A 144,179-nucleotide genomic window follows, 5' to 3' on the forward strand; every position below is an offset into this window, starting at 1 on the left:
TCGAATGTTGTTGATTCACCAAGTCTATGCCACTGACTAGGCTAATCTACAAGCTAGGCCGCACCTTTACGGACCGTAAGGGTTAGTCCTTACGGACCGTAAGCCTACCAGCTTGCCTTACGGACCGTAAGGGTTAGGTCATACGGTCCGTAAGCAACATGAAATTTGGGCTATAAATAGCCGACCTTGGCATTCGACTGTTGGTGTTAAAACGTCGATCGAATTCGTTCTGTACATCGATGTTAGGCTGTTATATCACAAATTAAACACACACGATCACGAAGTGCTGCCGCGGAACAGGGTAATTACTCGATCGCTATTACGATTCAGTTTCCGAGATCAATATATCCAAAGAATGTTTAAGTGCCGCCCACATTGGGTCATACTTTGTCGTTTATCGTTAATTCGATGAATGAGTTTAAGTATTATACTTTGTCGTTTGTCGTTAATTTGATAAATGAGTTTAAGTATCGCACTTTGTCGTTCATTGGGAGAATTTGATCTCGTGAGATATCGTGACTGTTGTATTGATCACTAACCCTGTTTTGTGTGCATTATTATTGAAATTAGGTTAACAGGGCTAAAATCATATTCTGTCAGTACTAAATCTGCAATGTGAGTTATTCTCTTTTTATCAACTGTTTTACAATACTCCAAATTATTTCCAGAATTATAAATTACAGTGATTAAGTTTATGTAATCACCAAGTTACAGCCGGTATGTGGGGTATTGTGCACTTTACTTGATAATCGTCACCATTGGGGCAGCCATTGGGTGATATGACCATAATCACAGACACCATTGGACAGGTGGGCCAATGGGTCGAGTGGTAAAGTACTGTGGGTAGTTGGTTGATATCAGAAACATTGTAAAAGATCTTAACACTGTGAATTATAACAGATGTGTCATTTTCAGCAACTAAAATAATTCACTCAGTATTTCCCCGCTGACAAAATCTTTTCCAAACATGTTTCAGGTGATCTGCTGTAATTCAGGAATAATGCAGGGGAAGCATTTCAAGCTTAAGATAGTGGCTCAGTATAAAATAAAGAAATGTGTTTTATCCAGAAAATCTTACTATTGTAAATTATCAGGGTTTTATCCCGAATTGTGAAATAAAATAATCGGGAAAAGTTTTTAGCTTAAACGATCCTGTAAATAAAATTTTCACTGCTAAACTCACAATAAACAAAGTACCGCAGGATTTCTGTCCCGCGGCTCCTGGAACGGGTCAAACCGGGTCGGGGGCCGTGACAGAAACAAGGTGGTATCAGAGCCACTACGTTAAGCTAATTAAGTATTTAAAAGATACTTAATTTTTCCTGATTACTATTACGTGATTATGTGTTTATGTGCTTTTAAACTGATTATTGGTTAATTACAGTATGGGTAAGCAAAAGTTACAAGATATCTATCTTAAACTAGATAGGTCAGTCTACGAAGAAGGAAGTTCGTCTAAAACTAAATTTTCAAAGCTCCCTACAATTCCTGAAGAAGGAATATTTGTGCAAAAAGCGAATTATGAATATCCGCTTTCTCCTAGAAAAAGGAATATGATTATTAAGAAAAGTAAGGAGCAAATCAGAGAAAAGAAGATTAAAAAGGAAACCCAGGAGTTAATTAAGAAATCACCTTGGGAAGATAAACTCGATGAAAAATGGGCAAATTTGTATATGTTAGCCAGTGTGGCAGAACATGCAAATCTTTAGATACCCTACATCTAGCAAACAGCACTTCCCAATAAGTAAATAAATAAAATTTAGTAAAATAAATCTGAATGTGTTTTCCTGTATTTTGTACAAATAGTGTGCAATAAAACTTCCATGTTTATTTGTTAAACTTTGTTCCAAAGTTTTAACTTAATATGTTTGTGCATTTTGCATATATGCTACACAGCATGAACGAGATATCTGAAGCTTTTCAGAACCTCAATCTTTACCCGGTGAATATAGAAGTTTCTCATGAATTTACTGGATATTTTGCTGATGTGAACCAACCTGTAAAATTTCCTACTCCACCATTGACCAAACCAAAAAGAAAGAAAAAGAAAAATTATGTGTGGGGAAGCCGTATACGTAGGAAAAAGCCAGTTACAACACCTCCTAGAATTAACGACCCTTTAGGAAAAGGAAAGGCAATTATAATCCAGGAAAACCCTAATCAGCAAGAAAGGGAAACTGAAGCCAATAAAGAGTTTAGGCAAATGGAGAAACAGTTTGAGGAATATTCTCAAGAAATAGAAACAGAAATAGGGCAAGATTGTAGACCAACTCAGGTAGAAATTGGGGAGAGTTCCAACCAAAACCAAAGGCTAACTTTTCAGGAGCAGATAGATATTCTATTGGCAAACTGTGATACTTTTCAGCCTGTCAATACGAATATTTTTACCTATCCTATTGAAAATCCACTTCCTATGAACTCTGGACCAGCAATCCCAGATCCAATAGTACACTTCCAACCTGTAGAAATGGAGGAATGGTGGACAAATGATTGGCAATTCCAAAATATTGTCAACGACCCTTATTCCTTTCTTCCACAATTCGATCCAGAACCCCTACCTAATCCACCAATGAGCAATAAGAATCTGGCTGAACTTCGCCATTTCGGTGAAGAATTGATGGATGCAGGGAATAGAATTAGGGAGATAGGGGGGCAGATTGCCTGGAAGTATGATGAAAGGGAACTTCGTTTTTAGGATATCAAGTAACGAGAGATAAGAAGATGATAAAACTATCGTTGTGTAATAGTAAAAGTAAATAGTGAAACCAGTTGTAACATAACGAATAAAACGTTGTAAAATATCGATGTGTATTGATGCATACTATACTGATATAAAATGGAATCGAGAAATCGATAAGTTTTGACTTTATGTGTTATGAATTGTCTGATTAATTGTATAAATTGCTAATTACTAATTACTCATAATAAATTATTATCTGATGGCAAATAATGATAACGAACCAGTAAATGAAGTTAATCAGTCAGAGCATCACCCAGAAGATCAATATATGACCAAACAAGATATTGAAAATATTGTTGCTCAAGGGATAGCCAACGCAATTCCAATATTCGTTGCTGCTATAAAAAGTCCAAACGAGCCGCAACATATCATTCCTAGTAGACATACTATTGAGGATAATTTCAGTAATAGTATAAACGGGGGCAATGATCATATTAATCATGATAATGAATCTCAGCACACGCCGCGCCCTAAGAAACGAAAGGCTGCAACACCTGGTTGCACTTTCAAAGAATTCCTTGCTTGTAAACCCGCTGAATTTGCAGGCAACGAAGGAGCAACTGCAACACTGCGATGGTTAGAGAAAACCGAAGCAGTGATTGCAATAAGTAAATGTGCTGAAGAAGATCAAGTCATGTATGCCTCAAATTTGTTTAAAGAAGGAGCACTAGAATGGTGGAACACAGTACTGCAAGCAAAAGGAAGACGGGTGGCTTATGCTATGACCTGGGAAGAATTTGAGAATCTTGTCGAAAGAAAATTATGTCCTGAGTATGAGAAGGAACAGATGGCAAATAAGTTCCTAAATCATCGAATGACAGGGGTAGATTGTCGTGGTTATACTTCGACATTCTTCGAATATGCGAGAGTGGTACCCAATCTGGCTTCGCCAGAACCGGTACTCATTTCCCGATATATTTGGGGATTAATTAGCGAAATTCGCAATATCGTTAAGGCTGCGAGACCTCATACTATTGACGATGCAGTAGAATTAGCAAACACCCTAACCGACGAACTAATACGCACAAGAGATGAAGATAGGAAGAAAGAATTGGCTCAAAAGATTACCCAGGGATTTAGGGTGGGTAATAGTAGTAAGAAGAAAGGAGCAAGACAATCTTCAACCCCGCCATTTTGCAGAAATTGCAGAAGGAAACATTTTGGAAAATGCAATGCAATTTGTAATTTCTGCAAATCTGTAGGCCATAGTGAAGAAAACTGTAAGAAGAAAACTGTAATCTGTTTTCACTGTGGGGAAACAAGACATTACAAAACCGAATGCCCCAAACTGAACAAAATCACCGATAACAAGGGCAAACCAGTTGAAGGAACTGTTAAGAAAAATGCCAGAGCTTTCCAGCTAACCACTCAAGAAGCAGAGCTCATTCCGGATGTGATAGCCGGTACGTTTTTACTTCACAACGTTTATGCAAAAGTATTATTTGACTCTGGTGCAAACCAAAGTTTTATAAATACTTCATTCTGTCAAGCTCTTAAGTTACCGTTGACTACCGTTAGGCAGATTTTTACAGTCGAAACTGCAGATGGGAATTCAGTAGAAATTAATCAGGTTTTGCAAAAAGTAGAAATAGAACTCTTAGGTCATAAATTTGTTGCAAACTTATTACCTATGAAACTAGCCGAGTTTGATGTTGTCTTAGGAATGGATTGGTTAATAGCCAACCATGCTCAAATCATTTGTGATAAGAACTCTATAGAAATTCAAGCACCTACGGGAGAGGTAATTAAGATTGCAGGAGATAAACCTCGGAGGCCACTGAAGTTCATATCAGTAATGAAAGTTGCTAATTATGAACGGAAACAAGGAATAGTATATATGATTTCAGTAATCATTTGTACTAAAGGAAAAGAACTTAAGGAAATTCCTGTAGTCTCAGAATACCCAGATGTTTTTCTAGAAGATTTGCCTGGGTTACCACCAGATAGAGAGGTAGAATTTAGGATTCATCTAATTCCAGGAACTATACCGATAGCCAAGGCACCTTATCGATTAGCTCCTACCGAAATGCTAGAATTAAAGAAGCAATTAGATGAATTACTAAGCAAAGGATTTATACAACCTAGTTCATCCCCTTGGGGTGCACCAGTGTTGTTTGTGAAAAAGAAAGATGGATCAATGAGAATGTGTATTGATTATAGAGAATTGAATAAGGTTACAATTAAGAATCGATACCCATTACCTAGGATTGATGATCTCTTTGATCAATTACATGGCGCTAAATATTTTTCTAAGATAGACTTGCGCTCCGGATATCATCAATTAAAGGTTCAAGAGGAAGACATACCTAAAACTGCTTTTAGAACTAGGTATGGTCATTATGAATTTACAGTCATGCCCTTTGGACTAACAAATGCCCCAGCTGCATTCATGGACATGATGAACAGGATTTGTAAACCATATTTGGATAAATTTGTGATCGTGTTCATTGACGATATACTCATTTATTCCAAAAGTCAAGTCGAGCATTGTCAGCACTTGCATGCACTCTTAACTTTGTTAAGAAAAGAAAAGTTGTACGCTAAATTCTCGAAGTGTGAATTTTGGCTACAAGAAGTGCAATTCTTAGGACACATGGCGAATCACGAAGGTATTCACGTAGATCCTGCTAAGATAGAAGCAATTACCAACTGGAAGGTTCCACAAACTGCAATGGAAATTAGAAGTTTTATAGGTTTAGCTGGTTATTATAGACGGTTTATTAAGGATTTTTCCAAGATAGCTGTACCATTAACTAAGCTAACCTGTAAAGCCACTAAGTTTGAATGGGGACCAAAACAAGAAGAAGCCTTTAGAATTTTAAAACAGAAATTAACCAATGCGCCAATCTTAGCTTTACCAGAAGGAACAGAAGATTTTGAAGTATATTGTGATGCTTCAAAACTAGGATACGGATGTGTGTTAATGCAACGCAAGAAGGTAATTGCGTATGCCTCCAGACAATTGAAAAAGCACGAAGAAAACTATACAACTCATGATTTAGAACTAGGAGCCATAGTTTTTACCCTTAAAATTTGGAGACATTATCTGTATGGAAGTAAATTTACTATTTATACAGATCATAAAAGTTTAAGATATATATTTGGGCAAAAAGAGTTAAACATGAGGCAAAGAAGATGGATGGAGATTTTAAGTGATTACGACTGTGATATTCAGTATCACGAAGGAAAGGCAAACGTAGTAGCAGATGCTTTAAGTCGTAAGTATCATGAAAAGCAAAGGCGAGTCCATGCCCTTAGAATAAATCTACAGATAGATTTAATGGAACAAGTGAAGGAAATCCAGAAAACAGCAATCAAGGACGATGCCGAAGGAATGAAAGGTTACCTAAAAGAATTGGAACAAGGAAATGATGAAATTTGGAAATTCCACAAAAACAGAATTTGGGTACCTAAACAGGGAAATTTAAGATCAAAGATTTTAGAGGAAGCTCATAAATCTAGGTATACCATACACCCAGGAAACAATAAGATGTATCAAGATTTAAGAAAGAATTTCTGGTGGATAGGAATGAAAAAGGATATAGCCGAATATGTATCTAAGTGTTTAACCTGTTCACAAGTTAAAGCCGAACACCAGAAACCCTCAGGTTTACTACAACAGTTAGAAATGCCTGTATGGAAATGGGAACTTATAACAATGGACTTTGTTATTAAGTTACCCAAGACTCGAAAAGGTAATGATGCCATTTGGGTAATCGTGGATCGATTGACCAAATCAGCTCATTTTCTACCAATAAAGGAAACCTTTAGTATGGAAAGGTTAGCTAAATTGTATGTAGATGAGATAGTATCCTTACATGGAGTCCCGCTCTCCATTGTATCGGATAGAGATAGTCGTTTCACTTCCCGTTTCTGGACAAGTTTCCAAGAATCAATGGGAACCCGACTTAATCTAAGTACTGCATATCATCCACAGACCGATGGACAAAGTGAAAGGACGATCCAAACTTTAGAAGACATGCTCCGAGCATGTGTAATTGATTTTGGGGGTAATTGGGATAACCATTTACCATTAATTGAATTCTCCTATAACAATAGTTATCATTCAAGTATTGAAGCCGCTCCATTCGAGGCACTATATGGACGCAAGTGCAGAACACCTGTATGTTGGGCAGAAATAGGAGAAAGTCAATTATCAGGTCCGGAAATTGTGCAAGAAACCACAGACAAGATAACTCGAATCAAGGAACGATTGAAAACAGCCAGAGATCGCCAAAAGAGCTATGCAGACAATCGTCGCAAACCACTTGAATTCCAAATAGGAGACAAAGTACTGCTGAAAGTATCTCCTTGGAAAGGAGTTGTAAGATTCTATAAGAAAGGAAAACTGAGTCCCAGATATGTTGGACCAATTCCAGTGATTCAACGAATCGGACCAGTCGCTTATCGTTTACAATTACTAGAGGCACTAGCTGGAGTACATGATGTATTTCATGTATCCAATCTTAAGAAATGTCTATCAGACGAATCTCTAGTAGTACCTCTTCAAGACATAGAGGTAAATGAAAAACTGAAATTCATAGAAAAACCTTTACAAATAGAAGACCGAAAGATCAAGTTTCTCAAACACAAGCGACTAGTACTGGTGAAAGTCAGATGGAATTCAAAGAGAGGACCGGAATATACTTGGGAACTGGAATCAGAAATGAAGCGCAAGTACCCTCATCTGTTTCAATGAATCTCGAGGACGAGATTTTTCCTAAGGTGGGGAGGATGTAACAACTATCATTAAAATTAGTAATTAGAATAATAATTAGTCAATAAGGAAACCTTAATTGAGACACCCAAGTAATTCCGCACTAACCCTAAAATTTCCGGAATAATCGGAATCAGGATCAGGGCCCCTAAAACTCAGGGGGGTTAAACCCTATTCGATAATTATCTTAAATTATGAGTTGTATATACTGAATTTCGAATGTTGTTGATTCACCAAGTCTATGCCACTGACTAGGCTAATCTACAAGCTAGGCCGCACCTTTACGGACCGTAAGGGTTAGTCCTTACGGACCGTAAGCCTACCAGCTTGCCTTACGGACCGTAAGGGTTAGGTCATACGGTCCGTAAGCAACATAAAATTTGGGCTATAAATAGCCGACCTTGGCATTCGACTGTTGGTGTTAAAACGTCGATCGATTTCGTTCTGTACATCGATGTTAGGCTGTTATATCACAAATTAAACACACACGATCACGAAGTGCTGCCGCGGAACAGGGTAATTACTCGATCGCTATTACGATTCAGTTTCCGAGATCAATATATCCAAAGAATGTTTAAGTGCCGCCCACATTGGGTCATACTTTGTCGTTTATCGTTAATTCGATGAATGAGTTTAAGTATTATACTTTGTCGTTTGTCGTTAATTCGATAAATGAGTTTAGGTATCGCACTTTGTCGTTCATTGTGAGAATTTGATCTCGTGAGATATTGTGACTGTTGTATTGATCACTAACCCTGTTTTGTGTGCATTATTATTGAAATTAGGTTAACAGGGCTAAAATCATATTCTGTCAGTACTAAATCTGCAATGTGAGTTATTCTCTTTTTATCAACTGTTTTACAATACTCCAAATTATTTCCAGAATTATAAATTACAGTGATTAAGTTTATGTAATCACCAAGTTACAGCCGGTATGTGGGGTATTGTGCACTTTACTTGATAATCGTCACCATTGGGGCAGCCATTGGGTGATATGACCATAATCACAGACACCATTGGACAGGTGGGCCAATGGGTCGAGTGGTAAAGTACTGTGGGTAGTTGGTTGATATCAGAAACATTGTAAAAGATCTTAACACTGTGAATTATAACAGATGTGTCATTTTCAGCAACTAGAATAATTCACTCAGTATTTCCCCGCTGACAAAATCTTTTCCAAACATGTTTCAGGTGATCTGCTGTAATTCAGGAATAATGCAGGGGAAGCATTTCAAGCTTAAGATAGTGGCTCAGTATAAAATAAAGAAATGTGTTTTATCCAGAAAATCTTACTATTGTAAATTATCAGGGTTTTATCCCGAATTGTGAAATAAAATAATCGGGAAAAGTTTTTAGCTTAAACGATCCTGTAAATAAAATTTTCGCTGCTAAACTCACAATAAACAAAGTACCGCAGGATTTCTGTCCCGCGGCTCCTGGAACGGGTTAAACCGGGCCGGGGGCCGTGACAGAAACTATCAATGTAAGTTGTAAGATGGTTAGATTAGTCATAATCATTCATGACTATTCCATCCCACGATTCTTATGTTGAATTTATCATTCGATCATGTCGTTGGTCAGTTTGACTTTTAAAAGTCAACTGCCTATTGACATAATTAATTATACGAAGTAGCTTAACTACTCGTTTAATTACTTGGCCAATTATCCGGTAAGCATCATTCATATGTTACCGTTTTAATCACTTATTTACCAAGTTCTTGTAACTATAAGTTACCGAATTAATACTTGATGATATTAAACATCATTAATCATGAACATATCATCCAATTTTATCCTATCATACTGAACCCATTTCATAGTAAGTATGATTATATACTCAAACATACAATTTGTTCAAGTATTTCCTGATTACTATCTTGTATGATGATTCTAATCATAATTATATCATCATTTTCATCATATGATTAATACCCCACTTATCCTAGTGTGGTAAATCATCAAATCATTCAAATTATAGCATCATATGTATAATTTTCACTTAGCGTTTGATTCCTAAGCATGTATACATCACTAATTCAATCATAGCTTAGTAATTCATTCATAATTCGCGATTATGATGATTATCCAAATTTCACAACTTCACAAATCATCAAAATTTGACATACCTTATCATCCCCTAGCTTGGGTGATCATTAATTCACGTTCAATTGTGAATTTAGACTTCGTTTGAGCCTTCAATTTGATAGATTTGATGAAGTTAGGGTTTTTGGCTCCTGGGGAGCTCTTCTGTTCGAACGGAAGACTAGAACACACACTCTGTGTGTTTTGATTTTTATTTAGTTCATTTTTATGTTATAACTTTCAAGTTTATCCACTTTGGCCCCTCTCGTTTGGTTAGTTATTAAGTAGGGCACAAATTACTTATTTCTAACAATATTTCCACTTATTAACTAGGTTAAACATTCCGAGTTAAATTAGTGGGTTTGGGGACTTCTTGACTAAGTTTATTTTAAGTCTCGTTAACTCGGGCTTCAATAAACTTTATTTTCTTAAAAGCTTTCTTTTCCCTTTTTTATTAAATATTAGGTTTAATTATATAAATCCTAATATTTTCCGGGTTAATTTTACCACTAACGGTATTTTACCCATCTTTTAGTATTAATATGGTTTAATTGCCAAACCCGTTTTCGAGGTGTTACAACCAGTAAGAGGTCTGAATCATTAAGAGTGTCGTGAAGAGGTAAACAAAGAGCCCCTTAATCAATTCCAATGGATTCAAGTTCACAAGTTAGTTTTCTTATTTACAATTTCTATTCGAACATGCTTTTTAAAACTTTTGAAAGAAAAGAAATATGTTTAGGCGTAACAATTTAGAAGCAAACTACTTTTATCCATTTAGTAATTTGGTCATTAAACTGATAAATTGCTATTAAAAAACTTTTAATAAAATTTCAACTCTACCGTTTTTAACAGTTAAATAACTTATTACTTATCAGTTTCGTTATGGTTTCTACCTTAGTTTTAAACGCCATTGATTACTTGAAATTCTCACATGTTAAGGAAAACTCAAAGATTTTCAACAATTACAATATACCCTTTTTAGGTGAATTTAAGACTTTACAATAAATCGATTATGTTGTTGTAGCCTGAGATACATACGTGTTCTCCAACGAATCATGAAATCAGCTTCAAGGAAATCGTGTGAAACATGACTTCATATTTTACTTATTTATAATTGTAGCTCATATTATAAGGTTCTCTCATATATGATTTTTTTAAATTCATATTGTATTTTATTGTAAATTCAAGAAAATTATATACTACACATATTTGGATAAAAAAGTAATAATAATATTTGGATCAAGGAAAAGCGGCTTGTTGGATACTTTGCTAGTTCTGAATGTTCAAATCTTTGACTTAGATGTCTTAAAGGCTTAAAGCACTTTACGTGTAAGTTTGTCTCTCGATCATTAATAGTATTCTTATGATTAAATATAATTTAGTTTAATAATGGCACTTTACGTGTAAGTTAATAAGAGCTACAATCTTAAACCTCATTCATATTACATTTTTTTATTATACGAGATTATTCATATTGTGTGAAAACATCTACCCATTATTCGATTGAAGTTCATCTTTAAATTCAAAATTACCAATTAATGCGATCGTAATCATCATAAAACACTGAATTAAAATTCATTGTGAGGTTACCATCACCATGGCCCATGGGATCAAGATGGTCAAACTAAATTTCTTCTGGTTCGAAATTGGAAACAAAGTGTTCTTAACTATGATACAATAACTCTTTATTTCAATACATAAAAATTAAAAACAGGTTGATTAAATATGATAACAAAAAACAAAAATAGAACTAAAAATATTACAAAAGCATACACCATTAATAGAACTTTATATTGGACAAAATAAATAGTTATGTACACTTTAGATTTTGTGAATTTTAAGTGGTACCTTGCCATATCAAAAACTAGTTTGAGATGTGTAAATATTGAATATCCTACCATATACAAGCACAAGATGGAATGATATTGAGCGTGGAAGAACATACGAGTCGGGTCAGCTAATTGGTTCTGGCAAAATGAAATCAAGTTGAAAGGGGTCATTCGAGAAAGTAAAAGTTATCAAAATTGATACACCTATTGTATTATAAAAATGACTATGGGCAAAAAGATGATAGAGGTGATGTGGTGGTAGCGGTCACATCAATGGCATTTAAAAGGTAACCATAATTATACACGTCAAATTGTACAATCCTATGATTGATGCATACTTCGGTTAATGAATGGTTTTATATAATATTCGGCCAATGTGACCGTCGTGGTGTGACTGTGGTCTAACGGCTAACCTAGTTAAGGATCTTGGTTGGGTCATATTGTTCATCGTACTTAATAACTGATGTCAAGCACCCAAGGCCCAACGGCCATGACCCAAAACACGCCAACTCCCTTTAAAAGTTTTATTTGGTTTTGAGACCTTATATGGTTATATATAAAATCGGAATAAATCTATACAAGTAGCTCTCGTAGCTCAGTTGGTTAGAGCACCCGTTTAGTAAGCGGGAGGTCTTGAGTTCGACTCTCAACGAGAGCAGTAATTGCTTTTTTGCATCCCCCCATTTTTGGAACTATTCGATGTTGGACCAGAGTTACCGTTATCGGAAATAAATGGCTGGTATAATATAAAATATGGAAATAGCTGTTTTGGGCTTTGATTTTGATATCTTTTTGGCCCAAATACTAATAATCGTCTTCGCCTCTTCGGTCACTCCAAAGTCCAAATTAACATTAACAATATTAAAACCATACCTTTTTGTAACGTCATATTTAATGTATCTATCTAATTAAATTAAAATAACACAGATAAAACGATACCTTTCCATCAAGGGTATTCACTGGTTCGGATTTTTTAGTTTGGGTCATATTTACGGCTGTAAACGAGCCGAGCTTTTTTCGAGCTTTTTTCAAACTTTTTTCGAGTGAGTTTCGAGCGAGCTGCGAGCCGCGAGTTTTTTGAACACCCCTACTCATTTTTGGTCGGAACTGAAAACTGAATAAAAATACGGTTCCGTTTTTGGTTTTCAACTGAACAAACCGAATTCATCCCCACAGTTACAAATCAAAAAATTTGAATTTATAGAAGCCAATTTCTATTACATAAACATAGGACATTATCCAAGTTATCCAACATTAGCCAAAATTTCAATTTCAATTTCAAGTTTTGTATTTACCGATTGTTTTGCAACGTGAGTAGAAGTAAGTCGAACTCTTGAAGATGGGTAGTCAATCGAAGAAGTAACTTAGGTGGGCCAAATACCGATTGAGTAAAAAAAACATGTTGTTTACTCTTGAGCGGCTAAACATGAAGCATTGGTACCAATTGAATCAAATCGAGTATGTAGAAAAGTGATGAAGTATGGTTGATTTGGGGTTTCCTCAATTCAAATCGTTGATCTAGGAGGAATATGGAGTCTGGTATTCTGGTGACATGCAAATAAGAATTAAAACATATAAAAGTGGGCTAAGTATATAACATTAATAGGGCTAAGGTATAAGTGGGCTTGAACTAATCATTAAAAACGAAATGGGCTAAGAGACAAGGGTTAAGAAGTGTAAGAAATACAGGCTATACTGGTAAACAGAACTAAACAAAAAATGTAGAACCAAAAACCAAATTGGTTATTCAGTTTGGGTTCAGTTTTTGGTTTAATTGGTTTCGAACTGAATAATAAATAACCTTACGAGCCGGGCTCTTAATGGAAGCAAGCCCTCTCTATCTTTTGTTAGGATTTTTTACTAGAAACTTAATGGAAGCAAACTCTCTATCTCTTGTCAGGATTTTTACTAGGAACTTTGTTTAAAGTAAAAGTACACTAGTTTGAAATCAAATAGCAATTATAATTTGACACCTATAAGACTAACTCCAATGCATCTCTTAGATGTAGGGATGAACATTTGGTACCGGGTACTGATACCCATTTTTTTCATTTTTCGGTATCGGTACCGGTATTTTGGAATATTCACTGGTACTGGTACGGTACCAAACCAGTATATTTGATACCGATACCCATTTTTCTCCTTTTTTAGTACCAGCACCGAACTGGTACCATGCTCATCCTTACTTGGAGGGACGCCCTTGGAAGCCCTTACAAGCCTTTATCATTGTAAAATTTTGTCCTTAGGTGCCTTTAGCATCTAAGTCTCTTCACAAAGGCTTTGTTTTTGTTGATTTTCGCAATTGGGGTGGATCCAAAGTAAAAGAAAAAAGTTTTTTATAGGGTTGTAGATGAAATAATGACTTTGTAAGAATATGATGTGACAGATGGGTGACACCAGAGAGTGGCGATAACTTTGGATAAACTCAAACTTACATACGAATATATTTGTTTTCACTATAGAACACGTCTCTAATCAAAATTTTTATTTTACTACACCGACCAACTTACGTTTACCCAACGAATCTCGCTTGGTTTGATTGCAGTACTCGAATCACAATCCTCCATACCCTAAGTCCATCATCTTCTCCATTTCGATCATATAATTAATTCAATCCACACCTTCTTTCACCGACCACTCATCAATGGAACCTTACTTGTGCTCACGTCACACCCTTTTCTCCATTTATTACTTTCTACAGTACCGTACATTCCCTCTGCGTCGTCAATATTCGTTCTCGATAACTACACACCCATATTAATACAATAATAACTTCTGGATAACGTAAGCATTACGCCTGCCAGTTTGCCAATCCATATACATTAGTTGGATGTATAATTGCTGTTGTGAATGAAGTGAACACCTATGGGGAATTGCCAAGCGGCTGAGGCGGAGACGGTGGTCATCATGCTTCCAGGTAACAAGATTGAGAGGATTTATCGGTCGGTCAGTGTTGGTCATGTCATGAATTCACACCCCGGACATTATGTAGCGGTTTTCGTGGCGGCACATGGAGAGAGGTATGAGAACGGATTGCCTGTGAAGCGGTTGAAGCTTCTTCGGCCCGACGATTTGTTGCTTGTTGGTAAAGTTTACCGGCTCATCCGCTTCGAAGGTACTTTTTGTTAACAACAGTTTTTTACACTTAAATACGTACTTTGTAAGGATTTGAACCCATAACTGTTATGTTCCCGGTTATAGAATTTGTTTGATTTCTATAAATAAATTCTGAGGTTTTTTTTTTTAATTGTTTTTTTTTTTTTAAATCATGAGTTGGACTTGGACTTGGACTTGGACTTGGACATCTTAGTAATAACAAGTAGAGTATAGAATCTTACAATGACTCATGACTAATAAGTTCTGGTTTCGCTACTGTATTTTTTGTTCAATTTATTTTTAGATATACTGAAAGAGTTTGCAGCGAAGAAGTGCGTAAAACTAGGGAAATTGTTGAAGGAAAGAGGAGTGATGGTGTTGGAGACGAAAGGCCTCGCCAGTGCTCCGATGAAGGAACCGAATGCATCAGCCCTGAAGGTAAGCTAGCTAGTTTTCAATCGGGCAGTGGTGGATCCGGGGGTTCCTGGGTTCCCCTTGGTTTGGGAAAATACGGAAAAAGTTAGTGAAAATCTTGAATGATTTCAAAAAAATTAGTGAGCAAATAATATAAGAAACCCCATAAAAAAATTTATGGATCCGTCATTATCAATCGACCACCTAACTATAATATAATAACTATCTACATTTGCACAAAAAAAAAATTCAAAGTACTTTTTTTTTGAACAACTTCATCACAACCATGGTCAGGGCCCGATATATCAAAGGAAACGTTATTTTTTAAAAAACTCAGATATTTATATGTAAAAATAAATAAATTAATAGGGCATACCCATACAAACACCAACAGAAGCCCACTTACAAAACTATTTTTATGGTTTAGATTAGTTATTAGCCAATTGGCATTAGGTTTTGACCTATAGTGAGCCAAATACCCAATTTCGTTAAAGCCTAAGGGTACATTTTTTCGAGCTTGAACAAGGTACATGAATTCAGGGGCGTAGCTTATTAAGTGCCCGGGGGTGCACCCGCCCCCTCCAATGTTTCGGTTAGAAGTGTATAATTTCCGATTTTTCGTCCGAAAATTTTAAAATTATAGAGGATCGTTCCTCCAATTATTTTGCCTAAATGTTTGTACAATATATAAATCAAAGTAAAGTTTGTTACCACTTTAAATCTTAAAGGTCGTCGGGCTGAGTTGTATTTTTTCGTCCAGGTTTCATTCATCTCGTACCATTATATATATATTGGTCTTTTGTTTGTTAAACAATATTTAGTTTTTTATATGTAAGAACGGGTCCTTTGAATAAATGAAATTTTTTTTAGTTTTATTTGGAACTATTATTATTTGACCCGACCCGAATCGAATAGCCGGCCTGACCCGGAACATAACGATATGAAAAAAAATTTGGGTCCATGACTTTACGCCCCCTCGAAACTTTTGCTCAAGCTTCGCCACTGCATGAATTCTCATGGCCGGCCCTGATCGTAGCATGCACATAATCAGTTTTGAAAACTCAACATTCTTCGTTGATGTTCTTGGGGGGAGGTAAGGGGTAGTTTAGTAAATTCAAATGAAAGATGTGATTTTGTACCAAGTTGTAATTTATTTTCGACATTCGTATCTGTGGTTGATGGACACCAAAGAATCTTTTTGCCTTTTTCCAAATTTATGAAAGCTTTTTCTTGTACTAAAAGATATATATTTACCTTTGTACGTGACTATTGATGCATCAAAAGCTGCTGTAAAATATTAATATATTGCTGCATTTTTGGTACGCATAATCTTTTATTCTAGCTAGTACTTTAGATTTTAGAAATTCACCCTTCCATAAGTTCATGGACAAAATTTACAACTTTCATGATAACTAATAACATGAAATATACTCAAAAGATTAGATTTTTATACTCTTTTTGTGAAATGCATAGAGCAAGAAAGGCGGAAACAACAGGAGCGGGGCGGGGGGTCGGAACAGGAAGCATCATGTGCATCAACATCAATGGAAACCGGCCTTGAAGAGTATTTCAGAAAATGAAAGTTGAATAAAGTTTCATCTTCCTATTGTCATAAACTTGAAGTTTGTAGTTAATAGTGTGATGAAGGTGGAGATTAATTGTGCTTAGCTAGTGATGTTATGCATGAGTGAATCTTGATGTCTAAAGACTTAAAATCATGAGTATTGATGAAATGATCCTCTGACGGGTCAAAGAGCCATGAATTGGGTTAAATGGGGTGTAAACTTAACTATGATGATAATATGAATTGCAAAGAAGCCTAACATTTTGAATGAAGGGTCAAAGAGCCATGAATGGGGTCAAATGGTATGTAAACTTAACTATGATGATAATATGATTTGTAAAGAAGCCTAACATTTTGATGAACATGTTAAAGGAGGTTATAAGTGTATTAAATCTAAATTAATCCATATATGGTGATATATCAATGACTTGTTAAATTTAATATGATATGGTTCGACTTCATAAAGTTAATGAGCTGGTATAGGATTCTACAGGCAAAGATGAGTGATTAAAATGCACAGTTAATGGCAGGCTTAGAATTTTTTTTATGGGGTGATCGAATACAATCATGTTTTCCATGAAATATGTATCGGTTAGTAATGGCTGGCACATAAATTTTTATGCGGCCGGAAACTTTTAGGGGTTGTTTGTCTATCACTATATAATAATTTTTTGATCCGGTCCTAGTCAGGTTGTATAAAAAAAAGAGAATCAAAATTGCATAATGGAAATCCAATATATCTAAAGTCGTGTTCTAAATATTTTTATTTTTCGAAATCTAGCCATAACCAAGGTTTCTAAAACCGGACCGGACAGTGAACCGGATACGTTATTGGTCAACTAAAAAGAAAAGATTTAGAGGGATTTCCAAAAAAATCATGTTCCAGAGTTTTGTAAAAGGACATAGAGAGAAATGGAAGGAAAACTTATGTCTTTTTTCTTCATTTTAAATCCTTTCAAATTGGAGAGATTTGAAATAAAAATATTTTTTATACATAAAATCCTTACTTTTCTATTTATTTCCTTTGAACTCGGGAACACGATAATTAATTAAAGTTTTCCTTTCTACTCATTTTCTTTTCTCTACTTAATTTATTTTCCCTTCTATTCTTTCGTTTATTAAATATCGGAATACAACATTAGTGTGGTATCAAACTATATCAAATTATAATATCAATATTTCCAGAACCGGATCAAATATCAAACCAAACACCTTACTTGTTCATTGGTCAAAATGGTCAGACCGAATTTAAGAATTTAATAATGTTTTATGTAAATTAATAAATAAAAAGTATAAAAAACAATGTTACGATTTAAATAAGACATATAATAGAAAAATAAACTAAACAATTACATATAAAACTTGTGTGTACACATGAAAAAAAATAATCATAATAAATCATTTTTACTAAGATTGATATTCTGTTTGGTTTTATTACAATCTTAGCCTTAAAAAACTAAGATTAATAAAACAATAAAAATAAATAAACTAAGTGTGATAAGGTGTTGGAAGTGAGCAAAATCAACAAATACATTTAGTTTCATAGAAATGAAAATAAATAGAGAATTTAGAATAATGTTATTACTTTTCTCTTAAATCTCTCCCCTCTTCCTTTTGCTTCAACATCACCGATAACACTCAACATTCATGTCAGTGATTCCCGAGTCATCAAATGTGCGGCTGCAACGCTCAATTTTACAACGTGGCATCACAAGAGTTTTGTTCTCCTGCTTCACAACACTCAACAAGCATTCTTTATTGGTTTCGAATTTTTTCCCATTCTCCAACCAACCCCTCAGTTTCGTTATTGTCTCCTTAAGGGGACTATTGCAATTATAATTGGGGGGGGGGGACTCGAGATTTTCACGTACCTATTACACTCGTATTTCCAGAACCGAATCAAATATCAAACCAAACACCTTACTTGTTCATTGGTCAAAATTGTCGGACCGAATTTAAGAATCTAATAATGTTTTATGTAAATTAATAATAAAAAATTTAAAAAACAATGTTACAATTTAATTAAGACATATAATAGAAAAATAAACTAAACAATTACATATAAAACTTGTGTGTACACATGAAAAAAATAATCATAATAAATCATTTTTACTAAGATTGATATTCTGTTTGGTTTTATTACAATCTTAGCCTTAAAAAACTAAGATTAATAAAACAATAAAAATAAATAAACTAAGTGTGATAATGTGTTGGAAGCGAACAAAATCAACAAATACATTTAGTTTCATAGAAATGAAAATAAATAGAGAATTTAGAATAAAGTTATTACCTTTCTGTTAAATCTCTCCCCTCTTCCATTGCTTCAACATCACTGATAACACTCAACATTCCTGTCAGTGATTCCCGAGTCATCAAATGTGCGGCTGCAACGCTCAATTTTACAACGTGGCATCGCACGTGGCATCGCATGAGTTTTGTTCTCCTGCTTTACAACACTCAACAAGCATTCTTTATTGGTTTCGCATTCTCCAACCAACCCCCGATTTCGTTATTGTTTCCTTAAGGGGACTATTGCAATTATAATGGGGGGGGGGGGGGGGGACTCGAGATTTTCACATACCTATTACACTCGTATTTTTAAGGATAGAATAGAAAAATAAATTAAACACTAAATAAATATACAAATTGTTTATACACATGAAAAAATAATCATAATAAATAAATATTAGTAAGTGATAAGAAATTAATAGGAAATTGAATTGTAAATTTTGGAAGCCATTCTCATTTCATCATTCCATACAATAATATACATTCATGTGTAACTGACAAAACGGTTATCGTGGGAGTTATACATTCATGTGTAACTGACAAAACGGTTATGGTGGGAGTTATGTATATGAGTATATCTGATTTTATAACACTCCCCCTCAGATATACATTACTATTCATTATACACAAATTAACAGCATACGTCAGGATGATGTTAAATCGGTACTTCAGGACCTATGAGATAAACTGATACTGCTGGACCAGTTATGCTGCCTCGTTAAAAACCTTACTAAGAAAACTCAATGGGACAAAACTTAGTCAAGGAAAAGAGTACAACGTGTATAATGCTCCCCCTCAATTTAACTAACGTCTTTCAATCTTCGAAGCCCGATCCTTTGCGATAAATACTCAAAACTGCTTCTAGATAGTGATTTTGTGAAAAGGTCAGCTAGGTTTTCACTTGACTTGATCTGACGAATATCAATTTCTCCTTCTTTTTGTAGGTCATACGTTGAGAAGAACTTTGGTGAGATGTGCTTTGTTCTATCGCCTTTGATGTAGCCTTCTTTTATTTGAGCTATGCAGGCAGCGTTGTCTTCATAGATAATCGTCAGGTCCTTCTTGATTTGTTCCAATATGCATGCTTCTTGTATATGATTGATCATTGATCTCGACCACACGCATTCTCGACCAGCATCATACAATGCTATCAGTTCAGCATGATTTGATGATGTTGCTGTAAGTGTTTGCTTAGTCGATTTCCAAGAAATTGTTGTGCCACCGTATGTGAATACATAGCCTGTCTGAGATTTTGCTTTGTGAGGATCTGATAGATATCCGGCATCAGCATACCCAACCAGCTGGGACTTTTGATCTTTCTTATAGAAAAGACCTAAGTCTTGTGTCCCGCAAATATACCGGAATATATGTTTTACACCATTCCAGTGTCTACGTGTTAGATTCGAACTGTATCTCGCTAGTACATGTACTGCAAATGCAATGTCAGGTCTTGTGTTATTTGCAAGATACATAAGGGCACCGATCGCGCTTAAGTACGATACTTCTGGACCAAGTACATCTTCGCCTTTTTCTTGAGGGCGATAAGGATCCTTGTGTGGATCCAGCGGTCGGACAACCATAGGTACGCTAAACGGATGTGCTTTATCCATATTGAAACGTACTAACATCTTCTGGATGTAGTTTGATTGATGGACAAATGTGCCATTGCACAGATACTCAAATTGTAGTCTGATACATAATTTTGTCATACCAAGATCTTTCATTTCAAATTCATTCTTTAACAACTGAGCAGCTTTCTCTATCTCTTCAGGAGATCCGATGATGTTGATATCATCAACATAGACTGCTATTATAGTAAAATTTGAGAGTGATCTTTTAATAAAGACACATAGACTGATTACATCAGACTTGTATCCTTCTTTTTCGAGATATTCACTAAGTCGATTGTACCACATACGACTAGATTGTTTGAGACCATATAAAGATCTCTGGAGCTTTATAGAACACATTTCTCGAGGTGTTGATTTTAATGCTTCAGGCAATTTTAATCCTTTAGGGATTTTCATGTAGATGTCATTTTCAAGTGTCCCGTATAAGTATGCGGTGACGACATCCATTAGTCTCATATGAAGTCCTTCAGAGATTGTGAGGCCAACTAGGAACCTAAGGGTTATCGCATCTACTACAGGGGAATACGTTTCCTCATAATCAACTCCTGGGATTTGGGAAAGCCCTTGTGCTACAAGTCGAGCCTTATAACGTACAATCTCATTCCTTTCATTTCTCTTTATTGCAAACACCCATTTATAACCTACTAGTTTGACGTCTATGGGCGTTCGGACTATAGGTCCGAAAACATGTCGCTTTTCGAGCGAATTTAATTCGGCATTTATGGCTTCTTGCCATATTGGCCAATCATTTCTGTGCATGCACTCTTCTACAGTTTTTGGTACGTAATCATTTTCATTGATTACATCCGTTGTTATAGCATATGCGAATATATCATAAACACGTGTTTTATTCCGGTTCCACATTGTACTATCTTGTACATAATTAATAGAGATCTCATTTTCATTCGGTACCGGTGTTTCTTCTGAAACTTCATTTTCCTCTGGATTCATAGTTGTCTCTTCTGGGACATTTACCTCTTCCGGGGTTTCACTTATAATCTTTTGTGAGTTTTCACCAACTGTGTTACTTTGCTCTTTTCGTTTCCGTGGGTTTTTGTCTTTGAAGCTGATTGGCCTCCCACGCTTTCGTTGTATAGTAATCGCTTCTGGGATTACTTCAATTCGAGCAAGTGCATCTGATGCTGGTACATGTGACTTTGTCACTCTATTCGTGTCTGTGAATGCATCTGGTAATTCATTCGCTATTTTTTGCAAATGTATAATCTTTTTGACTTCATATTCACATTGACCACTTCGGGGGTCGAGATTTGATAGCGATGATGCATTCCACGTTATTTCTTGTGTTACCAGTCTTTCTTTGTCCTTATCTCCCCCTAAGACTGGGAACATTGTTTCATCAAAATGACAGTCAGCATACCGTGCTGTAAACATGTCTCCCGTCATTGGTTCTAAGTATTTAATAATGGACGGGGAGTTAAAACCAATATAGATACCCAGTCTTCTTTGGGGTCCCATTGTAGTACGTTGTGGTAGCGGTATTGGTACGTATACCGCACAACCAAAAATTCTAAGGTGGGACAAACTTGGTTCTCGTTTGGAGACCAGTTGCAATGGGGAGTATTCATGATCAGCAGATGGTCTCAATCTAATTAGTGCAGCGACATGCAAAATAGCATGACCCCATGCAGAAGATGGTAATTTACATCTCATTAAGAGTGGTCTAGCGATTATTTGTAATCGTTTAATAAGAGATCCAGCTAAACCGTTTTGTGTGTGAACATGAGGTACTGAATGTTCAACATTGATTCCAATTGACATACAATAGTCATTAAAAGCTTGAGATGTGAATTCTCCTGCATTATCAATTGTATGATTTGAGCTAAAAGTCGGGCAAATGCTACATTTCGAGTAGCTAAAAGGCTCACATATGACCACCTTGAGGATGCGTCTATTAAGACCAAGAAATAGCGGAATGGTCCACACGGGAGGATGAATAGACCCACAAATATCCCCTTGGATTCTTTCTAAAAATGATGGGGGTTCATGTATCAATTTAGTTTGTGAGGGCCGAGTTATAAGTTTGCCCAGAGAGCATGCTGCACATAATAAGTCTTGTGGTAGCAAAACTTTTAGGTTTTTGAGAGGGTGCCTGGTTGCACTTTTGATTATTCATCTCATCATTATGCTACCAGGGTGACCTAGACGGTCATGCCATATATTGAATGTTTCTTTATCTAACAGCTTTTGGTTACTCACCATGTATGATTCGATAGGATTGATATTAGTAAAATATAACCCAGAGGATAAGGCTTCTAATTGTTCAACAATTGTTTCTTTGCCATTTTTGTTTGAAGTAATTTTAAGATATTCAATATTATTTTCAGATATTGTTTTTAGGTGGTAACCGTTTTTTCGAATATTTTTAAAGCTAATTAAATTTCTTCTGGATTTACTAGAATATAATGCATTATCAATAATGAGTTGGGTACCCGAAGATAATGTTATGTGTGCTCTATCAGGGCCTTCGATAAGGTTACTGACACCAGATATAGTACCAATCGGTGTCTCTGCAGGAGACAACTCAGAGAAAAATCTCATATCTTTGAGAATAGTATTAGTACTACCGCTATCTACCAAACATTCATCACCAATAATAGCTCTACTGGAGCTAGCATACATATTTCTTCAGGAAATAAAAATAAATAAAAGTTAATGCAAATGAGTAAAATTAAACATTACAAGAGTTTCAAACCATGGTGATTGTATTGAATATTCTGGAAGAAAAAGATTTGTTTACAATAAAGTAGTATATGTATAGATAAAAGAATAACTGTCAAGCAGTTATTTGGGGTGAGTTACAAGGAGATGTATTTTGTAAATCTGATTTGTAACAAACTAGGTTATCACCCGCGAACTTCGCGGGTAGGAAAATTTACTTTATATTAATCGAAGTATGTCAGAAACTTGTTTTATAATTGTTTTGAATTGAACGTTGTAGTCATTAGGGTTGCGAACAAACTTGTTTTATAATTGTTTTGAATTGAAAGTTGTAGTCATTAGGGTTGCGAGTAAGGTCAGAAACTTTGAGCAAGAACCGGAGGCAGAAAATTGCCTAACTAAATGACCCACGACACAAAAAAAAAACTTTTATTTATTATAACAAATTATTAGAACTTTATTAATATTGTGTCCGTTCTTTATTATAACACTTAACATGTACCAAAAACTAAAAAACTATAATGAATTCTCCAAGGCTTTAACACCACCACCGTTACCAACCTTTGAAACACACAAACACGATACATTTTGATATGCACAATCACATTGGTTGAGTACCACACATATGGGCCAGACAGGTTGAAAGTTGACTGCAGTGCAATCCAAATTTCAAATGCATAGTCTTCAAATCTATTTATTATTGTTATCATATTGTTTACGTAACTATATTTGACCTATTAATTACATATTACGTTTTAAAAGGGATATAAAATGCGTTTAGGTCAACTACGGCTGGTATTCGCAAGTTGACACGAACCCGACATGAACCCGAAAGTGGTATCACACACATGAACCTGAACACAACATGTGTACTCGCAAGTTGACATGAACATGAGCTGTTTTAACCTGGAGAAAATACTACAAATTTTTTGGGTGTTAATACTTTAAAACTCTAATTTTTACATATTGTTTATTATATTTTAAAGCATTTTAGTTTAAAGAGTTAAATACTATTTTCGTCCTTGTGGTTTGCTCACCAAATCGATTTCAATCCAAAAGGATTTTTTGGCCCATTTGTTTCAGTTTTGTATCAAAATTAAACACCCTATTCACGCCATCCGTTGCTGCCATTTACTTCAGCCCTCATGCCCCTCATTTGAGGGGCTTTTTAGTTTTTTTTCACTCTTAACTCTCTTTATTTGAGGCACAAAACAATAGATTTTTCAACCGAACACTGCAGAACACTACATAAAACTGCAGAATTATCCCTCCTAAAGAGCAGAATTTTGATCATTAAAAGAGCAGAATTTCGAGACATAAAAGCGCAGATTTCTGAGCATAAAACAGCAGAATTTTTAAACAAACGCTGCAGAATTTGAGGCATAAAACAACAGATTTTTTCAACCAAACGCTGGAGAAATATGTAAACAATTTTAAGAGATTAGACCTTTTGACGCCAATTAAAATTCTGCAGCGTTTGGTTAAAAATTTTTGTTGTTTTATACTCAAAATTCTGCGCCTTTATGTCTCGAAATTCTTCACTTTAATGGTCAAAATTCTGCACTTAAGTGGTCATAATTTTGCAGTTTTATATCTCAATATTCTGCACTTTTATGCAGCGTTCTGCAGTGTTCGGTTGAAAAATATGTTGTTTTATGCCTCAAATAAAGAGAGTTAAAAGGGGTTTAGAGTGAAAAAGACTAAAAGCCCATCAAATGAGGGGAATGAGGGCTGAAGTAAATGGCAGCAATGGATAGCGTGAATGAGGTGTTTATTTTTTATACAAAACTGAAACAAATGGACCAAAAATGGCCAAAAAATTCTTTCGGATTGAAATCGATTTGTTGAGCAAACCACAAAGACGGAAATATTATTTAACTCTAGCTTAAAATATGAAAATTTATTTTGTAAATTTTATTATCCGACATCCGGAATAAACTTACTAAAAACAAATATAAAAATAAAAAAACAAATAGTCAAAGTTGGATTTTTTCTACCTGGTTCGCGACAATTCGAGGACTGATCATGGCTTTACTGAACTTCCCCGCGCGTCTCGACGGACGTAATATTTGTGGACTTTAGTAAGAAAACCACATGATTAAGGGATATGATAATAATAGTTAATCTTATATACGACACACTAACTTTTTAAAAGTAAAAAAAGTAATATCTTTGGACGATAAGTTTTTTTTGGGTCAAATGAGTTGTGACCTGTTTCGACAGACCATGGATAACTCTCTCATGTAGTTGCAGCTTAAATCAAACTGGTTCAAACATATACTAACAATATTCTTTGTAGGGATGAGGAACTGAGTACCGGTATCGTATTTCCCGAGTACTGATTCGGTACTGACTTTTGACGTTTTTGGTACAGGTTCGGTACCGGTTTTTACCTTCATATACGGTGACAGTACCGGTATCGAACCGTACCGAGTATTTTCGGTACCGGCACCGGTTGGTACCCAAGCTCATCCCTAATTTTTAGTTGGTAAAAATTAGAGGAACCTATAAAGGTGCAGTTGCAAAAAAAAAGTCATAAATCTCTAACCAACAAAATTAGAGGAACCTATAAAGGTGCGCTTTGTCACTTACTCATTTGGGGGCCCTTTTTGTTAGTTTCTTTGTTTAAAATTAGAGGAACCTATAAAGGTTCTCGGTTTGCGTAATCATTTAGGTTCTTTTCAATGAATTTGACAATCGATTTATAATCGAGATTCGTTTGAAACTTTGCAATCTTATTATGCACGAATAAAAAGTTGCATTCTCACAATAGTTTTCTAACAAAAAACCTTGCAGAAAACACAACCAAAATTTGATGAACTGAGAATGAAGACAATAATGTCTTCAGGAACTAAAAAACATAGATGTCAATAGTCAAATATACTTTACATCTCACATGAGCTACTACTCCTACTAACTCAAAATTGTAACCTACTTGACCTCCAAACATATTATGCTAAATTTAAACCCTAAGAACTAATCACCATCAAACGGGTCCTTAATTGTTTTCCTTTCATCTTTGTACACAAACATCATCAAGATCCACCATATGACTCACAATTTTCAAACATAATAAATCAAACACAAAAACCCTCTTACCTGCTTCCTTTTAAACGCATGCATGCTTACTCAACCGCCTTTTGCCTCATCTCTATCACCTTCCTATGAGAATTCGAGTGCAGAGCCGGAACAAAAGTCGTACTTGCAGCCGGGCGGTACTCAGGGTACAGCCGCCCGGACCGGTACCGGACCCCACATGCATTACAAAGTGTTTTAGGGCCCATTGGGCCCTCCCTCTATTATGGGGTTTTGGTTATTTCACAATGAGCAGAAATAATGACACATCAAAGCATTTCAGCGATGCGCGTAGTTGCTTTGCCAATCCATTATCCCCCTCTATTTCTTAATCCACATCACTATTTCTTTCAAGCCTTTTGAGTTAGAAATAATGAACATATCGATCCGCAAATCATACACAATATGTTCACCTCAGATTCACATAGATAGATAGCTTTAGAGAATAAATTCATACACAATTCTTATCGTGCAGAGATTCACTATCAAGTATAATTTACATGTGCCTCTGCCTGCACATCAATTTCTACTAAATCAGCAGCTCCATTTCAATTTCGTTGCTGAGCATTCCTATATATTAGTTTAAAAAGCATATTGTTCAAAAATTTACATATACTAAACCCCTTTACTTAGTTGACTTTGACGATTAAATAAATTTTGACCACCAACGATTCAGATGAAACTAAAAATCAGAAACCTTAATACTTACAAAAGACAGCGAACAAACAAATATGAATAACCTATATCCTAAAAAAACTAACCTTTATCCTGTCTCCAAGAACTCCTATCACCGATCATGTTCACGAAGAGATGCAAGTCTAACAAATCATATGCTTAATTTGCTCATCACATGTCCTCTAGGAGGTGCAAGTATACAACAGACAACAGGTACGAAACAAATTCTACAAAAAATCAGAGTAATGCAATGAACCTCATAGATGAGTAGATATGCCTAGCATAATAAACAGAAAATAAAACCATCTAATAGCCCCCAAATCGATCCCAAGTGAATAGGATGGTAATATTGACTTGATGACAACTGTATTTTTTGGTCAAAATTTTCTCTGAGTTCCATTAAAATCTTAGTGTCTTCAATGATTGCAGACAAAGTAAAGCTTATCTTGAAAATACAGCAGCTCAACACACACAAAACAGTAGAAAAGAGCCTGAAAGGTCGAAAACAACATCTACAGCTAATCTGTCAAAAGCCCCCTAGGTGCGTGTCTAGGCGCCCAGACGCAGCCCAACGCATTTGCATTGCGCCCTGAATGGCGAGCTTTCGAACTCTTAGGCCTGCTTCAGGGCATTTTCTAGCTAAAATGTAAAACAAAGTCCAAATTAAGGCTGGAATCAACCTAAAATAGCTTGGAATCAACCCTCATTATAAAGTTTTAAAATGTACCCAATTCTTGTGGCAGTGTGCCACTAAAGAAGTTATCCCAAATAATAAGTGATTCAAGATTAGGAAGCTTAGCTATCCCTTCAGGAACATTCATGTCGGTGTGGTCTATGTATTATCCTCATCAAATGGGAGACATTAATTTCACTTGAGATGCCGGAACTTTTATCAATTTGTGCTTAGCCTACATGTTACAATATATGCTATTTTACATGTATATTTAACAAAAACATATAAAACGAATACAAAAAATCAAAATAGCAAGATAATAACAAAAAAAGCAAAATAGCAATATAACTATATAGACAAAAGTTACCTCCATCAGTTTACCAATGTCAAACTTGGGTGCCTTTTTAACATCATCTGCGCTTGTGGGAATGTGATTTTTTCTCTCTCTGGAAGATAGATGTTGAAAAGCGGAAACAGTTCTTGATGAGTTTCGCATAGTTTTATAACCTTTTCTCTGACTCCCAACATGTCAAGCCTACAATTAAAAGAGATAAGTGCAAGACAAGAGCATGAAGCTTGAAGTTGAAGCATTAACTCAGAAAAAACCTGCCCTCCCTGAAGTCCTTCATGATATCAAGAAACTCGAGATACTCCTTGGGTGTCAACTTCTCTCTAAGACTCTTAAGACGCTGCTGGGCATCCGAAACTGTCAGAATTTTGCATTCAAGGAGTATCCCAGGGCTTCATAGCACAAAATTAAATGAATAATTAAGTCAAACACATATGTTGTAGAGAATGTTATTATTGATTTACGAATCGAAAGCAAGAACAAAGGAGTGAATTGAAAGATGAAAATGATATGGGTCAGTGAGAGTGAATGAACACACATATATAGCCCTCCAAATCCTTTTATATAGATATGCTCAACCGTTTCTAACGGTAACTACGTAACCAACTAAGACTAACTAACTTTAACCGCCAAACCATAAACAGTGTTAGTTAGTATGATCCGGTCTTAATGCATACATACGAATGTTTCACGAATAATAATATTAATAATTATACTAATAGCGTCTTTAATTTAAGTTTACCAATTGAAACCCTGATTCTTCAAGACTAATTCAACAATCAAGAATCTGAATACTTAAACAACTAAAACACATGAGGATCATACATAAGTTAATCTCTTTTTTTATTATTATACTTTAAATATAAGAGTCAACTTTGATCACTAATTAAATAATTTAAATAATTGAGTTTGAAATTTATAAGAAGAGCCACCGCTAGCACTTGAAAACCTCTGCAGAAACTAAAATATTGTATCTGAAAGTGATTCAAGGCTTACAATCCATGTATATCGGTAGGAAGATGGTTGGGGCCATGCTTCAACCCTGTTGAAAAAAATCAAAGTAATCAAATAAACTAATGACTATTAAGAATCAAAAGCCGGAAAAAGAGGGAGAAAACAAACACACCTGTAGACCGATCACCGTCACCTGTCGTCATTTTCTGAAAATGAAAATGAAAATAATTAGCATATGAGAGTTCTGAGGTTTACTGTAAAATATGTACTGATACCTTTTGAAATCTGAATGTATCACGTTGGCTGACCTTGGCCTTGACCTCGACTTTGACCTGGCTCTACACAAACCCCAGCCACTCATTCCTTGTTGGAGGCGACAGTTAGGTCCTCAGCACACCACCGTCGCGTCGTCTTACCAAGCACATCCTCGTACTCACTTACAACCACTTTTGGATACCTTCAAACGCCCGCTAATCGTTATCAGTTGCTTCTTCGTGTTCACCTTAATTGTAGTCGTGAAAGAGAATAGTGAGGGAGCACAAGGGAAGCTTTTGAAATTTGAAATGAAATTAGGTTGCACCGACCAAATCAGAGCCTGGTGTTTTAAAACAACTTTCAACACCATGTGATTGCAATGTTGGTACCATACCTGAAATGATAAGAGAGGGACAACAACATTAGAAAACATGACAAATACAAAACAGTTCTATCTAATGCACAGAAATAACACAAAATTGGACCCTTCAATGATTCTATAAACTCAGTGAACTATATATCCTCATGCTTCCACATAAAAAAAACATCATTCATCAAGTCCAAAACAAAAATAAAGAATAGATTAGACCAACAATATAAAAAACAAAAACAAAATACATGAGTTCGATTAAACAATATATGTATCAGATATTTTTAACCAGAATAACAAAAAAATCCTCATTTGACATATTCATAAGGCAAATGTGTCACGATTGTAATGCATAATAATAGATATTCAACCTAAAACACTAAAAATTTTAAATATACAATCAAACTGTAACACCAAAAAACTTTTTTACAAAAACATAAAACTTCAAGATTCAAGGAACCCATGATGTAAAATCACAATAATTTCAAAATTTAACTTCAAGAATGTGGATTATTTCATACCTATGATGAAAGGCATGGTCACTATACCTCCTTTCTTTTCATCAAAAGCGGTCTTTTACAGCATAATTCTTCTACTTGCTCCTCCATTTTCTTTTCACTGGCATGACAAAGAACGTGGGAGTTTTCCCTTAATATACCAGTGCGAGTTAGAATATACCGCTCGTCGAAGCAAAAGAAGCAAATTGAGTAGTGGCGAAACCCCAAAATTCCTAAAATACAATAAATCCTATTGAACACAACTTTCTGAAATAAAATACACACAAAATAAGATGAAAAATTAGGTACTTCTCAGATATTATACATCACATGTATCATATCGGCCATTGTCATGGGTCAAAAGTCATAAAATCTCTTAATGTTCAGTACTTTTATATACCGCAATGTGGTTACCATTATTTTTCAACTTTCAGTCAAAACTTGACTAATAAAAATCAACTATCTCCACAACTAATACATGATCAATTACACAAGTTATGATACAATCCGATAGAAGTGCAATCAATACGATACAAAACTAAAAGTGAAAAACTACCTCAAAACTCTCTGATTCCTCCGATTTCTGCAATTTCGGCACCGGTGAGTAATCTAAAACCCTAAAATTGAGAAAAAAAAGGAATAAGTAATAGATATGCGATGAATCGGAATATGCAAAATGCGGTTGAAACGTACCAGACTGGCAGAAGGTTGCGAACAAATGAAGTCTAATTGAATGAGGAACAAATAAGAAATGGATTAATCTACTTTTATAACAAATCAGAGATAGAAATCGAAAGAGAGTTGTGTTAGGGTTTCCCACGCATATAATAATTTTATATAACAAATTAGAGATAGAAATCGAAAGGCTTTAACTTACCTTGAAAATAATCATCAGAAGGTAGATGTGGTGCCGTCGAATGTGGGAAGAAGAGTGGCGGTTGATGAATATGAGAATGAAGAACGGAACTTGCACTCGTTTGAGCTAGGGTTTTGAGAGAGAGGGAAGAGAGAAACTGAAAGCAAATAATTGAGATCCAAAATTATATAATGGATCCGATTTTGTTTATTGGGTGACCCGAAGGAATACGGATCCCGCGTCCAGAAGCATTCTTTGTAGATTTAGAATTTTGTATAATGGATTCCCTCCTAAACTCAAAAAAATGAGTTGCCACATCAGCAAAATTGTCCCAAATCCAATGCCACCTAGCCCAAATCACATCTCATTTATATATATATAGATATAGATAAAATATTTCTGAAGTTTTTTTTATTTATTTATTATTTTTTTAATGGCTAATTTTATTACCTTTAAATACTTACACCTCACAAGAATTGAACCTTATCTCCCCATAAAAAATGATTTCTCTTGACCATTAAGCAATAGTCTAAGTGGCAAATATTTCATAAGTAGACTTTGCTAACTTAAGCGTAAGTTTTAAATGATTCTGTTTGGATTTTTCTTTTTTTCTTTTTTTTTGTGACATCAAAACTTACCCAAAGTCACCTTTGACTTTGCATTAATAAAAAATCTAGTTTTAAGGTTTTCTGATTTTGATACTCGGTCAAATCACAATTTAAAAAAAAAACGTTTCGTTTTCTTTTTCTTTAAAAATCGTTTCTGGCCTTTCAGTGTTGCCATCAAAGAAAACAAATATAATTTTCTTTGTTAAAATGTTTCTAACTTTCGACTGCTACCGTCAGTCACAAAGGAACAACATTGTTGTTTTGTTTTTATATTTTAAAATATTTCTGTTTTGACTACCCATCAAAATGCAAGGCAATTTTGACTTTACAAAAGTCAAATTCTTTAGCAACGATGATTCTGTTGAAGTCTTTTCAAAAAAATTCGAATGAATTTAGAATCTTAATCAATTCTTAATCTTCCTTTTTTTATAATAAAGATTCTGTTTGAAAACTTTCACAAACTTTCGAATCATTCTGCAAGTAACAGTGATCGGAAATTTGATCACAGTTTTTCGCGCCAAAACGGTTTAATACGAATCAAAGAAACAACACAAAAATTATAATGTGAAGGTGTTTTAGATAACCTATTTGTGTTGATTCTGTCCAAAGATGTTGACTAAAAATCGAATAACCTTCAATTGTTGTTCTGAACGATGATTTAAAGATACGATTTTCCGGCGCCAAAATTCTTAAACATGGGTGAACAATTACAGTTTCACCGGAGTAACCCTACCGGTGATTTGAATCAAATAACTCCTTTGATTCTTTTCGTCCTTAATGTCTGAACAACAACAATCAAGTAAACCCTTGATTGATTCAATCAAAAATCCAAAATTTTCAACTTTTATAAGAAACAGGGGATTCTTATAAAATGTTTTCCGGTGATGGTTTGTATATCCCGTACAAAACTGTCCTTCTTTATAATCAAGAGTGATCAAATAAATCCTTTAATTACTTTGATTTCAATTGGAATCGTACGGTTCAGTTTCGTAAGAACACTTCGAAGAACAAGGATTGCAAGACTTCAATCGGATATGTCCTCCGATTGTCGATTTAGGTTCAGGGATAATTAAAACGGGATAAATGATCGTAACATGGGTTCTCTTCTTCACAATCGATATCGAATCACACACTCGGTATCTTTTCGGTTCTTCACTCTCATACCAATTTGTTGGAGATCGAGAGAGAGAGAGAGAGAGAGTTTTGTATGAAATATAAAATGCATTCTAAAATCCAAATCGAAACAGATAACATATAATTATGTGCAACACATATTAGAGATTGTGATGATGCGTATTAGGATAAAGTGTGATGAACAGAGAATTGTACGAAAAAGCAAACCAAGTACGTATGCATCTCCGGCGAAGAACAAACGTTGCAGATGGCTTGTAAATCCCAGTGTAGAGGCCATCGTGCTGATAACGTGATAAGAAATTAATAGGGAATTGAATTGTAAATTTTGGAAGCCATTCTCATTTCATCATTCCATACAATAATATACATTCATGTGTAACTGACAAAACGGTTATGATGGGAGTTACACATTCATGTGTAACTGACAAAACGGTTATGGTGGGAGTTATGTATATGAGTATATCTGATTTTATAATAGTAAGATTAATATTCTATTTTGTTAAATACAATCTTAGCCATTAAAAAAATTAATATTAATTAAACACTGAAATAAATAACTGATTTTGATAAAGTGTTGGAAGTGAACAAAATCAACAAATACGTCTAAGTTCATGGAAATGAAAATAATCAGAGAAGGGACTAAAATGGCGAGTTAAATGTCATTTTAGTTCATGAGGTTTGAACCATTTTACCAGTTTAGTTTAAAGGTTTCATTTTTCTCATGTGGGTCCAAAAAGGTTTCACCGTTGCCATTTTAGTCCACTGGGTTAACTTCATCCATTTTTTCTGCTGCAATTCGGTCATTTTATATGGCCGAATTGCCCTTCTAGTTAACAAAATTACATGAAAAATGACCGAATTGCCCTCCCCGTCGGTGATTCTCAAGTGATCAAATGTGCGGCCGTAGTGCTTGATTTTACAACATGGCATCACCCGAGTTCCGTTCTACTTCACAATCCTCAACAATCATTCTTTATACTTCTTCGCATTATCCAACAATTCTCTGGTTTCGTCAGCGTCACCTTAAGGGGACGACTGTAATTTTTTTTATAGGTGACACTCGGGATTTTCGCGTACCGTATCGAACCAGACACCATACTTGTCCACTGGTCAAGACGATCGGACCAAATTTAAGAAACCGATAACATTGTAACTAATTTAACAAAAATATGAAAAACAATGTTACAGTTTAATTAAGACATAGAATAGAAAAAAATAAACGAAACAAATTAATATAAAATTTGTGTATACACATGAAAAAATAATTTTAATAAATAGTTATTACTAAGATTAATAATCGATTTGGTTTTATACAATACTAGTATTAAGCCCCATGCGTTGCAGCGGTTGTCATAAAACTGTGTTAAGTAGTAGCAATACTATACCATTGTCAGCGACCACCAACATCGGAAAAGCTCGTAAAAACAAAATAAATAAAAACGGGAAAAAATAATGCTGGGTGAAAAGCAGACGTAAAATCTTTGAATCACGCACGCTCGTTGCTGATAAATTAAACCGAAACGTAAAACATAGAAAAAAATAACTAAGTCCATCCAGGACCCGCGTGTTGGACAAACTTGTCAAACACTGAAAAATAGATCTGACGCGACGGGTTAGTCAAACAGGAAAAAATATACGGAAAAATGTTGAACTCCACACGCACGTTGCGGTGCGTTAACTCACAAAATTTAGAGCAAAACCAAAAAACTTGGGAAAGATGAAAATTATGATAGACCAAAATTAAAAATAAAAAAGAGTTGGGATTAAATTGCAAAAGATGAAAAACTTTAGGTTAAAAGTAAAAAAACAAAGGGTCTAAATTGCAAAATTGAAGTTATTTATTAATTTTATATAAAGATAAAGATAAAAATAAGTGATATCTATATATTGGTTATTAACTAATATTAATATTAAAAGAAATTTATTAAACAAATTTAAATAAAATTTTTGAGGTTGATGGAGAGAATGCCATATGACATTATTTAGAGTCTTTTATTATAAGTTAGATTAGCCGTTAAAAAACTAAAATTAATAAAAACAGTAAAAATAAATAAAGTGATTATGATAAGGTGTTGGAAGTGAACAAAATCAACAAATATGTCTAAGTTCATAGAAATGAAAATACACATAGAATTCAAAATAAAGACTCTTCCAAAATCTCTTAGCTCTTGTCCCTTTGCTTCAATATCACCGATAACACCCAACATTCCCGCTGGTGACTCCCGAGTCATCAAATGTGCGGCTAAAATGCTCGATTTTACAACTTGGCATTGCCGCAGTTTCGTTCTTCCGGTTCACAATCCTCATCAAACATTCTTTATACTTCTTCGCATTCTCCAATAATTCTTCGGTTTCGTTATCGTCTCCTTAAGGGAACGATTACATTTTTTATGGGGGAACTTGGGATTTTCACGTAGCTATTACACTAATTTTTGTAAGGAAGGCGACTACCCCCCACCTCCACATACCTATTACATTCTTTATACTTCTTCGCACTCTTTATACAACCATGTTTTTAATAAAATATATATTAGTTAGCAGTGGCGAACCCCCCAAAAAAAATTATGTGGCGGAAAATTTTAGGGATCTTTTGCCTATCGCTATATAATTTTTTTTGGAAAAATTACAAGTTTTGTCCTTTATCTTTATAGTACTTTACAGGCGGTGTCCTTTTTTTTCAAATGTTGACAGGCGGTGTCCTTTAGTAGGTATTTTGTTACAAGTTTTGTCCTTTCTACCCAACCTGGTTAAAAAACTCAGTTAATTTGTGGCACATGATAAGCACATGAGGGTAATTATGTCTTTTCCACCCATCACTTCATTTCTCCCTTTTATAACCACCAGAAACCCTAGTTTCTTACCTCTGCAGCAAAAAGTCTTCAACTTTTAGGGCTTTCTCTATGTGATCTTGGCGATTAAGCATGGTTATCTGCCAATGTGGGAAAGAGGCTGTGATCGTAACATCATGGACTAGCAAGAACCCTGGTCGTCGATTTTATGCATGCCCTGAACCGGTAAGCACTCTGGATTTTAATTGATTGTGATGTAGATCGTTAATACATGTTATGGTGTGTAATATAGGGGAGAAATTGTCGATTTATTGGCTGGTACGATCAGAAAAGGTGTCAAAGATGCATCGATATCATACCTGGTTTGCTAAGGAGGAAGAACGCATTGGAAGAATCTAACAAGTTGCTTAATCAGGCCAACATAGTTGTTGAAGGAAAACTTAAAGAAAGTGAAGCAAAAGCTATAAAATTGAAGAAGATTTTGGTTCTAAGTTGGGTCTTGTTCATAGTTTATGTGTTGTTTGTTTAAGTGCAGTAGTTTTTAATCCTGATGTAAGGACATTATGTAATGTATGTTGTTTTTTGTGTTAATGAAATACAAAGGTATTATGTACTGATGTAAGGACATAATGAATGTCGAAAACATTACGACCATGTCGAAAACATACATAACCAATGTCGAAAACATTACGACGAATGTCGAAAACATTACGACCAACTTCATTACCAAAGTGCAATGACCAAAACTAAACGACCAATTACCAAAACATAACGACCACATGAAAAATATCATAAACCACATCAATAAGCATTACAATTACATGTTCAAAATGCTGTATCAGTTTGCATAATGGTGCATCAGTTTGCATACATAACCATACCACCAAAACATAACGACCATTACATGTTCAAAATACATAAAGTGTAACCTTGCAAACATGTTCAAAAACACCCAAAACGTGTAACCTTGCAAACATAAAGCCTAGTCTATCAAGCCTTTCCATCCTTTGCAGCCTTCACACCCTTGGCAGCCTTAACACCCTTGGCAGCCTTCACACCCTTGCCAGCCTTCGAACTTCCAGCCTTGACACTTGTTCCAGCCATCGTACTTTTCCCCTTGCAGGTCCTGGAGTTGTGCCCTATCTGCTTACATTTGCTACATGCTCCTTGAGTGTGTATTTTTGTCAAACTTCCGGACTGTGTCATGTCTTCAATTTCAGCCGCAGACTTCTTCCTTAACTTCTTTGGTCTTCCCACCTGATTATGATGCTTAGGTGGTGTGATAATTGTCGGAAGTTCAATTTTTGTCCACAAAGCCCTGCCATTCAATGGGTTTATCTTGTGAGAATACACCAGCCTCCATCTTTCCATTGTGTGCACCGGATGAGCCCAACTCTCTATAGCCCCAACCCTTCCTCCATTTTCAGCCATACACCAAAGTGCAGCCACAGCATGTCTGCAAGGTAACCCTGTGAAAAAGGCATATACATTAAACCATATACCATACACCATACAGTTTGACCCATGAAACTATAGCAAACAGTTTCTTACCTGTGATTCCCAACCCCTGCAACTACATGTTCTTGCTTCCAAATTCACCACACGAGCATGATTGGGTTTCCCACTAACCTCATAGTACTCCATTCCACTGAACATGATAGTGACTTGCATCTTTCTTGATCTCCTCTAACATTTGTGTGGCTCTTGGTGTTAGCAATCCATCACACTTTTCTATTACTTTCAAAACCGTCACAATCCTTCTCATAAGATATTCCCTGATGTACTCAAGTGCAGATATTATGGGCCTATCCCTGCCTTTAATCACCTTGCCATTATAACACTCACACATATTGTTTAATAAAACATCAGACACTGCCCTACCTGTTATATTCGAAAAAATTACTTCAATATACTTGAATATAACATACCAGAATATATATATGAATAACTAACATACCAGAATATATATGAATAACTAACATACCAAAAAAGTGTGATCTTGTCCAGTGTAAAGGTGGGATCTTAGACAACCACAAGCGTGCTTTCTTGTTAAAGGCCTTCAACTCATCCATGGCTGTAACGTTTCGTATTTTTGTACTTTCTATTTTTAGCAAGTCGTATCAAACTTTCTAATTTCAGTCAGTGTACTCTCATTTTACCCTAATTTTGTATTTCGAGACGTGGATCATAATGAAAAATGCATTGTTTTGATCATATGCTTGTTTTAATACCATGTTATGTTATTACACTTGGAAAACACGTTAAACTATGTCAAACACGTAAAAACAGTGGAAAGATATTCTAATCTCAGCTCTCGAAACAAGTATTATCAAGAGATTACCCTAAACTAGACAAAAATTGGGAATTTATACCTTAATTCGATAAATACTCCAAAATTTGGGTTAAATCAAATAAATATAATATATATCAATATTTAATAAACAAATATAATATATATTTAATAAATAAATATAATATATAATTAATTAATTAAATGAATTAATGTTTTAATTAACTTAATAAGTTTTGTAAATAAATATAGCATTTATATTAATTAAATAAAATAATTAAATTAAATAAATTAGTATTGTAAATAAATAAAAGATTTATGAAATTGTTTTTTTTAGTTAAAATGGTTAGTTTAAACCTAACCTAGTTAGTAGATCCTTTAGTACCTTCAAATTAACCTAGTTAGTCCAACTAGGTTAGTTTTTATAAAGAAATCACTAACTGAGTTAGAAAACTCAGTTAGCTCCGTTAGATATCAAAAAAAGAAACAAAAAGGGAATAAACCCCCTAGAACCGGCTTGGGTGGGACTCGAACTCGCGACCTTGATTATAACAAACGAACACTTAACCACTCAGCCGGGCATGCCGCATCCGTTTATTTATGGAAACGGTCTAATCTTATACGCAACTTCCTGCCTTTCCTTCCTTTTCAAAATAAACCGCCAAACAGTTTGACAGCAATCACGTTGACCTTCCTTTTTCGAGCGGTCTAATTCTGGTAATCTGAATCCTCGCATTACTGTCATACCAATCATTCCCAAAAAAATTCGATTCCTTTCCTTTGTATGATTCAATTCGGAACCATTTCCAAACTCGCACGACCTCATCGACCTCCTATATAAACCTATCACCTCTCTATTACATTAACAAGTCACCGGAACAGAACCACCGCTTTCGCCGGAGCAATCACCATTGCCGGAGGAAACCGAGTTTACCAGAGACACGCGGAGATCTCAACGGGACTGTTTCGCCTCATTTCGGTACAATATTTCCTTGTCCAATTCGTTCTGTATAAACAAAGCTTCAAGCTCAATGATGTTCATAACAAACTTTTTCTTTCTGTTCATGTTTGTTTCTTTGGTTATGTTCCAATGAAGAAGACGAATTCATCAGTTGCCCGCCGGAAGACAGCCCCCTGCAACTCTCTCCGGTAATTCCCGCTTGTCTCCGATTCATTTTCCGGCCGATCTCTTATTTACAGTGAATGTTATCAAATTATCGTTTATGTCATTATTCAGTAATTTTAACCTAATGTTATTATTATTATTATTATTATTATTATTATTATTATTATCATTATATTATTATCATTATTATATACAATAAAAGAAAACAGAATTATATTAATATCAATTCTAAGGTCAGAATATTAGTATTATTATTAAAAATAATTGGTTTATTATTATCTATATAATTATTTTTAGTAATACTCAGAAATTATTATTTAAACAACTATTAAATCAGAATAAATCAGATTTACAAATACAGAATTTTTAATACTAATCTTATTTATAATCTGAAATATTAATTTTAACATATATAAAATTAGCATTTATATACATACTTAATTATAATATGTATAAAACAGAAATATTATTAATATTATATATAATCAGATTATTATTCCTGAAATTATTATCAGAATTATTATTTTATCAAAATCTTTATTTTTATTATTTAATCCAGAATTATTATTTAATACAGAATTATTAATATTTTAATCAGAATTTTATTCTTATTATCATCATATTATTTTGTTATTGATCCAAAATAATATTGTTATTATTTTTATTTTCAGAATTTCAACTATTAATCAAAATTAGTATTTTCAATATTATGATAATTTATCATTAATATTAACATATATTACATATGTTAATATTAATATCAATAATGCTATATTTATTATTATTATTATTATTATTATTATTATTATTATTATTATTATTATCATATTGATAATAATAACCAAAATTATTATTGTTAACATTATTATTATAAATATTAATAATAATTGATTTACAAAAATAAAGTTAATATTATTATTATCATTATCATTACTAAATGAAATCAGAAATGATATTATAACGTTATTAGAAATTTTAGTATAACATATTCATTTCTAAATTTTTTAAAAAAAAAATATTACTATTGTTATTTCCCATGAAAATTATCATTCTAATATTTAAATTATTTCACCTACATAAATTAATGAATTCCAAATCACAATAGGGTAAATCTCTTGCACTCTCTTGCAATCTCTTGGATTCAATCCTTTTCGTTACCAAGAAACACGCAACGCAATCAAATGTGAGTATACATGACCCATTTTCTATTTTCCACTTTTGGGTGCAATATGTATTCTATATCAAACATCACAATCACATCAAACATTTTATGCACACTCTATCCATACTCTATGTGATACATTTTAATCATGTTAGACATGTTATGCTAATGTAAACATTCATGACTATGTGTTCATTAACTTCGTACAAGCCTCCCCTAACAATGGTAGCGCTATAGGTTGAGAAATGCCCCTCTCGTTATATTAACGGGTATTGTTAGGTTAATCTATGTTAAAACCACCCACACTCTTTTGGGTAGGCACGTTAATTGCGTTAAACTTTGGTTTGGACACATAGAGTAACATCGTTTCGAGTATATACTGTCAATATGATATTGTATTTCACATTTGGATACGAGCAACATTTTAAACACGTATTATGCTATGTATGAAAACTTGTATACTCGCCAACATGCTTTTTTGTTGACTTTATTTTAATACATAATGCAGGTTGAATGTTCAAGAATCAAGAAACAAGCTAGGATGGCTTTAGAAACCCATTTTAGCATTTTAGTTAATGATTGAATTTATGTTTGTTTATTTGAGGCAATGTACCTTACTTTAGAATTTAATAAAATGATTTAATTTATATTGTCACATTTAGTGTTATGTTGTTTTGAGCAATTTGTTCGTCTCATCCCGATGTTTCCGCCATCGGTTGGGGTGTGACAATGGCCGTTTGAAATTCAGGAATAGTAGTAGCAGTAGCACACTTCCAGAGCATGTTTTTGTACAGATCTCCTTTAAAGGTCCCCCTCATATTCTCATAGATGTGTCTAAGGCAATATCTGTGCTCAGCACAGGGAAACAACCTTGTCACTGCTTGCAGTATTCCCTGTTGCATAACATACAACCAACATAATCAATAAACTTGAAAGTAATATGAACAGTTTTAAGTAAAATAGTTGAAAGTAATAAAGGGCATACCTTTTGTCTATCACTTATGAATGTGAAGTTTGAGTTAATTCCCAAATCAAGATCACTTGCCAAGAGCTCCAAAAACCATGTCCAGGAGCTGAGATTTTCAGATTCGACTATTGCATAAGCAACTGGATATATTCCGTTGTTGCTATCCACACCGACTGCAGTAAGCATCTGGCCTGGGAATGGCCCTTTCATAAAAGCCCCATCCAGTCCCAATAAATCCCTGCCAAGTGCCTTAAAACCCTCTTTTAAAGATGCCAAACAAATATAGATTCTTCTAAACTGTCTTTCTTGGTCCCCAGGATTTTTACCCAACTCAAGCTCTATCTTCACCGTGGTACCTGGGTTTTTGCTTATTAATTCATTGGCATAGTCCCTCAGTAAAGAATATTGACTTGCATGATCTCCTTCAACATTTTTCTTGGCTATTACCTTAGCTCTATAAGCTTTCATCCTAGAAATCCCCACAGAATACTTTCTTTGAAACTGTTCTTGAACTGCCCTCACAGGGATATCTGGGTTTTCTTCAAGCTGATCTACCATTTCTTGTGATAGAAACTTTGAGGTACAAGCATAATGTTTTCTGGTTGGTACACAAGTGTGGTTGGTATTAAGTGTTTTTACCAACCAAGTCTCAGATTCTCTTTCTTTTGAAATAAATATGACAAAAGGGCATTGATATTGATGTGGGTTTGTCTTTTTCCCTCTACCACCCACATTTACAGATTCTTTTTCTTGGGCCCCGGATTCTTTTGATTTTTCCAAAACAACCCCTTTATCTTTTTTTTCCTTTGATTTTGCCCTTGTTTCTCTATTTGTTCCTAAATCAATCTCTTTTCCTTTATTTTTGCATGCAGATGTCTGTGCTTGGCTGGAAACATGCACACCACTATCATCAACCTCAAAGTCTGGCTTTGAACCATGACAATAAGCTCTTACCCTCCTGTTATCATCCTTGGTTATTCTAATCACTCTTCTGGTCTCTACAGCAAGTTTTTTTTTATCATTTTCTTTGCTTCTTGTTTGGTTCCAAATGCTTGTTCAATATAGAAGTTTGTAAAGTTTTCACTTGATCTCCTAAGTTGGTGCAAAAGGTGTTTCCTTTTGGCAGCCTTATCACCTTCAGAATCAGACCCACTGTCAAACCTATCATTATCTAGCACATCCCCATCTTCAGTTGGTTGGTGTGGCTCATCTAAAACATCCTCTACTTCATTGTCAATATGCATCCTATAATCACTCATGTCTACTTCATGATCAGACATGGTATTATCCTTATCTACAATATAATCACTCTCACTATAATCAGTTGCATCCTCTCTTTCACCCTCATCTAAATCATCCTCTGTTTCATCTAAACGTACAGCCTCTGTTTCATCTAAACCTTCACCCTCTGTTTCATCTAAAGCTACAGCCTCTGTTTCATCTAAACCATCACCCCCACCATCAACTAGTGTCTCAGCCCACTTTGCATTTTCTACAACACCACTAGAACACCCAACACCACTAGATGACCCAACATCTATATTCTGATTAACTTGAATACTTATGCTCTGCCCAACATCAAAATTCAGTTTACTAGGGACAATAGCATATGGCCCAGCTTCATCTATTTCTTCAATAGTAATAGAAGGTTTAGGTTTACTTGGTGATGAAAACAATTCTTTCATATTTTTTAAACCATGTGTAGTATAAACATCAATGATCTTATGTTCTCCCACATATTTAGCCAAGTTAAGACAATCCTGATCACTGCTAAGGTGTTCAAGACCATTTTCTAAGTCTTTTTCAGGGTTTAAAAACATATAATACATGGGATTAGTGTTGTTATATCCTAACTGGTCCAACATAAGATCAAGCTCAATCATAGAAAACTTATCAATGTCGATCAAGTCCACGAAATCTACCTTGCCTCCTACATACTCACGTCCTGGAGGTACTGTCAGCCTACCACCATGATGAATCCGAAAACCGAAGATATGGGGAAAACCATCTGCAAATAATCAAACATTCACAGCATTTATCAACTAATACACTACTACATTGCAAAATGCACAATTTTTAGCTCAAAAAATTAAACTAGGGTTTCAAATTTAAGTTGAAGAACTCACCATATAGATCAACAACCTGTTCGTTGTCAAGATGGTCTCGAATGTACCATCCTTGATCGTCCTGTGACATCTTGTTATTTGATCAGCGATTTTGTGTGGTAGAAACCCTAAATGTGAAACCTGAGGGACGATTTGGGGGTGAACGATGTTATCAAGAGGGTTTATGAAGGATAATAAATGGGGTAGGTGTAAAGGGATATGGAAAAGACATAATTACCCTCATGTGCTTATCATGTGCCACAAATTAACTGAGTTTTTTTAACCAGGTTGGGTAGAAAGGACAAAACTTGTAACAAAATACCTACTAAAGGACACCGCCTGTCAACATTTGAAAAAAAGGACACCGCCTGTAAAGTACTATAAAGATAAAGGACAAAACTTGTAATTTTTCCTTTTTTTTGGGTTCGGTTTAGGTCAACTCGTATAAAACAAGCTGATAATCAAACTAAATTTTTATAATCATCAAAAGTACGTCAGACGTCATAAAATTGCATAATAGAAATCTAATATATCTAAAGTTGTTCTCTACGGGGTCTTCATTTTTTTAAACTAGCCATAACAATGTTTTTAAGACCGGACCAGACGTGTTACTGGTCCACTGGCCGGATTGGTCAGACCAGTTTCAAAGTCTTTCATGCTATCCTTAGTTTAGTGTCGTATCAAACTATATCAAATGGTTAAGATCAATGTTTTTATAGCTGGAATAGATATCGAACCTGACACCTTACGTGTTCACTGGTCAAAACGCTTGAACTGAATTTAAGAATCCGATAACTTTATAACTAATTTAATAATAAAAAAATTAAAAGCAATGTTACAATTTAGTTAAGAAAAAGAATAGAAAAATAAACTAAACCTATAAGTATAAAACGTGTGTAGACACATGAGAAAATAATCATAACAAATAATCATTTACTAAGATTAGTATACTATTTGGTTTTATTACTAGAAGAAGCACCCGCAGCGTTGTTCGCGGGGCTCGGTTTTACATATAGTACAACATAACTAAACAATGATATCACTTCTTCTCTATAAAAAAAATACAAATATTTTAAACGTGATGTTAGAGCATCATTCCAACTTCCTTGAATGACCAGATCCAATAGTTGAAGTCATATTTTTGATGATGGCATAGACCTTTTGTTTGTTTTACAAAGATTATCAAAACTACATTATTTATGGAAAGTATAAACAAATAATAGTAAATGGCGAAATTGACAACTTGTTACCTATAATCGTTGGTTACCGATTATGAAAAAACATGGCTCGTTCTCGTGCCCGAAAGCAAGTCAATCATCAACATATATTGCTAGAGCCAACACTGGCTATAATGTCTGGTTCGCTGGTTTGACAGATGCTAGTTGCATTTGCACTTTCGGCTTCTTGAAGCTAAAGTGCATGTTCCATGTTCCACAATACATCTCCCATGGTCAGTCTATTGACGCTATAATCTGCTAAACATTTTTCGGCTATGTTCCCATACGTTGCCAAATACCCGGGTCTTATCTCGTCAGCAATACGGGGGTCCAGGATCCCTTTAAGCAACCCTTTTTCTAACATCGGACCCACTCGTCTAAGTTGATCTCTCTACGACCCAGCAACGGGTCAATAACAGGTCGAGCACAAAGCACTTCAAAAGGCACAGACCTAAAACCGAAACCCCACCATAGGAGACACCAAAGCTTGAACATTGGAAAAAGTTAGGCCTCTATTGTTTTATAAAAGTTGCCTATAAAAAAAGCTTAATTGTATAGCCGTCGACGCCGCCAGAGGCGGTCTTCGGATGAGTTATATAAGCATTGTAGGTGTACATACATTCCAGCAAGTGAATAGCCATGTGTTGCTATCATCATAAAGATCTGTATTCACATGAAAAAGATATGTTTATTATAACAAACTCAATAATATAAGAAAAAAGCGACCTCAAACTAATAAGTGACTTAACATGATTAATTTTCTAGCCACTAACAAAAAAAATTGGAACATACCTGTAACAACTGTCACGAAAATCCATAATTAGGATGATAATTAGGTAATAAGGAAACCCTAATTGAAAAACCCACGTGATTCTGCATAAACCCTAAAATTTTCATAACAATCAGAATTAGGATCAGGGCCCCTAAAACTTAGGGGGGAATAAACCCTATTTGATAATATCTAAACGAATTTTGCGTGGAAGATAAGTTTCGGTCGAAACTGACTCATCAGGCCTATACCCACAACAAGGCTACTCTAGGCTAGATAGTTACCTCAGGCGAGTCGCGACAGGTTCAGGAACATCTCCCGCGACACGCGGGGGAGTCCAATTTCAAGTATAAATAAAAGGGGTTGGGACTTGAATTCAGGTGTTCGTTCGACGTTAAAATTCATAATATACGTCGAGTTATAAGCAACACAGTCCAACACACACACACACGAATCACGAGGTGCTGCCACAATCAGGGTAATAACTCGATCGCTATTACGATTCAACGTCCGATCGATTATAACTATCCAACGATAGTCCGGGTGCTGCTCAATTGAGCTTGTACTTTGATTATTCGTCGTGATTTCGACTTGAATATTTGAGTGCTGTTCGAATTCGGACTATGCTCTGTTATTCGTTGTAAATCCGACTGAATTATCGAGTATTGCACTGATTAATCGTTGTGAGGGTTTAATCTCGTGAATTGACGTAACTGCTGTATTAGTTACTAACCTGTCTGTGTGTGCATTGTGTTAAACTAGGTGTAATCAAGGCTAATCAGTAGGCTTATATCTATTGCTCGTTAATCTGCAATGTGAGTCATTCTTCTTTTTAAATTGTTTTCTCACAGTTTGTGAGTAAGTATTACAATACCTCAAATTATTTTCAAGGTTATAATTACAGGGATTAAGTCTTTGTAATCACCAAATTACAGCTGGTATGTGGGGTATTGTGCACAGTACTGTTATTATCACTCTATGTGAGTGAATATTACTCTATGTGAGTTATTATTACTCTGTGTGAGTACACCGTCACTATTTGGGCAACGGGACCCAATAGTGGTATGACCACAGTCACAGAAATGAATCGAGTGACAAATACCCATTCTTGATAATTGGTTGATAGAAACATTGTAATCGCTCTTAATACTGTAAATTATAACTAACGGGTCATTTTAGAAAACAGAATGATTCACTCAGTATTTCCCCGCTGACAAAACCTTTTTCAAACATGTTTCAGGTGATCTGTGTGATCCAGGAAAAGTGCAGTAAAGCACTATCAAGCTCAGAGAAGTGGCTCAGTGTATATAAACCAATAAAACGTGTTTTGAAAAATAAAGATTTCTGTGTGAAATCAACTTATTGTAAATTATGGGATTTATCCCTTAAACTTTGTGTAATATATTAAACGAGCATTTTACGGTGAAAAGATCCTGTTGTAAAAAGACTTCCGCTGTCGCATAAATTAAATACCACGGGTACCACTGAAATCTGCATCGCGGGCCCCGACTCCGTCCAGGGTGGGTCGGGGGCCGTGACAGAGAAGGTGGTATCAGAGCTAATAATTAAATTGAGCCACTGATCGAGCCACTGATTAAGCCTAAATCAAGCATTTGGACAATGCTTAATTTTACTAATTATTATTCGGTGATTATATGTTGTATTAACTGGTTATTTTAGTGACAGTATGGGTAAGCAAAAGCTGTCTGCTATCTACCACAAACTAGATGTGGCATCTTCTTCTAGAAACCCAGTAAACCTAGAAGAAGGAATCTTTGTCCGCAAGGCAAACTATGAGAATCCACTTTCCCCAGAGAAAAGGGATTCGATACATAAAAAGAGTCAGGAGACAAAGAAACCCCGAACCAAGAGAGTTAGGTTCAACCCAGAAGTCCAAGAGTTGGGTAATAGTACACCTTGGGAAGATAAAATAGACAAGAAATGGGCAAATCTCTATATGCTAGCTACTGTAGCAGAAAATGTTAATCTCTAAATATCCGATAAGTTGGGGCTAGTAAGAAAAATCACGATCCCGTAAATAAATAAATAAAATCCCAGTGTGTTTATTTCCGTTATTTCTGTACAAAAAGTAATATGCAATAAAACTTCAGTGTTTGTTTGTTAAACTTTGTTCCAAAGTTTTAACATTACATTTTGCATATATGCTATGCAGCATGAATGAGATGTCGGAAGCCTTCCAGAATCTCAACTTATATCCAGTGCCTATCGAAGTCTCTCACGACTTTACTGGTTACATTGCTGACATAGAAGAACCTGTGGAATTCAAAGCTCCACCGCTGGAAAAAGCCAAACCTAAAAAGAAGAGAAGATACGTAGGGTGGAGGAAAGTACGCCGTAGGAAACCTGCCACTAGGAGACTCCCTAAAATAGAAAATCCTGTGATCATGAGCAAGGGAAAGGAAATAGAAACTGGAGAAAGTCCAAAACCACCCGAAAAGGAAATAGGAATAGATCTGAAACAAAAGGGAATAGAGATTGGCGAAAGCTCTAAACAATCTGAGAAAATCACGTTCCAGGACGAAATAGATCGCCTACTGGAAAATTGTGATGTTTTAGAGCCTATCAATGATAATCTCTTCTCTTACCCGGCTACAGTTCAATTCACACTAAACCTAGGACCAGCTATTCCAGACCCACTAGTTCATACCAGACCATTAGGCCAAATGGAGGAATGGTGGACCAATGACTGGCAATTCCAAAACATAGTCAACAGTCCTTATAGCTTACTTCCACAATTTGACCCAGAACCACTCCCAAATCCTCCCATGAGTAATAAAACCTAGCTGAACTCCGTTAGTTCGGTGAAGAACTGATAGGTACAGGTAATAGGATCAGGGAAATGGGGGAGCATCTAACTTGGAAGTACGATGAGAGGGAGCATCGTTACTAGAACCGTCAGTTAAACCACAGAAAGCCGTATTGTATGATAGTAACTTAAAATTCTGTAAAATGGGCAATAAAACTCTGTAAAATACGGTGTGTATGGATGCATATACAATATACCATAACAAAGTAAAAGTCGAGAAATCGACAATTTTGGTTATGCTTGTATGTTGTGATAATCTATGTGTTTATCTATGTGAATTTTATCATTGATAAGTTAGACACTAATAATTTTACCAATTAGCAGATGGAAAATGTTAACAATGAACCAATTAATGAAGTAAATCAATCTGAGCAAGAACAGGAAGATCAATATATAACTCGACAAGATATCGAGCACTTTATCGCCCAAGGGATAGCTCATGCTATTCCAGAAATTGTAGCTGCTGTTCAGAAACCTGCCGAACCACAATTAATTCCTAGTAAACGTATTCCAGAAGATAACGGCAGTAACAACATAAATGGAGGCGGTAATCATGACGATCATGATCCGCAGCAGGCCCCACTCCCTAAAAGAATGAAAGCTGCAACGCCTGGTTGCACATACAAAGAATTTCTTGCTTGCAAACCCGCTGAATTTGCAGGTAACGAAGGGGCAACTGCAACACTGCGTTGGTTAGAGAAAACCGAGGCAGTAATTGCAATAAGCAAATGTGCCACAGAGGATCAAGTGATGTATGCATCAAATCTGTTCAAAGAAGGAGCACTCGAATGGCGGAACACGGTCCTCCAGGCAAAAGGAAGAAGGGTAGCCTATGCAATGAATTGGGAAGAATTTAAGAGTCTTGTTGAAAGAAAATTCTGTCCCGAATACGAGAAGGAACAAATGGCAAACAAGTTCCTAAGTCATCGTATGCTAGGAGTAGATTGTCGGGGATATACTTCGACATTCTTTGAATACGCAAGGGTAGTGCCATCACTGGCTTCGCCAGAACCGGTACTTATTTCTCGTTACATCTGGGGTTTAATTAGTGAGATCCGAAACATCGTTAAAGCTGCGAGACCTCGTACTATTGACGATGCGGTAGAATTAGCTAATACCCTGACGGACGAATTGGTACGCACAAGAGAAGAAGATCGCAAGAAGGAATTAGCTCAAAAAATTACCCAAGGATTTCGTGTGGGTAATACCAAGAAAAGAGGAACCGGGCAATCCTCATCATCTCCTTTCTGCAAAATTTGCAAAAAGAAGCATTATGGACAATGCAACATGGTTTGCAATTTTTGCAAAATGAAAGGACACCGGGAAGAAGACTGCAGGAAGAAAACAAAAGTTTGTTATAATTGCAGAGAAAGGGGACACTTTCAATTTGAATGTCCTAAGTTAGCTAAACCTGTAGTTAACCAAGCCAAACCAGCTGAAGGAACAACCAAGAGAAATGCGCGAGCATTCCAGCTAACCACTCAAGAGGCCGAACTCATTCCAGATGTGATAGCTGGTACGTTCTTAGTTCACAACGTGTTTGCAAAAGTATTATTTGACTCTGGTGCGAACCAAAGTTTTATAAATACTTTATTTTGCCAAGATCTTAAGTTACCATTAACCACTCTTAGGCAAATCTTCACAGTAGAAACCGCAGAAGGAAATTCTGTGAAAATAGATAAAATCTGGCAAGAAGGAAAAATAGAATTATTAGGCCATAAGTTTTCTGCAAATTTGTTACCAATGAATTTAGTAGGATTCGATGTAGTATTAGGAATGGATTGGTTAATAGCCAACCATGCTCGAATCCTATGTGACAAAAATGCAGTAGAAATTCAAACCCCTTCAGGAGAAATAATTTTAATTACTGGAGATAAACCTCGAAAGCCACTGAAATTTATCTCAGTAATGAAATTGGCTAGTTATTCGAGAAAGCAGGAAATGATGTACATGATTTCAGTAATTATTAACACTAAGGATAAGGAACTTCAGGACATCCCCGTAGTCTCAGAATACCCAGACGTTTTTCCAGAAGAATTACCTGGATTACCACCTGATAGGGAAGTAGAGTTTAGAATTCATTTAATTCCAGGTACTGCACCAATAGCCAAAGCACCATATAGATTAGCACCTACCGAAATGCTAGAATTGAAAAAGCAATTAGATGAATTATTAAGCAAAGGATTCATACAACCTAGTTCATCCCCTTGGGGTGCACCAGTATTGTTTGTGAAAAAGAAAGATGGATCGATGAGAATGTGTATCGATTATAGAGAGTTGAATAAGGTTACGATTAAGAATCGATACCCACTACCTAGGATTGATGATCTTTTTGATCAATTTCAAGGAGCTAGGTATTTCTCTAAGATCTGGATATCATCAGTTGAAGGTACAAGAAGAAGACATACCTAAAACTGCTTTCAGAACTAGGTATGGTCATTATGAGTTTACAGTCATGCCCTTTGGATTAACGAATGCCCCAGCAGCATTCATGGACATGATGAATCGAATCTGTAAACCATACTTGGATAAATTTGTGATCGTTTTCATCGACGATATACTTATTTACTCCAAAAGCCAAAAAGAACATTGTGAGCATTTACACGTTCTCTTAACTTTGTTAAGAAAAGAAAGGCTTTATGCCAATTTCTCGAAATGTGAATTTTGGCTGCAAGAAGTACAATTTTTAGGACATGTGGTAAATCACGAAGGTATCCATGTAGATCCTGCTAAGATAGATGCAATTACGAAGTGGAAAGTTCCACAAACAGCTATGGAGATAAGAAGTTTTCTAGGCTTAGCTGGATACTATAGACGATTTATCAAAGATTTTTCTAAGATAGCCATACCATTAACTAAGTTAACCTGTAAAGCTGTTAAGTTTGAATGGGGACCTAGACAAGAAGAAGCCTTTAAGATTTTAAAGCATAGATTGACGAATGCACCAATCTTAGCTTTACCCGAAGGAACAGAAGACTTTGAAGTATATTGTGATGCTTCAAAATTAGGATACGGATGTGTGTTAATGCAACGCAAGAAGGTAATTGCGTATGCTTCTAGACAACTGAAAAAGCACGAAGAAAATTATACGACTCATGATCTAGAATTAGGAGCCATAATCTTTGCCCTTAAAATCTGGAGACATTATCTGTATGAAAGTAAGTTTACTGTCTATACAGATCATAAAAGTCTAAGATATATATTTGGGCAAAAAGAGTTAAACATGAGGCAAAGAAGATGGATGGAGATGCTAAGCGATTACGACTGTGATATCCAATATCACGAAGGAAAGGCAAATGTGGTTGCAGATGCCTTAAGTCGTAAATACCATGAGAAACAGAAACGAGTCCGTGCTCTGAGATTAAATCTACAAGTAGATTTAATGACACAAATCAAAGAAGTTCAGAAAACAGCAATTCAAGATGATGCTGAAGGAATGAAAGGTTACCTAAAAGAACTAGAACAAGGAAATGATGGAATCTGGAAATTCCAAAAGAAACGAATTTGGGTACCTAAGCAAGGAGAGTTAAGAAATAAGATTTTAGAAGAAGCTCATAAATCTAGGTATACCATGCACCCAGGAAACAATAAGATGTACCAAGATTTAAGGAATAATTTCTGGTGGATAGGAATGAAAAAGGATATAGCCGAATACGTATCCAAGTGTTTAACCTGTTCACAAATTAAAGCTGAACACCAGAAACCTTCAGGGCTACTACAACAGTTAGAAATGCCTGTATGGAAATGGGAACTCATAACAATGGACTTTGTTACAAAGTTACCCAAAACCAAAAGAGGTAATGATGCGATTTGGGTAATTGTAGACCGATTAACCAAATCAGCTCATTTCTTACCAATGAAAGAAACCTTTAGCATGGAAAGGTTAGCACAACTATACGTGAACGAAGTAGTATCCTTACATGGAGTCCCACTCTCTATTGTATCGGATAGAGATAGTCGTTTTACTTCTCATTTCTGGAAAAGTTTTCAGAAAGCAATGGGAACTCGACTAAATCTAAGTACTGCATATCATCCACAAACAGACGGACAGAGTGAAAGGACAATACAAACTCTAGAAGACATGCTCCGAGCATGTGTAATTGACTTTGGTGGAAATTGGGATAGCCAATTGCCATTAATTGAATTCTCCTATAACAATAGTTATTATTCAAGCATCGAAGCTGCACCATTTGAAGCACTGTACGGACGTAAGTGCAGAACTCCAGTATGTTGAGCAGAAATCGGAGAAAGTCAATTATCAGGTCCTGAAATTGTACAAGAAACTACTGACAAGATAACTCAGATTAAGGAAAGATTGAAAACGGCTCGAGATCGTCAGAAGAGCTATGCAGACAATCGTCGTAAGCCTTTAGAATTTCAAGTAGGAGATAAAGTACTTTTAAAAGTTTCTCCTTGGAAAGGAGTAGTACGATTCGGAAAGAAAGGAAAGCTAAGTCCAAGGTACGTTGGACCATTCCCAGTGATTCAACGAATCGGACCAGTTGCTTATCGTTTACAACTACCAGAAGAATTGGCTGGAGTACATGATGTATTTCATGTATCCAATCTCAAGAAATGTTTATCAGATGAATCCCTGGTAGTACCTCTTCAAGATGTAGAGGTGAACGAAAAGTTGAAGTTTATAGAAAAACCACTACAGATCGAAGACAGAAAAGTCAAGTTTCTCAAGCACAAACGACTAGTACTAGTAAAAGTCAAATGAGAATCCAATAGAGGACCAGAATACACTTGGGAACTGGAATCGGAAATGAAGCGAAAGTACCCTCATTTATTCCAGTAAATCTCGAGGACGAGATTTTTCTTAAGGTGGGGAGGATGTAACAACTGTCACGAAAATCCATAATTAGGATGATAATTAGGTAATAAGGAAACCCTAATTGAAAAACCCACGTGATTCTGCATAAACCCTAAAATTTTCATAACAATCAGAATTAGGATCAGGGCCCCTAAAACTTAGGGGGGAATAAACCCTATTTGATAATATCTAAACGAATTTTGCGTGGAAGATAAGTTTCGGTCGAAACTGACTCATCAGGCCTATACCCACAACAAGGCTACTCTAGGCTAGATAGTTACCTCAGGCGAGTCGCGACAGGTTCAGGAACATCTCCCGCGACACGCGGGGGAGTCCAATTTCAAGTATAAATAAAAGGGGTTGGGACTTGAATTCAGGTGTTCGTTCGACGTTAAAATTCATAATATACGTCGAGTTATAAGCAACACAGTCCAACACACACACACACGAATCACGAGGTGCTGCCACAATCAGGGTAATAACTCGATCGCTATTACGATTCAACGTCCGATCGATTATAACTATCCAACGATAGTCCGGGTGCTGCTCAATTGAGCTTGTACTTTGATTATTCGTCGTGATTTCGACTTGAATATTTGAGTGCTGTTCGAATTCGGACTATGCTCTGTTATTCGTTGTAAATCCGACTGAATTATCGAGTATTGCACTGATTAATCGTTGTGAGGGTTTAATCTCGTGAATTGACGTAACTGCTGTATTAGTTACTAACCTGTCTGTGTGTGCATTGTGTTAAACTAGGTGTAATCAAGGCTAATCAGTAGGCTTATATCTATTGCTCGTTAATCTGCAATGTGAGTCATTCTTCTTTTTAAATTGTTTTCTCACAGTTTGTGAGTAAGTATTACAATACCTCAAATTATTTTCAAGGTTATAATTACAGGGATTAAGTCTTTGTAATCACCAAATTACAGCTGGTATGTGGGGTATTGTGTACAGTACTGTTATTATCACTCTATGTGAGTGAATATTACTCTATGTGAGTTATTATTACTCTGTGTGAGTACACCGTCACTATTTGGGCAACGGGACCCAATAGTGGTATGACCACAGTCACAGAAATGAATCGAGTGACAAATACCCATTCTTGATAATTGGTTGATAGAAACATTGTAATCGCTCTTAATACTGTAAATTATAACTAACGGGTCATTTTAGAAAACAGAATGATTCACTCAGTATTTCCCCGCTGACAAAACCTTTTTCAAACATGTTTCAGGTGATCTGTGTGATCCAGGAAAAGTGCAGTAAAGCACTATCAAGCTCAGAGAAGTGGCTCAGTGTATATAAACCAATAAAACGTGTTTTGAAAAATAAAGATTTCTGTGTGAAATCAACTTATTGTAAATTATGGGATTTATCCCTTAAACTTTGTGTAATATATTAAACGAGCATTTTACGGTGAAAAGATCCTGTTGTAAAAAGACTTCCGCTGTCGCATAAATTAAATACCACGGGTACCACTGAAATCTGCATCGCGGGCCCCGACTCCGTCCAGGGTGGGTCGGGGGCCGTGACAATACCACAATAGACATAATCTATAAAATCAATTCAAATTCATACACTATTATATATGATTAGTATCAATTTCTAACAGTAGGTATACATTATAAAATCGATTGAAGTGGGAATGGTTACCTATAAGCAAAACAGATCAGGTTTAAAGGCTTGAACGAACGATTGTCTTGGTGCTCTAGATGAAAAAGTGGACGATATATAGGCTAAAGCAGCGACAAACAATGGTGTTGTCGTAGTGGTTCACCCAATCTCCTAACTAATTTGTAGAAGAACAAATATTGAGTTCGAAGAGAATTTTTGTGAGTTCAATTAGGGTTGATAGGTTTATAAAAGATATTGATAATCGAGATAAATGAAATACCTTCTGTGGTTCTCGGCTGCCAGTCATCTTCATCGTCTTCGTTGTCAAAGGAAGCCACCTTGGCCGAAACCGCCGTTGTCTGAAAGAGTATTCACCATCACCGCCTCCAGTTCCGCCGGTGGATCTGATCATTTTGTGTAGCCGGAGGCGGCTGCTATCACCAAACAACCACCATTTACCGCCGCTAACCGAGAAAAAACCAACTATGCGTGCAACGTGAACCATCCCACAAAATTAGGGTTTACATTCAACAGGCGGCCAAAGTAAGCAATTGGAAAATTATCTAATGTAGGGAGAGAAGGTGTAATGACAGGAGTATGTGCCACGATGACGACGGTCTTTGTGGATTCCGACCACCACCATAACCACAACAACTACCATCATCACCGGTTAAAATACTCGCATACACGAAAAATTGCGGCTGATAGGTTGTGCATCATTAATTATAGTCAAAACAGACATCAGTTAATTACTATAATTAAAGATATACAATAGAAGCTCACTAACCTCCATCTGCATGAGCAATTCGATCATAAGCATGACAACATACTAACATTAATCCATTAGTAACTACTTGTACAAAGAGTAATTAATCAATGATATGCTTTTTTTATTTAAAAAAGTTAATTTATTACCTCTCTGTATCTTGTCAAGTGTGACTTTAATGGCTCAATATAATCTTCAAACTCTAAAGTAGCCATTGCCCGAAGAAGATCATCGCTATTAACGGTTTTCCTCTTTTCCCTTCGACACTTATCACTCGCCCTATAATCAAATCCACAAACAAAACACAAATTAACATCATAAAACCATTTACAACAATCACAACACAGGGTTGAATCATCATACTTACTCGCTGGTGATAAAACTGATAAACTCATAAACACACTCCTGCACAGTCTCCTTCGCGTCTTTAGTAATTTTGCCGTTAGCTTGCAATCCTTTCTTCATTATCCGACTAATATTCGCAATCGGTAAGAACCTGTCTTGCTCTCGAACATTTGACGACCTAGGGCTCAGATCGCCCCCACTCTCGTGGCTTCCACCGCACGACTCGCTGGAGCCTCCGCCATAAACAACAACAATAATAAAAACCAAGAATGCAAATCCACAATTTCAACGTCAATAATACAATGAATCAGATCAACTAACACGACAACAATCACATCCTACAGTCCTCCATTCGATTAATCAATGAAATCACCATGTGTGTGGAACATATAAGTATTTAAATAACAACTAAACCCTAAAGTTTCCAAAACAGCAATTTCAACGTCAACAAAACAATCAATCAATTCATCCAACACAACAGCAATTACAGCCTAGACCCCTCTGTTCGATTAATCAACAAAGGCACCATGTGTGGATTATATATATGTTGTAACAACAACAACAACAACTAAACCTTAGAGTTTCCAAACCGCAATTTCAATGTCACATATATAAAATCGGAAAAAAGAAGAAAAAACCAAAAACAAAGAGGCACGGACTCAAACGTCATCATTGCCATCATCAACGCACGGCTCAGTGCCGCTACGGCTGCAACCGGAGTTGCCAAGCCAAGTAGCAGGCAACCATCATCACCGGTTAAAATACTCGCATACACCAACTGTCCAAACCGGGTTCATCACCGCCTGCTGATTGGTTATCCCACCGGCTTCACCATCGGAGAGGGTATAAGCTTTAAACCGAAAAGACACCCACAAAAAAGGAAGCCATGGTTCCTTACAAAACCACCTTAAAACTCCAGAAGAAAAGAGAAGAAACAACTCCGCACCGCTTCATCATCGCCGACCGAAGGCCAACATACCGGTGAATCTAAAACCGGCAACAATGGTGGAGATTGGCGGCGCGGAAGGATGATACACCCAAACGACCGCCACCACACTACTTTATCACCACCGGCCGAAGGCCAACACACCGGTACTTATAAAACCGGCAATAATGACGCAGCGTAGCGGAGATTTTTAGAGAGAGAATCAGATGCTCTCACACTTTTGAGAGAGAGAATGAGTGTCTCACTTTTTGTGAGAGAAAACCCATCTAACAACACATGGTTTCAAGAGAAACCACTATACAATAAGGAAAGGCAAGAGTACAAGTATCAATGCAGCCCAATGTTACAAATTAGAGTTATATATAATTAGCCAGGGTAAGGATAATGTAAAAAGGGCCTAAAGTCTGAGAACTGTATTATAACACTATATATAATACTATATAACACCATATAAAACCGTATAACAATATGTAACACCATATAATACCATATAACACTATGTAACACTATATAACATTATATAACACTATACATCTATCATAGACATGCTATCAGACAAACTATAGTGTTATATTTGTTATATAATGATATATAGTGTTACATAGTGTTATATGGTATTATATGGTGTTACATATTGTTATACGGTATTTATATGGTGTTATATAGTATTATATATAGTATTATAATACACTTCTCACACTTTTTACAGGATCCTCTACCTAATTAGCCATTAAAAAACTAAGTTTAATCAAACAATAAAAATAAATATACTTATTGTGATGAGGTGTTGGAAGCGAACAAAATCAATAAATATGTCTAAGTTCTTGGAAAAAATAAACATAAAATTCAAAATAAAGATTTGGTAGGCTTTTCACCTTTCTCATAAATCTCTTCTGTTTGTTTTTGGGGTGTGATAAATACACCCAATATAAAGATAAATCTACCCATTAGTCAAACATTGTAATGATTAAACACTTTATTACATTATTTTATTATAAAAGTCAAAAAGAATAATTATGTTTCTATGTTATTTACTTTATTATATTATTTTATTATAAAAGTCAAAAGTAATAATTATTTTTTTTATGTTATTTTATTTTATAACATTTTGTTACTTTTTTATATTTTGTTTTTACTACTTGTCTTGTATAACAAAAAAGAAATACATATATATAGTTAACCATTACAATTTTATATATTACTAATGGACGAACTATATTTCTAATTTAACAACGATTTTTTGTACTATATTAATTAATTATTTATACTATTATTAGTATTATTGTCAATATTAATAAATAAATAATCAAGACACTTTATTATAAATACGAAAGTAAAAAAGTTAATTATATTAAAAGTACTGTTCGGTTTGTTTTTTAACAAGAAAAGATACCTATGAATAATGTAGTTTATAAAAGTTGAATATTTATATAGTTGATAATACGATATCTAGTCAATAATAAAAGTTGCGTTTTTTAATCAGATCAGCATTTTAAAATCTTGTGATTATAGGGGTGCAAGGAGTATTGGGATTTAGTGATTTTTTTTTTTTTGTAAAATCTTGTGATTATAGGGGTGTAAGGAGTCACAATTTGCATTGTTTCCTTGTTAATAGTCAGATCGACCATGTTAAGAAATATTCACGTAACTATGGTTAGGATCATAATAGTTATGTCAATTATCAAATAAAAAAATACAAGAAAAATATAGATTGCATAAGATGTGATTAAGAGGTTGCATGTAATAATTATGTTTTTAGTGTAAATACATTATTTGTTTTAATTGTTTGTATACCTTAAAAAACAGTTTACTTAATTATATTTTTGTAATTTTTGTCGTTGTTAACCGTCAAATAAAATAAACATTTAGAGCTCTGAAATATAGATGTTGTTAGGCTCACATTTAATATAATCCAACATATATTGGATTAAAAAATATTTGTATACAAAGTTTGCTATTTTGAAACAAAAATATAATCGAATTTAATTTTAAAATAAAAATAAATCAGGGTAGGTTAGAAGTAAAATCAGTTTACTAGTTTTGAAAAAAGGAAAGAAAAATATTGGTGTAATGATTGACAATGTGATAAAAGCATGTCTTAGGTCCTGTGTTAAAGTAGTATCTTTAAATAAAAAAAATAAAAAGAGTTGACTTATGGGTACATTTAACACAACCCTTGTTTTTTTTCCTTTGCGTGTTGCGTCAATATCATCGATAACATCCAACATGTCCATCAAGACTCCTGAGTCATCAAATGTGCGGCTGCAGCGATCGATTTACAACATGGTATCATCGGAGTTCCGTTCTTTTGCTTCACAATCCTTAACAAACATTACTTTCACTTCTTCGCATCATCTAACAACTCTCCGATTTCGTTTTCGTCTTCTTAATGGGACGATTATGATTTTTTTATGGGAGGCGCTCAGTGTTTTCGCGTACCTATTACACTCAATTTTTTTAGGCAATGTGTAGTCATAAAGCCCTTTGTGCTGCGGAGCATTATGCGACAAGTGGCAGATTGTGTAAGAGAGGGGTTTTATATAACTTGAGTGTGTAGTGGTGTTGTATATGTATGGGGCTTTATATATGTACATACTAGGTTAGAACTAGGGATGAGCATGTGGTACCGGATCCCGATACCGTACCGATACCATCCCGATACCGTACCGTACCGATACCATACCGCTTGTATTCGGTATCGGTATCGGTATTACGTTTTACCATTTTTCGGGATCGGGATTTTGCGGGATCGGTATCGGTATTTTTCGGTAATACCGAATTAATACCGATTGTGAGGTTAGCATATTTAAAAGGGAATATAATATTTACAAACATGGTTCTCACTATGGCAGTACCGAATTAAATCAAGTGATCCCACTTAAATCCCATTTCCCACCCATATTTCCCATGCTTACTGAAGAAGTTTCAAGTTTCAAGTAGGGTGGTAGTAGGGTGGTGAAATGTAATTTAGAACTAGGGTGGTGAAATGTAAGTCTTCTCATTATCTCATATCCCTTACCTAATCCAAATCAAATCCCAAATCCAACTTCAGAAACAAAACATGACGATCCCAATTCCCCCTAGGTCTTAACCCGTTGCTGCGCTCCATCGAAAGTTCTGTAAAAAAAAAAATTTAAGGATCAGTGGTGAACTGGTGATTGTCTTTGTTTGTTCTTTTCCACTGGACTTGTGGGTGTTTTGTAAGTGCCCTAATTTTGTCTCATTGCTGAACAAATCAAGGTACACTCTTACTGTCTTACATTTTGTGGTAGAATTTGTAGGTGACTTTGTTTTGGGAGGTGTCAAGCTGGGTAGTAGAAGGGTCGTTTTAGCTTCTTTTGTATTATAGCAAGTATTATTGAATAATCTTTGTGTGGAATCAACAGAAAGAGCATTTATTAGTTATTACTTACATACTTTGAATGAAAAATCAAAATGGGTTTATACTTTATAGCAACAGTGGTTTACTTACAAGTTTTACCATAAAAGAGTTCTTACTTCTTAGTATGAAAAATTAAAAAGGGTTGAAAAGAAATGAAAGTATTGTAAATAAATCCATATTATGATCATGTTTTTAGTTCTTAAATCTCGTGAGAATTGTCATACATGTTTAATAAAAGAGTTCTTACATACCTTATTATCTGTTTTTTTCTTCAGCTGAGTATAATAGCAAGAATCCAAATGGCATCTTTGAATGGACCGCCTTCTAGTCAAGTAAGTATGCTTATTGGTTTTTCAAGTTATGTTAGTAACTTGGTAAGTTTGTTTAGTATTAAGCTTACTTTTTTGTGTGGATTATATATGGGTAGGAGGAAGGCGAAACGCTTGTTGATGATACCCCTCATGACCATTTCCAACTTGATGATGATTCGGAATCGGTTAAGGAAACATGTAATGACAAAGTGGAATCAAGTCGTAAGAGAAAACAACCAACAAAGAAAAAAAACCCCCAAAAGAAAGCTAAAAAGGAGTCAAAAGTGAGTGGTGGGTTCATTTTGATGTCGTTTATCTAGAAGAACCTGACGGAGTGAGTCGGAAGTACGGAAATTGCAAGTATTGCAAAAGTGACATTAAAGCCGATCCAAAAAGAAACGGTACGTCTGGTATCAAAACACACGCTTTATCTTGTCAAAAAAATCCCGAGGTACTTGGTAGTCAAAGTACTTTAGTGTTTGAAAAAGAAGCTAGCGGGGAAGGTAGTGTGAGCATTTGGAAACATGATGAGGCTAGAATCAAGAAAGCATTACTAGATTTGATTATTGTCGCCGAATTACCGTTTAAGCTTGTGGAAAATCCGGTTTTTATTGAGTACACCAATGCTTTGAATGGAAGATTCAATTTGCCATCACGACATAAATTGTCTAGAGATATTGGAAAGTACTATCTCGAGGAAAGGAATAAACTGTTAGCATATCTAAGTAAACCCACCAACACAGTTCACTTAACTACCGACACTTGGACATCCTCATGTCAACGGGTTAACTATATGGTTGTAACGGCACATTTCATTGATGATGATTGGGTAATGCATAAACGCATCATTAATTTTAGACCCATTCATAGTCATAAGGGGGAGGATATTGGTCAAGAGTTATTGCACTGTATTCATGGTTGGGGTATTAAAAATGTTATGACCATGACGGTAGACAAGGCTTCTAGTAATGACAAGGCGATTGATTATCTGTTAAGAAAGTTGCCTAATTTGTATGCTGAGGGGAAGCATTTTCATATCAGGTGTATGGCACACATACTAAACTTAATTGTCAAAGATGGTTTATCAGAAAACAGGTATCATGTTGATTGTTTGCGAAAAGCAATTAGATATATTCGGCACTCATCACAAAGAATAACCAAGTTCAAAAAGTGCATCCAAGAATCAAATATTGAATCAACTAAGTTTTTGTGTGGAGATATGCCTACTAGGTGGAATTCCACCTATGAAATGTTGAAAATGGCGGTGGATTTGAGGGAGGCGTTTTTCTCTTATGAACTTGAAGATAATAGTTATATTCATGATTTAGAAAGGCTACCTGAACATTCAGACTTTGGTGCTTGCCAAAAGTTGGTTAAATTTCTAGAAAAGTTCAAGACGAAAACAGAAATTGTATCAGCCACATCAAAGCCCTTGGCTCACTTATTTTTTAGAGAAATCCTAGATGTGGATAAACATCTACGGGTGTGGGACTGCGATCCGAATTTTGCTACAATGGTTAGGTCGATGCGTGGGAAATACGACAAGTATTGGGGGGAGTTTGACAAACTTAACGACTTCATGTATTTTGCTGTTATTTTGGATCCTACCATGAAGTTATATTTTGTTGAGCATTGTTTTACGAAGATGATTACCTCTGAAATAACCGAGAATGACCATGTGACTAAAGAAGACGTTAAAAAGATGGTATCATTGAAGGTGTTTGATCTTAAGAGTAGGTTACATGAGCTATTTCAAACATACACGGAAAAATTTGACACTGATGATTACAATTCGGCATCCCAAGAAGCACGTAACGATGACGTCGTTGGAAGTGACGAGGGCAATGACTTCTTCACGGAGTTTCTGAGTAAAGAAGAAAGCAAATCGGTGGGTATAGATTCTGAGTTAAAGAGGTACTTAGATGAGCCAAGAATGAATTTTGATATCCGATTTGATATACTTAAGTGGTGGAAACAAAACGCAATTAGATTTCCAGTTGTATCTCGCATGGCTAGAGGTAAATTGACTTGCCTTTTATTGTGTTTTTTTTTCATTACTTGTTACATTATTGTTGTTTATTAATAATTTGTATAATTGTTAGATATTTTGGCAATTCAAATTTCCACGGTTGCATCCGAATCAGCCTTTAGCACTAGTGGTCGTGTACTAGATGCTTACAGAACACGCTTGTCAACTAACATAGTTGAAGCTTTGATTTGCACCCAAGATTGGGTGAGAAAGTCAAGAAAACCGATTTTGGATGACGTGGACGACATATTAAAGGACGACGACATTGCCCTAGGTAAATTGTACTATTGTAGAAGTAGACTACTAGTTCTTTACATGTATAATGGGTGTTAAGTGTTAACCTTGTTCGGATTCTTTTTTTTAGAAATTGAAGATGCAATACAACAACAAAATGGAAAAGGGAAAGGGATGGTGCATGACAAGGCTTAAGAAAACTCGAATGGAATGTAGTGAAATGTTTTGACATTTTTGGTCCAGAAGTTACTATGATGACTGATGAAGGATGGTAATTTAGTATTTTAGTGCAATGTTTTGAACTTGTTTTTGTCATTCTACTACTCTACTGTGTGATGAAGGAATGATGTCTCAAGTATGTCTTGTATATGACTTTAACTTTTTTGGCTTATGTTATTTCTTAATGAAGTGAATGTTTTGAACTTGTTTGGCTGATGTTATTTTAGTGCAATGTTTTGAACTTTTTTTTTTTTGTCATAAACAAAGTTTCCAATGAACTGAATGATGGCTGAGGTTATTTTTTACATGGATGAGCATGACTAACTTTTTTGGCAAATCTTGGTATCCAAAGTGGTGGACAGAGCTGGTTGATGATTTTGGTGGCAATTTATCAATTCAAGAATTCGGTATTTTTCGGTATCATACCGAAAAACCGGTACCGATACCGGTACCATACCGATACCATACCGCTTGTATTCGGGATCGGGATCGGGATCAATTTTTGAGGAAAATCGGGATCGGGATTGTCGGGATCGGTATCGGTTCGGTATCGGTTCGGTACCGTGCTCATCCCTAGTTAGAACCCCGTGTATTACACGGGTTGATTAAATATATTTTTATATAATAAAAAAGTTACATCTTTAATTACCCGTGTATAACATGAGTTGAATAGGCACGTGTACTACACGGCTTGAATAAATATAATGTAATCAGTTAACACACACAGTCGTCAAAATACGTTTTTGGTAAAAAGAACTTTGATATAGTATTTACATATTAGAACAAAAGTCCATTAAATCCACTTATTTCTTCTTTCCCCATTAATGATCCATTGCTTTGTACCTAAATATTAGTTTTTATTCTTCCCTACTTACTTAATACATGTAATCTCAATCAAGTAATCAAAACTAAAGTGGAAAACAATTACAAAAAATGATATGCACTTTTCAATTTGAATTCACATACAGAACTAACATGAGGCTATCAACATGCAAATATGGCTTGTTTGGCATTTGGTCAGCGAAACGCGGGCTGGATCTCTCCTCCGAGTGGATGTTGATAGCTCGGAATGAAAAGGGGCTTGCTCCATGTGAATGGCCCCATAAATTTAAGAGATCCAATTGTGTTTGGACTACATCTCCGGTGAAAACAGAGGCAATTTTGCTTGGGTTTCAGGCAGTTTTCCGTTTGCACCACATCCCCATTCCATTTTGCGAGTCAGTTGATGTCAGTCATCAAACGATAGTGGGATCCTCACATGTTAGGCATGTGAGGGAAATAAACTGAGATAATTACTTGGTTAGTCATAAAGGATTAAACCAGCAACAAAAATAAACTTAAAGGATGTTTTTAGCAAGTTTTAAACATTAAGGCTGGAACCTGCAAGTTTAAGGAAACATAAAGGACGTTTTGTACAATTTACTCGCAAAAATAATAAACTAAAGATAAGTATGAAGATTATATTAGAAGATAAATATAAATATAGAGATATAATTATAGATAAACGTCGACTTAAAATATGGGATAACTTTATAAATTATTTTATAACTTGTTTTAAGATAAAAATAAACATAAATATATGGCAAGAAAACTAAAAAATAGATGTCTCTCGTATCAACACGTGTCCATCAGTTGGTTTCTTTTATTATATGTATAGATATGTGTGAGTGGGGAAAGAGTAGAAAAAAATTTACCCCGTAGCGCCGGACTTAGTGGTGTGCAGCGGCGCTATATAGGGCGCTATTCCCTATTTTGCCTTGTAATGGCGGCTCACGACGGACAGTCTTAAAGAAAACCCCCCCTAAAAAAAAAAAAAACTTTTTTCCTACCTTTAATTCTAGGTCGGTTACTGTCATTTTGTTGATAAAACTTCTAAGAAAAAACAAAAGTTTTTTCCGACCTTAATTGAATTTTATTTCACTCAATCACAATAGATGTATCATGTATGAGCCTTTCTAATTTTCTATAGATGTGATGACTTTTGAAATCATTATTTACTTCACTGGAAACCATCAAACAGTCAAAATGTCAATTATCTCGTATCATTTACAGTTCAAAACTTTGTTCAAGATATCTCTAACCGCAAATTATAAAATTAACTTATGCTCCACTTTACAATTCAAAACTTTGATGCAACAATTATTAAAGTACATATTTTGTTAGAGTAAAATACTAAAATCTTTCCCGATGTTTACTCATTTTTGCTTGTTTCATTTACAATTATTAACGTAAATATTTTTTAGAGTAAAATGCTAAAATCGTTCCCGAGGTTTACACATTTTTGCTTGTTTCATCCAAAATGATTTTTTTGTGTATTTGAGTCCGTTAGGTCTGCGTTTTATTGTCATTTTCATCCTTGAGTTTGACAGTATATTGCAACTTTCGTACATCTAAATTTGCTCATCAGGGATGAAAATAGCAAGATTTCAAACTCTTTGGATGAAAATAGTGCCTCAGGGACGAAAGTCGCAAAACTGATCAAATCTCAAAGACGAGATGATATTTTACTCTTTTTTTTAAAGAAAAATAAAGCAGCATCATTTGTGGAATTGTTTAATCACTAACCAAATAATGATTAAACCGATATGAATAAACTTGAATACCGAATCTCGATTACCGACTAAACATATCTTATCTGAGTCTGTATTCAGATAGGAATTTCATTTTCTAAAACTTAAGATTAACCTGACATAGTGACATTACCATACCGTATGGGTTAACTCATGCAGAAACAACAAAATAGTGTCCTTTTAGTCCTTTGGTATGGTGGGGCTTGGGTTGAGGCATTTGTTGATACGTGGAATGTGAGCCCCCCACCGCCTGGTTACGTGTCCGCAGGGTATAACGGGGCGTGGGTTGGGCTTGGGTTGGGTGCACCGCGTGGCAGCAGAATATTAAAACAAAATTACAAAAAAATTATAAAAAATCACACAACATTTATAAAAAAAACCCTACAACTTCATTAAAATTTTAAAAATTACATAATCCTAAAAATTACATAATTTCTAAAATTACAGAATAACAAACCTAGAGCGTTAAATAAATTTCAAAAAGGTCGATCTTGTCGAACGCCTTTCGCTCCTTGCCTCGAAACTCTATGTTCGCCACCGCCACCCAGTCCTCGTGGCTTAACTCGTCGCTCGGAACAGGTTCGAGAGAAGTGGGTAGCCGGTGGTGTTGGGTTCGTGGGATGGGAGGGACCAGTGGGTTGGGGGTTACAATATATAGGGGGTGGTTGGGTGACCAGGTGGCGGTTTGGTTTTCCCAAAACCGTTTGAATTTAAAATTCAAAATTTGAATGTCCGCTATGACGTGACGGGTGAGCGAATGGGAGGCAGCCAGCTAGCATGGCCATACCGCCCCATGCCCGGCTTGAAAGCCAAACCCCAAGGGTCACGCCCCAACCCAAGCCCACCCGAAATGGTGGCTTGGACGTTTTCTCCCAACCCACGCTCCAACCCAAACCCCATACCCCATGGCCTTAGTTTTGGGAGTGAGAGCTGTCAAAATGAAAGGTTGATAGGGTTATATTTTATGGAAAAAAAACTCCCATTAATTTAATTTTATATTTTATGAAAAAAAAACTCCCATTAATTTAATTTTTAAATATAGTTCTTTTGTTTACTACCTACTTTTAATTTAATTTTTAAATATAGTTCTTTTGTTTACTACCTACTTTTAACCCTTAATCTCATAAAACAAATGTATTTTTTATAACACAATGATACTACTATTAAGCTACAAGATAATTTTGATATGAAGCTATATATAATATGAAAAAATATATCGTACAATATGTCTTAACGTACGACGCGTACGCAAGGCAAGTTCGCATGTTACAAAAATCACGTGCTATAAAAATTGCATGGTATAAAAATCGCTCGCATGGTATAAGAATCGCATGTTATTCAAAAACCGAACTCGCATGTTAAAAAAATACAATCGCATGTTCAAATGGATTTTACAAGTTCGCATGTTTGTATGGAAATCCATACAATTCGAATGTTATTATGAAAAAACCCAATTCGCATGTTAGTTACAAGTATTCGCATGTTGATAATGACTCGTGTACGAGTCGTACGTTAATGCATTTGTACGTTAACCGGCCACTATATAATATATATCTCAGTAAAAAATAAACAAGAATAATATACCATGAAATCCAGTATCATTTTTACAAGGACCATTGAGATGCTAGAAACATCCCATGGTATCATAGTAAAGAATATAGTTTCATTCCAAACCAGATGCTAGTAATATCCCATGGTATCATAGTAAAGAATATAGTTTCATTCCAAACCGTGATATAAATCTAGTACTTTTTTTAGATAAATTATTAGAATGGTCCATGTGGATTGATTATATTGCTGATTTGGTAGTTAACTTTCAGAAATTACATATTTTATCAATAATTTTGCCCTGCTTGCGGTGTACACATATAATATATATATGTGTGAGCGCTCGGGGACAAAAGTGAAATGGTACTAACTTTAACGTTATTTTACTAATTTCGTGAAAATAACGTTAAAAGCGGTGGATGGTTAATCATGCATCATGTGGTAGCGTTAATAACTGAAAGACACGGGTGTACATGCACCAATTGGTCTCTGTCCTGATTGTTATGTGCCTTAGGTCCAAGGCTTGATACAAAACTACAATCGAGCCAGGGGTCTCACTGGAAGCAGCCTCTCTATTCCTACGGGGTAGAGGTAAGGCTGTCTACATCTATCCTCCTCAGACCCTACCTTAGTTTTGCTATTGATGAGATTTACCGAGTATGATGATGCTGATATTTTATCAATAATTTGTAAAAGCGTAACATATTTGATCCCCAAAACGAATAGACGTTAACTTTTCTTTTAAACTTTTAAGAATTAACCAAATTACCCTTACACTAAACAAATAATTATCAAAAATAATTATACATGGGAATCGCTTAATATTAAAAGAATACAATTATATTAATAAAAAGCCCAACCTTAGCTCGTTCAGACAATCATTTCATCGAACATCTCTCTATCTCTGTTTTTTTTTCATGAGAACCATAATTTCAAACCATTTTCTCTCCCTCTCATATCTTAACAGCCGGCTTCCAGCAAGCGAAGATAGCTTAGGTTGGTTGTTGTGCCAAACACCACCGCGAAAGGAGGGTGCTAAAGGAAGCGGCACCAACTCATTAACGGGCGTGAGAGGGAGAAAGATGTTGGTGGGTACGTGGATCGGGAAAGAAAGAGTCGTTAAAGCTTTAAAAAAAATAATTGCGGATTAGTTAAACCACAATGCATCTATTAAAGGATGAGTTAGTTAAAGTTTCACTGCCTACGCAGCAGTGATGTGACACTTTACCTAACACTTTTTAGCTAAATCGTAACGCATGGCTGTACAAGTGACAGTTTCACAGCAATAAGATTTTTTTAGTTTTGTTTTTTAATATTTAGGGTATTTTGGTAATTTCATATCCACTTAACAACAAAAGTTAACATCCATCCATTCCAATGACTATTTTTTTAAGTTTTGGCAAACTATTGGTTTAAATGTGTAATAAATAAAACTTAGAGACCAAAATCGTAAAATACATACCACATGGGACATCCTTGTATTTTTTTTAACCTTTAAATGATTTCAGCAAACAATTATATTCTTTTCAAATTATACTTTTGAGCTTTTTAATTCAATGCTTTTAGCTTTTACAATAATTACATTGCTAATCACTTGTTATAAAAGATTAACACGGCACATCAACCTTCGATCATATCAAATTACTTCGTTCCTGCCACAATGAGAACATGAGTGTAATTTTGTGGTAGTACATCGCTATTGATTTTAAGTGTACGTACCCCACTGTCCAAATACAAAATAATGGACCCTAATTGTTTCTTTTATTGAAGAATAATTCTATTGGTACACTGGCCCATCTATCTCCACACTTTGCACGTGCTCACTTTCTGTCAGAAAGAGTGACAGCCTCGTATACGACACGTATAGGTCGCGCATGTGAAGACATTGTCAACATTTGACTGACCTTGGGATTTGATTTTTATATAATACGGGTCGTATTAATTAGTGGTGTCGATTTAAGGATTTCAAGTGTGCCAATAATACGACCCTTCTTAAAACCACAAACGTTTCTCCACATTTACATACACCATATAATTATTAATGTGCATATAAAATGCCTCTTTGATTCCGGTTCAGTATCATGGCTATATTAAAACAACCTACCCCCAACTTTCAAGTGCACCAAAATGAGTGGAAAACATCTGTTTGTTCCACATACTTTGCCATCAAGAAGGTTCAGTCTAGTCTTGTAGTGAGATGTAATGGAAGTAGATCTGCTCAAGATCACGGTCGCGGTGGCGGTGGTGGCTGTGGCTGTGGAAGAGGAGGACACATATGGAGTAACGTGTTTGTGGACATGATGAGAGAAAGTCGACCGTATTTCCGGGCACATCGTGGTGGCATATTTGTGGTTATGTTGAGTGCGGAAGTGATTGAAGGAGCTAACCTGGAGGCCATTTTAGAGGTAATAGTTAAGTTAAATCATCTTAACTTAATCAACCGGTGATACACCTGTGATGTCCTTCTATATGTTTGAACACATCTTGTCGTTTATATGGTTGGGTTGGTGGGTGGTGGTTAATTAAAACAAATAGTTATAAAATAATCTTAAATGCTAAAGCACATTTTCATTAGAACCCCCTAGTGGGGAGGTATGTCACGCGAAACTCAGCCATGGCGTCCTATAGCGCCCGGCCACACCACTATCGCCACGCTCCTTCCTTCCCCACTCTCACACATATATATACATACATATGTATCTATAATTGAAGGGGTTATATAACCCCCTTACCACTACACCCTCTTGCACTTTTTCATCACTTGTCACATAAACCCCACCAAATAACTTTATAACTAAACATGATCTTATTAACTTTTATGAGAGAAATTTCAAGAAAACCGTCATTAATATGATAAATTAACACAATTAAACAAAAAGTTAATATAAAAAACAATGAATATGGTAAAAGAAAATTGAGGATAAACATAATATAAATTAGCAACAAGTTGGTGCTTTGAGGTGTTGTACCTTTGGGGGTTTACAATTTTTTTTTTTTGATATTTCATTTTAAACCCAAACTTTTGGTTTTATAGTTTTAACCTAAAAGTTTTTAGTTTTTTCAATTTAACCTAACAACTTTTTTACTTTCAATTTTAATCCCCTATATTTTCATATTTTGCAAAATTTTTCGTTTTACGTTTAGTTCTAAATTTTACAAGTTAACACGGCACAATGTGTGTGTGTGGTTCATGATTTTACGTTTTGTTATACGCTTTGTTCTAAATTTTGTGAGTTCAACGTATGTGTGTGGTTCAGTGTATTTACGTCGTCTATTTTTTTCCCCTTAACAAGTTCGTCACAACGCGCGAGTCCTGAATCGAGTTAGTTATTATTTTCTCTGTTTTATATGTCGGTCTAATTTCTCAACATTAAGACGTCGCAACTTCAGTGTTGGTGGTCGTTGACTGTAATGTGGCATTGATGCTATTTATCACGGTTTTACGCCCCCGCCGCAACATGGAGGCCTTAATACTAGTTAACGTAAATTGACAAACTAGTTAATAGAATAACAAACAAACAATTATTATATATAATTACAAAACCAGAATACACGTGACACCCTGACATTATTTTGAATCTCGGGTCGGTCCTCCATTCATCCGACCAGAGGTGTGGATAATGAGGCCACCTTCACAACCTTCTCCTTTTGTCCTTATGTTGTAGTAAGGTAGGGAGGTTCGCTTGAGTTGCTCAACTGCCCCTTAGCCCGGTGCTCGTGACGCGCTACGGAACCTCCACTGTGTCGGGGGACCAAGCAGGGCATAGCTAGTGGCATAGGAGCCGCATATCCATATACATAGCCAGACACAGAAGTGTATAATTTGGTCAAAATCTGCGGCATTCGATGTAGGTTCTCTTACTTGCTCTAGTGACTGGCAAAGGCCAACCGAAAGGGGAGAACACAATGGTTCGTGAACATGGTGAAGTGATTGTCTCAGCTCGAGTCGTTGGAAGCCCTCAACTTCTGCTTCTAAGTAGGATATGACCAAGGCCTTATCTCTCATTAGGTGAATGATTTAGAAATGAATATCAGAAAAATGATTGATTCTTTCCGGTAAAAAATGCATCATGCTACAGATACTAAGTCAGAGAAATAAGACCACTTTTTCATTTCACACATAGGATCTCTTTCCCTTCTTTTCTAGTTGACCTCTAAAGACAATCGATTCAATAGAAGGCATTAAGTAGACATAAAATTCTTCACAACGACTATAACCAAGCTGTCAACCAATAAAACAAGCACCTTCATGGACTGGGACCGGTTCTTTTATAATTTCTAAAATATGATGTTTTTATAAAATTTCTAACATACTGTTGTGACATGCATATTTTTATCTATGTTTCGACGTAAATTTCTTTCTAAACTAAGTTTCTGTGATAATGTACAAGCTATCAAAGCACAAACATATAAGTCGACAAAACTGATTCAAGGTTTCGTTTTTTATATAATTTGTTTTCCTCATACAACCTTTAAAACATGACCTGTAATAAAATTTAGGATTTACCGTTTCTACCTTTTTTTTTTGGTAAATTACACTTTTCGTCCTTTATGTTTGTACCGGATTGCAACGGATAGCCTCTAGCTTCAATATTTACAGTCATAATCCTTTATTTGCAAAACTCGTTACACTCTACGTCCTTTAGTATTAACCAGGTTAAAATTTTCAGTTAAGTTTATTCAATTAAGGGTATTTTGGTCAATTCATATTTTTATTTAAATGTTTAATAAATAAAACCAAAAACATTGCAAATACACCTCATCTTCTCCAATTTCACAACCCTAAAACCCTAACCACCACATCTTGCCACCACCACCTCATCCTCATTCATCATATCCGGCCGTCAATCGCCATCTTTTTTCACAGTCACCATAGATTATGATGAAGCAGAATGAAATATAGTTGCAATATGGTTTTAAAATCTTTTAACGGTCATCGTTCTTTTGGATCGCAATTAACCAATTCTGAGATGAAGCAAAATGCAAAAAATTAACACTGTCGCTAATCGTCTCCTTCTCCGGTCACCGCTGCAACTCCGACTGACATCCGTTTTCCTTTTCCGGTTACAACTGCTACTACAGTTAACCATCTTCTTTCCTTGAAACCCCAAATCACAAGTCACATATCCATATCATTACTTCCAACCCTATAAGGTCTTCATCTCCAACACCACCAACTGATTAACTACCCGTTGTCAGTCATTCATCATCTCCCAGATTTAATACACATACACAAATTAATAAACGAATCAAACATACTCTGTAATAAAAATTAAATTAATTTCAATTTATATTAAGAAATTAGAAACAAACAATGAAGTACTGTTTTAGATCGCTTAAGAAGAGGACCCTGCAAGAGGTTTCGACCCGACCTGGATGCCAATTGCCGGTTTAATCTTATCCAAACTAGTCTCTGTAGCATTAGGCCCATCTTTATCTCTCTAATTAACCAAAATCACACCCACAAAATCCAATCCAATTCAAATCAAACAATATTAAATACAATCCTAAAACCAGTGTATGGAAAGAATCTGACCACAGATGAATTGGTAGCCATAGCAGAAGACTTGTTGAACAAAGTGACAGTTTGTGTTGTTGGAGATCAAGATGTGGTGGTTAGGATTTAGGGTTAAGAAATTGGGGAAGATGAGGTGTATATGCAATGTTTTTGGTTTTATTTATTAAACAATTTAAACATTATAAAGAACCAACATGTTTATGCATATATGAGTTGTAACATTGGTTTAGGGTGTTTTCCAAAAAAAATTTGAAATTTTCCTTTTTAACCCTAAAGTTTTAATTTTTGACAATTTAAGTTTAAAGTTTTAATATTTGTTTCCTTTTTAACCCTAAAGTTTTAATATTTGACAATTTAAGTTTAAAGTTTCAATTTTTGGTAATTTAACCCCTTTTGATTAATTTGATTTTTCACTTCTAATTCAAAAGTTTCCATCTTATACAATTTAACCACTTTGATTAATTTGATTTTTTACTTCTATTCAAAAGTTTCCATCTTTTGCGATTTAACCATTTTGTTTTTTTTTTTTTTACTTATGTGTTGTAATATTGACTTTGAGGGTTTTTCAAAGAAAAAATGGTTATGCATATAGTTTTTGTAACCTTGGCTTTGGGTTTTTTTTTTAAATTGATTTTTTACTTTTCACCCAAAAGTATTTCATAAATCACTTTTAACCCAGAACTATTTGTTTTTTTACTTTAACACAAAACTTTTTAATCTATCCTCACAACTTTTTTTATTTTCAACTTTGGTCCTTTATAGTTTTTATTTTCCGCAAAATTTTCACTTTATGCTTCGTTCTAAATTTTGTGACTTAACACATCGCAACATGCGTCTTTGGTTTAACGTTTTTACGTTTTGTTCTAAATTTTGCGAGTTAACATGACGCAACGTGCGTGCGTGTGTGGGTAAACGTTTTTACATCGTCTATTTTTTTCCCGTTTGATAGGTTCAACATAACGTGCGCGTCCTAAATCGACTTAGTTATAACTAAAGAATCCCCGCCGCATTACGGCGGGTTGTAATTCTAGTTAAATAAAAATATGAATTGACCAAAATACTCTTAATTGCATAAACTTAACTGAAAATTTTAACCTGGTTAACACTAAAGGACGTAGAGTGTAACGGGTTTTGCAAGTAAAGGATTGTGACTGTAATTATTAAAGTTAAAGGCTATCTGTTGTAATCCGGTATAAACATAGGGGACGAAAAATGTAACTTACCCTATTTTTTTAGTGTTTTAACATAATTTTTTTTTGGCAAAGTGAATACTACTCATGTACAAATAAAGAACCCGTGAAAACAAAGTTACAATTAAAAGTATCAATCATCTTCTCTTTTTATGTGAAAGACTTTCCAGTCCCTCATGTCTATCACTTCGGGCAACATGTTAAAAAAATTTTGTTTTCTTTGAAGAATTTTGCGTCCTGTATCCGGCCCTAAATCGAGAAAATGCGGGGTATGTCCAAACAATTCATACACTAAAAGAAAATAAAAACAGGGAGGGCATATTCATTGAACCTGAAACCGATGGATAGAAACCTGAAACCGATGGATTCAAAATTTGAAACACGTAGACAAAAACTTAAAAACGTTTGTCAATATGTGACGGAGGACCATACGGTGCTAAGAACTATACTAAAAAATATTTTTAAAATCTTAACAGTTATATTTTAACAAACTAATTCGTTTGTTTGATACTCGTATGTATACTTGATGTATAACAATACCCAACGAGTATAAAACACAATTTTACAATCAGGTATCTCGTACTAGGGGTGTTCATTATTCGGTTATAACCGAATTAACCAAAAAACAAACCAAATTTGAAACCGAAAAAACCGAACGAATAAAAATTTGGTTATTTGGTTCGGTTTGTAATCGTAACTAAATTCAAATTCGGTTATTTGGGTCAGATTTTGGTTAAACATCTTTTTTTAAATTCGGACAATTTGTTAAACCGAAATAAATAACCGATTTTAATTTTTATTAAATTATACATATCATATATGTATACATGTTATAAGTGTTTGTCTTAGCCCATGTCCATACCTAAGCCCAAATCCATCATCCAAGGGATCAAAAACAATAAAAGAAAACATAAATCCTAGTCATAACATGTGTCGTTATGACTATTTGTTTTTAGACTTGTAAGTTATATGTTTTTTTTTTGAGTCATAAACATGTTCGAAAAAAAAAACTGATTTGGTTGAATTTGGTTAGGAAATATTCAACTTCGGTTATGACAAGAAAAAAAATATAAACCGAACTAACCGTAAACCAAACCGTTAAACACCTCAAACTCGGACCATCAATACCTGTTTCTTTCATTTCCATTCTTAAATAAACCGCCAATTATTTACAAGAAAACTAGAAATAATATTATAGCCATGATGATTGACCAAGATAAACATTTCTCAGCCAAATTTGGACCCGTCTCGCTCTTGTGGACCGTCTGATTCTTACCCTAGGAGCCGACGCAGCGGCCTCCATGTGTCCCACACCAACACAAAAAAATATCGCTCTTGTGGACCGTCTGATTCTTTCTTTTTATTTTTATATTTATTTTGAACGGCAGTAGTTGGGGTCTCCTTTCTCTCTCACACCACCGCCACCAACCCTATGGCCGCTTCTTCTTCCACCTCTTCCATCTCTCTCCAAACCCTACGCCGTCAAACCACCCGTTCAAACGTTGTTCCTCCGCCGCCAAATGTTTCTCGAAGCTTCAGTCAACCGGTACGAATGCCGGTCTTCCGTTCAGATGTTAATTTATTAAATAAGAAGGTTTCATTTACCACGTGTAATGTTTTGGCCGAGTATGAGAGCGAAGGAGCTGATGATGAATCCAGCATGAATAATAATAAAAATAATATCAAGGACGATGTTTTCGTCACGTTTTTTCGTGAAGCGTGGCCCTACTTCACTGCTCATCGAGGAAGCACATTTGTTGTTCTTCTTTCTGCTGAAGTTCTCGATAGCTCACTTTTGGACCCTATTTTAATGGCAAGTCGATACCTTGTTAATTGTGTATTGTGATTTTAGAATAGAATGCTCACACTTAACTTTGAATCATAATACTTTTGATTTGTAGGAATTCATTATATGAAAAACTAAATTAATTGAGTTATATGCAGGATATCTCTCTTCTTCATGGTCTGGGAATCAAATTTGTTCTTGTTCCAGGGACACATGTACAGATTGATAAGCTTTTAGCTGAAAAGGGTTAGTTATTTTTGGATTAATGGGTAATTTTAGGTGTAGTTTAGTAAATAATGGTGTAGTTTTGTTGAATATATGGTTAATTTGGTAACCAATTCAGGACGTGAACCGAAATACGTTGGAAGATACAGAATCACAGACCCTGATTCGCTCAAGGCCGCGATGGATTCAGCTGGAAGAATCCGTTTGATGATCGAGGCAAAGCTGTCACCAGGGCCGTCTTTATGCGGCATCCGTAGACACGGAGAGAACAGGCGGTTGCATTCCAATGTCAGTGTTGCAAGTGGTAATTTTCTTGCTGCCAAGGTAACCGTCTTTCTGTTTCTTGCAAATGTGCAACAAATGAAGAAAGTTATGTCGCTCAAGTTATAGTTTTTTTGACAGAAAAGAGGAGTTGTCGAAGGCATTGATTACGAAGCGACCGGTGAAGTTAAGAAAGTGGATGTTCTGCGCATACGTGAGCGGCTGGATAACGATTCTATTGTGATTTTAAGCAACCTTGGATATTCTAGCTCTGGAGGTGTACTGAATTGCAAGTATGCTATGTAGTTGTTAATAGGTATTTTTTGTTACTGTTTGCCGTGATCTAAACGAATATAAAAATAACAAGATTATCGTCGCTCAATCCCAAGTTTTTGACCCGAATAATAAAAATAGGTTTTGGGTGACCCACGATTATGCTGGAGACATAGTTTTGACCCATATGGCTTGCATTCTACTGGTATCCTATTGAAGAACTATATATATGTTCTTAATAAGAAGATAATTGTTAAGCTGTAAATATATTGCATATTTTTTAATTTATTAATTGATTTCTGTGGTAAATAATAATGCAGCACGTATGAAGTTGCTACTGCTTGTGCGTTGGCGCTTGGAGCAGAGAAACTTATCTGCATTATCGATGGGCCAATTTTGGATGAATGGGGCCGGTTAATCAGATTTTTGACACTTGAAGATGCTGACATGTTAATACGTAGGCGAGCCAAGCAAAGCGAGATTGCAGCTAATTACGTAAAAGCCATTGGCGAGGAGGAAACTAGTTCCATTCTTCCAAAGATCGGAATGACGTCTAGTGATAGGTATACGGCAACATTTCAAAACGGTGTTGGTTTTGATAATGGAAACGGGCTGTGGTCGAGTGAACAAGGGTTTGCCATTGGAGGACAAGAAAGGTTGAGTAGGTCGAACGGGTATTTATCAGAGTTAGCTGCTGCCGCTTTTGTCTGCAGGGTAAGTAATTAAAATATATTATTAAAAATTGCTATTTAATTAATTTCACTAATTGTGTTTTGTTGTACGTATATCATTAGGGAGGTGTCCAGAGAGTTCATCTGTTAGACGGGAATGTAGCGGGAGTGCTATTGAAGGAACTGTTTCAAAGAGATGGAGTAGGGACTATGGTCGCTAGGTATGCGTAATTATAATTAAATGAAGAGTAAAATGCCATTTTCGTCCCTGAGGTTTGGCCAATTTTGCAACTTTCGTCCAAAGGCTTCTTTTTCCGCATCTGGATCCAAAAGCTTTAAAATCTTGCCATTTTCATCCGGCTCGTTAACTCCATCCATTTTTTTCTCCTTTAAGTCAAGGGTATTTGAAATACCGTATTTCTGCCTTTTTTGTTAACTTAAAGTGCAATTCAGTCTTTTCAGGGGTATTTGGTCTTTTTACATAAAGTAAAAAAAGACCGAATTGCCTTTTTAGTTAGCAAAAAAGACGGAAATACCCCTGACTTAACGGAGAAAAATGAATGGAGTTAACGAGCCGGATGAAAATGGCAAGATTTCAAACCTTTTGAATTCTGATGCGGAAAAACAAACCTTTGGACGAAAGTCTGGCCAAACCTCAGAGACGAAAATGGCAATTTTAGTCTTAAATGAATTTCAAGAGATGTGGAATTTAACTAAATGTTTATTCTGTACTTTGCAGCGATCTATATGAAGGTACAAGGATGGCAAAGATGGATGACCTTCCTGGAATAAGACAAATTTTTAAACCGTTAGAAGATTCTGGAACTTTGGTCAGGCGAACAGATGAGGAGGTTTGTATTAAATGGTTATTTTTAAAACTATTATGATAATATTAGTTTATTTTTCAATAACTTGATTGTACACTGTGTTGTGTTTTTAGCTACTTAATGCATTGGATTCTTTCATTGTTGTGGAGAGAGAAGGGCAAGTTATAGCTTGTGCTGCTTTATTTCCGTTCTATGAATATAAATGCGGGGAGGTTGCGGCTATTGCTGTTTCTCCTGATTGTCGAGGACAAGGACAAGGAGACAAATTACTCGGTATAATTATTAACTTGTTTTGCATATGGGTCAAGTTGGTTTAATCCGAAATCTTTGCTCAAGAACTTTATAAAATGACGTGCTTTGCATACGAGTGGTCTCAGCTTTTACCTCAGAGTTTGAGTGTTGCGAATTGGTATTAATTGGCTGCAAACTTGCAGATTATATCGAGAAAAAAGCATCTTCTATAGGACTGCAAAGCCTTTTTTTGCTGACAACTCGCACAGCAGACTGGTATGTTTCTACTTTCGTGTGTCGTTTGAGAAAGACGGTGGATAATCTAATCAAAAGTTAAAAAAATGGTGTTAAATTATGGAAAATAATATAAAGTTAATTAAATGTTGGCGTTTTGACAGGTTTGTAAGGCGTGGGTTTACAGAGTGCTCGATTGAAGACATACCAGTGGAAAGGAGAAAAAGGATAAACCTGTCCCGTGGATCTAAGTATTATATGAAGCAACTGCTACCAGACACGAGTGGTATTCGTGTTAACAGCATGTTTGCTTAAGACCATCAGAGTGTAGCGTATGGGTTTAAATGGTGGGAGATATTTTCGTTTGTTAGAGAATATTTGTATGTGTTAATCTGGAGTCATGTCTCTTAGCCTCAAAACCAAACTGGATATCTTGAATAAGCCTTAAAGGAAGGAAGCTTTGGGGGGCAAATGTAGTGTTAATCTTGGGGCTATGTTGTTTGGTATATCCAATCTGAATGTATATTTGAGGCACGTGTTTAATAAACAATCCCAACTTTGGTATTTTAAAGTCATGCCAAATGCATTGTTCTTGTTCTTGAATTGCTTGTTATTTTTGTTGTGGTGGTTTATTGTTTCATTAAAATTTGTTCACTCTTGAGGTAAGGACACGAATATCAAGTCATGTGTACTTCCTTGAAAATTAATTCATTTTTACTTTCATTCTTAATGTATTTTTTTTTTTTGAACGGCAAATTTCATTTTATTTTTGTCGTATGTGGGACTTGAACCCACCTCCCTCTGCCAAGGTGTTTAAAGACTTTGCCTTTGCTAATTTACCACCATCCTATTGGTTCATTCTTAATGTAATTATCCATAGAAAAGAGAAATTGGTAAACAATTTTATATCTTCCAACATGGAAGTGATATGGGTCAATTTTGCTTATGATGTTTGCTATTGTGCACGATACCATTGTTCTACATGTATCCTGGTTTTAAGCTAAGAGCCAAAGATAGTGGCTTAGTTACAAATAGTTAGTTCTAGACTTCCAAGATTCTTGTGATTCTTCTTGTTCCACATGTATCCTGGTTTTAAGCTAAGCACCAAAGATAGTGGTTTGGTTTATAAATAGTGAGTTCTAAAATTCAAGACGTGATCTTGGGTTAGGTTAAACGTATCTCCTATATGTTTAAAGCACCCTTATGAGAAAAAAGCAGAGAGATGATATGAGTGATTTATTAGGAGCGATAAAGTACATTCCGTAAAAATCATATGAAAGTTGGTATGTTTAACACAACTCATTCTTCTTCTGTTATCCGCACTACATGTAGCCAGTGTAGGAGAATTACCAAACCTAACGGTAATAAAGATGTTTAAAGGAGAACTACAAATACATAAATGTGATGCAATGTTGAGAGATATGGAACTATTAAGCATCACATAGCATATACTTCTCATCATTAAATAAGTTTGTTGTGATTACACTCCAGACTTTTAACTTTCTATGTAGAATGAATAGTGATGAATGCTGGTTGGAATGGATTGTTAGCCATGTTTGGCCACAAATCCCTAGCTAACATGCTATCTTCGTTCAATGCAATGGTAAAGACATTGACATTAAGAGGCAGCTTGTGATCCTCGAAAACACGTCTTTATGTTTTCTAGCGAAGACACAAAAACTCGACCTTTTTTACACGGCAAAATGGTGGACACGTGCCTCATCATTTTCCATCCTTGGTTATGAAAATCGAAGGCTAGTAAGTGACATCGGTCATGCGCTATCTTTTTGATAAGTTCATAATGTTGCACAACACACTTGCCCAACTGATCTTACTAACCAACCATAAACAATGAAGCACTGATATGCCTACTTCACTGTAAACTATAGCTCTCTAAAATCTGTGGTCTCTATAAATGTACATGTTAGACAAGTCTATAACATGTTGGTATATAGATAGTTAGATACATTAAACTAAATAGGAACACTGATAGCCAAATACACTAAAATTACGAGGGCATTAGCATATGATTTGAATTGTTGGAAGCTCAAAATCTTCAATTCATCAGTTACAACCATACACATGATCCTTTTCATAACCAACAAGATGAATAGGAACAAAAAACTGATTGGTTAAAATGCAATGTTTCTATGTTCTTAAGGTATACACCCTCTTCGAGCTTCAGAATCAATCAATCCTCAAGCAAACAAACAGCAACACAATTCCAAAAATATTATTATTAATCTAGTATTAGCGTACCAGAAATCAAACTCATTCCAACGACACAGTAGCACCTAAATCCTTAAGCTTCGCCATAATCGCTTCCGCTTCATCTTTCGTAATCCCTTTCTTCACAACAATCGGCACTTTCTCCACCAAATCTTTCGCCTCTTTCAACCCCAAATCCGTAAACCCTCTCACCTCTTTAATAATCTTAATCTTCGTCGCCGCGTCATACTTCTCTAACTTCACATCAAATATCACCTTCTCCGCCGCCTTCGTTTCCGCCGCCGCTCCACTGCCACCGCCGCCGGCACCGCCCACCGAACCCAGACCAGCTACAGATGGGCCGTAGTTGTTGAACCCCATTTTGTAGCGCATGAGGATTGCATAGTCGTTTCTTTCGAGTTTTGTGAGGCTGAGAATCTCGTCGGCGATCCTTTCTAGCTTTTGGGTTTGGGTTTGGGATTGGGATTCGGTGAGGGTGCAGAAGGTGTGTGGAGAGTGGGAAAGGGTGCGGAGTATAGGGATGGATTTGGGGGTGATTCTTGACAGCATTTTTGGGTGGTAGTGAACAGTGGGGCGGTTTAGGGTTGTAGATCTTGAGAAGATGAAGGTTATGGTGTAAGTGGTTAATGGACCTTGTGTTTTTTTTAATGGCAGTTTGAGACCCTGTTCTTTGAGTTGAGATGCAGGTTTGGGTGTAAGGTTTAGTAATTTGCCCCAAGTTTATTTGATAACTACAAGTTTAAATAATGTTACGAGAAAATTGCGCTTTTCGACTCCTTCATGTTTTAAAGATTCTGCAGCGGTTGTCTTTTAACTTTGAAATTTACAGTGGTTGTCATTTACATTTGCATATGATTACAAGTGGTATCACTTTGACCTAACCCAATTCAATTTTAGAGTTAGGTTTAATCATGATTGCACATGATCAAGCCTAACTCTAAAATTTAAATTGGTTAGGTCAAAATGACACCATCTGTAATTATTTGCTAACGTAAAGAACAATTACTGTAATTTTTAAAGTTAAAAGACAGCGCTTGTAGAAATTTTAAAACATAAAGGACGAAAAGTGCAATTTTCTCTAAAGTTACTGAAAAAGTGCAGTTTTGAGTAGTATGACTGACAATAATGTTTGTACGAGATATCTGAAAGTTCTACAAAACTTAAACTAGTGAACGAGTTGAGCCGTTCGTGAATGTCTCAAATGACCAAAGCTTGAATCGAGTTGGGTTTAAATGAGCTCAGATTTTAAATGAAGCTAGTTTTATAAACAAATCAAGCCAAAGTTAAAAATTTATTCTAAGGGTTAATTCAAGCCTTAGAATATAGCTTGAAATGAGTCAAGATTGAGCTCGAGTTTTCTTAAGTTAAACCAATCAATCCCGAGCTTAAGCGAGCTCAAACTCAACTCGACTTGTTTATGCTCCTAGCATTTACAAGGAATGTGATGGTTACTCTTGGCCATTGATGTGAGTATATCTAGTAATCTTTAAGAAAAGCTAAACCGGGTGTGTTTCAATATATCATATGGTAGAGGATGGCGTAATAGAAGGTGGTTTTGATGATGACGCCGGTGTTCTAGATAGATATCCTTTGAATAATTTAGAGTAAGACTGTCTCTAATGCAAGAAGAAAATGGCCGCCTATTTCAGATGTGGCAAAGGAGGTGTGTGTGTGTGGGGGGAGAGAGAGAGAGGGAGGGAGAGAGAGAGAGAGAGAGAGAGAAGAAGACGTGAGAGAGAGAGAGGCTGTAGAGGCAACCCTTGCATAAAGGCGCGTGTGTGGGATTGTTGTAAGAGGGAGAGGAGAGAGAAGAGGAGGGAAAGGATGGTTTAGGCAAAGGGACGTGGCATTGGGCAGGAAAGCTAGGAAGGACAGTGGTGGACTGGTGACGTTGGAGATAATCTAAGTTATATAAATGGTTTATATGGTTTGTTAAAAAGCTAAAATAGTCATTTTAATCAAATATAACATATTTTTAATAGAAATTAACGTAAAATCCTTAATATCTTAGAAATTAAAAACAACAAATCTCAAATACGAAGGTTTTACTTTTAACACACAATGAACTATTTTTTGTAATTGCAAGTAAAACTATAAATTCATTACATAAAATTTCTTACGCTAGTTGTAAGTAAAACTATAAATTCATTACATAAAATTTCTTACGCTAAAAAACGCACTTACGCACTTGTAAACGGAATCTTCAATATGGAGGCCCATTGGGAGAGTTGACAATTTTAAAGGAACCAAAAGTAGGCCCATGGTTGTTTTTTAAGTTCATGGAATGATAGTGGACTTGGGCTACTAAAATGATTGTTACAAATTTATACCTGGGCTATTTAAAGCATCTATTTTTATATTTATTTGACTAGGTTAGAAGTATGTGAATCATGAAAATTTATTTAGTTTAGAAAGAAGATTTATAAATTATACAATCTGATATATTAAAATAAAATATGATTAAAATTTCACATAAGTTATTAATCAATAATTTAATATACTCGAAGTAAAATAGCTCACACAAATAACTATATTTAATATAGTGAAGTGATGTTTTATTACCATAAATGTGAAATAAGAGAAACAGAAAAATAAAATTTGCACTTATGGAGTTGTGATACATTGCGAAACCTTTTTTATTTAGTACAAGAGAAAAATGTCTGGATAGTCTCTGTGGTTTCGCCTTTTTTCACCTATAGTCCCCAAGTTTCTAAAATTACCTGAATAGTCCCTAACTTTTCATTTTTTGTTCCCGGATAGTCCCTGGGTCTAACTCCAGTTTGTTTTCTCTGTTAAGTGGGTGTGAAATTACCAATTTACCCTTAATGTAAAAACAAAACAAATTAATTAACTCTTCCCTCCACCTCCAAACCTTCAACCCTACAGAACCTGCAATCAACTCTTCCCTCCACCTTCAAACCTGCAATCCTAACTCCACCAATAATGGCGTTTTTCGATCTCAACATCCCCTACACCGATTCACCAAACCAAACCCCTACTAACAACAAATCCAAAATTGAAAAGGGATAAACCTCTGCAAATTTCTTTGGAAACATCAACAAATCAAATTCCAAATCCGTTTCAATCAAAATCGAAATTTGCGATTAGATTAATAGAGGAAACAAAGAAATGACACACCAAAACAGGTATATATGTCCGGCACTAGCCATTCCTCAAGAGAAGCCATAATATTTGAAGAGTGGTCAACCCAAAGACAGGAACTGCCTCTGAATCGAATATACATATAGATTTATACATACGCAATAAATCCACCTATCACCTATTCTTCTTGTAGTAATTAATCATCCAGAAACTGCCTGTGATTCAAACGCACACTCTTATCTTCTTCGCTACCACCTACAACCGGAGACTGAACTTAAACCCGTTCACAACGATGGCATCTGTGATTTTGAGGAACACCACCGTATCTTCATCGCTAATCACTGTCAACGACCACCCTCCACCCTCCACCTTCCACCATCATCAAGCTTCAAACCCGAAACAAAACCACAAAAATTTCCATGATCCTGTTTATCCAAAACCAACCAAATCAAAACACCAGTGACATCATAACAAGCAACGAATCAACCATACAACACAACCAGTGACACCGGTTGTTCTGGTGACATTCCGATCTACCTTTTTCGAAAAACGATCAGAGCAGCCGCCGCAGACGGCTGTGTTGCTGCTGGATCTCCCTCTCTTTGTCTTCGATCTCCGCCGCTCACTCTCTCATTCGAACAGTCTCTCTCTATAATCAGAGGTGTGTGTGAACTGGTACATAAATGTGATGAAGATTGCGGGGTGGTGATGATGGCAGAAGTGGTGGTTGTGGCAGGGGTAGTTGTGACGATGGTGGTGGTGGTCGGTGGTGATGGCTGCGGTGGAGGTGATGGTGGTACCAGGGAGAAAGAGTAGGGAGATAGAGAAAGGGAAAACTGTGATGGTGATTTGGTCATCGGTCGGAGAGAAGAAAAGGGGAAAGGGAAAGGGGTGGAGGTGGGTAAAAGGTTAGGTTTTTTTTATTAATTATTAAGGGTACTTTTGTAATTTCACACACACTTAACAGAGAAAACAAACTGAAGTTAGACCCAGGGACTATCCGGGAACAAAAAATGAAAAGTTGGGGACTATTAAGGTAATTTTAGAAACTTGGGGACTATAGGTGAAAAAAGGCGAACCCACAGGGACTATCCGGGCATTTTTCTCTTAGTACAATTTTGTTAAACATAAATGATCATGTACAAATTGCAAAATCAACCATATCTAAGAGAACCCCACAAACAACCGAGCTATTGATAGGGTCTAGGAAGAGGATGTAGTCAAAACTTATCTTTTTCCAAACGAATAATAGGCTGCTTGCTTTCGATGAGACCTCCAGCTTCAAAATAAGACAAAATTAAACATACATAACACGACTCTAAGACGCTATACAACTCAACAACATATTTTATAAAGAATACCTTAATTCATGTTTTAAATGAAGTTTGCCACAAAATTTTCAACTAATCGACATCAAAATAGAAAAAGAAAAATATTACCATTTGCTAAACAAGATTAAATCAACAAATCAAACCCTTAACTTCATCTCATAATCCCATGCACGTGCCACCTACTCCCCTTCCCCTTTTCATTTTTCTTCTAAAAGTCACAATCACAACAATCATACAGGCTTCCATGCACTAGCCCACACCACCGGTGTCTCCTTCCTCATCAAGAAAATTCCGGCACTCATTTCCGGCTGCAACACCGACCACCCTTCCTTATACCTCCTCAACAACGCCCTCACATCATCACACCCTTCTTCACTAATCACAACCCCATCAAACCCACTTCCCCTCATCCTCCTCCACCACCTCTCCGCCGTCTCCCGCCTTTCTACCGAACATTCCGGCCGCCGTCCCACTACATCCATCACCGCCCGACCCGCCTCCCGCTCCAACATCAACCTCTCGTTACTCGTTTTCGGAAAACTTTCGTCCAAAGCCTCAAAATAAACCCTAAACCATCTCAAACACTCTTCAAACCCTTTCAAAAATTTAACTCCGTCAGGTCCTACATCCATGTCAGCTTCTTCTTCAACGATTGTTAAAACTTTAGGGTTTATGTTCCGAAACATGGATAATAAATAATCCCTACGGTCGTAACTAACTGACCGTAACGTGCCATTGAAGTTTATAGCAATACACTCATCGGTTTTAGTATCGAGTTGGTTTAAATTAAAATATGATAGATCACCCGAATGGTGAACTACGTGGAACTTAAACGGGACGCCCATTAATCTTGCGAATTTCTCCATCCGGTTTCCGATTTCTTGCATAACTGTTTCTGTTCCGTTGTTGCTTCCAGTGGTGGTTACGACGGTTAAACGGAGGTGAGGTGTGTCGTCTGTGCGGGTGGCGATGGCTTCTAGCAAAGTTGGCCATTGGGTGCAGTATGTGTTGCTGAAATCAACTATGTGTAGTTTTGTCTCTCCGTTGAATGCATCCATGATGGCTGAGTTGGACGCCACGTGGCCGAAAGTCGTCCACGGGCTGACTTCTTGAAACTTGAGAAGCAAGTTTCTAGTGGACTCAAAAGTGCATGTTTTCGCCGAAGCTGATGAGAGAGTCCGGTAGGTTGAGTTACCGGACTCTGTCATGCGAGCGAAAAGCGCTTGAAGAAAATAAAATGAAAGTTTTGAGTCTATGTCTCCGTATGGAGAGCTTAGCTCGTTGAGCATCCACATCAGTTGCTGGAGCCGCGAGCTGTTGTTGTCAGCTAGTGCACGCGCTGCTTCAGATAACAGCTCGTGACTCCAGCAGTTGGGAGACAGGGAGTTTGAGAACTCCCTGACCACGTTTTGCGAAAACGCGTGAGATTTCGATGGTTGGGGAGGGGAAGTAGAAATTAAGTGGTGGTGGAAATTATTATTATTATTATTATTATTATTATTATTATTATTATTATTATTATCATGTGGTGGAAATTGGTTAGGTGAGTAGTAGGGATGTATAGATGAAGAAGAAGAGAGATTGTCTTCTTCCATGAAGAAGCATTGTTGTGGTGGTTGGTGGTGGTGGTGGGTGGTGTGATGTTCGGTGGAGGATCTAGAACTACTGCCGGAAGTTGTTATGGTGGAGTTGAATGATTGATGATGGCATTGATTAAGGGTGAACATAGTATCCATGATACAAGGAAAGATGTGTTGTCATACGAGGTACTAATGTATGGTTTTGTAGGTGGAGTGAGATTGGGTTGTAGGTTTTTAAGTGAACATTTTCTGAAAGGGTGTTTATGTTGTTTGGGTAATTAAGCAGAGGAAGTGGAACTTTGAAGGGTGTGTTTGTGCTTTTGGGGTAAACGAGGGGGGAAATCGAAAAAAAGAAACTTTATGGTATATTCATATCAGTAAGATCAATTTGTATTTAAATAGACTCTTATATATATATTTTGTTATAATGATGATGAATTTGTTACCTTTGTTATTTTATTTATTTGGGGTTAAGAAGCATGAATTTTTTGAAAGATATAATAATACAATTGGAACATGTTGTATTCACAGAATATACAAAGTATTATATATTGGTTTTGACACTTTTTTATAATTTTGTGTTAATTAATAATTATAAAAAATGTAAGTGTTGCGGGAGAAAAAGCTGCCGGAGTGATGATAAGACCCATCTTTTAACGAACCATGCCTCCTAATTCCTATCTTATTTTTCTTTTTCATTTTCCCATACGACCAATGCTCATGCTTCTTCCTTTACTCCCAAAGTCCCAAAACAAACTATTCTATATTCAAGAAAAATATATAAACTATGTAGAGTTGATATGCATTCTTTGACGGATTTGGGCCTAATAATCCTTGAATATGTATTATATTAATAATAGGTTTTAGGGTATAACTAAAAGTATTTTACAAACAATCATTCAAAATCTTTGAGGGGCTGATTGTTTTACCTCTTAAATCTTAATGAGACTCTTAATGATTCAGATATCTTACTGGTTCAGCACTTTTTGTTTCACAAGCAGATGTCTGAATAATTCAGATATTTTCCTCTGAATGGTTAAGCACTATACAAAGTCTAAATAGTTAAAGATCTCTAATCTGAATTGGTCAGACATTTGCCTATAAATGGTTAAGTATTATACTAGCTCTTAATAGTTTAGATCTCTTACTGGTTCAGCACTTAATGCTTCAGACCTTTTACTGATTCAGCACTTAACTATTTAGAAGTTGCCAAACAACCCCTGAGTATGGATTGGTTCAAGTGGAAACATTTTGATGTATAATCCTTTGTTGTTTTGTGTTGCTTGTAGTTGTTGACTTGGTTCCATCTTTGCTAGCGGCTTTTTAACAAACTCGTTCTAATTAAAGTCGTCATTATAAAAAAAAACTAAAAGTAATTTACCAACAAGAAATATACAATCTGGGATTATACTTTTCTTTTAAATGATCTGAAACATTTTTAAATAAAGATTACAGAAACTAAATATTCCATATAACAATCATAACAGGTTTTGAATATTGTGTTTATGGTTGCGTGTTTTAGTTTGTTCATAAATGTTTGAGTGTTTTTGGGTTACGATTCGAGTTATCGTTTGATCTTAAGGTTTGGGTTACACTCAAAAATACTAACACGATGCCAAGTTATCTCAGAATGAAATTTTGATATTATCTGAACTGAAAGGCTATAAATATAATGTTTTCCAAATTTCTAATTTTCTTGATTTTTATTTGAATTTATTTATACAATATAAGAACGCAGGTTTAGAGAAACAGGAAGTTATTGTAAAAAACATAAACATTTTTTTAAGAAGTTACTGGCAAACATTCCTAAAAGGAAATTGTTAAAATAGAAACAATTTTTTAGCAATGCTACTTTTAAATTGAAGTATAATATCATATGAACCTTCTAAATGATAAGAAGTCAATAAAAGGAACTTATTTTGTTTTTAAATGATACGAAGTCAATAAAAGGAACTTATTTTGCTGAATTACATTTAAAAAATAATTATTATGCATCGGGTCTACTTGGGTTACTTTTGGATCTCTTTGTGTCCAATGATACTCAACCGTGGAAAATTTAAAGTTTATTTTCTAACATTACTGAGTTATTGATACAATTTTGGTTGAGGTACATGATTTGGCTTCCAATAGTTTAATTGTAAACCTTTTTTTTTGTTGAAGTATATGATTATGACAGACGTCTGTATCAGTATTACTTGTCGATTTGTTAGCTAGCTAGTGTTTATATCTAAGATTTTGATGATTCGAAAGTGATTTGAGATCGCCATTAACATCTTAATAATCATGTTTCCATATCTTCTTACGATTATGATCTTAATCATCTTTAGTAAGATTTATATTTTTTTAACTGAAAAGGTGGCCCACAATTACGAAAGAAAATGATAAAGAAATAAAGTTAAAATAAACACCACACGTTTTGTTTGGTTTTGTTAGCCTACATAATGAATAAACCACACACATGTTTTTAAGTTTTATATATATATATATATATATATATATATATATATATATATATATATATATATATATATATATATATATATATATATATACTAGCGGTAAGACCCGTGTGCAAACACGAGTGGTTTCTTAGAAAACCATGTATAACACATATTGATAGAACATATAGATACATATATAGATATCTATTATAGCTCAAAGACAACTATAAACATGCATCATTAGTTAATATATAAGATACATATGAGTATCCTATCCACACAAAAAAAGGAGCATCCACCTTTTGACAATGAAACCTGTTTATAAACATAACTACAAATAGAACATGTCTAAGAAGCAAAATTAGTACTATCGACGAACCAAATGTACAACCACAAACAATCATGACATGAAACGTTATCTATAAATCTTCAATCAACGCAAGACAAACTAAAAGGACTTTATCTTTGTCACGAAATGCACAACTTGTTTTAACTTCAGCAATTGAGTAGACTTGTGAAACTCTAACGAAAGTTCATCACCAAAAGCAATATTGCAAGATCTCAGATAAGAAGACTATCCAACAATAGCGTAGTTGAATCCAGTATTGGTTTTTTGAGATGTTGTAAACAGTTCCTGGACTTCACATTTGAGATTCTGGATCTTGATAGGCTTAGGATTATTAGTATGCAGATCCAACGCAGAAGATACATCTGATGGCAGATGCTAAAAAACAGAAAATTGAATAGTGAATTTTATAAAATATTGATATATAAGTGAAATTGTTGAAATAACGAAACAAAGTAACGATTGTAAAAGCTTACAAGCCTGTCTTCAGCATGTGTGGTGAAGTGTAAGACTGATTCTGAAGTGGATGATACTAAATGAACCTTTTGAACTTTACACGGTCTATCAACAGCTTGGTTATTCTCTACAATTGTCTTGCCACGAAGATTGTGCATCTTTTCAACCTAAGTAAATTAATTTAGAATATAACAACTCTAAATTCTTGAAATTTTATAACTTTCTTTATCAACACAAACTATCTTCTCAATTCAACTTTGAAGTTTAAGACTCAATCATACAGAATAATATCAATATATTGAGACAATAATAAAATAGTCAGTATAAAACTAATAAACACTTACATTAGATACAACACTTGAAGAGGCAGAAATGTAAACGAACAGGAAAATCTTTAGACTGTAGTTGAGGATCGTTAACATCATTAGCTATTTTTACAGAATGATCTTCAGGCTACAACAAAATAAAAAAAACCTTCTTATACTTATTATACAATAAAATATATGCGTAGGAAATTATAAATTTAAAGCATTTTTAACATCTGACTCATCAACCAGACGCGCAATCTTTGAATCAAATAGCCCGTCATCAACAAACTATATTTATAAGAATGATTATATATAAGAAACCATATTTTAAATCATAATAATATATAAATATTACATGTGTATATGTACATTAAAAATATCCTCAAAAGTCGTAAACTGCTTAGAATTACCAACCGAAGCTCCAGTATCCTCATCATCTAAAGCAACTTCCCCGGAATCCAGAACCTGATTGTGTTTAGCCTACAAAATGGGATTTCAAAAGTTATTAGCATAATATAATAAAAGTTACTTATCACCATCATGTTATCAAACAATGTATTTTATCATCAAAATTTTATACCGCAACCAATAAATCAAACCCATCATCTCCATAAATTGAATCATCCAAAACAACAACATCATCTTTCTTGAAGGAAACCTCAGTTCTAGTCTCGGGATGGAAAATGGAAAGCTTAAACGTTTTAGATGCAATCATGGTGAAAACCAACCAAGATTCAATTGCTATCGGAACTTCTTCAATCAATTTTAACCATCCATCAGTAAATTTGCATCCATCAGTCCATCCTTTCATCATCACATTCCAAAACTTTTCGCCAACATAGATAGTTGCCATCCCATACTCGTAATTTTTACCATAGAATTGTTTCCAAAATTTGTCAGCAATTAGCTATAGAAGAAGCAAAGGAATAATTAGTGCAAACTTACAAATTTGATATGAACTAATGAGCAACAAAAGTTACAACAGGTTAGTCAATAAAAGTTAAAATGATAATTACTCAACAGGGTTAGTCAACAATAGTTACCGTATTTACACACAACCTAACCACTGTTTGGCTATCAACCATTACAAACCTCTGTTGCTATCCAACAGAGGTTTCGTAACAGCTGTCATCCATTATCTCCAGCAGAGGTTGCAACGTGGACAGATCTTAAATATCAGATGTTAGTCAACCGAGGTTAAAAGACTTAGTCAACAGAAGTTAAAAAGGTTAGTCAACAGACGTTAAGATTATAAGGAAACAAACGTTAAAAGGGCAAACAGATGTTAGCAAGTTGTTGAGCTAGCAAAAAATGTTTACAGTAAGTAACAAAATAATATATCGTTACTTACAGTCATGCCAAGTTCAGGTCTAATATTTGCTGAAATGTAAGAGTTCTCGTAGAAATTTTCTTTAAAACATGAGACAACGAATGACAAACTTCCAATAGCTTTTACCAATAGAACATCTTTGGTTTTCAAACAACAATCTCTAACAAAATTTGTCCATCCATCCGTAAATACACAATGATCATCTCTCTTCCTTTCTCGTAGTAACCATGATTTGTCACCACCAAGTAACTCTACAATTCGACCGTACGGGACCTCCTTGCCCCACAACAGAGTCTCAAAATCAAGTGGTATATTCTGCGACAGTAGTTAACAAACATCTTACATCAAAAATTAATGTAGAATCCTAATAGTAGCAAGAAAGTTAAAAAACATACCAAAAATATAAAATCATCTTCATTAAGGAATTTTAAAAAGGATGGTGTTTGATTGGATGGATTCATATGTGATTTAAACTTACAAGTTATAAAGATGAACAACATCCAACAAAATTCATAGACAAACAACATTATAAAATAGACATCACTAACATCCCTTAAACTAAATCAACACTTAAAAAACAAAAGTACCAAATGTTAACCAGACTATTTGTATAATCACACACTTAAGGTATTACAAAAACAAAGCACAAAACGAAAAACATCATCTCTCACAACAGTTAAGCAAATGAGCATCAACCAAAAGTTATATGTGTTGGGATCTTGGGGCCATCATGATTGTGTTTGTTTGCATAAAACGAATAAGTGCAGCGGAAATGAGTAGCAAACTTTGTAAACATAATCAAAGGAAAATATAGATTGATAAACCATTGCTATTTCATTGAGTCAAAAGATTTACAATAGAAAGCGAATAATTACAGCAAGCTTACAATCTAAACTCCCCCTCAGCCTGATACACCAGAGTTGGTTGCACAAGATGAAAGGATGAATTGAGGAGAAGAACTCACTCAAAACGATCAAATATAACAGTACAGAATACTGTCATATTTATAGGCAAGCCAAACTACTGATCTATCTCAGCTGACGTCACCATGATAGTGACATCTAACGACCTAACAAACTACAAATACTGTTCTATACAAACTACTGACATGTACCATCTGATAAGTAATAAAATGTAAAGCTAAGGAAACTACTGCTTCACGTTCCACTGTTGTAGCCTTAGCACAGATGTTGAGTCTTCAGTGCTTACTTCAAAGGTGATCAGTCTTTGGGAGGGCAGTGCTTGAGTCTTCAGCAGTACTTAGGAAACAGCAGTAGATAGAGCAGCAGAGTTTGTCTTCAGCAGTTATTAAGTAATCATCAGAGTTTGGTTTGTCAGTTGTTGTAGTTGAGCAGCACTTTAGGATTCATCAGCTGTTAGATAACCACTGTCAAGGGGAGAGCATAGGATAAACTGCTGCTTATTGATGGTCCACTGATGAGATCCGGTTTTGGCTTTACATTATCTGTTCCTCTGTTAGGGTTCAATCCCAACAATCTCCCCCTGGAACAGATAATGCCAAAACCCTTCCTTATTCAGGACCTTTATTACTCATCAAGAGTGCCTTAGCTTGTTCTTTGAATTCAGCTTCAAAATTCTTTGCACTCTGGTCATCCTCATCCCTGCACAGTGAAAGTTCAAGGAGATCCTGCAAGTCTTCAACACTTAGGCCAAGTGCTTCTTTCCTTGATATATACTTCACCTCACCATTGGCTCTGACCAAGGTCAATACGTGGGTCTTTTGATCAGACATCCACTTTAGTATTTTAAAGCCTAATGGGTTTCTTGGGAGAGATTTATCTTCTGATGAGTTGAGGGATAATGGCCTTGAAAACACATGCAAACTTTCAGACATTCTTTTGAAAGCTTCTTCAATGACTTTGTTTGCTGCAGCTATGTCTTCTGCAGTTTCTTGTCCAGTAAGCTCTTGTTTCTCCTTTTCTATCATGTCTGTTGCAGTGTTTGAGGATGCAGGACTGTTTAATACCTTCTTAAAAAGGTTTTGAATTCTTGCTGAGTTATCCTCTTTTAGACCCATTTTCATGATGGTGTCTTTGAGATACTCTGCTTCTTTTTCTTTGACCTCCTTGTCAGACAGCTGTTTACCTTCTTCTTGGTTTGTCACAAGAGTAAGGTTTTCTGCTGATTTTAGCATTGTTTTGAGGCTTTCAATTTGTTGTTCCAGCTTCACCATTTGTTCTCTCTTCTTCCTTTTCTTCAGCCTCTCATAGGCTTCATCAGTTTGCTGCTAGACCATTTTGATATGGCTTCAGCAGTGTCCACCTTAGCATCCACTAGCTCCTTTTTCTTTCCTTTATATTCAGCAGTGAGATCAGCAATAAGCTTTTTGTATTTACTCCAGTTTGGAGCATTTTTCTTCTTTGAAGGATCATTCTTGATTTTTTGGATCCTTTCAGCCTCATGCTTTAAAACTACTAAAGGCCATTCTTTAAACTGGGATTCTTCAGCAGGGTAGAACTTTTCTTTCATGATGAAGACTAGAAGTTGTTCTCTCAGTTTCTTCTTTTGATCAGCCTTTTCTTTGTCTAGCTCTTATGCATATTCTTCCATCTGCTTAACCTTTGCAAGGTAGAACTCCAATCTATTAGCAATGCCTTCTTCGCTTAGCCTTTCTTTTTCACTGTCAACCTTAGCTTTAACTTTAGCTTGCCTAGCCTTTATCTTGAGATAATCAGTTATATCTTCTGGAGCGATATAGCTTATTAGTGAGGAGAATTTTCTTTTTGATGGATTTGTTTCTGTATAAAACTGCCTCATTTCATTTTTAATGGCTTCAAGCTCCAGTGGATACTTTTCAGCATTCGGATCATGTGTCCCTTCATCGGCAGTGATTGGCTTTCCTTTTCTGCTAAAGAGCTTTGGTTGAGATATAGGAAAGGATAGAGCAGTGGTGGATGGTTGACTAACAACTGTTGAAACAACTGGTGTCTCAACTGCTGTTGTCATTACAACTGCTGATGTGTCAGCAGATGTCTTCTGCTTTTGAGCAGGGGATGGAAGATGTGATGGTGGTGGTGACTCATCATCAGGAATGAAAACCCTTCTCCTTTTTAATGGAGGGGAGGCTGGTGATGTATTGGGTGGATCAGTGGTTTGTGACTGTGACTGACTGACAGTAGTTGAAACAACTGGTGTTTCAACCACTGTTGTCATTACAATAGATGTTGTAACATCTGCTGTCTTCTGCTTTATGGCAGGAGGCAGTGGTGGTGATGAAGATGATGATAGTGGTGGTTTTTGTGTTATAGACACAGATGATGATGGTGGTGGAGCAGTAGTTGTGATGGTGTGTGTTGAAACAGTAGTTGTGTGTGTTGGAGGTGTGTGTGTTGATGTAATGGCAGCTGTTTGGCTATTGACAGCAGTTTTTGTAACCGCTGTTGTATCAGCTGTTGAAGTTTTTGAGGTTTTGGGTTTTTCTGGTTCAATATATATCCCATCTTCTATACCTTTCTTTTTCAGCTTGGTTTTCTCCCCCTTTTTGGCATTATCTGCCAGGGGTGTATCCATGAAGAAAATGGTAGATGGACCTTTCTCACTCTGAGCAGTCTTTTGTATGCTAGCTTTTATAGCCTTGATGTCTGCTTGAGTGTCTTTGAACCGAGATTCCACCATGTTGGTCAGCATTTGTACTTGATTTGCGTGCTTTTTAGCAGCCATTTGTTGCTGTTGTTCAAGCATGGGCTGGAAGATATTCCAAAGCTTATTTGCAGCAAATGCTTGTGGAGCAGGTGCTTGAGCAGGAGGAACAGTTGATTGGGCTTTTTGAGCTTCTAACAGCTGCTGCACCATATCTTTTATTTCGGCAACAGAAGATTCTAGATTATCAACTCTGGCCGTCAATTCATTGTATTTTGAATCATCACCTGAATTAACAGGATCATCTGAATCCCCACCAGCAGTGGTTGTATCAATGTGTGACTTAGGAGCTGTAGCCCAAAAGTCATCCATTGATGCCCCTTTTTCTTGGTACTGGGGACTTCTTTCTTCAGCACTCGATAATCCTTTGATGTTACCAGTGGTTAAAATTAACTCACTGTTGGTTACCGATGTTGCCATGGAAGAAATTGCCTTCAAGGGAGTCTTAGTTATGTAACAGCTGTCCAACTGAAGATCTGTTGATCCATCAGATTTAGTTGCTGCTCCACTTGAACTACCACCGAGAGTTACTTGTAACTCACGGGGTGTAACCTCCTCAGCTGTTGCTGGGTTAGCAGAGGCATGAACATCAGACCCAATCACTTGTGGAGGTATGCTCTCAGTAATAGGTGACAGAGAGGAACTGGTTTGTGTCTGTGCCATATCAACTGCATGCAACAGGGGTATTATTGATTGTGGTAATATGATTGGTGAGGGTATGGGTGTTGAAAGAGACATGTCCTTGGGATCAGGACTGTGGAAGATGGATCCGAGTGGATACAGAGCTTCATAATTTGGTGTCCCTGTGCTTACAACCTGGTCCTTTTGTGAGGATGCAGGAGGAGTTTTAGGCTGGGGTTGAGATCTTTCTTCCATCTGCTGTGAGGAAGTAGCAGCAGTGGTTTCTTGTGACTTTTGTGTTGTCACTGGCATTGACTCTGGGATCTCATCTTCCAGAGTTGCCTTTGGTGTGGGTTTGGTGGGTTTTCTGGATGTTTTTCTTTTGGTCTTTTTGGTGGCAGGTGTTGCTTTCAAAGCAGTGGGTGTGCTACTTTGATCACCTGGAGCAGTGGGCTCAGCAGTGGGTGCTTGAGGATCTGTAGCAGTTTCTAAAACCTGCTTAGCCTCCTTTGTTTTTAATTTTATTGGTGCCATCATTCTTGAAAAGGTTTCAGTTGTTAAACAGTTTATTTTGAATGAGACACCTTGTTTGGGCAATTCTGCATCTTTCTCAACAAATTTTTGTTCAAAATAGTAACTTAGAAATCTTGGAAAGAGCAGAAATGCTTTATTATCAACGTTCTTTACCAAGTCATCAAATATTACCTGGGAGTAGTTATAGTTTTTATCATTTAAAATTGCATACCCCAGGCATTGGATTTTCGTTGGTATCTCATTAAAAGACGTTGTTTTATTAGAAACACACATGAGCAGTGTGTGGAATAAAAATCTGGGTGCAGAAGGGAAGTAACCCTTTTGTAGGGTATCCCTATTTGGTTGTTCTGCATAGCCCCTGTTCATGAAATCCTTTACCAACTCATCTTTTGTAAATGAGGTTTTTCCATTTAAATCATCGAGTTTAAAGGTTTCAGAGATGGATTTTGGTGAGATGTTTACCTTCTTACCCTGTATCGAGGAGTTGATGGCGGCGATGACGTCTCCTTGTTTTTCAAGGGTGGCATTTTTCCAGAACTCTCTCTGGGTATCAAGGTAAATAGGAGCGTCTGTTGTTATCAAAGTTTTGTACTTTGATGCAGAAAGGATGTCCAAGGATGGTGTCGAAAGTGTGGTTATCGGTAGGTTTTGTGAGTATACGTACATAGTTGTGTGGAGCTTTGTAGCAAATCTCCGGTGTTTCAGCGGCCATTTGAGTGGCATCTGCTGTTGTGGAGGAAGATGATGGTTTTGATTTTGATTTCGATTTTGGTTTCGTCATTTTGGATGAAGAAGATCGAAGAGGTTTTTGGAGTTATGAGAGGGAAACTGCTATGAGAAGAGAACTTTTGGAATTCAATTCGACAGTAAAACCCTGTTTGGATTTAATCAGGGTTTTATTTAGGGAAAAAGTGATTGCTGATGTGGCAGCGGTTATTTTTGATCTGAAGGCTAAAAACTGACCACGTGTCAAACATCTGATGGAATGGTAAATAATGGAGGACAGTTGTTTTGACAACTACTGATGGATCAAGTATCAGTAGTTACAACGGTAATAAAATGAAACAGTGGATGTAACAAAGATTTTAAACATCAGTGTTTTGGAGAACAAAGGTTGACACTTTAGCAGTGGACAGACTTTAGTGAGCAGATGTTAAGGCACAACAGCACTTTAGAAACAACAGTGGTAGAAGATAAATTGGTTCAAACAACTGATAGTGCAGCAGTATCTCAACTTTTGACAAACAATGTTAGCATCTGCTTGTTCAGATGTAGAAAATGATTTGTTCTTGTAAAAGCACAATCTCTTGTCTATCACCTGTTGAGTACCAGAAATGCTATTCTTAACAAAATACATTTTAGATGTATAATATCAAGATTAAATTGTCAGCAGTTATCTTCAGAAACTTTGTTCAAGGTTTTGCCATCTGTCTATTTTCTAGACAGTGGTTTAGCATTCCAGATGATGAAGACATTTCTACATGAGCTGCTCATTTTATGTCTAATTACATGAACTAGATCATGAGTGTCTCAGTAGTCTAAATCAATTTGCAATCAATTTATGATCTGTGAAAATCAAACTTGAGCTTAACATGACCTTGATATGTGTGTCATTTCCTTTTGACCAGATATAAGGATAGTAATTTCACAAAAAAAAAAAATAAGGAAATTACATCCTGACCAGAGATGAACTTTTACTATCAAAAATGAGTAAAAGTACAGAATATATCTTATAAAAATGAAATATATCTGGCTTTATTTAGAGAAAGACACCTTAAGAAAAATTAAAGGAAGTTTTGAAAATAATCAAAAGGATCTGACGATTTTCCAGTAAATTCATGATCATATTATTCTCAAGTTATTTTGACCATTGTTTTGGGGTCATTTACTTGTCAATTGATTGAAAATTTCTTTTAAGCATAATCACTGGAGATGCCATTGTTACCAGAACAATTTCTGCATTGATGAATACACACAGTTGCGTGATGATGACCACTGATGATCTAACTTTTAAATCTCAAAAGTGTTTTATGCTTATACTCTTTTGCTTTTGATTTCAAAAGTTTTTGAGATAGCTACACTTTGAGATTTGTTCATTTTTCTTTTCCCTTTTTACCCTTTTTATTCATATGTTCAGAAATGCTCACTAGGAAATCATATTTTGAACATACTTTGTCCATAATCACTTTGAAGCAATGTTTTGAGAGATCTGACCATTATTTGATCATGCTTAGATCTCACATTTACCTATGATTAGGACAGTTTTGACACCTTATTTTCTCAATGTGTTTTGGACAATGTTGATTTGGTCCTTTTGAAGGATACTCAACTTGCCTTTGAGCAGATGAGAGATTTTACCTAAAGTTTTATTTCCCCCTTTTCTATGTCAGCAGTATTCTAGTGTTTCGGATGAACACAAGTTTTGCTAAACAGAGGTACATACTTTAGTGTTTATTGAAAACATCACAAATATCGAAACAACAATTGAAATCAATTTTGAAAACATCGAACAATCCCACAATTTATCAGATATTTTACGGATATGAAAACTATGAGTGATATATGCATGAAAACACTTGTTGTGTGAGATTTGTGTGTCATATGACATCTTGGTTGATTTACAGAGTTTCTAAATAACCACTTTGACCATGATTTACTCGTTACTCTGTTTTTTCCAACTGAATGCAACAACCTTTAGTATCAATAACTTTTGAGCTGAACTGTTATGTCAAATTGATTGTTAGATTGAATTTGACTGTCCAGGCTCTGATACCAATTGTTGGGATCTTGGGGCCATCATGATTGTGTTTGTTTGCATAAAACGAATAAGTGCAGCGGAAATGAGTAGCAAACTTTGTAAACATAATCAAAGGAAAATATAGATTGATAAACCATTGCTATTTCATTGAGTCAAAAGATTTACAATAGAAAGCGAATGATTACAGCAAGCTTACAATCTAAACTCCCCCTCAGCCTGATACACCAGAGTTGGTTGCACAAGATGAAAGGATGAATTGAGGAGAAGAACTCACTCAAAACGATCAAATATAACAGTACAGAATACTGTCATATTTATAGGCAAGCCAAACTACTGATCTATCTCAGCTGACGTCACCATGATAGTGACATCTAACGACCTAACAAACTACAAATACTGTTCTATACAAACTACTGACATGTACCATCTGATAAGTAATAAAATGTAAAGCTAAGGAAACTACTGCTTCACGTTCCACTGTTGTAGCCTTAGCACAGATGTTGAGTCTTCAGTGCTTACTTCAAAGGTGATCAGTCTTTGGGAGGGCAGTGCTTGAGTCTTCAGCAGTACTTAGGAAACAGCAGTAGATAGAGCAGCAGAGTTTGTCTTCAGCAGTTATTAAGTAATCATCAGAGTTTGGTTTGTCAGTTGTTGTAGTTGAGCAGCACTTTAGGATTCATCAGCTGTTAGATAACCACTGTCAAGGGGAGAGCATAGGATAAACTGCTGCTTATTGATGGTCCACTGATGAGATCCGGTTTTGGCTTTACATTATCTGTTCCTCTGTTAGGGTTCAATCCCAACAATCTCCCCCTGGAACAGATAATGCCAAAACCCTTCCTTATTCAGGACCTTTATTACTCATCAAGAGTGCCTTAGCTTGTTCTTTGAATTCAGCTTCAAAATTCTTTGCACTCTGGTCATCCTCATCCCTGCACAGTGAAAGTTCAAGGAGATCCTGCAAGTCTTCAACACTTAGGCCAAGTGCTTCTTTCCTTGATATATACTTCACCTCACCATTGGCTCTGACCAAGGTCAATACGTGGGTCTTTTGATCAGACATCCACTTTAGTATTTTAAAGCCTAATGGGTTTCTTGGGAGAGATTTATCTTCTGATGAGTTGAGGGATAATGGCCTTGAAAACACATGCAAACTTTCAGACATTCTTTTGAAAGCTTCTTCAATGACTTTGTTTGCTGCAGCTATGTCTTCTGCAGTTTCTTGTCCAGTAAGCTCTTGTTTCTCCTTTTCTATCATGTCTGTTGCAGTGTTTGAGGATGCAGGACTGTTTAATACCTTCTTAAAAAGGTTTTGAATTCTTGCTGAGTTATCCTCTTTTAGACCCATTTTCATGATGGTGTCTTTGAGATACTCTGCTTCTTTTTCTTTGACCTCCTTGTCAGACAGCTGTTTACCTTCTTCTTGGTTTGTCACAAGAGTAAGGTTTTCTGCTGATTTTAGCATTGTTTTGAGGCTTTCAATTTGTTGTTCCAGCTTCACCATTTGTTCTCTCTTCTTCCTTTTCTTCAGCCTCTCATAGGCTTCATCAGTTTGCTGCTAGACCATTTTGATATGGCTTCAGCAGTGTCCACCTTAGCATCCACTAGCTCCTTTTTCTTTCCTTTATATTCAGCAGTGAGATCAGCAATAAGCTTTTTGTATTTACTCCAGTTTGGAGCATTTTTCTTCTTTGAAGGATCATTCTTGATTTTTTGGATCCTTTCAGCCTCATGCTTTAAAACTACTAAAGGCCATTCTTTAAACTGGGATTCTTCAGCAGGGTAGAACTTTTCTTTCATGATGAAGACTAGAAGTTGTTCTCTCAGTTTCTTCTTTTGATCAGCCTTTTCTTTGTCTAGCTCTTATGCATATTCTTCCATCTGCTTAACCTTTGCAAGGTAGAACTCCAATCTATTAGCAATGCCTTCTTCGCTTAGCCTTTCTTTTTCACTGTCAACCTTAGCTTTAACTTTAGCTTGCCTAGCCTTTATCTTGAGATAATCAGTTATATCTTCTGGAGCGATATAGCTTATTAGTGAGGAGAATTTTCTTTTTGATGGATTTGTTTCTGTATAAAACTGCCTCATTTCATTTTTAATGGCTTCAAGCTCCAGTGGATACTTTTCAGCATTCGGATCATGTGTCCCTTCATCGGCAGTGATTGGCTTTCCTTTTCTGCTAAAGAGCTTTGGTTGAGATATAGGAAAGGATAGAGCAGTGGTGGATGGTTGACTAACAACTGTTGAAACAACTGGTGTCTCAACTGCTGTTGTCATTACAACTGCTGATGTGTCAGCAGATGTCTTCTGCTTTTGAGCAGGGGATGGAAGATGTGATGGTGGTGGTGACTCATCATCAGGAATGAAAACCCTTCTCCTTTTTAATGGAGGGGAGGCTGGTGATGTATTGGATGGATCAGTGGTTTGTGACTGTGACTGACTGACAGTAGTTGAAACAACTGGTGTTTCAACCACTGTTGTCATTACAATAGATGTTGTAACATCTGCTGTCTTCTGCTTTATGGCAGGAGGCAGTGGTGGTGATGAAGATGATGATAGTGGTGGTTTTTGTGTTATAGACACAGATGATGATGGTGGTGGAGCAGTAGTTGTGATGGTGTGTGTTGAAACAGTAGTTGTGTGTGTTGGAGGTGTGTGTGTTGATGTAATGGCAGCTGTTTGGCTATTGACAGCAGTTTTTGTAACCGCTGTTGTATCAGCTGTTGAAGTTTTTGAGGTTTTGGGTTTTTCTGGTTCAATATATATCCCATCTTCTATACCTTTCTTTTTCAGCTTGGTTTTCTCCCCCTTTTTGGCATTATCTGCCAGGGGTGTATCCATGAAGAAAATGGTAGATGGACCTTTCTCACTCTGAGCAGTCTTTTGTATGCTAGCTTTTATAGCCTTGATGTCTGCTTGAGTGTCTTTGAACCGAGATTCCACCATGTTGGTCAGCATTTGTACTTGATTTGCGTGCTTTTTAGCAGCCATTTGTTGCTGTTGTTCAAGCATGGGCTGGAAGATATTCCAAAGCTTATTTGCAGCAAATGCTTGTGGAGCAGGTGCTTGAGCAGGAGGAACAGTTGATTGGGCTTTTTGAGCTTCTAACAGCTGCTGCACCATATCTTTTATTTCGGCAACAGAAGATTCTAGATTATCAACTCTGGCCGTCAATTCATTGTATTTTGAATCATCACCTGAATTAACAGGATCATCTGAATCCCCACCAGCAGTGGTTGTATCAATGTGTGACTTAGGAGCTGTAGCCCAAAAGTCATCCATTGATGCCCCTTTTTCTTGGTACTGGGGACTTCTTTCTTCAGCACTCGATAATCCTTTGATGTTACCAGTGGTTAAAATTAACTCACTGTTGGTTACCGATGTTGCCATGGAAGAAATTGCCTTCAAGGGAGTCTTAGTTATGTAACAGCTGTCCAACTGAAGATCTGTTGATCCATCAGATTTAGTTGCTGCTCCACTTGAACTACCACCGAGAGTTACTTGTAACTCACGGGGTGTAACCTCCTCAGCTGTTGCTGGGTTAGCAGAGGCATGAACATCAGACCCAATCACTTGTGGAGGTATGCTCTCAGTAATAGGTGACAGAGAGGAACTGGTTTGTGTCTGTGCCATATCAACTGCATGCAACAGGGGTATTATTGATTGTGGTAATATGATTGGTGAGGGTATGGGTGTTGAAAGAGACATGTCCTTGGGATCAGGACTGTGGAAGATGGATCCGAGTGGATACAGAGCTTCATAATTTGGTGTCCCTGTGCTTACAACCTGGTCCTTTTGTGAGGATGCAGGAGGAGTTTTAGGCTGGGGTTGAGATCTTTCTTCCATCTGCTGTGAGGAAGTAGCAGCAGTGGTTTCTTGTGACTTTTGTGTTGTCACTGGCATTGACTCTGGGATCTCATCTTCCAGAGTTGCCTTTGGTGTGGGTTTGGTGGGTTTTCTGGATGTTTTTCTTTTGGTCTTTTTGGTGGCAGGTGTTGCTTTCAAAGCAGTGGGTGTGCTACTTTGATCACCTGGAGCAGTGGGCTCAGCAGTGGGTGCTTGAGGATCTGTAGCAGTTTCTAAAACCTGCTTAGCCTCCTTTGTTTTTAATTTTATTGGTGCCATCATTCTTGAAAAGGTTTCAGTTGTTAAACAGTTTATTTTGAATGAGACACCTTGTTTGGGCAATTCTGCATCTTTCTCAACAAATTTTTGTTCAAAATAGTAACTTAGAAATCTTGGAAAGAGCAGAAATGCTTTATTATCAACGTTCTTTACCAAGTCATCAAATATTACCTGGGAGTAGTTATAGTTTTTATCATTTAAAATTGCATACCCCAGGCATTGGATTTTCGTTGGTATCTCATTAAAAGACGTTGTTTTATTAGAAACACACATGAGCAGTGTGTGGAATAAAAATCTGGGTGCAGAAGGGAAGTAACCCTTTTGTAGGGTATCCCTATTTGGTTGTTCTGCATAGCCCCTGTTCATGAAATCCTTTACCAACTCATCTTTTGTAAATGAGGTTTTTCCATTTAAATCATCGAGTTTAAAGGTTTCAGAGATGGATTTTGGTGAGATGTTTACCTTCTTACCCTGTATCGAGGAGTTGATGGCGGCGATGACGTCTCCTTGTTTTTCAAGGGTGGCATTTTTCCAGAACTCTCTCTGGGTATCAAGGTAAATAGGAGCGTCTGTTGTTATCAAAGTTTTGTACTTTGATGCAGAAAGGATGTCCAAGGATGGTGTCGAAAGTGTGGTTATCGGTAGGTTTTGTGAGTATACGTACATAGTTGTGTGGAGCTTTGTAGCAAATCTCCGGTGTTTCAGCGGCCATTTGAGTGGCATCTGCTGTTGTGGAGGAAGATGATGGTTTTGATTTTGATTTCGATTTTGGTTTCGTCATTTTGGATGAAGAAGATCGAAGAGGTTTTTGGAGTTATGAGAGGGAAACTGCTATGAGAAGAGAACTTTTGGAATTCAATTCGACAGTAAAACCCTGTTTGGATTTAATCAGGGTTTTATTTAGGGAAAAAGTGATTGCTGATGTGGCAGCGGTTATTTTTGATCTGAAGGCTAAAAACTGACCACGTGTCAAACATCTGATGGAATGGTAAATAATGGAGGACAGTTGTTTTGACAACTACTGATGGATCAAGTATCAGTAGTTACAACGGTAATAAAATGAAACAGTGGATGTAACAAAGATTTTAAACATCAGTGTTTTGGAGAACAAAGGTTGACACTTTAGCAGTGGACAGACTTTAGTGAGCAGATGTTAAGGCACAACAGCACTTTAGAAACAACAGTGGTAGAAGATAAATTGGTTCAAACAACTGATAGTGCAGCAGTATCTCAACTTTTGACAAACAATGTTAGCATCTGCTTGTTCAGATGTAGAAAATGATTTGTTCTTGTAAAAGCACAATCTCTTGTCTATCACCTGTTGAGTACCAGAAATGCTATTCTTAACAAAATACATTTTAGATGTATAATATCAAGATTAAATTGTCAGCAGTTATCTTCAGAAACTTTGTTCAAGGTTTTGCCATCTGTCTATTTTCTAGACAGTGGTTTAGCATTCCAGATGATGAAGACATTTCTACATGAGCTGCTCATTTTATGTCTAATTACATGAACTAGATCATGAGTGTCTCAGTAGTCTAAATCAATTTGCAATCAATTTATGATCTGTGAAAATCAAACTTGAGCTTAACATGACCTTGATATGTGTGTCATTTCCTTTTGACCAGATATAAGGATAGTAATTTCACAAAAAAAAAAAAATAAGGAAATTACATCCTGACCAGAGATGAACTTTTACTATCAAAAATGAGTAAAAGTACAGAATATATCTTATAAAAATGAAATATATCTGGCTTTATTTAGAGAAAGACACCTTAAGAAAAATTAAAGGAAGTTTTGAAAATAATCAAAAGGATCTGACGATTTTCCAGTAAATTCATGATCATATTATTCTCAAGTTATTTTGACCATTGTTTTGGGGTCATTTACTTGTCAATTGATTGAAAATTTCTTTTAAGCATAATCACTGGAGATGCCATTGTTACCAGAACAATTTCTGCATTGATGAATACACACAGTTGCGTGATGATGACCACTGATGATCTAACTTTTAAATCTCAAAAGTGTTTTATGCTTATACTCTTTTGCTTTTGATTTCAAAAGTTTTTGAGATAGCTACACTTTGAGATTTGTTCATTTTTCTTTTCCCTTTTTACCCTTTTTATTCATATGTTCAGAAATGCTCACTAGGAAATCATATTTTGAACATACTTTGTCCATAATCACTTTGAAGCAATGTTTTGAGAGATCTGACCATTATTTGATCATGCTTAGATCTCACATTTACCTATGATTAGGACAGTTTTGACACCTTATTTTCTCAATGTGTTTTGGACAATGTTGATTTGGTCCTTTTGAAGGATACTCAACTTGCCTTTGAGCAGATGAGAGATTTTACCTAAAGTTTTATTTCCCCCTTTTCTATGTCAGCAGTATTCTAGTGTTTCGGATGAACACAAGTTTTGCTAAACAGAGGTACATACTTTAGTGTTTATTGAAAACATCACAAATATCGAAACAACAATTGAAATCAATTTTGAAAACATCGAACAATCCCACAATTTATCAGATATTTTACGGATATGAAAACTATGAGTGATATATGCATGAAAACACTTGTTGTGTGAGATTTGTGTGTCATATGACATCTTGGTTGATTTACAGAGTTTCTAAATAACCACTTTGACCATGATTTACTCGTTACTCTGTTTTTTCCAACTGAATGCAACAACCTTTAGTATCAATAACTTTTGAGCTGAACTGTTATGTCAAATTGATTGTTAGATTGAATTTGACTGTCCAGGCTCTGATACCAATTGTTGGGATCTTGGGGCCATCATGATTGTGTTTGTTTGCATAAAACGAATAAGTGCAGCGGAAATGAGTAGCAAACTTTGTAAACATAATCAAAGGAAAATATAGATTGATAAACCATTGCTATTTCATTGAGTCAAAAGATTTACAATAGAAAGCGAATGATTACAGCAAGCTTACAATCTAAACTCCCCCTCAGCCTGATACACCAGAGTTGGTTGCACAAGATGAAAGGATGAATTGAGGAGAAGAACTCACTCAAAACGATCAAATATAACAGTACAGAATACTGTCATATTTATAGGCAAGCCAAACTACTGATCTACCTCAGCTGACGTCACCATGATAGTGACATCTAACGACCTAACAAACTACAAATACTGTTCTATACAAACTACTGACATGTACCATCTGATAAGTAATAAAATGTAAAGCTAAGGAAACTACTGCTTCACGTTCCACTGTTGTAGCCTTAGCACAGATGTTGAGTCTTCAGTGCTTACTTCAAAGGTGATCAGTCTTTGGGAGGGCAGTGCTTGAGTCTTCAGCAGTACTTAGGAAACAGCAGTAGATAGAGCAGCAGAGTTTGTCTTCAGCAGTTATTAAGTAATCATCAGAGTTTGGTTTGTCAGTTGTTGTAGTTGAGCAACACTTTAGGATTCATCAGCTGTTAGATAACCACTGTCAAGGGGAGAGCATAGGATAAACTGCTGCTTATTGATGGTCCACTGATGAGATCTGGTTTTGGCTTTACATTATCTGTTCCTCTGTTAGGGTTCAATCCCAACAATATGGTTGATTTATCAATCGTAATGTAGAAGACAACATCACGAAGATGCATGCACAAATTGTGACAGAGAATGCTATCAGTAACTTCATTTAAGTTAATGCAGTACTTAATCGATAAAAATACACTTGATTACAGCGACTATTATTTGCTTCAACAAAGAATATGAAACGCCGTCAGTGACAAATACATACTCATAACATCAAATAATGATTAATCTAACATTTATAATACAAACAATAAATTCAAAGAAACAATACTTGGTTTTATAGCGTGTAATCTATGTTATGCAATAGAACCTTTCCGATTTTGATAAGAAAGTTATTTGAGAAAACTTTCGAATATGTTTTCTGGAGCTTATATTCAATAATGGAGTTGAAAAGTATATTAAATGGAGTTAATACAGATGTTACATTTACACTGGTTGGTTGAAATTAAGTTTTGTAAAATTTATACTTTACCCCCTTTTTCTTTAAAATAATGCAATTTTTGCGCGGCAGCAACCACTGCTTCAATATAAATTTAATGTTAAATAAGAAAAACTTATCTATTAATTCATATATTTATATAATTAAAAATAGTTTTTAAATCCCGATATTAAAGATTATTATAAGTTAAATAAATAAACAATTACAAGTTAATAGATATATATCTTACTTTCAACAATCAAAATACAATCTTACCTCTTCTTCTCCGGCGAAAAAACTCTACATTTTCTTCTTCTTCAGACTTGACGATCAGAAGTTTAAAGTTTTAGATCAGATATTTTTTTTTGTTCACTTGTGTATTTTACAGGTATGCTTTGACATGTTTCTTTCAGTTTCCTCATTTCAAATTATAGAAATATCAAAATCATAATCTACTGATGTTAAAATAGATAAACTTATATGAACTTGTTTTCTTTATTTTATAATAAGATTTATATCAACTTATTTAGTTACATTTTGATTCATTCCATATGTTTTGGTCAAAAATCAAGCTAGGATAATGCAACCAAATCTTTGTTGCGAGGAATGATGCTTGAACAAATGTATGAATAACTTGCAAATGAAATGAACAATTGACACAAGGATTTATACGAGGAAAAAGCCCTTGATCAAGAGTTGATCTCCGGCATAAAAAACCTCGGGTGATGGAAACTACCGATCACCAACTAAGATTACATGAATAATTGTTACAGCTCGGGATGATAACAAGCTTGTTACAAGGATCACTAAAGTGTAATGTGTATGAAATTGCCAAATGAACTGTTGAGAGTTATTGAGAGCTGTTTCGAGAGTGTGTGTTTGCTAAAAATAGCCAAGTGTTCTAATTCAAGCTTGTTATCCCCTTTTTAATTTAGAAAATAACTAAAACAACTAACTATCCGCTAAATGTGAAAGCTTCCCACGATCTCCATAACGTTCACAAAGCCATGCACGTGCGGAATATTGAGGGCATATTCCCCAAGAATATCGGCAAGACCAAGTCCAAGGCGTATACTCCTGCAAAACAAACTTAAACATAATGAAGGCAATGGTTAGTATAAGGATAACAACAAGGATCCTGAATCCTGATCCTGCAATGTCTTCTGAGGATCCTTAATTCAAACAGAATTGAGGATCCGTGATCCTGGCAGTGCTTGAGGATCAATGATCCTTAGGATTGGAAAATCCTCCCCTAACAATTGCCCCCAAAATATAAGGAGTAAAATGTAATTTAACGAGTTGTATTTTTGATCTTGTCTCCAACTGACTAACAGATATATAGTCGTTTGGATCGAACTAGCCGTTGCTGGTCTTACGTCATTGAAGTGACAATCCTGCAGAATCATCATTATAAATAGGTTAGAGATAAGGATCGATAGGCATTTAATTCGTGCGTTACTTCATTTAAATCCTCATTCAAAGATCCATCAGGTATCTCTCTTCTCCTTTTCTCTTCATCTTCTTATTCTGTTCTTCTTCAAATTCTTTAGATCACAATGAAGTTGCGATCATCCCCTGCCAAGGATCACCAGAAAGATAGCCCTTTGAAAAGCCAAGGGATTATCAAAAGTACTCCGAAGGAACTCTGCAGTTTTACCGATCCGGAGATCGATCGGATTCGCCATTTTTTTCCGGTGGATACCGTCTTCAAGCCCTTTGACCCTACCGCCAAAAGCGATTTTGTTTCTGAAACTTGGGTTTCTTTTCCGGCCACTCCATTCCAGATAGGATTCTCCTATCCTTTTCTTGCCTTCACTAAATCCTTCTTCTCTCTCACCGGCATGTGCTACATTCAGGCCATGCCAATGATGTAGAGGGTTTTATATACCCTAGAGAGAATCATTGAGCAGGAAGGTATAGAGTTGGGGATGTTGGAACTGGCTGAACTGTATAACCTTGTGAGCCATGGTTCACACCGCTTCTTATTCAAACATAAACCTGGTGATGCACACCCAATCCTCAAGACCACCAAGAATGACACCAATTGGAAGAAGCGTTTTTTCTTCGTTAGGAGGGATTCTATCCCGGATGGGAAGGATCTCCCAAGAAAGTGGGCCACCCATGGTAGGATAGAGGATCCTTATAGAAGGATCATAGGATAACCCTGTTCCTGTGAGGATAACTGATCCTTTATTTTTTTATATATGCAACTATCTCTGTCTCTCATATCATTCCATCACCTGCAACAAAAGAGAGGATCGCTATTTTCTGGAATCTTGATCCTGCAGTAAGATCATTTTAAGCAAACACAAAGGTTTCTCAAGAAGTATCCTCCGGCTCAGTCACAATGTCAAGTAAGTATCCTAGTTTGTATATAATTAAATGTTTAAATAAAAATAAAACAATAATACTTATCTGTTATTTTGGATTGGTAGGCGCTGGAAAATCTTCGAAATCAGCCTCCCGCTTCAGTGTCAGTGATCTTAGCACTGTGGCTCCCCGGTCCGAAAAGAAGAAGTCTGCTGCTAGCCCAAGCGCTCTAATCCCCAAGCCTGTCACCTCCAAGGGAGGAAAGAAGAGGAAGGCCACCGAAGCTGACAATCTGGAAGGCTTGCCTCTTATCCGCCACCAGTTTGAGGAATACTTTGCCGATGTAAGGATCACTGATCCTGATTGATTATCCTGCCCACTTGAGGATCATGGATCCTGAACTTTACCTTGTCTTTTTTGCAGAAAATTGCCGAGATCCAGATGCTCTCTGACGCATACGTCGATGAAGCCGAGCAGAAGCAATTGGACTTCCAAAAAATCTTCCTAGCTAAGGATCAAACCATCTCCTCCCTCGAGAAAGACCTTAATCTGGCAAAGAAACGGGTGATCATGGCCCAAATTAATGCTGATCACGAGAAGCATGAGGTAATGGAGGATGCTAAGGTCTCCGCTGCCATCACTATGTACAAGATCAAGCTGCAAATGGCCAAAGAGGCTGAGGATCCTGACTTCGACAAGACCACTTGGGACCAGGAGGGCTGGAGGGCGAAGCTGGCTGAGCTAGATGATGAGGAGGAGGCTACCGAGGTCTTGGCGATTGAGGCAAGTGGCAGCGGGGCTAAGGATCAAGCTGGTGGTGCTGATGCTGGTGGTGATGGTGATGCAGCGAAGGTTTAAGCTATAGAAATGGGCGATGATGGATTTATCTAGACGTGACCGGAGCCCATTTTTTATGATTTGGTAGTGGTTTTTGTTTTGATGGTGTTTTTCTCGAACAATAGTTGGTCTGTAATAACTTAGACAATAGTTTTTAGGGTTGAGGATCATGGATCCTTGGACAATAGGTAGGATAATGGGTGGTGGATGGATCCTCTGTTTGGGGGATGAAGCCACTTGTTATCCTTCCGCCTTTATTTCCTGCACTTAGACCTTGTTAAATGTGGACACCCTTTGCCAACCCAAGTGGACGGGCCACGTTTTGCTGGTAGAAATTTGGGTTGGCAATTTTGACAACCTTTTAAGGGTTTAACTTTTGATAAATAAATAAAACTTTAATCTTTTGGCTTATCACTTCTGTAAATATCTTATCTTTCAATTGTTGTGATAGACTTTGTTTGAATTCATAAGTAAAGATTATGTCAAAAAGTTTAGGATATGATCAGGGATCAAATATCCTATAATCGATAAATTCAAAAAAGTAATGTAACTTAAGGATCATGTGTCCTGTTGTCAAGGAATAAGGGTCACTTAGATAAAGAATAAAATCAAAATAATCAAGGATCATACCTGAGAATCCAAGTTAGGATCCTAAACTTTTAACATTTACAATCAGGATAACCAAAAGACAAACCTTAGTAGAAGGTAAGGATCGAGGATCCTTAGTTGTTTAACTTCAAAAACCTGAAATGGAACATAACTTGCGACTAAGCCAATATAAGAGAAGAGTTAGCAACTGGGGACAAGCCCGACAAATCTGGGGACAAGCCCAATATACTGGGGACAAGCCCAAAAAAAAACTGGGAACAAGCCCAAAAAACTGGGGACAAGCCCAAAGGATCTTGTGTAAACTGGAGTATGGCCCTCACTGGCGACTATCCAAACTTAGTGACATGATAATTGTTAGGGCAGGATTTTTAATGACCTGTGATCCTTACATGATATCCTAACAGTGATCCTTGTTTCTGTGGCAGATAGTGATCCTCAGAAGAGCTTCAGGATCAGGATCATGGATCATCCTAAGGATCCTCATACTCACGATTGTTCTCTTTGAATTTCATGTTGTTTTGCAGGAATTACAAGTTGGACCTGGTCTTGGCAACGTCATTAAGGAATCTTCCATGCTAATTTCACACATGCATAACCGGAAATGGACGTTGTGGAGAATATGGAAACTTAGCACAAATTACGGATAATTTGTTAGGCTAAATTTACTTCTATTTCTAAAAGGGGTAACGAGCTAGTAGTTAGGTGACTTGCCTAAATTCAACCACACACACTTATATAAACGACACTCTCGAGCATTTGGGGAGGACGACACATTTCTTACACGCTCTAGCATACTACACCATAGTGATCCTTGTACCTAGCTCGTTACTATCCGAAGTTGTAAACATTATTTATTATATTTGAACTTGGTGATCGGTAGTTTCCATCACCCGAGGTTTTTTATGCCGGAGATCATTCATTGATCAAGGGCTTTTTCCTCGTATAAATCTTTGTGTCACTTGTGCAATTTACATTTAAGTGATCCTTTTCTTTATTCATCATTTCAAGTATCATTCCCCGTTACAAAGAGTTTGGTTGCATTATCTTTGTGTGATTTTTGACCAAAACAGTTTGGCGCCCACCGTGGGGCAATTGGTGCTTCATTCATAAGAAAGTTTTCTGTTGGTGATCATTCCGGATCGTTGCATACGAATACATGGCTTCATCGGTGAAGAATACCTCTACTGCGATGTCTGCGGTCAATTCATCTCAGGGCATTCCACCTTTGCCTCCACTACCAGCTGGATCTCAGAAAAATGCTGAGAAGAAACTGTTTTGGTCAAAAATCACACAAGGATAATGTAACCAAACTTTATGTAAACGGGGTATGATGCTTGGTTAATTATAAAAGTAAAGGATCACTTTTATGAGAAATATGCAAAGACACAATGATTTATACGAGGAAAAAGCCCTTGATCAATGTATGATCTCCGCCATAAAAAACCTCGAGTGATGGCAACTACCAATCACCAAACTTCAATATAAGAAAAATAGTTACAACTTTGGATGATAATGAGCTGAGTACAAGGATCACTATGGTTTTTAGTGTCTAAGCGTGTGAGAGTTGTGTTGTGTGTCGTCGTGTGTTCTTCCAAATGAGGAAGAGTGGTATTTATACAAGTGTAGGTGACCTATTTTAGGTAAATAGACTAATAATCAGCTCATTACCCCTTTAGAAATAAAAGACAATCTAGCCTAAATTGCCGCCCATAAATCAAGCTAAGTTTCCATATCCTTTGCAACGTCTATCTTCGATTAAGCTCATGCTATAATTGTGAAGACGCGTCCCTTGATTATGATGCTAAGAGCGTATCCTGCTAGATGTTCCTGCAAAATAACATTGTTTTAAACGAAGGTAACTGTTAGCATGAGGATCCTTTGATGGTCCATGATCCTGATCCTGAAGTCCTGCTGAGGATCACTGTCTGCCAAAGAAACAAGGATCACTGGTTAGGATCACGTATAAGGATCACGTATAATAAAAATCCAGCCCTAACAATTGCCCCCAAAATATAAAGAGTTTATTGTAAATTAACGAGTTGTATTTTGTTTTGATCTTATCTTCAACGGGCAACTCTGAATAACTAGCCGTTTCAACCGGACTAGCCGTTGCGATCATTACGTCACTGAAGTGACATCCCTGCAAATCATGATTATAAATAGGAGATAGGTTTGGGATCGATCCTCATTTAAATTCAAGATATCTTCCCTTTATAATCTCCATCGAAGGTTGATCAGGTACTCTCTTCCCTTCTCTTTTCTTTCTTTCTTCTATTGCTCTGTTTTCTACTTCCCTGTTTCTATTCTCCCATAAGGATGTTGCTCCAAAATTCTCCTCACAAGGATCATAGGAAGAGTAGTCCGTTAAAAGGCCAAGGGATCATCAAGGATTCTCCTACCGAGAGATGCTGTTATACCGACGCTCTCATTGATAGGATCCGTCACTGTTTTCCGGCGGATACCGTTTTTAAATCTTTTTCTTCTACCGCTCTAAGTGATTTTATCTCCGACACCTGGGTGGCTTTCCCTGCAACTCCGTTCACTATAGGGTATTCGTATCCTTTTCCAGACTTCACCCAATCTTTCTTTTCCTTAACCGGCATTTCTTACATCCAAGCTATGCCGATGATCTGGAGGGTTCTGTATACCTTCGAGAGGATCATCGAGCAGAAAGGGATTGACCTGGGAATGGCGGAGTTGGCCGAGCTTTATGATCTTACCACGTTTGGTTCTCATCGATACTTGCTGAAACGGAAAGCCGGGGAGGATCACCCTGTTTTCAAGGTTACAAAAAATGATACAAACTGGAAGCGACGCTTCTTTTTTGTCAGAAGGGATACCATCCTTCACGGGAAGGATCTGCCCAAGGAGTGGGCCACTCATGGTAGGATAGAGGATCCTGGAAGGATCACCATCAGACTTGTCTCTTATGATGAGGATCACTAATGTCTTTTTTATCTCTTGTGCAGCTATTTCCGTTGCTCATCTTAAATTGACCCCTGCTGCAAGAGAAAGAGTTTTAGCTTTTAAAAGGCTTAATCCTGAGGTCAGAAGTTTCCAAGTCACCGTCCAAGATTCACAAGAAGTATCCTCCGCATCTGCCACTATGTCAAGTAAGTATCCTTATAAAAAAGTAGGTTATATGTAAGATTGTGTAATTAGTAAGGGAACTTATCTTGTTTTTTTGATTGTGTAGGTGCTGGAAAATCTGCTAAGTCCGCCAAGTCTGCTTCCAAGTTTGGGATAGATGATCTTGCCAACGTCAAGTCTTCGAGGAGGAAGGCTCCTGCTGCTAGTCCTTCAGTTTCAGCCCCTAAAGCACTATCCGGGGTAAGGGGAAAAAGAGGAAAACTTCTGAGGACCTCCAAGGGTTTCCCCTCCTCCGTCAGCAATTCCTTGATTACTTCGACGAGGTTAGGATCCCTGCCCCTATTGGTTATCCTGACAAGTCCAAGGATCACCGATGTCTGATGTTGTTTTTTCCGTTTTTCTTGTAGAAATTCACCGAAATGGAGACTTATGTTAACCAAGTTGAAGATCAAGATCGTCAAATTGCCGACCTCCAACAGGTGGGTGTGCTGAAGGATCTCAAGATTGCTGATCTTGAGAAGGAGATCCGGGCTATTAAGGATGAGGCTGTCAAAGCATTGATCAACTTTGACTATGAGAAGCATGACATCACTCAGGATGCTAAAGTCTCTGCCGCGATAGCTATGTACAAGATACAACTACAAATGGCTGCGGAGGCTCAGGGTCCTGCCTTTGACAAGAGCTCATGGGACGTGGAGGGTTGGAAGGCAAGATTGGCAGAGCTGGAGGATGAGGACGAAGCAGAGGAGATCCCAATGCTGGAGGGCGGTGATGCTGACAAGGATCAGGGTGGAGAAGCTGGTGGTGATGGAGCAGCAAAGGTGTGAGCTGCTGGATTGGGCGATGATGGATATTTCGAGACTAGGCCGGAGCCCAATTTTTTTTTTTTGAGTTTGGTAGTGGTATTTGGAACAATTATGGTCTGTAATTTGAACAATAGCTCTTAGGGTTAAGGATCATGGATCCTTAGAACAATAGGTAGGGTCACAAATGGTGGAGGGATCCTCTGTTTGGGGGATGAAGCCTTTGTGATCCTGCCGCCTTTAATTTCCTGCACCTACTAAGACCGCAAAGACAATGGACACCCTTTGCCAACCCATGTGGACGGGCCACGTTTTGCTGGTAGAAACGTGGGTTGGCAATTTTGACAACTTTTGAAGGGTTAATCCTTTCGTTAATAAATAAAATCTTAAACTTTTGTCGCTTATCTTGTGTTATTATCCTTTTTATTTTCAATGGTTTTGACACATGTTCGTTTGAGTAAGAAAAGTTTGAGCAAATTATGTTTAAGAAATTTAGGATATGATCCTGGATCACATATCCTATAATCGAAAACTTTCAAGGATCATAGTTTTAGTTGTCAAAGTGTAGGGGTTGTTTAGTATAATCAAAAGAGTCAAGGATCATACCAGAGGATCCAAGTTAGGATCCTAACCTTTAATCAAGATAACCATAAGTGAAATTTTAATGGATGATAAGGATTAAGGATCCTTATTTGTTTAACTTCGAGAACCTGAAAAATGGAACATATCTTGGGACTAAGCCAATGTAAAAGATAAATTAGTAGCTGGGGACATGCCCAAAGGATAACTGAGGATGATCCCGGAGGATCACTGGGGACAAGCCCAAAGGATAACTGGGGACAAGCCCAAAGGATAACTGGGGACAAGCCCAAAGGATCGTATGTAAACTGGAGTATGGCCCTTACTGGCGACTATCCAAACTTAGTGACATGAAAATGTCAAAACCTTAGCTAACGTGAAAACGTTAGAAACCTTAGGAACGGATGTATGGTACGTCTACCATTATACGGAGGGTCCTGGGTATAGCCAGTACGATGAGGTTGTCAGCCCCGGAAGTGGGTACTGGTCCCAAAGACGTGAACTATATCAGGATCATCGTGCGCTGCTGGCGGAAACTGGGGATAATCCCAAGGATAACTGGGGACAAGCCCAAGGATCTGCGTTGCTTTTGAAGATTCTTGACGATATGCCGTAGATACCTGAACTATCATAACTCAAATGGTTCGTGAGAAGAGGATGAAGGATACAGGATCCTTATCCTTTGGTAAAAAGTAAGGAAATGTAATAGTTTTAGGATAAGCACATTACCAGAGTAAGGATCACTGATGTCATCGGGATCCTTCAAGGATACTTCAATATAAGGATCACATGCTTGAAGGATCATGTTCACATGAAATATTTCTTCAAGTGAACAGCATTCCAGGCTCTTGGTAACAAATTTCCTTCCATGGTTAGCAACCTGTATGCCCCCTTTCCTGCTTCAGCTTCAATCAAGTAAGGGCCTTCCCACTTTGGTGCTAACTTCCCGTCAGCAGGATTAATAGTGTTTTGGAATGTTTTTCTCAACACCATATCTCCGACTTGGAACTTTCTTATCCTAACATTTTTGTTGTAAGCACCAGCCATTCTTTGTTGGTAGCTTGCCATCCTTATCCTAGCCAGATCCCTGATTTCCTCAATAGTATCCAAATCCTGAGCCAGGATTGCAGCATTTTCTTCAGGATCACGAGCACTTGTTCTAGCAGTTGGGATCACCATCTCTGTTGGGATCACTGCTTCTGCCCCAAATACTAAAGAAAAAGGTGTTTGACCAGTGGCATTCTTGGGAGTTGTTCTATCAGCCCATAGCACATAAGGTAACTCCTCTGCCCATTTTCCCTTCTTGGATCCTAGCTTCTTCTTTAGATTGTTGATGATGATCTTGTTGGATGATTCTGCTTGGCCATTGGCTTGTGGATGAACTGGTGTTGATGTTATCATCTTGATTCCCCAACTGTCACAAAAGTTAGTAGTTCTGCTTCCAATGAATTGGGAACCATTATCACATACAATTTCAGAGGGAATGCCAAATCTAGTTATAATGTTTCTTTTGATAAAGGATATAACTTCTTTTTCTCTGACTTGAGCAAAAGCTTCAGCTTCTATCCACTTAGAGAAGTAGTCAGTCATGGCAAGCATAAATACTTTTCCACCAGGTGCTTTAGGGAGCTTGCCAACTATATCCATCCCCCATCTCATGAATGGCCAAGAGGATGGTATGGGGTGTAGCAATTCAGCTGGTTGATGAAGGATATTGCTGTGTCTTTGACAAGGATCACATTTCCTAGCATATTCTACAGCATCCCTTTTCATGGTTGGCCAGTAGTATCCTGTTCTAAGGATCCTTGAGAATAATGCCCTGCCCCCAGTGTGGTTTCCACAATCTCCTTCATGGAAATCTCTCAACACTTCTTCAATTTCAGGATCCTCAATACATCTTAAATATGGTCCTGCAAGGGATCGTTTATATAGCATATTATTTAAGATTGTAAATTGAGATACCTTGATCCTGAAAGCTCTAGGATTTTCTCCCACCGGGATCTCTCCGTGTTGCAAGTATTTCATGATTGGTGAGACCCATGATCCTGCATAAGATTGAGCTTCTTCACTAGGGATTACTGCGGTATCCTCTTCTATTTCCATGGCCACTTTATTTTCAATAGCAGGAGCCAGGATATGGATGATAGGGATACTTATGTCTTCTGGAATTTTTAAGGATGATCCTAAGTTGGCCAATGCATCAGCTTCCGTGTTATCCTCCCTTGGTACCTGTGTTAAGCTGAAAGAGACAAAAGAGAGTGCCAATTCCTTGACTATCTCTAAATATTTGGTTAGTTTTTAACCTTTAACAGCATAGGATCCATTAAAGTGATTAGTGATCAATAATGAGTCTACATATACTTTAAGATATTTCACCCCCATATCCTTAGCAATTTGTAAGCTAGCAATTAAGGCTTCATATTCAGCCTCATTGTTAGTTGCTTGGAACTCACAGGCTATGGAGTGGGGTATTATGTCCCCCTGTGGCGATTTTAGTAGTATCCCGAGCCCTGTGCCCTTGACATTTGAGGATCCATCAGTGTGTAGTATCCAAGGATCCTTGGTCTCATCCAGCTGTTGGACCTCCAATTCTGCTTCTCTTTGTAGATCACTACTGAAATCAGCCACAAAGTCAGCTAGTGCTTGGGATTTAATGGCTGTTCTTGGCTCATATCTTATATCATGGGCACTAAGCTTTACTGCCCACTTAGCCATTCTTCCTGACATCTCTGGTTTCCTGAGGACATTCTTAATTGGAAAGTTAGTTCTAACAACAATAGTATGGGTTTCAAAATAATGCCTTAGCTTAGTTGATGCCATGATTAATGCAAGAATAAGTTTTTCGAGGTGTGAGTACCTGGATTCGGCATCAAGTAAACTCTTACTTACATAGTAGATAGGATATTGTGTACCTTCATGATCCTTAACAAGGACAGCGCATACAGCGGTTGAGGATACCGCCAAATATAAGGATAACACATCTCCTTTTTCGGGTTTTGATAATGCTGGTGCTGAGGACATATATTCTTTAAGGGCTTGTAAAGCATTCTCATGTTTCTCAGTCCATTCAAACTTCTTGTTCTTCCTTAGGATATCGTAAAATTCTTTACATTTTTCTGAGGATTTTGATATGAACCTGTTCAGAGCTGCTATCCTGCCTGTTAGCCTTTGCACATCCTTAGCATTGGCAGGGGATTTGATGTTTACTAGTGCTTTAATTTGCTCCGGACTTGCCTCAATGCCCCTCTGAGTTACCATATATCCTAGGAATTTACCTGCCTTAACACCAAAGTGGCACTTTGAAGGATTAAGCTTCATGTTATAATTATCAAGGATATCAAATGCTTCCTCCAAATCCCTTAGGTGATCCTCAGCTTTTTTTGACTTGACTACCATATCATCTATGTATACTTCCATAGTTTGTCCAATTTGATCTTTGAACATCATATTCACCAGCCTTTGATATGTTGCACCTGCATTTCTTAATCCAAAAGGCATGGCAATATAACAATACAAACCTGTTGGGGTCATAAAGGCTGTATCCTCTTGGTCAGATGGTTCCATCTGAATTTGTTGGAATCCAGATGATGCATCCATAAAGGTTAACAGTTCATGCCCCGCTGTTGCATCCACCATGGAGTCAATGTGGGGTAATGGGAAAGGATCCTTGGGACATGCCTTATTCAGATCAGTGAAATCGACACATACCCTCCACTTTCCGTTTTTCTTTTGGACAATGACCACATTGGCTAACCATTTTGGATACTTTACCTCTCTGATCATACCTGCTTGAAGTAGTCTCTCTACTTCTTCTTGGATAATGGCATTCCTTTCTGGTGCAAACTTCCTCCTTTTTGATGGATTGGTTTGATAGACCTGTCAATGCCAAGTTTGTGAGTAATGATATCCTTAGATATACCTGTCATATCTTCATGTTTCCAAGCAAAGGTAGATTTTCTTCTTTTGAGGAAGGATATTAAGTCTTCTTTCATCTTGCCAAGGATCCCTGATCCGATATAGATTTTTGATTCAGGATCACTAGGATCCAAGAGGATTTCATCCACATCTTGATCCCTTGCCTCCAAGACATTCCTCGGAGGATACTGTAATTGCTATTGCTCCCTTGGCTTCGAGGTTGGCTTCATGGATGAGGTATAACAATCCTTAGCCTCCTGCTGATCACTGTCGATCTTGATTATTCCCCATGGGCTAGGGAGCTTCACACATTGATGGTAGGTGGATGGGACTGCTTTCATATCATGTATCCAAGGTCTGCCAAGGATAACATTGCAACAAGACAAACAGTCAATAACACAAAATTTCTGATAATTATGTAATCCTTCCACGTAGATTGGGAGTTTGATGTCCCCCAGAGTTTTCTTCGTTTCTCCACTGAATCCTACAAGCACGGAGGATCTTGGTGTGATGTCTGATTCTGGGATACCCATTTTCTTCAGAACATCAAGCTGGATAATGTTCACTGAGCTTCCTCCATCGATAAGGATCCTGCGGACAAAATGGTTAGAGATAAAGAGAGTAATAACTAAACTATCATGATGAGGATCCTGAATATTGATGCGATCATCCTCATCAAACGTTATTTTCTTCCCCTCTGAGACACTTGATGTTCTAATAGGCCTTTCTCCATTATCCATTTTTGACTCCTTTGCATGCCTTTTGGCCGCCGAGAAGGATGTACCACAGATGTCTGATCCTCCGGAAATAAAGTTGATCACTTGTGCATTTGCCGGAGGTGCTGGAGCCTTCTCAGGGATCCTTTCAGGATCCTGAGTCCTTTGCTTTTTTCTTCCCAATAATTCTTTTAGGTGCCCCTTGCTTAACAGATATCCAATCTCTTTTCTTAAAGCTATGCATTCTTCAGTTAGATGCCCGAAATCCTCATGGTATGCACACCATTTTGACTTGTCTTTAGTCCCGGATGGTTTATCATTCTTCCTGGGCCACCTAGCTTTTTCGCCTAGATTCTGCATTGCAAGGATTAGTTCATGATTATCAACGGAAAAACAATATTCTGAGATTGGAGGATAATCTTCATCATCCTCTTCTTGGTCAACAACATGCACATTCTGGTTCTCATTTCTATGGTAGGATTTGAATTTGTTGTTCTTGAAGGAGGATCCTTGCTTCTCCTGTTTTGAGGATCCTACTTGTCTCTCCTGGATCCTCTTGTCATCCTCTAGCCGGATGAACCTGAGTGCTCGAGTTCTTACTTCATCTAGATTCCTGCATGGTGTCATAACAAGATCATCATAGAATAATGAATCTTTAAGCAGTCCCATTTTGAAGGCTTCAACAGCCGTAGCCATATCCAAGTTGGGAATGTCCAAGGATTCTTTACTAAATTTAATTATATAATCCCTTAATGATTCATTATGATTTTGAGTTATCCTGTACAAATCACTAGTTAATCTTTCAAATTTTCTACTACAAGAGAATTGGTTATTGAATAAATTAACTAAATTAGCAAATGAAGTAATAGAGTAAGGGGGAAGACTTAGCAGCCACTGAAGAGCTGATCCAGTGAGAGTGGATCCAAATCCTTTACATAGGCATGCTTCCTTCAACTTTTCTGGGATAGGATTGATCTCCATCCTCTCCCTGTATTGTGCTATGTGTTCCTCTGGATCCGTTGTACCATCATACAGCTTCATAGTAGGGATATGGAACCTTTTGGGTACCTCTGCATCACAAATTGGTGGTGCAAAGCGAGAATCCATGGTTAGTGGTAAGATAATTATTTAAAGTGTTACCTCCTATTGGGTTCAAGTTAGTGAATCCATATTGCTGGGATTCTGGAATAACGGAGGGACCAGTGGAAGCAATGGTCTGCATTGGAATGAAGTCCCCTTGATGGACATCTAGACTTCCTGTTTGCAAACTTTTTAGGGATCCTGGCATCTGGAAGGATCCTGGTATCTGGAAGGATCCTGGTATCTGGGATGATCCTGGTATCTGGGATGATCCTGGAACGAAGGAGGATCCTTGAACCTGGAATGATCCTGGAACAAAGGAGGATCCTTGAAACTGCTGTGCTCCCGGATAGGCTCCCGAATTCATGAAGGATCCCATATGCTGGGGATAGGATCCTGCCGGCTGAAAGTGTGAGCCTGATGCCTGAGTCATTGCTGTCGATCCGAGGTGCAATCCTCTTGATTCTCCCATAATTTGCACGTCTGGAATTCCTGATGGCTGAGAAGTAATCATTGGAGTATCAAAGCTCAAAGACTTGGGCATCAGTGGGGAATGATCCTCTGCCGTTCTCTTTTGTCTTTTGAGATCTCCAATTTCCCTGAGGATCCTATCATTAGTTTCATCCTGCCGCTGCATACGATCCTTCATCTGCAAAATCAAAGTAAATACATCACTAGTACTGGGAATATAAGAATTCATAGCAGAAGGAGATGGAGTTTTAGAATTAGTAGGAGTTTGTCTCTTCTCAGCATTCTTCTGGGATCCTGCCGATGGAGGAGGCAGAATGTTCTGGGACGAGGTGACTGCAGACATTGCCGTGGACATGTTTTTCAATGATGAAGCCATGTAATTCTTCGAAATGATTTTGAACAAAGAGTTTTCTTATGAATGAAGCACCAATTGCCCCACGGTGGGCGCCAAACTGTTTTGGTCAAAAATCACACAAGGATAATGTAACCAAACTTTATGTAAACGGGGTATGATGCTTGGTTAATTATAAAAGTAAAGTATCACTTTTATGAGAAATATGCAAAGACACAATGATTTATACGAGGAAAAAGCCCTTGATTAATGTATGATCTCCGGCATAAAAAACCTCGGGTGATGGCAACTACCAATCACCAAACTTCAATATAAGAAAAATAGTTACAACTTTGGATGATAATGAGCTGAGTACAAGGATCACTATGGTTTTTAGTGTCTAAGCGTGTGAGAGTTGTGTTGTGTGTCGTCGTGTGTTCTTCCAAATGAGGAAGAGTGGTATTTATACAAGTGTAGGTGACCTATTTTAGGTAAATAGACTAATAATCAGCTCATTACCCCTTTAGAAATAAAAGACAATCTAGCCTAAATTGCCGCCCATAAATCAAGCTAAGTTTCCATATCCTTTGCAACATCTATCTTCGATTAAGCTCATGCTATAATTGTGAAGACGCGTCCCTTGATTATGATGCTAAGAGCGTATCCTGCTAGATGTTCCTGCAAAATAACATTGTTTTAAACGAAGGTAACTGTTAGCATGAGGATCCTTTGATGGTCCATGATCCTGATCCTGAAGTCCTGCTGAGGATCACTGTCTGCCAAAGAAACAAGGATCACTGGTTAGGATCACGTATAAGGATCACGTATAATAAAAATCCAGCCCTAACAGAAACCAACTCCTATTTTCTCTAAACCTCCAACTTCTTCTGCTTCCTATACTCCCACTACTAGTGACATATTTACCTTGATTTTGCAGATGAGAGATCATATACAGCAACAGGACAAGACCAATGACAGGATCCTCAAAGAAATCGGAGATCTCAAGAAACAAAAGAAAGCGGCAGAGGATCATTCTCCACTGGTGCCCAAATCTTTGAATTTTGATACTCCGATGATTACTTCTCAGCCATCAGAGGTTCCAGACGTTCAACATGTGGGTGGACCAAGAGGAGTGCACTACGATTCAGCAATAGTGACTCAGGCATCAGGTTCATATTTCCAGCCGGCGGGATCCTATCCTCAGCATATGGGATTCTTCATGACTTCAGGAGCCTACTCAGGAGCACAGCGGGTTCAAGGATCCTCTTTTGTTCCAGGATCATCCCAGGTTCAAGGATCCTCCTTTGTTCCAGGATCATCCCAGGTTCAAGGATCCTCCTTTGTTCCAGGATCATCCCAGGTTCAAGGATCCTCCTTTGTTCCAGGATCATCCCAGTTTCAGGGATCCTTCCAGATGCCAGGATTCTTGAAGAGTTTGCAAACAGGAAGTTCAGATGTCCATCAGGGAGATTTTATTCCAATGCAGACCATTGCTTCCACTGGTCCCTCCATCATCCCAGAGTCCCAGCAATATGGATTCACATCCAGTGTTCCTAACTTGAACCCAATGGGAGGTAACACTTTTAATAATTCTCTTACCACTAACCATGGATTCATGCAGGATGCAGGTATCAACCATGCTATGGCCAAAGAGCTGCAAAAACTGAAGGATATCATATCAAGTGTTCCAGGGGTGGTCAAACCTATCCCGGAGATTGCAGATGGAAGCCATAAGATATCTCGTTTTGCACCACCAATTTGTGATGCTGAGATACCCAAAAGATTCCATATTCCAACTATGAAGCTGTATGATGGTTCAACGGATCCTGAGGAACACATAGCACAATACAGGGAGAGGATGGAGATCAATCCGATTACAGAAAGGCTAAAGGAAGCGTGCCTATGCAAGGGATTTGGATCCACTCTTACTGGATCAGCTCTCAAATGGCTGCTAAGTCTTCCCCCTTACTCTATTACTTCATTTGCTAATCTAGTTAACTTATTCAATAATCAATTTTCTTGTAGTAGAAACTTTGAACGATTGACTAGTGATTTATATAGGATAACTCAGGGTCATAATGAATCATTAAGGGATTACATAACCAAATTTAGTAAAGAATCCTTGGACATTCCCAACTTGGATATAGCCACGGCTGTTGAGGCCTTCAAAATGGGATTGCTTAGGGATTCATTGTTCTATGATGATCTTGTTATGACACCATGCAGGAACCTAGATGAAGTAAGGACTCGGGCACTCAGGTTCATCCGGCTAGAGGATGACAAGAGGATCCAGGAGAGACTGGCAGGATCCTCAAAACAAGAAAAGCAAGGATCCTCGTTCAAGAACAACAAATTCAAATCCTATAACAGAACTGACAACCAGAACGTGCATGTTGTTGACCAAGAAGAGGATGATAAGGATTATCCTCCAATTTCTGAATATTGTTTTTCCGTTGATAACCATGAACTAATCCTTGCAATGCAGAATCTAGGAGAAAAAGCCAGATGGCCTAGAAAAAGTGACAAACCGGCCGCAGTTAAAGACAAATCAAAGTGGTGTGCATACCATGAGGATTTTGGGCATTTAACAGAGGAATGCATTGCATTGAGAAAGGAAATTGGATATCTGCTGAGCAAGGGGCATTTAAAAGAGTTGCTGGGAAGAAAAAAGCCAAGGACTCAGGATCCTAAAAGGATCCCTGAAAAAGCTCCAGCCCCTCCGGCAGATGCACAAGTGATAAACTTTATTTCTGGAGGATCAGACATCTGTGGTACATCCTTCTCAGCAGCTAAAAGGCATGCAAAGGAAGCTAAAATGGATAATGGAGAAAGACCTATTCGAACATCGAGTGTCTCGGAAGGAAAAGTCATAACCTTTGATGAGGATGATCGTGTTGACATCCAGGATCCTCATCATGATAGTTTAGTTATTACTCTTTTTATTTCTAACCATTTTGTCCGCAGGATCCTTATTGACGGAGGAAGCTCAGTAAACATTATCCAGCTAGATGTTCTGAAGAAAATGGGTATCCCTGAATCAGATATCACACCAAGATCCTCCGTGCTTGTGGGATTTAGTGGCGAAACTAAGAGAACCTTGGGGGACATCAAACTCCCAATTTATGTGGAAGGATTACATAATTATCAAAAATTTTGTGTTATTGACTGTTTATCTTGTTGTAATGTTATCCTTGGCAGGCCCTGGATACACGATATGAAGGCAGTCCCATCCACCTACCATCAATGTGTGAAGCTCCCTAGCCCTTGGGTAGTCAAGATCGATAGTGATCAGCAGGAGGCTAAGGATTGTTATACTTCATCAATGAAACCAGCCTCGAAATCAAGGGAGCAATAGCAATTAAAGTATCCTCCAAGGGATGTCTTGGAGGCAAGAGAGCAGGATGTGGTCGAAATCCTCATGGATCCTGATGATCCTGAATCCAAAATCTATATCGGATCAGGGATCCTTGGCAAGATGAAAGAAGACCTTGTATCCTTCCTCAAAAGAAGAAAGTCTACCTTTGCATGGAAACATGAGGATATGACAGGTATATCTAAGGATGTTATCACTCATAAACTTGGCATTGACAGGTCATTCAAACCAATCCATCAAAAAAGGAGGAAGTTTGCACCAGAAAGAAATGCCATTATCCAGGAAGAGGTAGAGAGATTGCTACGAGCAGGTATGATTAGAGAAGTAAAGTATCAAAGATGGCTGGCCAATGTGGTTGTTGTTCAAAAGAAAAATGGAAAGTGGAGGGTATGTGTCGATTTCACTGATTTAAATAAGGCATGTCCCAAGGATCCTTTCCCATTACCCCACATTGACTCCATGGTGGATGCAACGACGGGTCATGAACTGTTAACTTTTATGGATGCTTCATCTGGATTCCAACAAATTCAGATGGAACCATCTGACCAAGAGGATACGGCTTTTATGACCCCAACTGGTTTATATTGTTATATTGCTATGCCGTTTGGATTAAGGAATGCAGGTGCAACATATCAAAGGCTGGTGAATATGATGTTCAAGGATCAGACTGGACAGACTATGGAAGTGTACATAGATGATATGGTGGTGAAATCCATAAAAGCTGAGGATCACCTAAGAGACTTGGAGGAAGCATTTGATATCCTTGACAGATATAACATGAAGCTTAAGCCTTCAAAATGTCACTTTGGTGTTAAAGCAGGTAAATTCTTAGGATATATGGTAACCAAGAGGGGCATTGAAGCAAGCCCGGAACAAATCAAAGCATTGGTGAATATCAAATCTCCTGCCAATGCTAAGGATGTGCAAAGGCTAACAGGCAGGATAGCAGCTTTAAATAGATTTATATCCAAATCCTCAGAGAAGTGTAAAGATTTCTATGATATCTTAAGGAAGAACAAGAAATTTGAGTGGACTGAGAAGCATGAGAGTGCTTTACAAGCCCTCAAAGAATACCTATCCTCAGCTCCAGCGTTGATGAAACCAGAAAAAGGAGAGGTGTTATCCTTATATCTTGCGGTATCCTTAAGAGCAGTAAGTGCAGTCCTTGTTAAGGATCATGAAGGTACACAATATCCTGTCTATTATGTAAGTAAGAGTTTACTTGATGCTGAATCCAGGTATTCACACCTTGAAAAACTTATTCTTGCATTAATTATGGCATCTACTAAGTTAAGACATTATTTTGAAACTCATGTTATTGTTGTTAGAACTAATTTTCCAATTAAGATTGTCCTCAGGAAACCAGAGATGTCCGAAAGGATGGCTAAGTGGGCAGTAAAGCTTAGTGCCTATGATATAAGATATGAGCCTAGAACAGCCATCAAATCCCAAGCATTAGCAGACTTTGTGGCTGATTTTAGTAGTGATTTACAAAAGGAAGCCGAATTGGAAGTCCAGCAGCTGGAGGAGACCAAGGATCCTTGGATACTACATACTGATGGATCCTCAAATATCAAAGGCACGGGGCTTGGTATACTACTAAAATCGCCACAGGGGGACATAATACCCCACTCCATAGCTTGTGAGTTCCAAGCCACTAACAATGAGGCTGAATATGAAGCCTTAATTGCTGGTTTGCAAATTGCTAAGCATATGGGGATCAGGTATCTTGAGGTATACGTGGATTCATTGTTAATCACTAATCACTTTAATGGATCCTATGCTGTTAAAGGTGAAAAACTAACTAAATATTTAGAGATAGTCAAAGAATTGGCACTCTCCTTTGTTTTCTTTAGTTTGACACAGGTACCAAGGGAAGAAAATACAGAAGCTGATGCATTGGCTAATCTAGGATCATCTTTGAAGATCCCGAAGGATATAAGTATCCCCATTATCCATATCCTGGCTCCTGCTATTGAAAATCAAGTGGCCATGGAAATAGAAGAGGATTCTGCAATGATCCCTAGTGAGGATACTCAATCTTGTTCAGGATCATGGATCTCACCAATCATGAGATACTTACAACACGGAGAGATTCCTATGGGAGAAAACCCTAGGGCTTTCAGAATTAAGGTATCTCAATTCACAATCTTAAATAATATGTTGTATAAGCGATCTCTTGCAGGACCATATTTAAGATGTATCGAGGATCCTGAAGTTCAAGAAGTTTTAAAAGACTTCTGTTTTGGTCAAAAATCACACAAAGGATAATGCAACCGAACTCTATGTAAACGGGGTATGATGCTTGGTTTGTTGAAAAAGTAAAGGATCACTTTTACTATGAAATATGCAAAGACACAACGATTTATACGAGGAAAAAGCCCTTGATCAATGTATGATCTCCGGCATAAAAAACCTCGGGTGATGGCAACTACCGATCACCAAACTTTAATATAAGAAAAATAGTTACAACTTCGGATGATAATGAGCTGAGTACAAGGATCACTATAGTTTCGAGTGTCTAAGCGTGTGAGAATTGTGTTGTCCGTTCTTCCGAATGAGGAAGAGTGGTATATATACAAGTGTAGGTGGCCTATTTTAGGTAAAAAGACTAATAATCAGCTCATTACCCCTTTAGAAATAAAAGTAAATCTAGCTTAAATTATCGCCCTTAAATTATGCCAAGTTTCCATATCCTTCACAACGTCCATCTCCGATTAAGCACATGCTATAGTTGTAAAGGCGTGTCCTTTAATTGTGATGCTTAAGAGCGGATCCTGCTAGATGTCCTGCAAAACAACATTAAATTCAACGAAAGCAACTGTTAGCATGAGGATCCTATGATGGTCCGTGATCCTGATCCTGGAACTCTGCTGAGGATCACTATCTGCCAAAGAAACAAGGATCACTGGTTAGGATCACATGTGAGGATCATGTATTGTAAAAATCCAGCCCTAACAATTGCCCCCAAAATATAAGGAGTTTATTGTAAATTAACGAGTTATATTTATCTGCAACGAACAACTCGGATAACTAGCCGTTAATCTCGAACTAGCCGTTGCAACCTTTACGTCATTGAGGTGACATCCCTGCAAATCATGATTATAAATAGGAGATAGGGTTAGGATCAATCTTCATTTAAATTCAAGATATTCTCCCTTTATAATCTCCACCGAAGATCAATCAGGTATTCTCTTCTCTTTCTTCCCTCTCTTGCTCTGTTTTTCTGCTTTTATCCTGCCAAGAGTATGTTGCTCCGAAATTCCCCTCACAAGGATCACAAGAAGAGCAGTCCCCTGAAAAGCCAAGGGATCGTCAAAGACTCTCCTACGGAGAGGTGCTGCTTTACTGATGCTCATGTTGATAGGATCCGTCACTGTTTTCCGGCGGATACCGTCTTCAAGTCTTTTACTCCCACCGTTCTGAGTGATTTCGTTTCCGACGCTTGGGTAGCCTTTCCTGCAACTCCGTTTACCATAGGATATTCATATCCTTTTCCAGCCTTCACCCAATCCTTCTTTTCTCTGACCGGCATGTCCTATATCCAAGCCATGCCGATGATCTGGAGGGTTCTGTGTACCCTTGAGAGGATCATCGAGCAGGAGGGGATTGACTTAGGGATGTCGGAGCTGGCCGAGTTATATGATCTTACCACATTTGGTTCCTGTCGATACTTGTTGAAACGGAAAGCTGGAGAGGATCACCCTGTTTTTAAGGTCACAAAAAACGATACCAACTGGAAGCGACGATTCTTCTTTGTTAGGAGAGATACCATCCCTAACGGGGAGGATCTGCCCAAGGAGTGGGCTACTCATGGTAGGATAGAGGATCCTGGAAGGATCACCATCAGACTTGTCTCTTATGATGAAGATCACTAATGTCTTTTTTGTGTTTTGTGTTTTTTCAGCTATATCCGTTGCTCATCTCAAGTTAACTCCTGCTGTAAGAGAGAGAGTTTTAGCTTTCAAGAAGCTTGATCCTGAGACCAGAAGTTTTCAAGTCACCATCCAAGATTCACAAGAAGTATCCTCCGCATCTGCCACAATGTCAAGTAAGTATTCTTACCAAAAAGTAAGTTCTATGCAAAAATATTAAATTAGTTAGGAGACTTATCTTGTTTTGATTGTGTAGGTGCTGGGAAATCTGCTAAGTCCGCCAACTCTGCCTCCTTGTTTGGGATTGATGATCTTGCCAACGTCAAGTCTTCGAGGAAGAAGACTCCTGCTGCCAGTCCCTCTGCTTCAGCCCCTAAATTACCCATTAGGGGTAAGGGAAAGAAGAGGAAGGCTCCGGAGGATCTTCAAGGATTTCCTCTGCTGCGCCAACAGTTTCTCGACTATGTCAATGAGGTAAGGATCATTGCCCCTGTTGGTTATCCTGACGGTTTTGAGGATCACCTGTGTCTGACGTCATATCCTGTTTTTCTTGCAGAGATTTACCGAAATAGAGACTTATGTTAATCACGTTGAAGATCAAGACCGCCAGATTGCCGACCTTCAACAGATGGGTGTGCTGAAGGATCTCAAGATAGCTGATCTTGAGAAGGAGCTCCGGGCTACCAAGGATAAAGCTGTCAAAGCACTGATCAGCTTTGACTACGAGAAGCGTGACATCACCCAGGATGCTAAGGTCTCTGCTGCGATAACCATGTACAAGATCCAGCTGCAGATGGCTGCGGAGGCTCAGGATCCTTCCTTTGACAAAGGCACATGGGATGTGGAAGGCTGGAAGGCAAGGCTGGCGGAATTGGAGGACGATGATGAAGCTGAGGATATCCCTATGCTTGAAGGTGGTGATGCTGGCATGGATCAGGGTGGAGAAGCTGGTGGTGATGGAGCGGCAAAGGTGTGAGCTGCTGGATTGGGCGATGATGGATATTTCGAGACTAGGCCGGAGCCCAATTTTTTAAGTTTGGTAGTGGTTTGTTTGTGGTTGTGATGTTTTGAAACAATGATGGTCTGTAACTTAAACAATAGCTTTTAGGGTTAAGGATCCTGGATCCTTTGAACAATAGGTAGGATCGCAAACGGTGGAGGGATCCTCTGTTTGGGGGATGAAGCCTTTGTGATCCTGCCGCCTTTAATTTCCTGCACCTGCTAAGACCGCATAGACAATGGACACCCTTTGCCAACCCATGTGGACGGGCCACGTTTTGCTGGTAGAAATGTGGGTTGGCAATTTTGACAACTTTTTGAAAGGGTTTAAGATCCTTTTGTTAATAATATAACTTTAATCTTTCTGGCTTATCTCGTGTTGTTATCCTTTATTTATCTTCTTATTTTCCAGTTTGTTTTAGAAACATATTTGTTAGAGTAACAAGAGTTGAGCAAACCATGTTTAATAAATTTAGGATATGATCCTAGATCAAGTATCATAGGTTTGGTTGTCAAAGTGTAAGGGTTGTTTAGTATAATTAAAATAGTCAAGGATCATACCTGAGGATCCAAGTTAGGATCCTAACCTTTAATCAAGATAACCATAAGTGAAATTTTAACAGATAATAAGGATTAAGGATCCTTATTTGTTTAACTTCGAGAACCTGAAAAATGGAACATAACTTGGGACTAAGCCAATGTAAAAGATAAATTAATAGCTGGGGTCATGCCCAAAGGATAACTGGGGACAAGCCCAAAGGATCACTGGGGACAAGCCCAAAGGATAACTGGGGACAAGCCCAAAGGATAACTGGGGACAAGCCCAAGGATCGTATGTAAACTGGAGTATGGCCCTTACTGGCGACTATCCAATCTTAGTGACATGAAAATGCCAAAACCTTAGCTAACGTGAAAACATTAGAAACCTTATGAACGGATGTATGGTACGTCTACCATTATACGTAGGATCCTAGGTATAGCCAGTACGATGAGGTTGTCAGCCCCGGAAGTGGGTACTGGTCCCAAAGACGTGAACTATATCAGGATCATCGTGCGCTGCTGGCGGAAACTGGGGATAATCCCAAGGATAACTGGGGTTGAACCCAAGGATCTGCGGTGCTTTTGAAGATCTTTAACGATATGCTGAAGATACCTGAACTATCATAACTCAAATGGTTCGTGAGAAGAGGATGAAGGATACATAATCCTTATCCTTAGGTAAAAAGTAAGGAAATGTAATAGTTTTAAGATAAGGACATTACCAGAGTAAGGATCACTGACATCACCGGGATCCTTCGAGGATACTTCAATGTAAGGATCAGATGCTTGAAGGATCATGTTCACATAAAGTACTTCTTTAAGTGAACAGCATTCCAGGCTCTTGGTAGCAAATTTCCTTCCATGGTTAGCAATCTGTATGCCCCATTTCCTGCTTCAGCTTCAATCAAGTAAGGACCTTCCCACTTTGGTGCTAACTTCCCGTCAGCAGGATTGATAGTGTTTTGGAATGCTTTTCTCAACACCATATCTCCGACTTGGAACTTCCTTATCCTAACATTTTTGTTGTAAGCACCAGCCATTCTTTGTTGGTAGTTTGCCATCCTTATCCTAGCCAGATCCCTGATTTCCTCAATAGTATCCAAATCTTGAGCAGGATTGTAGCATTCTCTTCAGGATCACGAGCACTTGTTCTAGCAGTTGGGATCACCATCTCTGTTGGGATCACTGCTTCTGCCCCAAATACTAAAGAGAAAGGTGTTTGACCAGTGGCATTCTTGGAAGTTGTCCTATCAGCCCATAGCACATAAGGTAACTCCTCTGCCCATTTTCCCTTCTTGGATCCTAGCTTCTTCTTCAGATTGTTGATGATAATCTTGTTGGATGATTCTGCTTGGCCATTGGCTTGTGGATGAACTGGTGTTGATGTTATCATCTTAATTCCCCAACTGTCACAAAAGTTAGTGGTTCTGCTTCCAATGAATTGGGAACCATTATCACATACAATTTCAGAGGGAATGCCAAATCTAGTTATAATGTTTCTTTTGATAAAGGATATAACTTCTTTTTCTCTGACTTGAGCAAAGGCTTCAGCTTCTATCCACTTAGAGAAGTAGTCAGTCATGGCAAGCATAAATACTTTTCCACCAGGTGCTTTAGGGAGCTTGCCAACTATATCCATCCCCCATCTCATGAATGGCCAAGAGGATGGTATAGGGTGTAGCAGTTCAGCTGGTTGATGAAGGATATTGCTGTGTCTTTGACAAGGATCACATTTCCTAGCATATTCTACAGCATCCCTTTTCATGGTTGGCCAGTAGTATCCTGTTCTAAGGATCCTTGAGAACAATGCCCTGCCCCCAGTGTGGTTTCCACAATCTCCTTCATGGAAGTCTCTCAACACTTCTTCAATTTCAGGATCCTCGATACATCTTAAATATGGTCCTGCAAGAGATCGTTTATATAGCACATTATTTAAGATTGTGAATTGAGATACCTTAATCCTGAAAGCTCTAGGATTTTCTCCCATCGGAATCTCCCCGTATTGCAAGTATCTCATAATTGGTGAGATCCATGATCCTGAATAAGATTGAGCTTCTTCACTGGGGATCACTACAATATCCTCTTCTATTTCCATGGCCACCTGATTTTCAATAGCAGGAGCCAGGATATGGATGATAGGGATACTTATATCTTCTGGAATCTTTAAGGATGATCCTAGGTTGGCCAATGCATCAGCTTCCGTGTTATCCTCCCTTGGTACCTGTGTTAAGCTGAAAGAGACAAAAGAGAGTGCCAATTCCTTGACTATCTCTAAATATTTGGTTAGTTTTTCTCCTTTAACAGCATAGGATCCATTAAAGTGATTGGTGATCAATAATGAGTCTACATATACTTTAAGATACTTCACCCCCATATTCTTAGCAATTTGTAAGCCAGCAATTAAGGCTTCATATTCAGCCTCATTGTTGGTTGCTTGGAACTCACAGGCTATGGAGTGGGGTATTATGTCCCCCTGTGGCGATTTTAGTAGTATCCCGAGCCCTGTGCCCTTGACATTTGAGGATCCATCAGTGTGTAGTATCCAAAGATCCTTGGTCTCATCCAGCTGCTGGACTTCCAATTCTGCTTCCTTTTGTAGATCACTACTGAAATCAGCCACAAAGTCAGCTAGTGCTTGGGATTTGATGGCTGTTCTTGGCTCATATCTTATATCATGGGCACTAAGCTTTACTGCCCACTTAGCCATTCTTCCTGACATCTCTGGTCTCCTGAGGACATTCTTAATTGGAAAATTAGTTCTAACAACAATAGTATGGGTTTCAAAATAATGCCTTAACTTAGTTGATGCCATGATTAATGCAAGAATAAGTTTTTCGAGGTGTGAGTACCTGGATTCGGCATCAAGTAAACTTTTACTTACATAGTAGATAGGATATTGTGTACCTTCATGATCCTTAACGAGGACAGCACTTACAGCGGTTGAGGATACCGCCAAATATAAGGATAACACATCTCCTTTTTCGGGCTTTGTTAATGCTGGTGCTGAGGACATATATTCTTTAAGGGCTTGTAAAGCATTCTCATGTTTCTCAGTCCATTCAAACTTCTTATTCTTCCTTAGGATATCGTAAAATTCTTTACATTTTTCTGAGGATTTTGATATGAACCTGTTCAGAGCTGCTATCCTGCCTGTTAGCCTTTGCACATCCTTAGCATTGGCAGGGGACTTGATGTTCACTAGTGCTTTAATTTGCTCCGGACTTGCTTCAATGCCCCTCTGAGTTACCATATATCCTAGGAATTTCCTGCCTTAACACCAAAGTGGCATTTTGAAGGATTAAGCTTCATGTTATATTATCAAGGATATCAAATGCTTCTTCCAAATCCCTTAGGTGATCCTCAGCTTTCTTTGATTTTGACTCATATCATCTATGTATACTTCCATAGTTTGTCCAATTTGATCTTTGAACATCATATTCACCAGCCTTTGATATGTTGCACCTGCATTTCTTAATCCAAAAGGCATGGCAATATAACAATACAAACCTGTTGGGGTCATAAAGGCTGTATCCTCTTGGTCAGATGGTTCCATCTGAATTTGTTGGAATCCAGATGATGCATCCATAAAGGTCAACAGTTCATGCCCCGCTGTTGCATCCACCATGGAGTCAATGGGGGTAATGGGAAAGGATCCTTGGGACATGCCTTATTCAGATCAGTGAAATCGACACATACCCTCCACTTTCCGTTTTTCTTTTGGACAACGACCACATTGGCTAACCATTTTGGATACTTTACCTCTCTGATCATACCTGCTCGAAGTAGTCTCTCTCTTCTTCTTGGATAATGGCATTCCTTTCTGGTGCAAACTTCCTCCTTTTTTGATGGATTGGTTTGATAGACCTGTCAATGCCAAGTTTGTGAGTAATAATATCCTTAGATATACCTGTCATATCTTCATGTTTCCAAGCAAAGGTAGATTTTCTTCTTTTGAGGAAGGATATTAAGTCTTCTTTCATCTTGCCAAGGATCCCTGATCCGATATAGATTTTTGATTCAGGATCACTAGGATCCAAGAGGATTTCGTCCACATCTTGTTCCCTTGCCTCCAAGACATTCCTCGGAGGATACTGTAATTGCTATTGCTCCCTTGGCTTCGAGGTTTGGCCTTCATGGATGAGGTATAACAATTCCTTAGCCTCCGTGCTGAATCACTGTCGATCTTGCATTATTCCCCATGGGCTAGGGAGCTTCACACCATTATGGTAGGTGGATGGGAACTATGCTTTCATATCATGTATCCAAGGCCTGCCAAGGATAACATATTGCAAACAAGATAGACAGTCAATTAACACAAAATTTCTGCGGTAATTATGTTAATCCTTCCACGTAGATGGGAGTTTGATGTCCCCCAGAGTTTTCTTCGTTTCTCCACTGAATCCTACAAGCACGGAGGATCTTGGTGTGATGTCTGATTCTGGAATACCCATTTTCTTCAGAACATCAAGCTGGATAATGTTCACTGAGCTTCCTCCATCGATAAGGATCCTGCGGACAAAATGGTTAGAGATAAAGAGAGTAATAACCAAACTATCATGATGATGATCCTGAATGTTAATGCGATCGATCATCCTCATCAAACGTTATATCTTCCCTCTGAGACACTTGATGTTCTAATAGGTCTTTCTCCATTATCCATTTTTGACTCCTTTGCATGCCTTTTGGCCGCCGAGAAGGATGTACCACAGATGTCTGATCCTCCGGAAATAAAGTTGATCACTTGTGCATTTGCCGGAGGTGCTGGAGCCTTTTCAGGGATCCTTTCAGGATCCTGAGTCCTTTGCTTTTTTCTTCCCAACAATTCTTTTAGGTGCCCCTTGCTTAACAGATATCCAATCTCTTTTCTTAAAGCTATGCATTCTTCAGTCAGATGCCCGAAATCCTCATGGTATGCACACCATTTTGACTTGTCTTTAGTCCCGGATGGTTTATCATTCTTCCTGGGCCACCTAGCTTTTTCACCTAGATTCTGCATTGCAAGGATTAGTTCATGATTATCAACGGAAAAACAATATTCTGAGATTGGAGGATAATCTTCATCATCCTCTTCTTGGTCAACAGCATGCACATTCTGGTTCTCATTTCTATGGTAGGATTTGAATTTGTTGTTCTTGAAGGAGGATCCTTGCTTCTCCTGTTTTGAGGATCCTACTTGTCTCTCCTGGATCCTCTTGTCATCCTCTAGCCGGATGAACCTGAGTGCCCGAGTTCTTACTTCATCTAGATTCCTGCATGGTGTCATAACAAGATCATCATAGAATAGTGAATCCTTAAGCAGTCCCATTTTGAAGGCTTCAACAGCCGTAGCCATATCCAAGTTGGGAATGTCCAAGGATTCTTTACTAAATTTAGTTATATAATCCCTTAATGATTCATTATGACTTGAGTTACCCTATATAAATCACTGGTTAATCTTTCAAATTTTCTACTACAGAGAATTGGTTATTGAATAAATTAACTAAATTAGCAAATGAAGTATAGAGTAAGGGGAAGACTTAGCAGCCACTTAAGAGCTGATCCAGTAAGAGTGGATCCAAATCCTTTACATAGGCATGCTTCCTTCAACTTTTCTGGGATAGGATTGATCTCCATCCTCTCCCTGTATTGTGCTATGTGCTCTTCTGGATCCGTTGTACCATCATACAGCTTCATAGTAGGGATATGGAACCTTTTGGGTACCTCTGCATCACAAATTGGTGGTGCAAAGCGAGATACCTTGTGGCTTCCATCTGCAATCTCTGGGATAGGCTTGACTACCCTGGAACACTTGAGATCATATCTTTTAGCTTCTGCAATTCCCTGGCCATAGCATGATTGATACCTGTATCCTGCATGAATCCATGGTTAGTGGTGATAATTATTTAAAGTGTTACCTCCCATTGGGTTCAAGTTAGTGAATCCATATTGCTGGGATTCTGGAATAACGGAGGGACCAGTGGAAGCAATGGTCTGCATTGGAATGAAGTCCCCTTGATGGACATCTAGACTTCCTGTTTGCAAACTTTTTAGGGATCCTAGCATCTGGAGGATCCTGATATCTGGAAGGATCCTGGAACGAAGGAGGATCCTTGACCCTGGGATGATCCTGGAACAAAGTAGGATCCTTGAAACTGCTGTGCTCCCGGATAGGCTCCCGAATTCATGAAGGATCCCATATGCTGGGGATAGGATCCTGCGGCTGAAAGTGTGAGCCTGATGCCTGAGTCATTGCTGTTGATCCGAGGTGCAATCCTCTTGATTCTCCCATAATTTGCACGTCTGGAATTTCCGATGGCTGAGAAGTGATCATTGGAGTATCAAAGCTCAAGGATTTGGGCATCAGTGGGGAATGATCCTCTGCCGTTTTCTTTTGTCTTTTGAGATCTCCAATTTCCCTGGGATCCTTTCATTAGTTTCATCCTGCCGCTGCATGCGATCCTTCATCTGCAAAATCAAAGTAAATACGTCACTAGTACTGGGATTATAAGAATTCATAGCAGGAGAAGATGGAGGTTTAGAGTTAGTAGGAGTTTGTCTCTTCTCAGCATTCTTCTGGGATCCTGCCGGTGGAGGAGGCAGAGTGTTCTGAGACGAGGTGACTGCAGACATCGCCGTGGACATGTTTTTCAATGATGAAGCCATGTAATTCTTTGAAATGATTTCGAACAGAAAGTTTTCTTATGAATGAAGCACCAATTGCCCACGGTGGCGCCAAACTGTTTTGGTCAAAAATCACACAAGGATAATGCAACCAAACTTTATGTAAATGGGGTATGATGCTTGGTTTATAGAAAAAGTAAAGGATCACTTCAGTGTGAAATATGCAAAGACACAATGATTTATACGAGGAAAAAGCCCTTGATCAATGTATGATCTCCGGCATAAAAAACCTCGGGTGATGGCAACTACCGATCACCAAACTTCAATATATCAAAATGTGGTTACAACTTTGGATGATAATGAGCTGAGTACAAGGATCACTATCGTAATGTGTGTCTAAGCGTGTGAGAGTTGTGTTGTGTGTTCTTCCAAATGAGGAAGAGAGTTATATATACAAGTGTAGGTGACCTATTTTAGGTAAAAAGACTAATAATCAGCTCATTACCCCTTTAGAAATAAAAGTAAATCTAGCCTAAATTATCGCCCTTAAATCATGCCAAGTTTCCATATCCTTCACAACGTCCATCTCCGATTAAGCACATGCCATAGTTGTGAAGACGTGTCCTTTAATTGTGATGTTAAGAGCGGATCCTGCTAGTCATTCCTGCAAAACAACATTGAATTCAACGAAAGCAACTGTTAGCATGAGGATCCTATGATGGTCCGTGATCCTGATCCTGGAACTCTGCTGAGGATCACTATCTACCAAAGAAACAAGGATCACTGGTTAGGATCACATGTGAGAATCATGTATTGTAAAAATCCAGCCCTAACACCTACAAATATGGGCTACTCGAATATTCCATTATAGACGTTGTAAACCGAGTAATACGGCTCCAACGTCTTTCCTTGAACGACTTGGACCGAGTCCTCCGTGGAATAGGTCTTGTTAACGTTGCTAGCTTCTAACCCACGTACCTGCATTTAATCCGTTAGTGATCCTGAGGATACCATTCAGGATGTTACCAATATCCTGAATCAGCATCCCGGATGTAAACAGATACAATATATACAGGATATATATCAAGATATTTTCCAGGATATGGGCTCAGAATTTCACCCATAACATATATATATATATATATATATATATATATATATATTAATATATATATATATACATGATTTTAAAAGAAAACCGGGAAACTCTAAGCTCCGAACATCGGTACGATGTAGGTATTATTAAAAGAAAACCACTGAGAAAACCCGGGAAACTCTAAGCTCCGACTTTTTTTTTTTTTTTTGAAAAAATTACCAACGTAATATACATGTTTTTAAGAGTTTTGGGCAAAAAAATCGAAAAAGCGCCGAAGGATTGTTTTTAAAAAAATAAACAAATTTCAGAACTTTGTTGACTAACACGTGTTAGGCAAAAAATGCTGAAACTTGTTTATTTTTTTTTAAAAAATTTCTTCGGCGTTTTTTTGTTTTTTTGGCCCAAAACTCTTAAAAACATGTATTTACATGTGTTATTTTTTTTCAAAAAAAAAATGTCGGAAACTTTGAGTTTCCCGGGTTTTCTCAATAAAAGTGGTTTCTATATATCCTTACCCTATATATATATAAAAGTGGTTTTCTATTATATATATATATATCCTTACCCAATAAAAGTGGTTTCTATATATATATATATATATATATATATATATAGGATAGGAGTTGGCCAGAAAGTCCAAATTTCCTAAAAAGTGTAAAAAGTCATAAAAACACTATAATGTCAACCATAAAACACACCCACAAATAATATGATGAAGATTACTAAAACATCATATATGTGGGTTTTGTGTTGTGTTTTAGATGTTAAGGCTCTGATTGTGGAATGAGAAATATTATTGTGTTTTATGTTGTTTAGCATTGTGTGTTTTATATTCATAGTTCTACGATGTTGTGTTTGAAGTTTTTATGGACTATTAGAGTTTGAATATGGTGTTTTAGTAATATTAATTCTATTATTTGTGAGTTTTAGGTGTGTTTTATGACTGAAATTATTGTGTTTTATGACTTTTTACACTTTTTAGGAAAAACACACTTTCCGTAGGATCCCCACTCTATATATATATATATATATATATATATTATTATATATATATACAAGGAAAGGATTCTAAGAGAAGTCCACTCTGTTGAGAAACTTGAGAAGTATTCTAGACCACATATTTCTCTAAGCTTTTCGTAATATACACATATGTATAATTTAAAATTGACCATATACATATATATATTGCCAAATCTTGAAGTATACACATATGTATATAGTCAATTCTAAACTATACATATGTGTATATATTACGAAAAGCATACGGAAAATGTGCGCTCCAGAATGCTTCTCAAGTTTTTCAATTAGCCTACTACTTCTCACACGATCCCAACCCTATATATATATATATATTATAGTTGTGTAGGTTCAGATTTCAAAAGTAGAACAGGTTATTTTTGATGAGTGTACATTCATTGTTAAAAAATAACGAATTTAAATTAAATTAATAAAATATTGCCGACCGAACATCGGTACCGATGTAGGTATTATTAGTCAGTATCGGTATTTGTTTGCTGGCATTCGATGGATGTAAATCATGTATCCATATCCTTTGTTATATCAAGAATTTATTTTTTTGTTATCCGAGACAACTTTTATGTGATTAAAATTGTAGATAAACTTTTTATTTTATTTTGTAGTACACATATTTTAATTACTAAACCAATGTCGTTCAAACATCATTCATTTTTATGATTTTTGTATCAAGACCAGTACCGGTATTTTGATAGTTTGATTGACGTAAAACATGTTTCCATGTCTTTATTCTTGGATTACTAGAAATTACTTTTGTGTAAATATTTTTATATGTTTTCCCCACCGCATCACGGCACAAAGTTTATAAATGCAAAATGGGCTCGATGATGAAACGATTGGATGCATTTGTTTGAGATGCATGGTTGGCCCAAATTGTATATATTGCCCATTCCTCTTAACTTTATATTTCTAAATCCTTATTCAAATTCTTAACTTTATTTTTTCTCTTATTTTGTATGTAAAAAAAGATAGTTATAACCCAAGAACAAAAAGATGAAAAACCAAACAAAAAGGGTTTTATATTTGAAGATTTAATCTGGTTATAATCTGGACTTCAAAAGCAGAAAGAGAACTATAAAATGATATTTCTATGTAGGGCTGTTCAAATTGCTCGGCGCTCGACGCTCGTTCGATGCTCGCTCGAAAGATGCTCGGAATTTGCTCGTTCGATTCAGCTCGATTGAAAAATGCTCGGTTCGAATCGGTTCGGTTTGTAAACGAACGAGCACGAGCAAAGGTCCGCTCAGTTCGGCTCGGCTCGGTTGGCTCGATTTATTTTCTAATATATATATATATGTGTGTGTGTGTGTGTGTTTGTGTGTGTATCATTTTTAATGAAATAACTAGAGACCACATCAACAATGTTTGGTCCAAGATCCAAATAAAGCGCATTTAAGTAATTAGAATTAAAATCTAATACCACTAGTTCATTGTCCAATGTCCATTTGAGTAATTGAGTCAAAATTTCAAATACTCAAGTCTCAACCCGCCATTTGATTCAGAAGTACAAAACCCTAACCAAACCCCCCCCCCCATTGGCCATTGTTATTCGATTTCTCCATTGCCACTCGCCAAGACGCCAGCTCGCCAGGTTTTGGTTCAATTGGTTCATTCAATTTCAAACTTCTGATAGAACAAGGGTATGTTTCAATCAGTCGATGATTTATCTTCCTGCTTAGTTAATCTCAATAGAACTAGTTGAGTGTTTTTGTATTCCTTGTTATTTGTTAAATTTTTACTTGTGTTCTACTAGCCGAAATAAGGGACGAAAACTGCACTTTATTCTAATAACTAGCACTCCCATCGTCACTTTCCTTGTTTGTTCTGTGACGCTCGATACTCGCTCGACGCTCATTCGAAAAAAATGCTCGGATCAAAATACGCTCGCTCGACTTTGGCTCTGTTGAAAAAACGCTCGGTTCGGTTCGGATCGGTTTGTAAATGAACCGAGTACGATCAAAGGTCTGATCGGTTCGGTTCGACTCGTGAACAGCCCTATTTCTATGCGTCAAAATGTCAAACGTACGCTCAAATTTAATAGTTATATATGCTTTTGACATTATGTCAAAAATTAATAATAACTAGGTTTAAAAAAGTTCGCCGCGTTTGCGGCGAATTTCTTTTGTTGTTTAGTCTGTGTTTACATGTGTTTTGAAATCATTACCAGCGTGTTGCGAACGGAACTGCTGACAAGAATAAAAAGAAAATGTAGAAAAAAACACTAAAAAGATAACCGAAAGATTCTTTTGTTATTTAGTCTGTGTTTACATGCGTTTTGAAATCACTACGAGCGTGTTGCGAACGGAACTGCTGACAAGAATAAAAGAAAATGTAGAAAAAAAACACTAAAATATAACCGAAAGAAAACCAACCAAAAAAATTTGTATGGTTACGATGTTGTTCGTATGAAACCCGTGTCAGAGATGAGCAAATTGTTCTGGGTACCGGTACCAAATTTGCCGAACTGAAAGATCTTAAGTATCAATTCGGTACCGACTTTTGGCGTTTCTGGTACCGGTTCACTACCGTTTTTACGACCGTAACTGGTTTTTGGTATCAGTACCGATTCTGTATCGGTTGGCACCGGGCTCATCCCTACCCCTGAAACTAAAAAAAGAAAAAACTAAAAGTTGAAGAAAATCAACAAAAAAAGTTGTACGATACCGTTGTTCGTACGGTAACCGTGATCAGGGATGAGCAAATGGTACCGAGTAGCAGCACTAAATTCCCGAACCAAAAGATTTCCAATATCAATTCGGCACCAACTTTTGCGTTTTCTGTATTAGTGCATGTACTAATACTGAACAGGACCATCCCGGTATTTTCGATACCAGTACTGGTTCGATACCGGTGACACAAGTTTATCCCAACCCCTGATATAAAAAAGGATTAAAGTTTAAAAGTAAAGAAAATAACTATTAAAATATTAAAATAATAAAAGTATTAAAAAACTATATATTTTAATAATTTTAAAATCAATATTCATTTCAATTCTTTTATTAATATATATTAATTAATATATAGTAATAATAAGTTAATAACTACAACATGATCAAACGTGTTATAATTTGAGTGAATACTGGATGTCTAACCTTAAAGAAATTTTAAAGGAATACACAATCTATTATCCTTCTAATTAGCTCTAGAAAATAAATACTTAGGGGCTGTTTGGCAACATCTGAATGGTTAAGTGCTGAACCATTAAGAGGTCTGAACCATTAAGAGCCTGTATAATGCTTAACCGTTAAGAGGTAAATGTCTGACCAATTCAGATTAGAGCTCTAAACCATTCAGACTCTATATAAATCTTAATCATTCAGAGGCAAATGTCAGAATCATTTAGACATTTGCTCGTGAAACAAACAGACTGAACCATTAAGTGCTGAACCAGTAAGAGTTCTGAACCATTAATAGCCTCATTAAGAGGTAAACAAACAGCCCTTACCTATAAAGAGAAAAAGAAAAGAAAATAAATAATATGAGAAAAGAAGGGGGCTGTTATAAACAACAATTAGCAATATAGAGAGAAGAATGAAAAAAAAGGAATAATTTTTATTGAAAAAATACGAGATACAAATAGCATTATTTATAGGCACTTACATTAACACGTAAGTAATCATATATGACAAGAGTGATGTATGTGGGTCATCGTATTATGAAGCATGTACGTAGAGAGTCACCAAAAGGCACTCATAACTCCTCTCATTGACTATCCACACAATGATACAAATAATATATTATTCTTTTAATGCGTTTGATGATGTTGGCTCATTAAAATCTTGCTAGAAAACTCAGTGGGATAAAATTATAACTAGAGGAAAAAGAGTACGGCGCGTATTTTTCTTCCCTGATGATTATTGGTTAAGCTCCCTGAGTCGACGCGTCCTAATCCCGTGAACCAATTTCTTAATGTTGAGGTCGGAAGTGATTTGGTAAACAAATATGCCAAATTTCCATTCGAACGAATTTGTTAGACTATAATTGTAAGTCCGCTGGATCGAAGAACTAACACGAGATACTGGATCAATGATGTTCTAGTGAGCGGAAATCACTAAAACACGATCGTGGGTAGAGAAGCGAGATGAATGAGATAACACAATCGATATTTAAACTTTCTAGGATTTATTAATCACTAATAAATCCAAAACACACTACAACTCTGGATGGTTTTTTACAAATAATTCAAGTCTTTAGAACCCAAGGAAAACTATTAACCACACTAACTTTGAGCTATATATAGGTTTGGGCTAGAGGCCTTTAGGCTCCCTAATGAGCGTTAGTCACCATTAGGGACCAAATTACAAATAAATTCTAACTAATAAATTACAATTATACAAGTCTTTATCCTCTTTCAGATTGGTTGCATATTCCTCTCAAACTTCTGAGGTGTTGTTGAACTAACAGCTGCCTAGAACAAGTTCTTATAAAACTACACCTTTCCTTGGTTTCGTGTTTTCTCAATGTCGAAACACAAAATTGATGCTCTGCATTTGGAAGACTTGTGTTGGTGAATGCAGTTATTATACCCTACAACAGTATCAAGTACATCATGGCAACAACAAGTGAAATGATTTGAAAAGTAAAATCAAAACAAAGGTTTAACTTACCTTTTGCCTATCACTTATAAAGGTGAAATTACCTTTTGAGGCAGATTAAGTCATCTCCTAAATGTTTTAGAAACCAACTCCAGCTTGATGTTGTTTCAGCCTCTACCACAACATATGCAAGTGGGTAAATCCCATCGTTTTCATCAACCCCTACTGCTGTTAGAATTTGTCCAGGCTAAGGTCCTTTAAAAAAACCCAAAAGTAGGTCCCCTCCTAGCCTTGTTAAACCCTGCCTTTATGGCCCCAAACATTTATAAACCCTTTTGAATTGCCTTATTGGACCGCATCGATTACACTCAGGTTCCACCTCTATTTTCGCAGTAGTACCAGGATTTGCTCTAACAAGCTCCTCACATTAGTCAGTGTCCATACTAGGCACAATAATCACCTTACCTTATTGGTTGCCTTAGCCTTTGCCCTAAACATCTGATTAACAATGAATTTAACTTGATGCTTCCTCTAGAGTATATCTACAAGTGCCCTCAATTGTATTTTTAGGATTTACTTGGATGACATGTTCGATTTCTCTTACTATCCAACTTATTGTACAGAGACTAACATCTCTGGTATGTAAGCAGAGATGATCTTTGATCTATGTCTTTATCATCCAACTCCCTTCCGTTTTAACTTTGGAAACATGTAAAGTCCAAGGACAAGGGGGAATATTATGCTTTTTAGAAAGTTGTCTTGTTTAGGGCCCACCACGTTTACTTTTCTTTCCTGTATTTGTGGAACTTTAACTACCCAAATATGACACACCCTTTGTTTATTTTACATTTTTTCCC

General features: G+C 36.8%; 5 protein-coding genes, 2 long non-coding RNA genes, 1 other non-coding gene and 1 pseudogene across 18 annotated transcripts; 4 read left to right on the top strand and 5 right to left on the bottom strand.

Moving 5' to 3' along the window:
- Positions 1–11,952: 11,952 nt before the first annotated feature.
- Positions 11,953–12,026, top strand: TRNAT-AGU. The gene has a single exon. It is a non-coding gene; the product is annotated as a tRNA-Thr (tRNA).
- A 1,831-nt stretch (positions 12,027–13,857) lies between these two features.
- LOC110909332 lies at positions 13,858–16,651 on the top strand. Its single transcript, XM_022154360.2, has 3 exons — positions 13,858–14,483; positions 14,769–14,902; positions 16,352–16,651. The coding sequence occupies exons 1-3, from the start codon at positions 14,234–14,236 to the stop codon at positions 16,463–16,465; spliced, it is 498 nt and encodes a 165-aa protein (XP_022010052.1). The 5' UTR covers positions 13,858–14,233; the 3' UTR covers positions 16,466–16,651.
- A 9,180-nt stretch (positions 16,652–25,831) lies between these two features.
- Positions 25,832–30,918, bottom strand: LOC110909331. Of its 10 annotated transcripts, none has more exons than XR_004879389.1 (11): positions 30,767–30,915; positions 30,583–30,614; positions 30,446–30,506; positions 29,914–30,122; positions 29,043–29,416; positions 28,940–28,973; positions 28,810–28,855; positions 28,071–28,205; positions 27,832–27,999; positions 26,574–27,699; positions 25,832–26,472 (listed from the first exon to the last, which is right to left on the bottom strand). It is a non-coding gene; the product is annotated as an uncharacterized LOC110909331 (long non-coding RNA). The 10 variants fall into 10 exon arrangements; XR_004879394.1 differs by having other exon boundaries at positions 25,832–27,018; positions 27,519–27,699; positions 30,767–30,914; XR_004879390.1 differs by having other exon boundaries at positions 25,832–26,686; positions 26,878–27,699; positions 30,767–30,914.
- A 4,443-nt stretch (positions 30,919–35,361) lies between these two features.
- On the top strand, positions 35,362–35,840 carry LOC110905860. The gene is made up of 2 exons (XM_022151305.1): positions 35,362–35,501; positions 35,569–35,840. Exons 1-2 carry the CDS (start codon positions 35,409–35,411, stop codon positions 35,803–35,805), a joined length of 330 nt encoding a protein of 109 aa, XP_022006997.1. The 5' UTR covers positions 35,362–35,408; the 3' UTR covers positions 35,806–35,840.
- An 18,618-nt stretch (positions 35,841–54,458) lies between these two features.
- LOC110907324 lies at positions 54,459–55,525 on the bottom strand (annotated as a pseudogene).
- Positions 55,526–68,588: 13,063 nt separating this feature from the next.
- On the top strand, positions 68,589–78,341 carry LOC110909329 (probable amino-acid acetyltransferase NAGS1, chloroplastic). Of its 2 annotated transcripts, none has more exons than XM_022154359.1 (10): positions 68,589–68,927; positions 75,175–75,262; positions 75,360–75,565; positions 75,644–75,795; positions 76,096–76,489; positions 76,570–76,667; positions 77,186–77,297; positions 77,387–77,546; positions 77,708–77,780; positions 77,903–78,341. In XM_022154359.1, exons 1-10 carry the CDS (start codon positions 68,604–68,606, stop codon positions 78,051–78,053), a joined length of 1,758 nt encoding a protein of 585 aa, XP_022010051.1. In that variant the 5' UTR covers positions 68,589–68,603; the 3' UTR covers positions 78,054–78,341. The 2 variants fall into 2 exon arrangements, with proteins under 2 accessions (XP_022010051.1, XP_022010050.1); XM_022154358.2 differs by lacking the exon at positions 68,589–68,927 and adding an exon at positions 74,512–75,043.
- On the bottom strand, positions 71,434–72,199 carry LOC110909330. Its single transcript, XR_002575349.2, has 2 exons — positions 72,059–72,199; positions 71,434–71,963 (listed from the first exon to the last, which is right to left on the bottom strand). It is a non-coding gene; the product is annotated as an uncharacterized LOC110909330 (long non-coding RNA).
- A 1,387-nt stretch (positions 78,342–79,728) lies between the features above and the next one.
- On the bottom strand, positions 79,729–80,656 carry LOC110909328 (50S ribosomal protein L7/L12). Its single transcript, XM_022154357.2, has one exon. The coding sequence runs from the start codon at positions 80,514–80,516 to the stop codon at positions 80,010–80,012; it is 507 nt and encodes a 168-aa protein (XP_022010049.1). The 5' UTR covers positions 80,517–80,656; the 3' UTR covers positions 79,729–80,009.
- Positions 80,657–84,415: 3,759 nt separating this feature from the next.
- On the bottom strand, positions 84,416–86,263 carry LOC110909327 (protein SHORT-ROOT). The gene has a single exon (XM_022154355.2). The coding sequence runs from the start codon at positions 86,134–86,136 to the stop codon at positions 84,631–84,633; it is 1,506 nt and encodes a 501-aa protein (XP_022010047.2). The 5' UTR covers positions 86,137–86,263; the 3' UTR covers positions 84,416–84,630.
- Positions 86,264–144,179: the final 57,916 nt, after the last annotated feature.

This window comes from Helianthus annuus, chromosome 14, assembly GCF_002127325.2.
Source record: "Helianthus annuus cultivar XRQ/B chromosome 14, HanXRQr2.0-SUNRISE, whole genome shotgun sequence".
In the NCBI taxonomy this organism is placed as follows: domain Eukaryota; kingdom Viridiplantae; phylum Streptophyta; class Magnoliopsida; order Asterales; family Asteraceae; genus Helianthus; species Helianthus annuus.

Excerpts from the sequence above, each read along its gene's own strand:
- LOC110909327 (XM_022154355.2), bottom strand. The coding sequence starts at position 86,136 with ATGGATACTATGTTCACCCTTAATCAATGCCATCATCAATCATTCAAC.
- LOC110909328 (XM_022154357.2), bottom strand. The coding sequence starts at position 80,516 with ATGCTGTCAAGAATCACCCCCAAATCCATCCCTATACTCCGCACCCTT.
- LOC110909329 (XM_022154358.2), top strand. The coding sequence starts at position 74,663 with ATGGCCGCTTCTTCTTCCACCTCTTCCATCTCTCTCCAAACCCTACGC. Across the intron at positions 75,044-75,174 it reads TTTTGGACCCTATTTTAATG|GATATCTCTCTTCTTCATGG; the intron begins GCAAGTCGATAC and ends AGTTATATGCAG. Across the intron at positions 76,490-76,569 it reads CTGCCGCTTTTGTCTGCAGG|GGAGGTGTCCAGAGAGTTCA; the intron begins GTAAGTAATTAA and ends GTATATCATTAG.
- LOC110909332 (XM_022154360.2), top strand. The coding sequence starts at position 14,234 with ATGGGGAATTGCCAAGCGGCTGAGGCGGAGACGGTGGTCATCATGCTT. Across the intron at positions 14,484-14,768 it reads CCGGCTCATCCGCTTCGAAG|ATATACTGAAAGAGTTTGCA; the intron begins GTACTTTTTGTT and ends ATTTATTTTTAG. Across the intron at positions 14,903-16,351 it reads CGAATGCATCAGCCCTGAAG|AGCAAGAAAGGCGGAAACAA; the intron begins GTAAGCTAGCTA and ends TGAAATGCATAG.
- LOC110905860 (XM_022151305.1), top strand. The coding sequence starts at position 35,409 with ATGGTTATCTGCCAATGTGGGAAAGAGGCTGTGATCGTAACATCATGG. Across the intron at positions 35,502-35,568 it reads TTTATGCATGCCCTGAACCG|GGGAGAAATTGTCGATTTAT; the intron begins GTAAGCACTCTG and ends TGTGTAATATAG.